The 144,179-nt window shown below is 39.7% G+C and overlaps 4 protein-coding genes across 9 annotated transcripts; 2 read left to right on the top strand and 2 right to left on the bottom strand.

The window, feature by feature from the left end:
* Positions 1–12,895: 12,895 nt before the first annotated feature.
* olfm2a (olfactomedin 2a) lies at positions 12,896–62,409 on the bottom strand. Of its 2 annotated transcripts, none has more exons than XM_005468726.4 (6): positions 61,987–62,409; positions 25,113–25,262; positions 18,423–18,578; positions 16,558–16,777; positions 15,597–15,703; positions 12,896–13,874 (listed from the first exon to the last, which is right to left on the bottom strand). In XM_005468726.4, exons 1-6 carry the CDS (start codon positions 62,041–62,043, stop codon positions 13,200–13,202), a joined length of 1,365 nt encoding a protein of 454 aa, XP_005468783.1. In that variant the 5' UTR covers positions 62,044–62,409; the 3' UTR covers positions 12,896–13,199. The 2 variants fall into 2 exon arrangements, with proteins under 2 accessions (XP_005468783.1, XP_003442137.1); XM_003442089.5 differs by lacking the exon at positions 61,987–62,409 and adding an exon at positions 42,897–43,345.
* LOC109201911 (uncharacterized) lies at positions 32,632–36,043 on the top strand. 4 transcript variants are annotated; one of them, XM_019357824.2, is made up of 12 exons: positions 32,632–32,774; positions 32,896–32,966; positions 33,074–33,193; positions 33,272–33,447; positions 33,749–33,820; positions 33,968–34,154; positions 34,297–34,465; positions 34,593–35,172; positions 35,429–35,544; positions 35,613–35,654; positions 35,740–35,811; positions 35,894–36,043. In XM_019357824.2, exons 7-12 carry the CDS (start codon positions 34,415–34,417, stop codon positions 35,975–35,977), a joined length of 945 nt encoding a protein of 314 aa, XP_019213369.1. In that variant the 5' UTR covers positions 32,632–32,774; positions 32,896–32,966; positions 33,074–33,193; positions 33,272–33,447; positions 33,749–33,820; positions 33,968–34,154; positions 34,297–34,414; the 3' UTR covers positions 35,978–36,043. The 4 variants fall into 4 exon arrangements, 3 of the variants coding, with proteins under 3 accessions (XP_019213369.1, XP_019213367.1, XP_019213368.1); XM_019357822.2 differs by having other exon boundaries at positions 32,896–32,985; XM_019357823.2 differs by having other exon boundaries at positions 32,634–32,781; positions 32,896–32,985.
* An 18,373-nt stretch (positions 62,410–80,782) lies between the features above and the next one.
* col5a3a (collagen, type V, alpha 3a) lies at positions 80,783–125,618 on the bottom strand. 2 transcript variants are annotated; one of them, XM_005468724.4, is made up of 67 exons: positions 125,315–125,618; positions 114,942–115,106; positions 114,423–114,636; positions 114,045–114,207; positions 109,721–109,843; positions 107,838–108,257; positions 107,264–107,383; positions 107,039–107,155; positions 106,877–106,930; positions 106,749–106,790; positions 106,433–106,495; positions 105,037–105,111; positions 104,785–104,868; positions 104,586–104,642; positions 104,127–104,180; positions 103,926–103,979; positions 103,748–103,801; positions 103,123–103,176; positions 102,824–102,877; positions 102,252–102,296; positions 100,957–101,010; positions 100,716–100,760; positions 100,438–100,491; positions 99,881–99,925; positions 99,466–99,519; positions 98,790–98,834; positions 98,454–98,507; positions 97,930–97,974; positions 97,748–97,801; positions 97,535–97,642; positions 97,040–97,093; positions 96,645–96,698; positions 96,469–96,513; positions 96,202–96,255; positions 95,858–95,902; positions 95,690–95,743; positions 95,528–95,581; positions 95,344–95,397; positions 95,120–95,227; positions 94,799–94,888; positions 94,525–94,578; positions 94,221–94,328; positions 93,802–93,909; positions 93,663–93,716; positions 93,451–93,504; positions 93,246–93,353; positions 93,087–93,140; positions 89,719–89,772; positions 88,041–88,094; positions 87,863–87,916; positions 87,646–87,753; positions 87,484–87,537; positions 87,332–87,385; positions 87,157–87,210; positions 86,987–87,040; positions 86,784–86,891; positions 86,617–86,670; positions 86,441–86,494; positions 86,245–86,352; positions 86,106–86,159; positions 85,617–85,652; positions 85,107–85,160; positions 84,706–85,009; positions 84,375–84,487; positions 84,180–84,248; positions 83,203–83,436; positions 80,783–82,970 (listed from the first exon to the last, which is right to left on the bottom strand). In XM_005468724.4, the coding sequence occupies exons 1-67, from the start codon at positions 125,397–125,399 to the stop codon at positions 82,824–82,826; spliced, it is 5,628 nt and encodes a 1,875-aa protein (XP_005468781.1). In that variant the 5' UTR covers positions 125,400–125,618; the 3' UTR covers positions 80,783–82,823. The 2 variants fall into 2 exon arrangements, with proteins under 2 accessions (XP_005468781.1, XP_005468782.1); XM_005468725.4 differs by lacking the exon at positions 107,838–108,257.
* A 10,016-nt stretch (positions 125,619–135,634) lies between these two features.
* On the top strand, positions 135,635–141,620 carry rdh8a (retinol dehydrogenase 8a). Its single transcript, XM_003442090.5, has 6 exons — positions 135,635–136,027; positions 138,284–138,445; positions 139,176–139,355; positions 140,107–140,200; positions 140,300–140,483; positions 140,599–141,620. Exons 1-6 carry the CDS (start codon positions 135,922–135,924, stop codon positions 140,824–140,826), a joined length of 954 nt encoding a protein of 317 aa, XP_003442138.1. The 5' UTR covers positions 135,635–135,921; the 3' UTR covers positions 140,827–141,620.
* Positions 141,621–144,179: the final 2,559 nt, after the last annotated feature.

Genomic DNA, 144,179 nt, shown 5'->3' with positions numbered 1-144,179 from the left:
CTTGACCATTTGAAAGATTTCAAGTGAAGTTTGTCTAAAATTGGGAGTTTAAACAAGGCTACATTTTGTTCATGTTTTCTTTAAGTAGGCAGATGATGCAAACTTTACATCTTTGATTTTGTTTCAGGTCTGTGGGTGTCCACAGGCATCCTAAAAGTCTCCAGTCAATTTTAGATTTCTCCTTTGTATACGTCGTCCTTCCCTCAGCTCTTCCTAGTCATCCTCCACTCTTTCTTTATCTGCATCTGAGGGTGGTTTGGTGTCTTTGTTGCAGAATCCTCTGTTGCAGTCAGCATGCTGTTTGATCCTCTGGGTGGCCTGTATGTATACTGCTCCTCCTCTCCTCTGAAAGTCAAGCACACACTGATATGAAAGATTAAAGCGCTGGGGAGAGGCTGATTCTTCTCTTTTACAGATCCCGACATCCCGACAGTGTTAGCCTGTTTGTCTGAGCACTCGGGCTTTACTGAATCTGTTTGTGAACGTGCTCTCTGATGTTCCTCCCTTCGTTTCCTCTTGAGATCAGCTAGAGCTTAATAACTGGTTACAATAACGCTGACAGGAAATTAAGATTTTCTGGGCCACTGCAGTAACCTCTAAACTTCCCACCCTTCCCGACAATTATCTTCTGACACTTTTCCCCTATTTTCTTTCTTTCCCTCTCTCATTATTCTTCCTTTCTCCAACTCCCCTCTGCTGAGATTGGGGGAAAGGGCAAGAGGAGCCTGGCTGTGATATGAAATGTTCTGATTGCAGCTTGGACTCCTGTGTCCTTAAGGAAATTGAATTGACCGGCGGTTATGTCTCAATACAGTGAGCTCAGTGACCTCCTCCCCCTCATTCTTATCAGCCAAACCCCAGACTCAGCCTGACCATGTCGCCAGGCCAGCTCGTTACCGCTCACATCTGGCAGTGTACGCAGCTACAATGGTGACACAGAAACAGTTGAAATTTATGCCTCAAAGGACCAAGATGCTGTATTAGAAATCCAAGCTATCACAGGCTCTAGAAACTCTAGAGTTACTGGCTATTTTGTCCCTCCACTTTTCTCTCTTACTGTTGTTACACTTACACTTCACTGAGTCCTCTTCACTACCATTCAAATACCTCTTCTTTCCTCCTCGCCATCCTCTCACACACCTGACTGCCGACTTCCTCCCATTTCTGCCACTCCACACTGCTTTTTTATTACCTCATTCTGCGCTCTTGCTTTCCTACTTGCCCACAGCTCAATTTTTTTCACTGCCTGCTCTTCTTCATTTTTTCTCCCATCGCTCTCCTATGCTGGATTGTAAACACAAAGCACATAATTGCTCCCCGTGGCCCAGTGATTTCCTAGTAATTGCCATAACAATACTTGCTGGTTTGCTAATGTCCCCATACTCTAGTCTTTGCCCAAGGTCACTTCAGATACAAATAAAAGAAGGCACGTAAGAGAAACAATCCAATTGTTCCCACACGGCTCCCAGGAGGAAGCCATCATTTCACCTGCTCTCCTCTTTGCTGATTTGATTGTTGTAAGTCAGTGTTTTTATTTTGAGGAAGACGAGTTTGAAGGAAGATCATTTTATCAGTGTGTGCGCATTTGCCATAAGAAACAACAGTAACCTGTCGTTTTCATTTTATCTGGCAAAGTGTCACTGCCTCACCAGTGAGACTACTTTTTGTGTCAGTGTCCATTCGCATGCTGTGTTCAACTCACACAGTGTATTTGTTTGTAATTCACACCGAATTGCAGTCTGCTACAATCACCAGCAAATTTAGTGGTTTGACACTGCAGTTCCTTGGAGACTGCAGCATTCTGGCTGCTGTGTAACATCACCTGTTGATGTCATTGAAAAATTCGATCATGTCATCTCGGTGTGTAGCTGTGCATGCGGTCCCAGAAGAACTGAGAGGGGAGAGAGGCGAGATGATATGATGATCCTGGTACCCTTGTGTCCAATGGCTGCTGTGCTGCGAATGACTGCGACTGCAGAGCGAGGTGGCCTGCCACAGGGGAGGTGGTGCCATCATGCGCCGCCTTCTCCATCTCCCCTCCCCCCGTGATGAATGTAAAATTGATAAAGGCTCATTACTATGCGCAGAAAGAAGGAAAACCCATTCACTACCTCAGCAGCTCCTGATGCCTGTTTGGGAGAAATTAATTTAATAACTGGATCAGTAAAGCACCCTGATCGCAGCCCTTTCTCCAATTTGCATATTAATGTGGCTCAATGCTTGCAGTTTGCAATGTTTATGGATGGGTGGGGCTGAGGCGACTGTTTTTTAATTACCTTTACTTTGTGCTGCTCTGGAGGTGTCAGGGATAGGGCTCTGTTGTGTCGCAGCGGAGGCAGGAAAAGGCAACAATTCCCTGGTGGAAACTTTGTAATGCTTCTGCATATTTATTTATAAAAAAAAAACAGGTATTTTGTTTGTGGGATTTTCTTTCAAACGCAAGCTGAAGAGAAATAATTACACCAGTACGAAACCACCCTCATGGATTTCTTTCTTCAGTGATTTCATTCTGAGTCCTTTGTGCTCCTCCACATAAATGAATACTTAAACTGTTATTAAATGTCAAACTTCAGGACAGAAGACTGTCCATGCACACATAGATTATGTTTTAATGCATGTGTGGGGAAATATTGGGGAAATCATTTTATGAATGTGTGTGCATTATGAAGATTTATTGGATGTTTGGAACTGAATACATATTCTGTAAATACATGAATTATACAACAGTTATATGGGAACAATATGAACTCACATGTGTCTCAACCTGGAGGAAAATTCAGCACACACGCACACACACACACTGCGGGCAGAGCGAGGGAGATAGGAAGAGAGGGAGAGAGAAAACGGCAGGAGAAAAAGATTCACCATGTAAAGAGGCATCCAATAACACCTCAGGCACCATTAGAGCAATATAAATGTAGTTTTTAAGGGTCATGAAAAGTTTTAATTTATCGTAAATCTCACTATTACTTGAGATTTACAATAAATGATCAGCTAATCCCGATCGTATAAGGAGTAAAAAAAAATCAAATTCCTGCCCACATATCTATTTTGAGCTTAGCAATGGTAGTAACAAGCAGATGTAACTTGCAGCTAACAATAGTGCTCAAAACATAAAGGATCGAAAAATCAGCAACGTACATAAAAAAATAACACCACAGCATAAAATCTCTACATCCAATAATATGTCATATATGTTGTGTATCTAATTGGATTTATAATGAAACATTCTGAAGAAAGCATTTTTTTGTAAATGATAATTTTATTTATTTTTTGTGTGTATATTACTGAGAATCAGATCATGCTTGTGTTATGGTCTCCCCATCCTCTCAGGTGTTGAATCACCTGATGTTCATCTACAGTTGTCAACAGTATACAACCCCAGTTTTCCTGTATTGTTGGATTACACAAATGTAGTAATGTAACTCAGCTCTCTTAATAATGAAGCTTTGCTTGCTTGGTGGTAACTGGACTTTAACCTGCAAAGAAATCAAACTCAAAACTTCCATTGTTTGTAGCTGTTTATATTCTTGAGTAACTGCAAATACTTACTTATTGTAAATTTGAAAGTGTTCATTAAAATCACGAACACTGAACTCCAGCATGTCCTGCTAATGAGTTCCTTGCATGAACCATAATAGTTTATTTCTGAATTATGTGAAGAGAAATAACCTTGTTTACATCGCATTGACAAAGTTCCTCATCTGAATTATATTTACCTTTACAATGTATTCAGTGGTTCTACATCTTTTTATGCTCCAATAGAGGAGACGTGTATTATAGTACAAAAATGTCACAAAGTCAAAATGTCAAATTGTGCTTTGTGTGTACAAGATGTTGTGCATGTTTGTAATAACTGTGTTGCTCTGAAGTGAAGTCATCTGTAATCATCTGTTGGGGCAGGTGTGAATTAAAACAGCAGGTTCTGTTGTGAGTTGGTAGTATTTCACACAAAGTCAAAATATATTAGTTCATGTATCTACTATGAAAAAAAAATACAGAGAAAATATATTGCATAGAGAGATAAACTTGTTCTGATTCACAATTAAAACAATTTAACTTTAAAAAAAAATAACCTGTGAAGTCCAGTCCACAGGCGCAAGATCCTGGAAACACTGGAGTGATGTCCTGTGAATTTGGGCGTTTTAATCTAGCTATAGTTCTGTGTATAGTAGCTTACAACTACAGGTCTTTATAAAAAAAAGAGGTCTTAGCCATGCTCTGGTGTTTTCTGATGGATCACATTTTTTTTCCTCTTTTTAAAAACTGTAATTTGTCACAGAACAGAGAGGAAGAGGAAGAGGAAAAGGTTCTGTCTCTTCAGAGAGCCCCGCACATCTCTTTTGATCTTCTGGGGGAGAGAACAGCATCTCGTCTCCGTGACATACAGTACAGGAGGCCTGCTCTCTGACAGTCTTCTCACCCAACCTGGATTTCACTTCGCTTGTCACTCTGTCTCCTTCACAACATTTTACTTTCCTTGCCTGAACTTTCTTATTTAGCCTGCCATATTTGAAGTTTCCTGTATTTTATTGCTGCTCATGAGCAGCCCTGCGTTTCTGAGCATGTTTTATATATCTGCACCCTGTCTGAAAACAGAAACTACTTTAATAAACACATCCATCCAGTTTAAATATTAGCTTCCAGCCAGTGAAAAATGCTATTAAACAAACCTGAGCGGTTTTTTCCCCCATTTATAAGATTACAAACCTACTACCTATACTGATTTTGGTAATGGGATACAACCCAATATGGTGTTAAGTGGGTCGGACCAATTAACCACAAACTAAAGCATAATAACTTACTGCCATAAAAACATGTCAAAATGTTTCCTTCTGGTTTAATGCAAAAAGTACATTTTGAAAATGCTCTCATTTGTGAACCATCCATTTACCAAACAGATGAAATAAAGCCTGTCTGATATCTGAAAATAACTGCAATTTCAACACTATTTCTTAGTTGTTCAGTTCGCAGTGAGTCTATTGGCGCTACAAAAAAATTGTCATAATCCAAAGAAAGAAAACAAAGGCAACAGTGTGAATTTTCCTGGTTAATTAGCAAGCTGTAAAAGTGACAGTGATTCAGATCTTTAGCTGATAACAGCTCCACTTCCATTCTTTACGTGTTTAATATAATTCTTCCTGGATCACAATATAAATGGTGCCATCTTCTCTGCAGTTTTTAAAATGGGCAATATTTCAAATGAGCTGAATTGGACACACACACACACACACACACACACACACACACACACACACACACACACACAACACACATAAAAAATTGTTTAAAAAACACTTATTATGACTATTATCCTGCTTTGAAGTTATGTTCAGAGTCTGGGAGGTTTCTTGATTTAAGTAGGTTAAGCAGTGCTTAACCTGCGTTACAGAGAAAATATCAAGTGATTCATGTTTTAGTAACACTTTATAAGCAATTTATGAAAGCTTTTGGTCTGTGCTGGTGCCTTAGAATGAGAATTTATTCAAAATAACTCCTTCTAATGTTCAAAAGGATATCAGTTATCCCTTCATGTTTTGAACACTGCAGGCCTGATAGAGCAATGCTTTGAGAGGAAAGTGCCCATACTGTTTGCACCAAGTCTGAAACCGATTTCTTTCTCCAAACTCACCCCCAGAAGCACTAATATGTAAGCTTAAGGGAATTTCTGTAATATCATAATTATTCCCCGACAGTTTCCCATATTTGGCTAGCAACAAAATAAAAGCTTAGATGCTAAATATGAATGCTGTAGATATTCTGCATTCACATCAGCAATCATCAGTTCCAGCAAGTTGCCTGAAACTGCAACTATTATGCAGTGATTTTCAGCCAAAACATTATCCAGTATCTGTCAAAGAGCAATGTAGGTTTGGCAGGCCAAATGATCAGATACTGACACCACCTGCAGTATCTACAAGCTACACATACTTTAAGTGAGCAGGAGGATTCAGGAAGTCTTCAAACCTTTCAGGTTTTCCACATTTTACGTATTGTTTTTAAATTGAGAATTTTTTTTGTCATCAGTCTACTCACAGTACTCTACAATGTCAGGGTTTTGAAGTGCTGGGCACAAATCCTGCAGGGAGAATTCTCAACTCTCAGAACATAAGGAGTAAAATCCTTTGGGGATATAGAATTAAAGTTGACCTATTTGGCTGTGATGTTCAGTGGTATGTGTTTAGGAAACTTGGTAGTGCAGATAGGAGTGGCACTATTGTGCTATTTCAGGCAACTGATGATGGTCGATGTGAATACAGAATATGTACAGAGGCTATTTTTAGCATTTAAAATATGCTTTTGTTGCTCCTCAAGAACAGGATACTGTTGAGGAGTGAAAACTGTGAGGCTTGCAGTGACCAAGCCGCTAAAGCCACGATGCTCTCTATCCAATTTGGCTAACCTTGAACAATTTTGAAGAATTAGAAAAACTTTCAAAGAACATGCATGACAAAAAATAGCAACTGAATAGAATGATTGAAATATTTTTCTAAAATTCTGCCCTCCACCATTACTGATGGCCCATTTAAGTTCCCTCTCTCTTAAAACATCAAAGCGCAGGGTCACCTGCAGTTATCAGCGGTAAAAGCAAATGCAGTTTAATACTACCAATCATAAATTCTGGGAGCTGCAAAACAAAGTGTTGTCACTTTAATGGATGAAGCAGACAAAGATTGGCCTTTTTTCCATCATTCTGGGATTTCATGCTGCATGTGGAATGAGTCTGAAAAACACAGTTTGGGGGAGAGTGACCTTTGCTCAAAAAGCTTGTTGCCTGCAGCTTTTCATAAAAGACTCTTAAACATTACATGGAGTAATGGAAGAAAAACTAATTTGCTGTAAGACATTACAGTTTTCTTGTTTGGCAGACACGTTACAGGAAAACACGCTAAATTCGCAGACAATGACCTTGCATTTTGTTGGTAAAATTCATAATAAAAGCCAATGCATATTTCACCAGTTAAATACTTCTAATGTGAAGCTGCAACAGTGAACCTATTAACTCTACGATCCTAACACTGCAAATAGCTTATATGAGACTTGCAATGTGCATCAGTGGGCCTGATTACAATAGATTTGCTATCTAATTTAGACAGTGATCGTGACTTATTAAGAGAAATATATGTACATTAAAATCTTTGCAATTTTAATCCACCTGGTGAAAAAGTAATATAATAATTCCCTTTGTATATGGCTGTGATTTGTGGTTCCTTTAGCATCTTTCATTTTTTAGGTGGTGAAAAGTGTTTTCCTTTTTCTAAAAGTTTCTTTTTTCAGTTATATTGACTTACCAGCCTGTTATTGCTCAGCTTGTGGCTATATTGTGATGTTTGTATTTATGTATCCTGACTTCTTTTCCCTTCTGGCACACCGGAGCTAAAATTTCATCTCTTTTCTCCAACAGCATCTTACTGTAATTACAGAAAGAGACATCCAAAAAAAAAAAAATCAGTTCAGTGGTAAACCTTTACTGCCTCAGCGAGGAGTGCAGTGTTCTGACATCAGGTTATAAAATGGAATCGCCCGTGGTTGCAGCCCAGAATGGATCTACTGTCCTTCCTTCATAAAACAGCACCTAATGAGATTAGGTATGCAAGTGCTGAATCAATGGAAGTTTAAAACACAATTAAAGAGGACATTAATGAGGAAGGTTCTCCAAAGAGGTGAGTAGAGTAAATTAGCGTCTTCTCCAGCTAAGACATTATTCCATCTCGACACCCCGGCACCTTTGCATGCCTTTAGAGTTCAAACATGAATATGGAGTGTGGAAAAAATTAGGAAACTGAGTGCAAGTTATGTTTAATCATGAGGAAACAAATGTTCAAAGGCCTGTTCATAGCGTTTCTGTGTCACCTCAAGGGGCAGGGAGTAGAGGAAATGTTTACTGTGAATCTGAACAAGAGTTGGGGTGTTGTTCCAAGTGTGGCTGAGGGCGCAATTAATGAGGAAGGTGATGTAAAAGGTTACAGTGAAAGGATGTATAAAACAAGGCTGGGGTGATTTGCGAGTTTTCCTCTCAGAGGGCAGAAGTAGCTGTATGACCTACTGTATGAGTAGAAGGGACAGAAAGCAAATGTACTCTACAGTTTAATCAAAGAGGAGTGTCTCAGGACCAGCTGCACTCACAAAGATGATTGTGTTTCCATCAAAACAAACCCTTCTTCTCGAGGATGGTTGTGTGATTAAACTGGAACTGGCTTTGCTTCTTAATTCTCGAGCTGTTCTGTATCTCTGCTCCTGCCGATGAATCTCACCCCATGCACTCTATCAAGCCAGTTCTGTCGCTGCCACCTGCACTCAATCAATTCGAGTGCATGTGCGAATGCATGTTCATAACCACTTTAAGTAAATCAAACCAGCAAAGCCACTCTGTCGCCTATTGTTCTTTTTAGATTTCAGCTCTCCATTAATGGAAGCTGCTCATGCTCAGAGATTTCTGTAGGTTAATACGTTCTGTCTTGGTTATTATTCATGCAAACTTTAATTTTAAAGTTGACTCACAGCTGACTCCTACAACAATGAAAAATTTAACTGCAGAAATAGCTAAAGGTCTTTCCACATAAACTAACTTTCTTTCATAGTTTACCGCAAATGACATGAATCAACAGCTTTGCTGTGAAATTATACTTTACTGTCCAGCCTGGAATGATGAAATAATAGCACAGCAAGTCATTTTGAACATTTTAACCATTAATTTAACCCTAATCCCAATTTAATATCTCAAACATTTTCACTATGAATTTTTTTATTAAATCCACAGTTTAAATTGGTGGTAAATGATTTTATTCAATCATTCAGTTTACAGTACTGTGCAGTACACCGCTCCTTTCTTTATGTTTCGCTTCCAATGAGGCAGAATTTCTTGTAATGCTTTAAAGTGGTCTTGAACACTGGTTCTCTTATTATCACTTATTTTCAGCCCAGCCCTTTTATTTGTGGACATTTCAGAGGATTGTGTTTTGTTTGTTAAACTGTTTTAATGCTGACCTATGTATTACTCAAGCATGAGGAAACTACAGCGGACAGTTTGGCAAAGAATCAATTTTAAATTGTCTTCACACATTTGCTTTTAGCAGGCAGTTGTTTTTTGTTTCCATTTCTTTAGTTCAATCTACAAAAAGTGTCAAAGACATCACAGTCTGACAATCATAAAATAGTATTTTTGTACCAACAATGTGATTCCCAAATAGCTTTTAGCCAAAAAAGCTTATTAGCAATGAATCCAAATGGGAAAATTTTGTTTCAGATCATCATCAACATGTAGACGGTAAAAGGTCAAACAATGACTGTCTAAAATTTATATATGTCTACATTTGTAAACATGGTGGAGGCTCTGTTGTGGTTTGGGGGTTCATTTGGTGTTGGGGATCTTGTCAAAATTTATGGAATTATGATGATGAAATTATGACTTCACAGAAGTAATGGTATGCATTATGGATCAGATTTTAATCCACAAACTCTTGTCTGATTGGCAGTGGCTTCTTTTTTCAGCATAACAACAATCCTGAACACACTGACAATGCAGCACAAGCATACCTGGATAGATGCACAATGGAACAGTATCAACTATGCAGTGGTCTCCCCAGAGCCCGGACCTCAACATTACTGAAGCCGTGTGAGGATCATCTTGACAGAGAATAGAACAAAAGGCAGCCAACATTCAAAGAAGAACTTTGAATATCCTTCAAGAAGCCTGAAGGACATTCCAACGAGATGACTACTTAAGGAAATTACAACAAAGCTGCCCAAGAGCTTTGTTCAGGCTGTGTTGAAGAATAAAGTGTCATACCAGATACTGGCTTTCAAGCTTGTTAAACGTGTACTAATTTACAAATTCAGTTTTTTTGCTTTACTTATGATTTTTCCTTGTACTGTTGCATATGTGTCAATGCTTATGCTTCTGTTATATCATAATCACTCCATGACAGTATCCCATGCTTGAGGCGCAATAAAGACATAGCTTATTTGCTAAATATAAACTGTGTGCATACTGTGCCTTCTCATCCACAATCAACGAAGGGTCAATCTCTGCTTCCATTGCACTTTTGAAATGGCTCGTAATTTGAATTAATACAAGATCCCCTGTAAAATGCGGTGTAATGCATATACATTCGTAGCTTTTATTAGCACTGCGTCACTAGTGTTAATTCATAATTAAACAGAACACAGAAGCAGTGGTGTGAATTCTGAAGTGTGTAGAGCTGCTTTTCACTTTAGCAAAATTCCAGTAAAGTTCTTCTCATTACATATAGAAAATCACCCAAAATGCTACTAAAGCAATGCAGGGAGTATCATAAAGCTAGAAAGTGGAATATTCTTCAGTAACTAAGTCAGTTCCCTAATCTCATCCCAACTGAACATGCATTTTACTGAAGAAAAAACTAAAGGCAGAAAGATTAACACACAAATAAGAACTGAAGATAACTGATATAAAGGCTAGGCATATAACCAGAAAGAAGGAAAATCACTCTTTGGTGATATTCATGAGTTCAAGACTTCATGCATCATTGCTTGCATTTTTTTTATGATTAATACATTGAAGGCCTTGCAAATAGAAAACTGTTTCACAGGGGTTGATGTAATATTTTTGTTCAGCGCTTCATATTAAATCTGAGAATCCACACTTTATTCATCATACTGTATTCATCATACTCTGATAGAACAACAAAAAAAATGTATGTAGCTAATAAGCACAAAATCACCATCTTTCACTAATTATTATTTTTTTTTATTTAATTTATCTATTCAACTATACCTCTTGCTCTAACTTATAAAAATTTTTCCCTCGTAGATATTTTTTAAAACGTTTGACATGTCGCTTCTGAATCTTTACTACAGTACATTTTTACACGCCCTGAATCACAACCACCTTTTTCAGTCTACTGTCTTTTATCCTCAAGATGATCCTGAGCAAAGATGGCACATAAGTACTGTTGCTCGGCAGCAAGGGGTTGTGCTCTGACAAACTGGCCTTAGCTGAAGATGATCTAGACTGACACAGATGTGATGATACAATACTCAAATGGGGTCACCACATAATGATTTGGTGCTATTCTTTATACCCCTGATCTCTGTCTTTGTTATTGCCACACCTACTGGCACTTGGTGTGAGAACTGGGTGGCACAACAGCACACATGTTGGTCCTTGCAAAGCTCTTATTTGATTCTTATCTGTTTTGAACTCTGTTTCTTTTGAAGAAACATTAATAAAAAAAAATACTGCTTAAAAAATGTTGTATTGTGTGGAATGGATAAATATTCCATTCACATTTCTCAGATGAGTGCCTCTTTCCAGTCTCATGGCTTTATTTGTCAGTTTAGTATGGATCACTATTTCCTTGCTTGCTTTCTGTTAAGAAGAAAGGTTTGCTGGCTTGAAAATGCTGTCCTATCTTTACCACTCATGGCCATAATCAGTCACGCCTAACTTCAAATACTATTTTGTGCTTATGAAACTGTAAACTAGAGTTTTTTAAAAGGTGAAATTCTATTTATACTATAGGTATGTCTTGGTCTGTTGCATATTTTCCTGCAAATTCAGGATATGCTGCACTGCTTTTTAAAACCAATTTTGTGTGTGTGTGTGTGTGTGTGTGTGTGTGTGTGTGTGTGTGTGTAGGCAGTGGGAGAGCAGTGTGTAGTGGACCTGTGTTAAGAGCACATTCAGTCTCTGTTAACTTTTATCTGTTTCTTTGTTAACCGGTTACTTTTACATGTGAAGTAATATTGTGGTAGCTCCAAAACATTTATTTTTCTCAGTCAATACTGTTTCTGTTTGATGTTGTTAGATGCTTTGTACCTTTTTGTTTATTGCATTGTGCTTTAAATGTCAGCTGCTACTGTGTATGAACTCATCGGGGTTCTCTTCAGCGTAGCACTTATTGATAGAAAGGTCATCCAGGATAAATCCACCATGGTTACTACGAAGAGGAGAAAAGTTGAATCTACTATATTATTTTATGTTACAACCCCTGCAAAGCATGCACAAACCTTATAGATGAAAGCACTGAAATGAAGCACAGCGGGCTGTTGTCTCCTCCATGCAGCACAAAATGCCAGTATGGCTTCTGAAATATTTCAGTGGTAAATAATGACAAAGATGCAATAAAAGGTCTGCAGGTTGAGAATTTCATGCGAGCCGTGTGCTACTGTGTGGTTTGCATTTTATCATTTTTCTGCAGAAAGCATCTGAGAGGAGCTGTGGGACTAACAAGATTAAAGCAGATTGGAGCCTGACAAGCAACAATAACAAAGAAGTGTCATCTCTAATGTAATACCTTTTACATTCTGTCTTTCATTTGTAGTGTATTCTTCTCGACCCTTTGCACCACCATCTGCTCTTTTTATCAGATGTTTTGCTTGCACTTTCAATTCACCTTGGTAAAATGAAATGTAAGTGGTTGCCGTTGCAGTTAAATTCAACGCTGTTTGAATTTTATTATCCTGCATTCACAGAGTGCTGTGCCCTGTTGTTTTTCAGATGGAAAATCTTTGGTGATTTTTCCAGACCTATGATTTAATGCAACCTTAGAAATGGTCTTGTCAGTATTCTCATGCTGTCCTTTCATCATCTTATGATTTGGCAGAATAGAATAGATCTAATTATTGCATTATTTTAATTGTTTTGAAATGGTATCATTTGGCATATTTTGTGCGTTTAAGGATTTCAGGCTAGGAAAATAGCTTCAATATTCTAAATGCATCTTTTGTGCTTTGTATCTGTCTGAGCTAGGTTTCAGGGAAATAACAGGAACATTAACAACACAGACAAAGGAAATGTTACTCTTATTTGAGCCTCTCAAGTTTGAAACCATGTTTTCAGACAGATTTTTCACCTCTTCCAAAAATTCATTTAAGGTTTTTGAAATCAAAGTGACAATGAAATACAAAAGCATAAATGGTAAAGAGGATATTTATTTATCATCACAAATAAAAAGAACCATGCTTACTCATCACAGAAAGAAAAAAAGAGAGAGAAGCGCTCAGTCTTTGTATCTTTGCCGACCTTACTGTCGGATGGTTTTTTGAGAATGTGAGTAATAGCACTCTATGAAGTTTGAAATTCTTTAAAAAAAAATCCAAGCCTATACCCATACATTAAAGCCCCCAACCCACACCTCCCATAGTGTGTGCCCCCCACCCCTGACGCCCCAGAACAATAATCACAGCATTATTTAAATGAGTCAGTCTGAGGGTCCTCAGTCCCCAGAAGTCTTAATAACCTGGAAGAGTGTGACATTGTACAGCACCTGGTGTCCGTTGTTCCAGGTATAAAGGACCCTCTCCCTGGGGTTATAGTCCATCATGGAAATATGGGAGTATTGATTGTGGAAGGGGATGTCTGTGTACTCATAACTTGATGTGTTGGTGTAATAAGCAAAATAGATCTTGGCACCAGCCAGGTGGGAGTTGGTGACATATAGTGTGCCGCAGATCATAAAAGACTCTCCAGCACTGCGCTTAGGAAAGCCTGTGTCCCAAGTCTGCAGCACCTCCAGACTCTGAGGCTCCAGGCGGCTGATGACAATGTTTCCAGCATTAGGGATGGTGGTGTAAACAGCCCATAGGCCATTCTCGTCCGCCATCAGGTCGATGTCAGAGGAGCCACCCCAGGAGTAGGGAAAAGTGTTGTTATAGCCGGCCCCACTCAAACTGCGCTGCACCAGCACACTTCGAGAACGGAAGTGGTACTTGATGATAATGTTGCTCTGGTACTTGTTGTAGTACAGTGAACCATTGTAGACCACATGACCGGTGCCAGCCCAAGGGTGTGGCAGCAAGTGCTGCACAAAGTTCTGGCCCTTCATGAAATCATTCATTGTGCGATATTCCAGGACCCGACGTCCCTTGAAGTAACCATCCATGGACCACACCTGTAGAAAAAAGAAAAGTTAATAACATAGGAAAAAAAGGTCAGAAAAATAAGTCAATGAGAAGGTCTCGAGATTACTGGAGAAAAATATTGTTGTGTTAAACTTGACCTTTCTGTAAGAAATTGTAAGTCACAGTTCATTATCACTTGCTGCAATGGCCTAAAATAAGAATGTTTAGCGTGTATGTTTAGTGTGCATGTTTGAGTGTGTGTATATCGATTCTCTGAGTTGTGCATGCATGGATGTGTGTGCAGAGCTACTGATCTGCCAGGCATGTGGGAGTGAAGATGTTGCCTGAGCTTTGCAGTCAACCACTGCTTGTGCTCCCTGCCCTTTCCAGTCCACATTTACAGAAAATCAATCCATTTAGCAACTCTATCTTTTTCCTCAAGCACTCTCAGCGGATCTCTCCACTGACATGGCCCCTCTCTGGCTGCATTTCCCATCTCATTCCCTCAGTGCTCTCACTGAGGCACAGTTCAGCTTTTAATTGATTCAATTAAACTGCAGTTGGCTTAGATGGTTATTTTTCTCTTGAACATTTGAAGGAAAGCTTTGCTAGGATCTGCTGCTTTTTCTGATTCTGTTACTGCAATTTTTCTTTCTTGTCCCACTTTTGCCTCCTTCTCCATTGTAGAGTAAGTATTTCCAAATGCACAGAGGAGAAAGGAAGGGTATGGGAGGAGCTGATGGTGAAGAGACACAGCGGCTGAATTATGTAGGAGGGGAGATTATAGAGCATTAAGCGTTGTTTCTCCTATGCCTGCTAATTTAGGTGTCTAGAATAGAGCAGGAGACAGGAATTGAGTAAGGCAAAGCTCTTGCGTATTCAGATTTTTTTCCTCCTTTGCCTTTGGCTTATGAGCAACAATGAAATTTCCCCAGAATGATTATGATTATTGCTGTGGATGTTAATGTGGCATTGCTGATGTATCTGCCTATTAATACTTGGAGAGATTGAGGTGATTGAGCCAGGTGATTAAAGACAAAGATCAGAACATTCAGTCACAAAAATTGACCTTTTCTGTCCACAACATCTATTTAGGCTGTTATGATTCATTGCAGGAAAGAAAAAGGCCAAGCTCATCTCTCCTCTTAAACTTCATCAGTTTCCCTTCTCTTCTTCACATTGCTAATAATGCAGTCTTCCACTTTTCCAGCACCATCATTTCATCTCAATCACCATAGCCCACCCTTAATCTTCTATATTATTCTTCCCTTGTCTCTTTCCTGCTGCTTCTTGCCATGTGCCTGACCATACAAAACTGCATGACATGTCTGATCAGCTGAACCCATTACTATATCATTTGGGTCCAGAGCACACTCCTGGTAATTACCCAAGTGATTTAGAAAACTTTTGCCCAAACAACTCATTCATTTCTCCACTGATGATGAAGTGATTAATCAGCTGGAGTTGTAGTGACAGAGGAAGACAGGGAGGAGGGAAAGATACGCTATCCATCAGTGGCACAGCTTTGGATTCCCATTTTTCTCACTGTCTCCCCCCCTTGAAAGCTCATGAGAAGTCATTCTCACGAAAAACAGTGCATCAGTCACTGAAGTGCCATATAGTGGCACTGCTGTGACACACATTTTCTTCTTTTTTTTCCCTCACTGAGAAGGTTGACTGTGGTTATCCTCTCTGCTTGGTTGTCCTAATAATAATAATAATAATGATCCTGTGTTCCTGTATTGGTCAAATGTAGCAGCTGAGAAACTCACTCTGTTGTCGGAACTGGGTATCATGGTATCTGTCATCCAGGAGCCGAACCTTGACCCTGATGCACGTACTGTGATGGGATTACTGACGCCAGTGAGCTTCCCGCAGCCTGGAGGTCAAAGAGGCAGAAGAATTAAGAAAGCATGTATGCCTACATACCTAAGAGGACACACAGACGCACATGCACTCAAGTGTTTTCTCTATCAGATCACACTATTTTTCTTTTATAATTCTTCTGAAATATGGCATTTCATTTGGATTGGTTCAGAGCCAGTTGTTTTCACTATAGAGGTTTAAATTTTTGTACACCAAGGAAATGTACTATTTGTGCCGTTATCTTAGATAAATGTGTCGATAAATATTTTGTGCAGTCGTCTTCTGTTGTCTTGTTTTCATTTGTCATTCTCCACAATGCAATCTTGTCTTTGCTTTTTGAAATCTGTAATACACACAAACTGGTTCACTTTGTGGCATCATTTTTATATTTCCATTGTTGTTTTACTGTCCTGGTTTTTACCCAGTACTTAAAAAGTGAGCATTATTTTTTTCATAATTCTCTCTCTTGGTTCATTTTCAAATGTAAAACAATAATAAAACGCAAATTAGCTAAGGGCTAAACTGTAACTGCAGTCTTTTTTGTTAACTCATCAGTTTATATGTGTGGGATTTTTGTAAAATCATCAGTTTAAGCTAACACATTACACACAAATGCAATCTATTATTCATTCAATTTTTCTAGGCCAGTTTTTCTCAATTTATGCAGATAATTTGAGTTCAGAGCAAAGTGGAAATGTTAACAACATGCTACAGAGTTTTGACCAGCGATGATCCTAGTGTAATCATTAATTCTGTTCTGCGCAACTGTTGTCAAATTGATTAAATGCTGCAATGATATATGGTAATGAATTTTTAATTGGGTAACAATGACCACATACAAACACCCACAATCATTTCCATATATACCAAGTTTCTGCATGCAGGAGTGGAGTCTGGTTTCAAGTAGCAGGACTCTCTGTCGCAGCTCCTCGTAATCGTAGGCCCCCATCTCCTCTTGGATAGCCATAAGCACCAAGGACAGATTCCTTACTTCCTCCCGAAGACGCAGGATCATCTTGGCATCAGTCTTGTATTGTTCCAGCACTGGCAACAGGGGGAGCAGCTGGGTCACCTTGTCTTTTAACTCCTGTGATAGTTATCACAGAAAAGGGGGAAGAGGATTACACCCTTAGAGAATAGTCAAGATAGGGGATGCAACTGCCCTGTGACAGTGAGTGCAATCTTCCCTTGGTGTTTGTGGTTCATAAAGATAAAGGTTCTGGTTTATCTGTTCAAAACTATAGACTTTTGATTTTTAATGAGATTTACAATGTCTATTCTTAATATTTTATGTCAATACCCTGAAATTAGATGTCCTTTTATCTTCTTTCAAGGACAAAAGGAATATTTTATCTGTTTAAAAAGCAAATATTTTGTTGTTCAATGTGCTTGTTTCAGTTGTAGCACTTTTACTGTCTGTAAATACATTTTTACTTCCTTTTGAAAATGTTTTGGATTGGAAAGCCACCTATATGAGAAACACTATTCAAATTGTCCAAATGCCTGTGATCTGTTTTGGGTGATGAAACTTCACCTACTTGCTGCAGAGCTAGTTGTAAACTTGGACTGTGACTCATCGTGTGTTTAGAAGTTAAAAGAACAACATGTCCTTAGGTAGGAGTACAGGAAGCTGCAGGAGAACCTGGCTGCCTACGTGGAAAGCAGTGGGCTCAAGAGAGAAATGGGCGTATCAATAAAGTGTGGCCGCCACAGGAGGGGCTGTTTCCTCCTTGTTAAGGTTTATCGTAAATCTGGTGATGGAGCAGCTCTCAGCCCCGTGGCGCCACATCATAAATCTCATTTTCACTTTTTCAAGAAGAGAAAATTCACTCTCGTTAATCTCCCGCACTCTGCCATCGGCAACTTTAAGCTGCACGCATTCATCAGCCAACCTGGTCTGGACAAATCCAGCTTTTTCCCCTCTTTGTTGAATTAAGATAGATCAGAAGATATAACTCATTTCATTGTGCATATTTTAGTCATCTCAGGCAGTGCTGATGAATTGGTTAATTTTATAAACATCTTCATTACCTTCTTTGGAATGGCTTTCATAAAACACACTGAAAGCAAAACACAGCCATTCGTGCTTGTCCTTGTGCTGCAGTATGGACCCAGCGGTAAAGCACACTTAGCATTTATCAAGCCATCTTTTAATCAAACTATTTTATGGTCCATCTAATATCTGTAAGAGTGTGAGAAATGTGAAAAAGCCCCAGTAAGACAGCCTGCTGACAGGAAGACAAAAAGGCTTACTAATAATGGCAGCTAAGCCCTAGCTTGTAGACAGATAAGGTAGAGATAAATGTGAATGTATGTGCCTGTTATCTAAAGGCAGACAGCAGAATGTTAAGTATATCAAGTAGTAAGCTCACTGAAGATAGAGAGCAAATGGATACAAAGAGACAAATGCAACCCCCCCCCCCAAAAAAACCCCATTCTTTTTCTAGGTCCAAGAATTTAATCACTCATGAGCGTGCGATTTACTTGGATTTCTCTGTGCATGACTAAAGAACTCATATAAGACTGGATATGAATTTGTGTACCTATGTTTATGCTGCAGTGCATCGCGAGTCATACAAAATTTTATTGTCTGTGAAGAGCAAAAGAGATTGCAATGCATAAGTTTGGCGAGCAGTGCCAAATCAACAGTGTCTGCATTCACTTGACAATAATATACACACATATAAACACCAATGCACACACTGTACATGAGGAGACACAGAGCCAATTACCTGAAAGCCCTTTGGATTGAGGCTGCGGGGATTTTCAGAGGCCACCTTCAGCTTTCCATCTACCACTTTCATTAGACTCTCTGTGTTTCTGACATACTGTAGATCCCTGTATGTCCTTAGGTCCAGCACCTCCATTGACTGGCTGATGTTCTGAACCTGCGCCACAAAAACAAACCCACAATGACACTAATGACCGCGGGTTATCTTAGAGGAGGGGTTAGGATTTTTTTTCTCATTTTACACCTCAGTCACAGATCATTTATTGTAAGTTTCATTTTTACAGTTGTTCATTATTTAGTTTAAATTGCAGTAAATGAGTCAGCCAAGAAAAAAACAAACAAACAAAACAGCTGTCTCTGTTTGTATTTTCTCTTGTTCGAACTGAGTCTTGGTCTTTTCTCCCAATTCCTGCCTCTGGGTTGTAATCCTGCCTTCATAGTTTGGGGTTTGCATGGGTTTTCCAGATACACAGGTGGGGTGAAATGAAAACTTTGTGGCCTCAGTCGTGAATGTGAAATGTCAATAAACTTGTCCTTTACTTGTCTGCAGGCATCTTTTTTGTAGTACTCATGTGCAGGTACTAAAAAAAAAAAACTTCTTGCTCCCATTTCATTCATATTCCAAGTTAAATGTTACAGCCAAAGAAGAATGTGGAGGTGGCCCTATTTTTGAACTTAAATATGAAGTTAGAGAAGTTGGTTGAAACCACATAATCTGTGCTGTTTCGTTCATAAGCTGTAACAATTACTGAACTAAAGAATGGGCTTTAAAATGTACACTATCACATTGAATTATAGAATTAGGCATACAACTCTCAGTTTAAATAATTATGATGACAGGAATATTCAACAGTGATGACAATAATTTTTCTATGGTTAAGAAATGCAACTTCACAATCTATCAAAGTTAAGAACATTCTTGAAGAGGTAGCTGCATCATTGTCACAGTCTACAATTAAGAAATGCCTTCATGATAGGAAATACAGAGGGTTTGAAAAACGTTACAAACCAATTTGGTACACACAAAAACGGGAAGGCTCAACTTGGCTTTATCAGAAAACACTTCAAAGAGCCTGCAAAGCTCTGCAAAGAAAAACAAAATCTACCTACCGTCTGTCAAACATGGTGGAGGCAATGTTGTGACATGGGTATATGTGCTGACCAGTGGAACCAGGCAGCTCGTGTTTATTGATGATGTGACTGCTGATAAAAGTAGTAGGATGTATTGCAAAATTTAAAGGGCTATGAGCTCAGCTCAGATTCAAAACCAAATGGTGCAAAATTGTCAGATAGCACTTCCTAATGCAAGACCCAAATATTATTCACCTGAAATCAACCCAACAGAGCTTGCTTTTCAGTTACTGAAGACAAGTCTGATTACAGAAAGACACATAAAGAAATGGCTAATGAAGGTGGCTGCAGTAAATGCCTAGTGGGGCATCTCAAGGGAAGGAATGTAGCTTTTCAGTTGAGCCTCTGAAAATGGGGGACTGTGTACAGTTAATCTAATAAAACTAATGAAAATTAAAGCTGAATGTCTGTACTTTAATCACATTTTCACTATCTGGTTTATAATCCATGGCAATGGTGTGCAGAGGCAAAATTACATTAAAAATGTGTCATTTTTCAAAAGAAGTGATACAGTGGGAGGATTTAGTCTATAACTGCTAACTACGTGATTTGTGGAGTTTAATACATTTAATGTGCAGCTAAAAATTTTTAAATGTGTGTTTTGGCAATTTGAGCACCACAAGGTCTTTTCCATTTCTTTTATTTATTTTCAAGGGAAGGCAGGCATTTCTACAGCTGAAGGTGTGCAAATCACACATAAAAAAACACTACAGGTCAGAAGAAAGATATATATATATATTTTTACTGTCAATTTAAAAAAATATATACATATTAATTAAAAAAAAGAAAATTGGCAGCACATATAAAGCATGAGGAGGTTAAAAAAGCAGCACAGTCCTTTAAAATCTGTTGAGGTAATAAAAAAAACAACGCAGCTATACATGACTTTCAACATGCAATGAAAGTCAACAAGTTTCACTCATATAAAAATGCTACAGCTATGAAAATAAGGATAGTAAGCTCATGATCATGACAGCGTACAAAAGGTAATGGATGCCTATGAAATGTTACCAAACGAATCTCGTGGAGGAGCGAACATGCTGTTAAGTAGGCGTTTATTGAACACTCAGTTTTGCACTATGTTTAATTTTTACTAAGTACTCAGCTTATTCACTTTTGACAGCCCACTCTGTTTCTGCATAACCAACCTACTGATTCATGCACCCCCTCATCTCCTGCACGATGCACTGAACTGGCCAGAAATCACTTGAACATTGATAAATATTACTGGGCTGTCGTGTTTACCGGAGGCGTATGGGTACATATGTACAACTACCCACAGCAACAGACGCCCACCCACAATGACATGCGCAATCAAAACTCCAAGCAAGCAAAATATATTTATTCATATCACTCCTAACATAAACAAAAAACAGACCAAGCTCTTAAAGGTCAGCGTTTGGCACAAAGTCTGCTTTGCACCAAATGCTTTGCTTGCCTACTCTCTGACAACCCACTCAATTACTTTGTGTCCCTTGTTTTCTACAACCAGTTCATTCCTCACATGCTTCATGAACCGTCCTGGTTATATTTGGTCAGAAAATATATCCCTTCACTAATTAAAAGTGGCTTTACAGCACTACATGTGCATTAGATGGAAGAATGTGGAAGGGTAAAATGTTCCAGCAGGATGGACTCTAAACAAATGCAGTGTCACCACCCTCCAGGGCAGATGACAGCTGGGACCACTCAGTCCTCCGAGTTGTGGCATTTCATGCTTACCTTTGGTCACATAAGATTCTCTCTACCCTCACCAGCTCAGATTATTCAGTCACAGGTGTATCTGCTTCTTGTCCAGCGCGATGACTCATTCTGTACCAAATCCTAAAAACTGTCTTTATGTGTATTCCTCACTTTTTTTTTTACCTCAACACAGTTACATAGAGAGGTTAAAAGAGTACATGAGGTGTTTAAAAGTCTGTTGTGAGCACTCTTGCACAGTGTTCTTCGGGTCAGCTCTGCATTAAATGGCATTTTGTCTGGCTTTACAGAAAGCTGAATAGAGATTTTGCACAAGGCTACTTTAAATTCTTTGAACAGAGGGGCTGTTTTGACATTGTTATTGTATCCTTGGCTTTCTTTGTCAGGGAGAGATTTTGTGGATCTGGTCCAATCAAACATTTCACCCGCATGCTCTGAGTTCAAATGAGGATGCTTGGTGGGCATGGAACTATAATGTGCTTATACACAGAGAATACACGTAGTCTTTTAACTAACGTCTTGTGTCCAGCTGAAACAGCATTGACCCCAGGTATCCTCATTAAGCTGTGCTGTGGGCAGTAGTAGATGGGAGTGTTTGGTTCTAATAACTAGTGTCTTACAAGTAGTGTGCATGCTGAGGGCACAGACGCAGTAGCATAAACATCCACACTGTATGCAATATAGCATAATAGTAATATTTCCAGAGCTTGCAAAGCTCAGTTGATACTGTGTGCGAGGTGTTGACTATTATTGTAGTTTCTAAATCCTTATTTTATATAATAAATTGCATTTAGTTTCAAAAGATCACATGTAATGCAATTAACCAATGGAAATAGTTCAGTTAAAATTTACAGGTGTATAACAACCTATCAACAAATAACATTAAAGGCGTCACAAAGACAGTTATTATGGCTTATCTTAGTTAAAAACTGTTATAAAATGTGATTGTAATGCAGCAGCAATAAGCTGCAGTAATCCCTTTCTGTATGGCTATCAGTCTCTCACATCATTATAGAAGAAATTTAGTCCACTCTTTTTTTTCTTTTTAGAATGTTGCATAATTCCATTTGAGCAGTTCACCCACCAGGTTGGTGTCTGGACTTTGACTTGACCACTGCAACACACCGATTCTTTCAGTTTTTAGTTGTTCTGTTGTAGATTTGCTGCTGGGTGTGTCTTGTTGCATGGACACATTTTGGCCAAGGTTTAGCTGTCAGACAGGTGGCCTTACATGAACGTTAATATTTAACATGCTAACTGATGCCTGTAGAGTCTGAAATGTAGCTCTCGGGTTTTTTTGCCATTTCACTGAACATCACATTGGGTGAATTTGTTGTGACATCCACTCGAGGGAAGATTGGCAACTATCTTTTCCACTCATGCATAATCTTTCTCATTGTAGAATAATGGACTTTAAATAGTTTAGAAAGAGCCTTACAGCCATTCCCAGCAATATTTGCTTCTTTGAGATCATTCCTTTGTCTTTTCTCCATGGCACTGGTTAACACACACCTGACCAGGAAACTACCTCTGCCGTTATAGAGGTGGCCACATTGTCTGCTACTTACCCTCTTCATTTCTATAGTTTTTCAGAGGACTGCATTTATATAGGATTGTATGACTCACTTGAATCACTAAGGAAAAAAAATGGCAAAGTACTGTAAGCCATTTATTTATTTATTTTAATTTAATTAATCACTTACTGTTAATCAATGCAGTCTGCTTTGTTACAACAGTGAAAAATAGAAATATAAAATTTCAGTGGAAATTAGATCTGGAGACGGGTAATAAACAAACTGACTTGATCAATCCATGCAACACTACTCCAGCCAGTCAGCAACAAGGGGGCGTTTGTACTTGTATGCAGGGCAGGAGGAAGGTAAGATGGGGAAAAGAGGCCAGTGGGGAAAAAAGCTGACACCTTGGTTATACTGAACTCCAGGACATATTTGGAAACAATCAGAAAATAAAAGGTCAAAAGGGAAACCACTGAAAGAAACCACACTGGGATCTATGTTGGAAATGCTAATTATAATTTGTACAATGGCATGCTATTGAAGAAAAAAAAATATAAGAAACTACAAGCTGATTTTAATAAAAATGTGTCATCCTCCAACCTGGATTAACAACACCGGTGCAACTGGCTGTGAGACGAGTGCTCAAGAACTGTATGCAAAGTACAACGCCAAAAATAATGTGTCGAAAATGACTTCACTTTCGTTAAATGGGTGTCACCAAAATCAAGCAGCCCTCTACATGCCGGAACATGCACTTGCTTTGGATTCAGAATTAATCTAAAGTTTTCCAAATACAAATAGTATTTTATAATATGCACTTTTCATATACATTTTACCAGGTTATTTTTCCCAAAGGTTCAGAATGAAAATAAACTGAATACCTGTCAGTTCCCAAAGAATTATTTACCAGAAATGAGAAAAAAAACATCAACATGCAAACAGACTAGTGCATTTTTATAGTGCATTATTATAAAACTGAACTTGCAGTCTTTTAATATATATATAAAAAACTATTCTTTACACACACATACATACACACACACTGTAAGAGCAAATATGGAGACTATAAAGGAATATATACTTTGCATCGCACAAATGTGTAGGTGAACTTCTCTCACCAGTTTTACAGAGTTTGTCTCTTTATGTTCCAGGCTCTTCCTTTTCTGTTGGAATATGCTTCGTTTAAAGTGTGGATGAGTGTGGATTTTGTTAGTGTGAACATGTGCTTTAAACAGGAGCAGACAGAGACTGTCAGGGGAAAAGGGAAACTTCAATGAGAATGAATGCAATATGTGAATTCAGGTGTCTCATTGATCCATCAAGGCCTCGGAGCTTATTCAGCATCTCAATTTACCACCACCTCTCCTCACAAGACCACATCAATGTCAACCCCTCCTGTCTTTCCTTTCCTCCATTCTGCTTCTTTGCTCCTAGGCTTTCAGTTACTCGGTGAAGCCAGCCTCTCTTTCACCTTCTCACTGGTTTTGATTGTCCAAGAAAAAAATCAACTGTATTATGAATGAACTGGAGAGCAGACCGAAGATGCCATAGCCCATCAAGTACTTGAAAGGTGTTTAACGTCATTTCTCTGGTTTCTACTGTTTAAACAGACATGAATACAAATTAAATGAATTAAATAAATAAAAAGAGACAGGTGTGCTGCCTGTAGATCTGGATATTTAACAAGCCTCTGCGGATCATTTATGAACCTACCTGCTGTCTGACCTTAGTTGCGTGTTTGTGTTTGTGCACTAGGTATTAGCACGCTCTACGTGTCAGTCAGTAATGCTTTACTGCATCTAAATAATACCTAGATTTATTCTCTGCCTGTTGAAAACATCATGCATAGTACACACTACGTCATTAAATGTTATCAATATCACAAGCAAGCACAAGAGCTCTAATGAAATGTCCTAATCAAGCCAGATTTGGTAGCACAGTATTTCATTTACATGTCTCCACCTAAAGTACTTGTAATCTTCACTGACTTGTTAACAGTTAATTTTATTAATTTTCATCTCATTAATTTATATTTATAAAAGAAACATTGTAAGGCTAAGGTTCAGTGAATTCAATTACATGGGTAGGTTTTTGGATATTTTTCATTAGCAATTCATGATTCATTAACTTTCAGGTACTCAGCTGCTCAACAACAGTCTTCTGACTGGTATCGTGTTCATATGCACAACTGATCAACTGCGGCGTAAAGGAAAACCGTTCACTTCAGCAGCCTTTATGTGACAGACGGCGTCAGACACGAGCCCAGTGTGGCAGTTTGTGCTTGCATGTCTGTGTGGGTAATACTCGTGTCCCAGTGTGGGTGTGTTATTGACAGCTGTCACCTTCTCCATGAGCTGGCGAAGCTGCCTGCTGCGTGGGTCGCGGTTACACATGTTCTGGGCTGGTGCAACGACGGTACAGATACACTTCCCATCTGCGTCCTGCGCTGAACTGTAGATCTCCCAGCCCTCCTCTGGTCTTGGGTATAGAGCCTGCAGAAATACAGAGACACATATATCTTAGAGGCATAAAATAAAAAATAAAATATGGTTGTTTCTGTCTGCAGCTGTTTATCTGTGCTACCACCAAATTGGCTTTTCAAAATGCATGAGGGCAGACAAGATATTTTATTCTGCCAGCACGCATCAATGGTAATCTGAAAAGTGTTCCACCCTTATAAAACGTGTCTAAGCCAATAAATTTATCTAATACTTAAAAGTGTTGCATAAAGTCTTTTGAAGAAAAAAAAAACTCTTTTATACATCCCATATCATGATTGGTTGAGCCTATTCTGTCACCATAAATTAGCTGCAAAGTCATAATTTCTCTATTGCATTACTTTTTTCTTTGTGACTCTTTCAGAAATGAATCCTCTCCCAAGAAAATTAATGACAATTGCTCACCCCAACTATTCAAAACCATTTGCAGTCTAATTTCAGTTTTAACTGGAGATGAAGAGCGTGAGCACAGAGACTGACAGAGCTGGTAGTCACAGTGGTAAAAGACACCAGCAGGGAGAGATAGAGGATAGAAGAGTCATCTAGAAGATAATGGAGAGGGTGAAAGCTGAAATGGGTGTAGATTAAGATAAGACAAGACACACTGGTGGAAAATACACAAAGGGATGGAGAACACAGTGACATGACAAAGACAGAGCAAGAATTTTGTGGAGGATGAAGAAAGACAAAGATAAATTGGAGGAAAATGGGGATTTCAAAGAAAGAGGAAGAAAAAGGTATCAGAACAGGCTGTATAAAAGCAGAGCATCTAATAAGTTTGGACACAGAAAGGAAATGGAGCTGTTCACGATCGATAATGCAGCCCCTTACCAGTGAAGGAGGGGAGAGGCTAAAAGGATGGATGTCTCTCTCTGTCTAATCCAATCAAAAGCAGCGCTGTGCTCTTGCAATCACACATGTATGCATTACACAGTTTACGCAAAGGTTTTTCTGTTCTGATTTGCTCATTCACATTGCATCTAGCACAGCCAGCATATGACGCAAGCTGTAATAAGAGAAGAAAGAGCCTTTTTGGAGATGCAATTAAAGACCCATTCATATAAGAGGTCGGAAAAGTCTAGAAATAAAAAGTTATGTCTCAGCTCTGTGCCTCTCTCCCGCTTTCCTCTGAGCAGTGTTATGCTGTGATCTCGTCTCCTTGGGTCGGGGGATCAGATTAAAATGTCTTGGGGGACAGGGGGACTGTGTGATTGGAGTGTAAAGTAGCAACCACCCTGCGAGCCAATGTGCTCACTGTCACATCTTGTCATTCCTGCCAATCCCTTGGCACTCCACCCCCTCTCCACTCTTTCCGCTCCCTCTTTCTCTGCCTTCTTCTTCCCTCGCAGTTGCAGAAAGAGCGCATCTTAAATCTGACTTACTTTAAATCGAGGGATGGCAAACAGACTATAGCTATGTGAGGGACTTAAATATCCTGTGCCAATAGCAACAATGAAGTTCTACGCGTAATTCTTATCACATTTTCTCTTTTCCATTATATTCAATGCATATTAAATAGACTCATGAATTTTTTATATGACTGCATCTAAATTTAATTAAGCTAAGTAAGGAGAAATATTCTGTTCATATAGTATTAAATAGATATATTAGCTATATTTCAGGATGACTGAATTTCTACTTTCCATGTGAAAGACTCACCGTGGAACGTATTGGCACACTGGTTAAAATATCTTTACAGTATTATCAGTATTGCTGCATATTTTCCAGTCCCCGCAGTGACTTGCACTTTTTTCTGTCACTCAGTGCCTTTCTTATCATTAGTCTTCCTTCTCCGAGGCAATCGACCATCAAAAGTCTATAATATGGTGATACAGGGGCACAATAGCCAAAGCCAGAGTTAAGACAAAAGAGCCAGTCGCCACAGCAGAACCTTTCAGCTTTGTCTGATGGTCTGTTTCATTCTGCCATTGCCTTGGCATGAGGGAGTTTGTGTGTATGTGTGTGGGTGTGGGTGTCTTTGTTGGGGGGGCTTCTTTTTCAGCATCTACTTCCCTGCTCACGTCTCACTCGCTGTCAGGTTTCTGTATGTGCTGAAGTCTGTGACTATGCTTGTGTGTGAGAGCGGTCATCTGTGCTAAAAGTCTTTCTGTCGTAATGTCTATGTATATCAGTATGAGTATGCTTCAACATACAGTACTTACATAAATTCTTGTGTAATAATACACGCATTGTGGGATGACACTGAAATGCAACTACGCATCTGATCCACACCCTCAAGATGCTATGTTTGGAAATTCCTGCAGCTGTAATGCATGCTTACTGCAGAACTATAGAGTCTATGTAATGGCTGATATAATACTGTGAACGTGTGTAAAATACTAGAATGTGAAGTCACAGCTGGTTACAAGCACTTTCATTAAAACTGGCACCCTGCAGTGTTAACAGGTGGAGGTTTTCTAGATAGAAACTGCAAAATCTACTTAAGCTGCTAATTCTTAAGGTGTCTGCAGTCTTCGGTAAAATAACTGCATATCCATACACGTAGGGCTTGTCCGCTTATGCACGAGATATTCACTTTGGGCTTAGCTAGATTTTTGCCAATGGATGCAGAAGTGTGCATTAATTTTTCATATTGCTATCAGCTTCAAAGGGAGCCACAGTTGGTGTCGCACCAACTTTTTTTTTTCTTTCCCAAATGAAATCTTACGTAGCGGGCAGTAGAAATTCAGCAAAATAAAATCAGAGGCACGTTGGGTTTTGTCAGAAAGGGCATCTGCTGTAAAAACTTTGCCAAATAAAACATGTGGAGCTACTTGCTGTGGCGACCCCTTGCGAATAAAGGAGCAGCTGAAAGTAGCTTCTTTTAATATCAGAGCCATGTCAGACCTATTATCATACTTTCTTCATTTTCCAACATGTTTAATATCACGCTGTGCTCTTCCTGTGCTTTTCCAAGCCAGAGAGTTTTCACAGCAACCAATCTTCTCTTCTGTTCATTAAAGTTTCATAAATGCTGAGCTGAAATTAAGAGCTTATTTGAATCACTTCCAGTTTCATTACCACCCACCTATCCGTTCAGCACTAACTTCACCGTTCTCATCACAGTGGCAGTTCAGGGAGCAGGAGAGAAAAGGTAATTCTTAAATGCAAATGTGCATTGTCCCTATATGCTTTGTGCCCAGACGGATCTATATATCAGAGCTAGTGATCTCTCACATTGAACATAGTGTCATAAACTTAAATATGTTTTGGAAGGTATTAATGTGATACGATTAAGGCATCTCTAGAGAATGGGTCATTGACATTGGTTCATTTAAGACAGTCAAAACTATGTAGTCTAGCAAACATCTCATTAGTAATGAAAAAGCTAATTTCTCAATATCTTCCTTTATCCATAATTATGTTCCAGATATGCAGAGTAAAATCGAGTGTGAGTAATGTTTGCATACTGTGTGCTGCTCGTGTATTAGTGTGCTGCACTTGAGTAGTGACGATAACATAACCTGAGCTGTCACCGTGCTATCAGTGCGGCTAGCTGGAGTACCTCAGGTTTAAAGGATAATCCTTTTCTCCCAGACACAGATGGTTTCAGCAGAGGGGAGGCGTTTAGCTCCCTGTCCCAGAAATTTATCCATTAGATGTATGGGATGAAATAAAAATATGTAATGGACAAGTTTGAAGCTGTCACATGGTTGCCATGTAAAAGCCCATTAATGGAGAAGACAGCAGCAATGAAAACAACAGCAAACCACAAAGGGCTGGAGAAATTAAAAATCAATTGGGTTTGCTCACTAAAATGAAAATTATTCGTTAATATTTCTGGATTTCCCACTTTGTGCCAACTCAGAGTCTCCTCCATTTCCATGACCTCATATCAGATAGCCTGGATGCATGACATCCCATCACCATCAGCTGTAAGCATATCTTCAAACCACAAACTCCCATCCTCCCAAGGGAAAACTGATTAAAGGAGGAACTGCTTACTTTCATAGGCAGAAAAGGAGAAGTGAGAAGTGGCTCTAATTTCCTCTAGCTTGGTTTAAACGGTACCCAGTTACAATGCTGATTGACAACTTTAGGGGAATCTCTGCTGAGAGAGGTGAAGAAGAGATGCTTCTAAACTGTTTCCTGTTGCAGAGAAATCAGATCTGATTCCCCAAAAAAACTTACTAAGTTGAACCATTATCTGAGTGATTCTCTGTAGCACAAAGAAACTAAGAGTGCTTGGTTTTGTTAATGATTAGCAAAGTTTAGAGGTATTATCCAATTAGACATTTGAGCTGGTGGTATCACTGCTGATTTGCAGGATGGACTTCCTCTGGCGTTTCATTAAACCAACCCTGGAGCTTGCTGCTGTAAAGCCAGAGTTAAATGAGATCATAAATCTACAGCTCCCTACTTTATGAGCATGACGGGAAGTCTATTATAACTTTCATAAGCAGCAGGCAGAAGGGGCAAACAGGCAGAGGCAGGCACAAGTTGTGAGATATGGAAGAGAGCTGACCACTACACTGTGAACTGCCAACACGGCTGAGAAATTGCAACACTACCGAGGATGGACAGGTTAAGAAGAGGAGGAGAGGTCGAGCTGTACACGGAGAAAGACAGAAGACATAGAAGAAGATAAAATCTAGATGTCATTGAGAAGAGGAATTCTTATTCAGGAAATAAAATATGAAGTTCTACCTATATAATCTTTTTCTTTCCTTCATTGTCATCCAGCAGTGGCAGCTTTCATAATCAAAGTTATTTTGCTTTACTTTCTTTTCCTCTCTGTCAGCAGAATGATGCTTTATGCCAGGCATTAACATCCATCAGTACTTGTCCCCACAAAAGTAGACATCTGTCTCTGCTGCACAGTGTTCGATTTTATCTATATTACACCCAAACAGTCGGTTCTCATTTTTCAGATTTGCCAGTTATTGCTATAATTGAGTGTATATAGATAAACATGCAAATGCACACATTCACTCTTCAAATGAACAATCAGTAAATCCCTAATGCACAAGCCAGCTGCTGGGCTTTAAAATAATAAAGACACCAAGTGAAGTCCCTGGTCTCCTCTGCTCCCAAGGAAAGTGATTAACACAATCAGCTCAGCATGGTTGCCAGTCAATAATATGAGTCATAAACTCATCATGGCCCTCTCCCTACTGCCTCATTTTGGCTCCCTACTGCCTTTCTCTCCGTCTTTCTCCATCACCCTCATGACTGCCACCCTTCTCAGTGGCGTCCTGCTCGTTTTCCATCTGCACCCAACTTGTTCCAATCCACCTCACACTTGAGTGGCAGTGGGGGTGGGCATATGCATCAAGTGTTTTTTGAAGGGGGGGGGAGTTCTTGGAGAGGTGAAAGAAAATGACACTCAATGGCACACGGCATGAGCGCGCAACTGCAACTCTACACTTTTTCGAGCCAGCGCCGTGCCAGGTGCCGTAGTGAAAAGCATTTGGATTCTGCTCTTCTGTTACAGCGATGTAAGATAGCTCTATCATGTCTGGTGCTAAACACAGGCAAGAGAGTGCCAGGGTGGCTTATGTGAGAAAACACTGTGTAAACTGTTATAACACAGTTAGTGTTTCATTGGTAGAAATATGGATTACAGAATTGCTTTTGAAAAATGAAGGAATTGCAACAGGCGTGAGTCCTGCAGGGTGGAATTATACTCTTATAATGACAAATGAACCATGTCAAAACCCTGATTCCCTTTTCTGGGATCAATGCCGCTTTATGCTAGACTATCACATAATTAATTAAAGTTAAAAACAATTGAAAATGATCTTTTATAGATTGGCTGAGCTTGTCGCTGCTCCCACTGCATCCCATTAACCTGACATTAGATTACACTTGTCAGAATCCCAACTGAGATAAATTTCATCGAAAGCAGCACAATGAATGTAAAAAATAGAGTGTGCAAATAAAAGCCTGCGGTCGTATTTAATTTTTAATCCATAGCTGAGAATCAATTTTTACAATACACTTTATTGGATTCCGCAGTGGAAGTGATAAAGTTTACGGTCTCACATCCTGACAGGGGCTGCGTGACCCCAATCAGTTTCTGTGTCCTGCCTCTTTGTACACTGCCGTTTGTTGTTCCACTCTCTCCTCTGATGGTGAGAATATTTTATTCAGACTTCTTCCTCACAGCTTTCTTATTTTAGATATCAAAGGGAGCGTCACCACATGCATACACATCCAGGCACCCTGCTGCAGTTTTATTGAGAGGTACAACAACAGTATGATTATAACCTCTATGCCAGTCTTGTGCACACATACCTGTATTTATTTATTTATTTTTATCTATAATGAGGCAGTTATCCTTGAGTTATGCTGTGTTCACTCAAAGTGTTGAGAGATTCAGTGATTATTATTATGTAGAAAAGCAGGCATTTTTCATCTCAACAGATTTTCAGCTTTAACTTAGAGCACAGCAGGGTTCAATTCATGGACAAGCCTTTTTTTATTATGTGTCTCGCACTGTGAATGTGTCCTTTTATGTCGATAACTAAGGACACACAGCTCAGTTTTTTTCAACGACAGTTGTTGCAGGTTGAACATACTAAGCTGAAGAACACCAAACTGCAATAAAGACTTGGTGTATCACAATTTATAGCAGCTAAATGTTTGAATTGCAGTAGTTGTTTATGGTAATTATTCTTTTTGGAAGGCAAATTTGGAAGTCTCCTTTTTTCTCCTAAACCTCTGCCCGAGATAATAAGTGCTCTCCTTGACACTGTTTTCCAGAGGTGTGGACTCGAGTCACATGACTTGGACTCGAGTCAGACTCGAGTCATTAATTTTATGACTTTAGACTTGACTTGAAAAAAGGTTGTAAGACTTGTGACTTGACTTGGACTTTTACACCAGTGACTTGGGACTTGAATTGGACTTGAACCTGTTTACTTGAAAAGACTTGATATTTTACCCAAATCTAAAATTTAACATACATATTATATAAAAAGTGCGGACCATTAATTCACTTTATTCATTCATTCATTCTTACCACACTCCGTATGTATGTGAGCGTGGGCTGTAGCACAGCCAATCAAATTAACCAGATTTGAAAAAAACAAGAACAAAAACGCTCGAGCCAAAAATGCTCCCAAGAGTAATTTCTTTCGGGTACATAAACTACGAAGTAGTCAACAAAAAACGAAATGCAATATGCAAAACATGCAAGAAGAGAATCACAAACGGAGATGGAACAACTTCCAACTTTGTCCGACATTTGAAGTTGCATAAAGAACGGTAGGTGGTGCTTTTTTTTCTTTTTTTTTTGCTACGATGAGACAGCTGACTTAGCTAACTTCATCTTATTAGCAAATGTTCTTCGGGCTACGTTGATGATACTGTTTGGCTTTAACAGGTATGATATGTTTGTCATGCTATTTTAAATCAGGTGTTCTGGGAATTTCTCCTACCCCGCAAACCGTCCTACCCGTTGTTCCTGAGCATGTGCGCGCATGCGCACAACGCATAAAGTGAAGCAAAGCGCATCCGGCTGTGATTTAATGCTACCCCGTTGTCATATTTGCAGGAAAATAGGTAAGCAGTAAGTATTAGTACTTTTTATTGACGTTGATACTTGAGTTTTTTAAGCCTTTGTGATTGTTTGTCAATATTAAAGTCGCTATCTGCTTTCTGCACAAAACTGTCGAATTTGCAGCTTCGGTGAAGTCTGCTGTCAAGTTACTGGACACGTTGTATTTGCACAACACTTCTGAATCCGCAGCTTCGGTGTTTTAAGGCTGTTTCGGTAATGTCGTTATTTAATAAGTTAAATTATTTGCATTGTTAACTGCACATATTGAAGCTCAGAAGAAAATGTTTACTTACATTCGTAGATATGGAGAAGAAGTGGGAAGAGATTTACGCGTTTATTTCTGCGGGCTCCAACCCTTCAGGATATGACAAGGCTCAGAGGCAAAACCTCAGAAGATATGCCTCAAAATTCCAACAAAAGGGTCAGTAATTTATTGTTAATACTAACAACTCATATATGTGGTTAAATTAATTTATAAATATATATTGTTCTACTGCAGATGGAGAACTCTTTGTTGGAACCAGAAGAGTAGTAAAAACCATGGATGATGCCAGGAAGCTATTTCATGAGTTTCATTCATCTCCAATTGGAGGACACACTGGCACACACAAAACGCTAAATGCAGTGTGTTCCAGATTTTACTGGTTTGGTATGATAGTTGACATTAAAACATGGGTATGTATTAACTGTTTGCATTGTTGTTAAATGCCGTTTAAAATAAGAATTTTTTTTTATATCAGTTAAAAGAGAAACTGTACGCTTGCAAAATATAAATAAATATGATTAATTAGTGATATTACAGTAATAACCTGTAGGCCTGGCAGAGATTTGAAGACACACACAAAGTTTTGCTGCTAAATTGTTTGTTCGTTAGAGAATATATCATTAATGATGGTTTGGTTTTTTTTGTGTTTTTTTTTTATAAATGAGAATGTTGAACATTTACGTGAACTCCATAAATATTTTTACCTTAAAGATTCTGGAATGTGACCAGTGTCAAAAAGTTGGGAAACCACTGACTGCTGTGCAACCGTTGCAGTGTATTCAGGTAAATATTATGCCCCTTTTACCCATCAAACTATGCTTCTAGCTCATATTCATGAAGGCAGGAGTGTTTGCCAACTAATTTTAACCATCGATGTTAATGTGTACATTATACAAATTGTTATTCAAATTATTAATTTGTCCTTGATAGGTGTCTGAAGTGTGGGAACTTATTGGTATAGATCTTACTGGACCTCTTCCTAAAACGTCAAGCGGCTTCCAGTATATACTTACTGCAACTGACTACTTTTCAAAATGGGTTGAAGCTTTCCCATTAAAAACGAAATCTGCATCTGAGGTAGCCAATGAGATGAAAAGACCAATGACAACATAAAAAGGTATGCATAATTTTTATCTATCAGTTTTTAATAACATTACTTATGTTATTCAAACTTAATTGTTACTTAATAATTTATTAATTTCTTTACTTCTAATTAAACTTTCATTACTGTCTTTACATATTTCGATGCCTGCATTTAGAGCCCTCCGAAAACTGGTGAATGACCAGCAGAATAACTGGGATCTGTATCTAGATCCCACCCTGTTTTCACTGCGGTCAAAAGTACACACCACAACAAAATACTCACCTTTTTTTCTGATGTATGGAAGAGAGGCAGTATTTCCATCAGAAGTGCCTGCTCAAGTGCCGGTGAGTGTTTGTCAAATTCTTTCTATGTTAGAACTAAGAATTGAAACCATTTAAGTAAAAAACCCAGTAATGTCTTTATGAATATGATATCATCTTGTTTTAATTGCTAATATCTACAAAATTTTAGATTTCCAACATCATTCTGCCAGACGACAAAAGGTACAGTGACTATGTACAGTCTGAAAGTGAAGCACAACATGCAGTTAAAGAAACTGCGCAAGAAAACATTGCGAAGTCACAAGACAAGCAAAAGGTTGCATACGCCAAGCAGGTCCTGAAAAAGTACAAAAATGTTGTGTACAATGTAGGGGATCAAATTCTGCTTCTAAATATGAGGAAACGTGGGCGAAAAGGAGGAAGACTTGAACCAGATTTTTCAGGTCCCTACACAATTGATGACATCAGTGGAAAATGTGTTGGACCGAAAAACGCTGAGGGAAATACTTTAAAAAGTCTATACAGTATTGACCACATTAAACCTTATAGAACAAGCCACCCTGTCCAAGTCTCAACTCCAACTGAACCTGTTGAGAGTAGCCCATCTTCTGAGATGCAGCCTTGCAGTCCTCAGCATCATCCTGAAGCGCTGCAAAATAACAGACCCTCTGTCATACAGTTTGCACCAAAAATAGCTCAGGTAAAATCAGTCCAAGCACCAGAAGAGCTTGTACCAGTGACCCCCCAGAAACCCAGCACGCAAGAAAAAGGTGGCATAGCTAAAAATCTCATTCTGACCGGTTGGTCAATTGTTGCCAGTTTGGCTAGTCGAATGGATAGAATTTTTTTTTCTCCCCTCTTGCTAATTTTGACCTGTTGGTCCAATTTTGGCTAATTTCTCCCCTCTGGCATGGTTATTTTGTTGGCCTGTTGGACCTTGTCTGTTTGTGGCCCGTTGGCCATTGACCGTGATTTTCAAATGGCAACTGTTATTACTAAAGAAACTTATCATATTTTGTTTTTTAGTGAAGTGGCTTTGGGCTGCAAAAGACACCGGGCGTGTGGAGGCAGTCGTTGGGCCATACAAATTGTATGACTCTTCTTTTCGCACACTGGAGGACAGTGGGTGGCTTTCTGATGAGGTAAGTGAAGTAATCATTTTTGGTCCTAGTGGTGGTCTGTAAAAATAATCTTCTTTTAATCCAAACAGGTCATTGATGGATACCTGCACTGCCTCATTAGGAAACAAAAGGCAAGTAAGAACGTATGCCAGTTATTTCACAAAAGCATTTTATACAATTATGTAATCTTTTAAAAAAACCTCTTGCATTTTTCAGGAACCCGTGTATCAGTTGTCTTGCGTTGTTGCAACCTCTCTGTTTTCTGGGAAGTTTAAATGTGTCACCAAGGTAATGTAGATGTTATATAGGTCATATAGTGCATGTTATGTAAATGAATCTAAACCTTTATAAACTTAAAAATATTCCACAGATGTTGTTTCCGGCTGAGGACATTTGGTTGTGCCCACTGAACTTCGGTGCACACTGGATCCTTGTGGTACATTGTTCTTTTTAGCAGCATATTCTTATTTTGAAAATGCTTACAACTGATTATGTTTACTTAAATTAGTGTACTACACATATTCTACTAAATACCATTTTTATTTTAGGTTGTAGGTTTGACAACCTAGTGTGGAAAATGGAGACTCTGCCACACAACAAGCAGATGGACTCCAGCAGTTGTGGAGTTTTAGTGTTGAAGGTATTTAATAAGCCATTGTATTTAATTGTATTTATTGTATTTAACTAGAATTAAGTTAATCAATTGCAATTACTGTAACATATTTTACAGTTTGCCGAACACTACCTTATGAGTGGAGAGGTTACTAGGGTGCTGTCCACTCCAGAAGCCATTGGGCTGCAACGCACAGAAATTGCTTGCGAACTGCTAGAACATCAAAGTAAGTTGAGTCATGTGCTTTTGTATTGGAATAGCACTTTCAGTTTTGTTTAAAAACTGTTATGTTGAACGCCGGTGTGTTTCTAGGTAATGCTGATGACTACTGTGTGGTTTGTTCCATGCTGGAAGCCGATCCTGAGTCCAGTATGATTGAAATGGTAAAACAAATAAACCACAAATGCAATATACAGTTGCTTGCAACATTATTCGGCCCCCTTGAACTTTTCCACATTTTGTCATATTACAGCCACAAACACGAATCAATTTAATTGTAATTCCACGTGAAAGACCAATACAAAGTGGTGTATACGTGAGGAGTGGAACGACAGTCGTACATGATTCCAAACAATTTTTACAAATGAATAACTGAAAAGTGGGGTGTGCGTAATTATTCAGCCCCCTGAGTCAATACTTTGTAGAACCACCTTTATCTGCAATTACAGCTGCCAGACCTTTAGGGTATGCCTCTACCAGGTAGAGACGTTGTTCTTTCACGTGGAATTCCAATAAAATTGATTCATGTTTGTGAATGCAATCTGACAAAATGTGGAAAAGTTCAAGGGGCCGAATACTTTTGCAAGCCACTGTAGTAATTATTTTCTCATGAAATTCGTAATGTTGGTTAACACACTTACACCCCCCCACCCCCCACCCCCCTTCTCCCTCTTCAGGTGCAGTGTGACTTTTGTCTCAGATGGGCACATTTTGGATGTGCTCAATATGAGAGCAGCCTGGTCAAGTACTTGTGCGACAAATGTGCATAATTGTTATGAATACTGTTTCTTTTCCACTTCTTTCTCCCTGTGTTCTGTTGGATCTGTAAATATCAAATATATATATCTGTATATATCTGTAAATATATGCTGTCAGTCACAGTAAAGTACAAAGAGCAGCCTGGTCAAGTACTTGTGTAAAAAAAAATGTGCATAATTTGTTATGAATACTGTTTCTTTTCCACTTCTTTCTCCCTGTGTTCTGTTGGATCTGTAAATATCAAATACATATATCTGTATATATCTGTAAATATATGCTGTCAGTCACAGTAAAGTACAAAGAGCAGCCTGGTCAAGTACTTGTGCGACAAATGTGCATAATTTGTTATGAATACTGTTTCTTTTCCACTTCTTTCTCCCTGTGTTCTGTTGGATCTGTAAATATCAAATATATATATATATATATATATCTGTAAATATATTCAGTAAATATATACTGTAACTATAATGGAGTGAGTTCATTGTCAAAGTTTATATAGTCAAGTGTTCCAATCACTTCAATGGTGACAGCTGTATAACTTAAGCACCTTGGCATGCAGACTGCTTCTACAAACAAGTGCCAAAACATGCTACCTTTGTTATTATAAAGTAGAAGCATACTCTGACGGGAAGAATTACGTGCCAAAACATGCTACCTTTGTTATTATAAAGTAGAAGCATACTCTGACGGGAAGAATTATGTGCCAAAACATGCTACCGTTGTTATTATAAACTAGAAGCATACTCTGACGGGAAGAATTACGTGCCAAAACATGCTACCGTTGTTATTATAAACTAGAAGCATACTCTGACGGGAAGAATTACGTGCCAAAACATGCTACCTTTGTTATTATAAAGTAGAAGCATACTCTGACGGGAAGAATTACGTGCCAAAACATGCTACCGTTGTTATTATAAAGTAGAAGCATACTCTGACGGGAAGAATTACGTGCCAAAACATGCTACCGTTGTTATTATAAAGTAGAAGCATACTCTGACGGGAAGAATTACGTGCCAAAACATGCTACCGTTGTTATTATAAAGTAGAAGCATACTCTGACGGGAAGAATTACGTGCCAAAACATGCTACCGTTGTTATTATAAAGTAGAAGCATACTCTGACGGGAAGAATTACGTGCCAAAACATGCTACCGTGTTATTATAAACTAGAAGCATACTCTGACGGGAAGAATTACGTGCCAAAACATGCTACCGTTGTTATTATAAACTAGAAGCATACTCTGACGGGAAGAATTACGTGCCAAAACATGCTACCTTTGTTAATAAGAGCAAGAAGCATAATTCTGACGGGAAGAATTACGTGCCAAACCATGCTACCTTTGTGAATGTGAGCTACAAGCACACTTTAATGGGTAAAAAGAAGTGTCAAACCGTACTGGCTTTATGAATATCAGCTACAAACATACTCTGATGGGCAAAGTTAAGTGGCAAACCGTCATACCTACTTAAATTTGTACTGGAATTATTGTGTGGCAGCAGAAATGTGCATAAATTACGTACAGTAGGACATTTTGCCAAAGTAGGGCAGTTTGTCATAAGGCAGCGTAAAATTATCCTACTGGTAGGACGGTTTGCCAAAGTAGGACGTTTTGTCAGAGGACACCGTAAAATTTTCCTACAGGTAGGACGTTTTGCCAAAGTAGGACGTTTTGTCAGAACACCGGTCCTGCAAGCGCATCCAAGAATAACATGCAACTTGTTAGCTCAGAATTGTCGGTGAATGGTGAGCAGGGTCCGTTTCAGAAAGTGGGTTCTGTAGCTGTACTCAGTCTCTCTCCGTCTCCTCCCCATCATTAACCCCGTAGATTTAACCCAGTTTAGACTGACAAATATTTATTTTACCATCACATCACAATTCAAAATCACTGTGTTTAATTTGCAATTAGTGTATGGTCGTGTTTAACTTTTGCATGTCTGAGCCAGGGAAAGTTTTTTTTTGGTTAGAAAATCTGGCCCACCTTAGTGTGTAATTGAGTAGTCCTACATGGCCTTTTTCTTCTGTCATTTATGTCAATACATCAAATAAAATACTTTGATCTTATATTATTAGCTGTTGTTTATTTGCAAAGGTTATTCTCAACAGGGATGCTAGACAAAAACGGCGTTTTCTACAGACAGCCTAGCATACGCTCTCCACTTGCGAGTGAAAAAAGAAAAAGAAAAAACACCCCTTCCCTATTGGTGTTAGAGTTTACCATGTCAGCCAATCAAAAAAAATGATAAGGCAACATGTGACATTTGGTTGTTTAGGGAGAAGGGGAAGTTTTTAGGAGTGACACCCGTGACGGAAAGCGGGCGAGCGAAAGAAAGAGAGAGAGAGAGTTTTCATATGTGAGACATTAGTGACGTTTAGCGTGTTTGGAGGCTATAGTTAGTTTGTTGTGTAGTTATTGTTTTGTATTGTGTGTCAGTTATACTGCTGAATTTCATATTTGATCTAAAAAAGCTGTCAAAGGCAGATTCCAGTGTAAACGCTGTTCCCACATAGAAAACTGGACTGTTGCACCTCCAGTTGTCAGACCTGCAGGGTTTAGGCCTGTGCTGTTCTCCTCTGTCTTATACTGAACACAAACTACATGTTTTGGACTGGCACAAATAATTTGTGTGCCTTCTTATTTGATGCAGCACACCTGATTGTTCTGTAAATAGATTTAAATGGTTATATAAAAAACGCCTGAGGCCTTGGCTGCATTTTTAGGTAAATAGTACCATATAACTTTGTTGTTTGCAAAACTTGTGCATAATTTTTAGAAATGTACAATTTCTATTTGCATTTCAAGTTATGAAAATGATTCGTTAAACATGTAAAAAAATATAACTTTTTTCTACTCAGATTCTGAATTTTTTGTCTGAATTTAGATCAACTGTGCTAATATAGTATACCAAAATGAAAAAAATAACTCAAATTTCAGATATTTGAGGTTGTGCTGTAAATAATGATACCAAACAAGGCAAGAAAAACATATTTTAAAAGTGAAATATAGAAGTAAAATCAAAAGTAGTCAAGAACGGCCAATTATACCCGGGACCCCAGAGGGTTAAAAAAAAGACTTGAAAGGACTTGAAATTCAAAGTTTCGGACTTGGGACTTGACTTGAAAGTTGTCTGTCTTGACTTGCGACTTGACTCTGACTTGCTTGACTTTACTTGAGACTTGACTTGTGACTTGAGGATAAAGACTTGGGACTTACTTGAGACTTGCAAAACAATGACTTGGTCCCACCTCTGCTGTTTTCAGCTTTGAACATCGTGCTGCTTCTTTTACTTGAGTAGCATCACTTGTTTGTCTTGCCATCAGAAGATATATATGTTATACTAAGAAATTAAAACTCATTTTTACTCCACGCCTTTATGTCTCATAGACCAGAACTGGATAAATAACTATAAAAAAGTGCAGAAATTTATCAAATATACCCCTGGTATCTGCTGTGTGTTCACACAGCACTTTAAAAACATTTCTTTTTAAACGTATAACACTCTTTATGGATTAATAAATCATTTTACTATCATAATAAAAAAGATGATTTAGTGTGTACACTCTGTCTGGCAGGTTTATAGCTTAACTTGTCTTAGCAATTCTTTATAGCCACGCTTCTTCTGTGTAAGTGTTTCCAGGGTCTCGTCTGCTCATTAAGGAACATGGTTTTGCACTACACAGATGTGTACAAGCACCCAGGCAGTGTTGTGCTCAGTGCCATTACAGAAAGGCCCACATAAATTCAGTCAGCTGTGTTCTTGGATCAGCTGGTTAGCAGACAGGCACAGAAAGCAAGTGAAGCAGACTTGGAAAATAGCTCTGAGCTTAGAGAATATGGAATGCAGCATGCATGGGTGCCAGGGTGGGAAGCAGGCATGCAACAGCCACTGGCATGTTAGCACCAGAGTGTCACAAGACCACAGCTAGATTGTCTTTGATTCAAGCTCTAAACAATTTGTGAGTCATGACTGCTTCTAAGATCATCACAGGCAAAAGTCTCATTAATAGTGATGGGACTTTGAGGCAAGGTTTTACATTAAAGTTTTATTTGCTGCCATTGTTTATGAGCGGAGATTACCCCTCTCTCAAAGAGAAGACATTTCCCATCACAACAGACTGTTACACAGTAATAATTTGTGGCACCATCAAACGGGCTCATCAGTTTTGATAAAACTTTGATGAAATGAACTTCAGTAGCAACATTTCTCCTCCTTTGGCTGTGAATTAGGGCTCCCTCAAAGAAAACATCCACTCATGACTATTTATTGTATTTTATTGTATCCAGTCTTTTGAAATGCAAATGATTAAGCTTCTGATCTCAAATCTTGTTTGGAAAGAGTTTATTGAAAATAAACATGGCGATGTTTATTTTTATCCCATCTGATCCTGAGCAGAATGAGTTGGTATAGAAAAGAAATCAGTGATTAACTAAGCCGTAACCTCTGAGGAAAACTGAAATAATAGAATAATATAAAAGACTTATAATCCAAACATTTCTTATTCTGTAAGATTGCTGATGATTTGACTTTGAGTTCTGCTCTAAATTACCCAACATGTGCGCAAGTTGTTTGAAAGATTAACAGTTTGAAGCAAAATTTGCCAGGTGCTTGACATTTTCAAAAAAGATAACACTGTCTGAAAGTGTTCTTTAAAGGGGAAACATTTCCACTGGCACACCACTGCTACATTAGGAAGACATAAAGTGGTAGACTTGTGCTTTAACAAGCCACTTTACATCCTAAAACTCTTCTTACCACAGATGGACCTTCACCCCTGAGACAAGAATGTCTAAACATTCCGTGTGTACATATCTGAACGCACAAACACCGTCATGCACAAACATCCATGCAAAACCACACATCCAGATGGTCACAGACCTCTTGGGACTTTCAATTTCATTCTGTCTTTTTGAACAGACCAGAACATTTACTTAATGGGTAAGCTGTCATAAAAAGACACTCAGGATAGAGGAAAAGCGATCATTTACTGCAGATGAGCTGGAAAATATTACATTCATTTCTTTCTTTCTGTTTTTGTTTTTTCCCTGTCTGTCTCATTGTCTGCCTTGACTCATGAGAAAGAGACCATTAAGTGTAACATTATGCAGGCATTAACCACTAAAAGAAAAAAAATATCCAAAATAAATAAATAAACTGCTGTTTTATTTATGAAACACCTTAATTGTCCTTATGACCTTTCAGGATGAGGTCAGTGTTTAATTTGAGGAGATAACAATCTAAAAAGCTTAAAGATAGACATAGCAAGGGAGGAATAAGACATACTCAAAGCTCTCGGTGTTCCTCATCACCTCCTTCCCACCCTGGAGGTGACTGACAGATAGGATCAGCCTGAGCATCAGTCAGGACAGCTCTCTACCTCCTGTCACCCTGGCAAAAACATATGGTCTCCTGCAAACAACCACACTTGGACTGTCCGCCACTCACCATCACTCACAATCACAAGCCAACAATTCTGCATCATTATACTTATGACTCTCCCACAAACATATGCATCATTCATGCTTCACTGAAACATTGTTCTCACATGCATATCTGTCTCCATCGTCTCTCTGTTAACACAACGCGGGCTCTTTTATTCTTACTCGCGTCTTCACACGTCTCTCTGAAACCTCTCTTCTGTTTCTTCACTTTCTCCCTCTGTCTGCTGCTGTGTCACTCTCTTTAATCTGTCACATTCTCGCTTTCTTTCTCACATTCACAACAGCATGCTCAAACAAAAACACTGCACACACACTTGCAAATAAGCAAAAAGAATTAATACGCACGCTGACAATCCTTTCTGATGTGCCCCCTCTGGAGATGGTGGTCCCGTTGAGTCCCACCAGAGAGGGCAGTGTCTGAGACATCCAGTTGGTCACCATGGCCATGGTGCTGAGAACTGCCCCGATCTTTAGCATAGGAACGCTCATGTTTGCTTCCTGTGGGGCCCTGGCACAAACGGCCCAACAGCCAGCCCTGCCCTGCCCTTCCCTAGACCTCAGCTCCAGTCAACCCCACTCTGCCTCAGACAGCCTAGCCAGGGAACCAGCCAGTCAGCTTGTGCCTGAGCCTGAGCAGCAGCAGCACCCCCCAGAGCTGGTAAAGCACAATTACTAGACTCACACACCACTGTCTCAGTCAAAGGGATGGGCAGAGGCTGGTTAGAGGAGAGCAGCTCACATCCAAAAGCACCACACTGGAGCCTTCCCTCTCAGAGTGACTGCCTTAGCTTCACCCTCTCCCTCCCTCCCCCTCATTCTCTCTCTCATCTCTCTCTCACTCTCTTTCCATCTCTCTCACTTCCTTACTCTCCTCTTAGCTCTCTCCCTCTCTCTCCCCTCCTCTCTTCCTCAAGATGCAGAGCTGCGCATTGGCTGCCTCTCCGTCTCATCCCCTCCCAATCAGCCCTTCCTCTGTTCTTTCCAGCCCTGTTTTGCATGCGTGTATCCATTCTTTTTCCTTCCCCTCTCTTTCTCTGACATTTGCCTGTTCTTTTATGACTCACGTCTTGATGTGTGCACGCGTGCACTTATTTCTTAAGCAGAGAGATCTGAGACTGATTTCATAGGACTGATCTGTGCTCTATGTTAAGTGACATGTGAATGCCCAGGGCAACTGATTGCAGTGCTAGGCACAGGAGACCATCCTGCAGTTTCATCATCGTGTTTGTACTAAAGACAGGACTGAGAATGTAGACCAGTGGGTGTTTAGATTAAAAGGTTGGCTAGGGGCGCATCAGTGAATATGGGCAGGTGGTTTGGCAAAGTGGGAGACAGGATGTGGGAGAGATGCAGGTGCTCCAACCCACGGCTGCTTCTGACAGCTCATCTTTCATTCTGCTTCATGACATATCCTAAATTAGCCTGTAGCTTGTACTTTTAAAGGATCAATGTCTGAGTGATAAGCAACGCATCAAATTACACTAACTTCTTGACACTCACTGTGTTACTTTACTCTGATGTTACGTAGTGTAATTGCAAACATTTGCAAGAGGACTGCTTTTTCTCAACTTGGAATTTTGGCTTAAAGTTATAATAAACCTGAACTTTTTTACTCATCGTGATGCTGTAAGATGACCTGCTGAAAGAAGGATGCTTAGATTACTTCTCAAGTAGCAGAGTTTTATTGTTATAATAAAACAGAAGGTAAATCAGTATCAGATAGCTTACCAACTGTTTCTGTCTCATTTTACTGTCATTTCCCCTCAGGGAAAGTCTGGTTTGAGCCTGTGTCAGGCCAGACATCCAGCATGTTCTGAAGTCTAGACTGATTTCGTGGAAATGTTTTGTCTTTGAGATCATAGCTGCTTGAATTTGTCGCTCACCTCTACTGCCTAATGCAATGGACCAGATGGAGCGGTATGAAAATTGAACCATGTCTCAAATTTTTCCTTGAAGCCTTCTCACAGCAATTATTGGAAAGTTATTTGACGACTGGCCGTGCCATTTTATGCCCTAAATGATGACAGAATGGCCTGCTCAGGCAAAACGGCCAGGTCATCCCCTTTTCTTGCCTTCTTCCTGGTCTGCTGAGTTATTCATTTTGTCAGCCATGGCTGGGCTCCCCTTCCCAAACAGTCACATTGGGTGAATGATATGGGCTCCTCTGTGTGGGGTGTACAGTGAAGTGATAATCAGAAGAGACAGCTTTCTGAGCCCCATCCAAAACACGTCAGCCATCCTCAGCTCACCTGCTATTGCCTAAGTCGTGTTTGTTTGTGCCCTATATTTATGTGGCAACACTGACCCCTTGTGGTAGCCAGTGGAATTGTAAACAAGAGCCGTCAACATACAGCAGGTGATGGCCACTGCCTGTCGTTGTTATTGAGAAACACGGAATTTGATGGCAGGTAGCTGTCACCTTATGAAAATTCTTCAAGGAGATATGAGGGTGAAAGTGGCAGCACTGTTTAGAGTCACACTTTTCCATGTCTAACAGAGGTTTTAGTGAGAAAGGTAAAATGTAATGTGCATGATAGCACACGCACGCATTCACACATGACCGCGCGCACATACACATACATGCTTTCACCTGTTTCTTAAAAACGTTATTCTAATGGAGCCCACGGGCATTTAAAAAATACTCATGTATTCATCTTTCATTATTAAATTAATAATATAACTGTTTGCTTCTTATATGTTTTCTAACAAACTAGTTATATCTGTATTTATCTATGGATTATAATGTGCATATACAGGTCTCTAATGTAATTATATTTTTAGAGCTGAATATTTTTGATCAGTTTAATTTTATTTCAGAAGGTTTTGCTCACACATGGAGGTTGAGGGAAGCAATATTTTACAAATTCCCTTACTGTTTGCTTCCTTGAACACATCATCTGTAAAGCATGCAGTATTGGTCATATTCACAGGGGGGCAGCAAAGATTTAAGCATAGATACAGACATCTTTGAGTCTTTGTTCCGTAATCGAATGAGCAAATCTTCTCAGGTTTCTCAAAGAAAATCTGGTACCAAAGAAAGATGCCTGAGTGAAAAGGAAATTTAGGATGATGCTTAATATATATATAGATATAGATATAGAGATCAAACATTCAATGTGCAGATGTGGCAACTAGCAGAATTAAAATATATTTCACTTTGATTCGAAGAAAAAATCAATTTATTTGTTTTGTTCTTATTTTGTTTTTTGCTTGTTATTTTGTTTGTTTTTTCTTTTTTTTTTTGTGGCTCCAATTTGTGCAGTTTGACTGCTGAATAAGAGTTCAATAATGCATTATGCAATAGCAAGATAGCACAGAAAATGCTGAGAAAGTAAAAACACACACATTACTCTACACTTCCAAGGATGTTTTGACAGATTGCTGTTCCTAGCCCCTACTCAACAATTTCCATCATCAGAAAGACTGGCATCATGCCAATCTAAAGTAAAAACAAACTCTTAACCCCTCCTGTGAATGAAAATAAGGCAATATAGCTTCAGTTTTTCCACCATGTCATACTCAAAATTCAAACGTGCTTTCACAAAACCTAAAAAGGACATACACAGATAAAAGTAGTTATAATTTGTAAGTCTTTCTTCTTTTTTTTATCACAGACACATTTTTGCATCGAGCTCAAGCTCTGAACTTTCTATTTTCAGATCTCAAAATAAACCAAATTGGTATCATTTAGGTGAGTCCAAAGAAAACTGTTATTTCCATCAGCTGTAATTTATAGTTGGCAGCATGGCTCTCTTCTGGAACCTCCCCTTGCTTCCATGTGCATACTTGAAAAGCTGGATGTGGAGAAAGCAGCAGAAAGAGAGATGTGGCATTAGGTACATCAGATATGCCAAAGTTGGAGCTGTGGTGGTGGGTGGGTTGCAGAGCGGCCTGCAAATGCATAGTAATGGTGAGAAGGCTAAAGCAACCTAAAGAGCATGTCCTTTCTGAGATTTGCCAATTAGATGAGTAGAGGGCATCAACTGAGCCTTCAGCTGGTGTAGGCTGACACAGGTCTATGGCTGAGCTGGATTTAATGGCCTGCCTGAGCTATTGCTATGCTCAATTAAATAAAGTACTCTGTACTAGTTATGTACTGCTCAAGCAATTAAACAGAGCCCCAGACATTGTCGTATAATGTTCTCAGAAGTAATAGTCCAAATAGGTCAAACTAGCCATAAAATAGTGTAGTCCTGTAAGGTTATTGTGATGGCTGTTGTGGTGTGCAGACAGGTACAATAGAAATAGATTTGATATACATAACCTCAAACAGAGAAATCATTCATCATTCATTCTAAAGAATATTTTTTTTTAGATGAAAGATTATGGCTGAATAAAAATAAGTTTCACATGGGAGGAGTTTTCTTGGCCCTCTATTTTCTACTTTCTGAGTTCTAGCAGTGTACACAATTATGTATTCTTCAGTCTGACTTTTTTTAGTGACAGTAACAAAACCACATTGACTCTGTGCCTGCTAATTGTGCTGGTTAACAATATTGAAGGAGGCTCATCCAAGATCCAGCCTCATATCTTTTCTCCGACTTTTTGACTTTTGCACATTTATCTTGCTTTTTGAAGCATCACTCAATCAAAGTCCGCTGCTGATAAGTGGTGCTTTAGCTGTTGCTGTATAGATCATGTTTCCACTGAGCTCTTTAAAATTCTTTTCACAGACTATGGGTCATATGCCATCTTTTGTGACTAGATGGACTAAATAAATGATGGCAATAATGGGTGATGAGGACAATCTGTTATACTTCAAAGAATTCCAGCCTCTGCCAATCAACTGTCTAATCACAAAGTCTGTTGGCGGAACAAGCTTTTATTGAATATTAGCCAGAGAGGAAGTCAGCCATTTAACCTGTATTCATTTAATCCTTTTTGATTAATTTTCACGGCCATTCTATTCCATATAATTTTGACTCGAATAATTGGCCAGCATAATTTTCTGCATAACTCTGCTGTGTCATTGTCTGCAGTTTTTTGTCCCTCCCTTTTGTTCTTCGTCACTGTAAATTTTATATAGCCTTTAAGTACCCTCACTGTCTCCCTTTTGTTTCTCTTTGCCTTTTGGGCAATGAGAAAAGATGCACATGATGTTTTACTCTTGTTCTGGCAATACATACAATACTGTGGAGGGATGCATGTTGCGAAGCTCTGCAGCACAGTCACACCAACATGGCCTTGTGTTGTTATTATAAACATCTAAAAAAAAGAAGCCATTCTGCTCTTGCCTGTGGGTGTGGATATAAAGGGCATTTTTAATCAGTTCAAATGGTGAAGCTGCCCACCAACTACAGAAATGGAAACACTTGTGCACACCCATGGGTGGCAGTAGAGCGCTACAAAGCCCAGAGGCTATAGGGACAAGCTTTGGGTGAGACTACAATACTAGGGAACAGAAAGCACCAAGCACAAGCAACATTGTCACCCAGCACATATACACAGCCAGCTACAGATTCACAGCTAAAACACAGAACCAAATTACACCTCAGCTAATTACACAGACCTCTATCATCATGATGCAGAACTGTTATGACTGAAGTAGCAAGGCTTCGCAGAAATAAAGCCCCCGCCTGAGCTCTGAACGATAGCAGAGTCATCTGGCTCTAAGAATACTGGCTATTTTTCTGAGTCATAATTCATTAATTAGCTGATGGACACGGAGGCCCACTGCCTTCTAAATGTATCAAGATCAAAATCAGCTTAAACAAAGTGTGACCTCATTACCATGGCAACTATTTAAATCCCGTAAATAGGTTGTACCCCAAGGTTCAGGCCAACAGACACACTGGTATTTGCAACATGGAATGATTAATCTATTAATGGCTCCTGCAGGCCTCTGATTAAGGAAATTCAACTGGCGTTTTACATTTTACAGTAGTGACAGAGACCACGCGAGGACTGTAGTGTACACACGATTCAAGACTTGCATGCATAAAGTACAGAGTACACGCCCTTTTCTGAAGAATATGGTCAATAATTCAAGTAGTGAGCAATCACCAGAAATAAAGTAGGGCATTTGTTGCACTCTGGCCGCAGAGATGATTGACGATGATGAGTATGAATAATGACAGGATATATGATGCTTGCATACAGACCTTGCATGGGAGTCTGTTAATCTTGAACTTGCATCAGGGTAACTTTTAAGCTTAATTAATCTGAAGACAATTAGCTAACCTTAGGTACATACTGCCCGTGAGAGCTACAGTACAGCCCATTTAAGTGCGGGTGTGTTCACATATGCATGCAGAGTTTTGTGTGTGTATGTCAAGGCTTTTTCACATTTGTGTCCACTTCCATGAGCAACACCACTTTTTCTCCACTGAGCTGTGAATTTTTCTGCATTACCCTTTTATGGTGCTTGCGTGACAGTCCTGGTTAAGCCGTGCCATGCGGGTTAAAGTACATAAAACAAAACCAAGGAACATGACAGCGTTATCGACCAAGTGTCAGGCTAAAAGCGCTTAGCTAAAGTAAAGGTCGTGAACAGGTGAGAATTTGTTCTTCTCACCTGTGCTGTAGGAACGTGTATTAAAGAAAATTCATTTGGTAAGTGTGTCTGCATGGCTATATTGACACCAACACGATACCTTACTGCTGAGCTTATTCACTGTCTTTACAATATAGCCCAGAAATTCCATCTAATCAAGTCACAATGAAAGCAAGAAGATCCATCCACAGACAAAGCAAGACTGATGACTGAACACACATATCAGGCTCCAGAACCTTTAATATTCTCGACTGAGCTCACAGAATGGTTAAACGTACAGTAAGGTTTCAAGAAATATTGTGCAGAGAGTGAGTAAAGCATTTAAATCCAAGCCAACCTCGCAGACAATATTTCTCTTTTACCCAGCACACATGACACGAAAAAAAAAATCTTGTATAATATACCGGGTAGCTTTCTGAATATACTGCTGGAACATGCATTCAAATTTATTCACAGAAGAACTGATTGCTCCTGATTGCTCCCTTGATTACAATCCTAACTGTCTATGGGGGTTTATACAGTATTATTTGTAGGATACGATAAACTGTATGTGGTTGAATCTTAGATAGCTCAATCAGGCACAAGCAGGGTGCCACATTTTGCTTCGGGCTTGGTAAAAGAAAAGCCTTGATCAAACCAGTACACAAGGACTACATGTGGCAATCAGCAGCAATGCATTCTGCAGCCCAGCATGGCTCTATGTTCTGCCCCTTTTCATGCCATCATCACCAGCTGAATGTGACTCAGTGCAGCCCTTCCTGAGGCTTGATACGCCAGTTAAATTGCCCCCCTCCCCCCCAGACACACACACACAGCTACTAACACATATGTAGATGCATGCAGACATGCATTTAAGCTTACAGATACTGTAATACTATAGTCATTTTCTGGATATGTGACCTGTTTACCAATGCCCCACACACAGAACCAACAACAGAGCCCATACCACATATTGACCTTTTCTCCCAGCTAATCATGGATTCTCTGTGTAACATAGGGAAAGCTATTACTGTAAATGGAGTAATTACTGACAGCAATTTGGAAGTCTTCTTCACAACAGAAAGGTAACAAAAGCTCAAAGAAATCCTCCTAATTGAGACAGGCCCCCCATAACTACCTGCCTCTTCAAAACAGCCTTTACTGAACTTCATACAATATAATTTTTTTCATCCAGATTTTAACTTGTCTTCCTCTGAGTGTTAGAAACCCTTAGATATTGAACCACTTTAAGACATCTCAGTTGATAAAATACATGTAATTGACATACATTTTTGCTGTTTAGTCTTAAGAGCATTTTCAAATCTGCTTTGGCATGCAGCATGAGCGCTATTCCACCGTCTTATCATTTTACTTTCAAACTGCTTTGTTTCATTAATGTTCTGTTCATTTTTGTTTGCAGTAGAGCTGGTAGCTATTCTTAGATAGCATGTATCTAGTACCTTGTTAGATGACCAAAGAGACAGCCAGTGGACAAAGTGGCTGTGTTTGGTCTTTGTCTGAGTCATTGTTTACAAATGTCACCAAGTCACAAAGTGAAGGTATCACAGTGATTAGCTAAGCACCGTGGTAGGTTACACAAGAGGAAACTAAGCCAAAGATAACCGTGGAATCAGACAAAAAGGTTATAAAGGAAACTGTGATGCTAATGAGAGGCAGAGAGAAAGACAGCAAGACAAATTAAAAAGGAGGGAGAAGGGTGTAAGATGTATTTTGAAGCTCCCTGAGGTGATGAATTTACATCTTTGTCGGTTTTCTGCCATGTCTGCAACAGTGAAACTAACAGGACCAGAGAGGAGTGGTGAGGTCTTGCCAATTATACTTTGGTTTGCTGAGAGATTGCAGCAGTCAGATACTAAAAAAAGAAAAGAAAAAAAAACATGCTTGACATAGACGAGGAGCAAACAATGACCAGAACCTAACAGCTATGTACCGTATATTAGTAATTAAGGGACAGAACCAGCCTGCAGTCTTGTGTCCAACCTCTTTGTCAGAGCTCACATTGAAGCCTCCATTTGTATCCTCTGTCTTCAGGTCATTAATGCTCACAGAAGCTGTAACATTTAATTAGGGAGACATTATTAGTACAACACAGGCCCAGTGTGCAGCAGAGAGAAATCCCCAAACAGCCCCTAACTGAATATTACATTTACAGCCACATGGAATTATGAGGGTAAAGGTTAGCAGAAACTTGTAGATAAACAAATTAGCTTGTCACTTTATACTTTTTTGAGTTGGGGAGAAGAAAGCCTGGGAAAAAAAGGCTCATTAGAATAAATAAACAGTCCTGTAATAGCCTGTGTTCTTCCTTTGCCTTCCTCCAACTCCCTGCCGATTTCAGCCATATACTATAATCTGCAGTGTCTGTGCTGCACATCAAAATGAGGAGCCACTGATCCATTCAGTGATTACACAAACAAGCAGACAGGAAAATATCAGCAAACTGCTGAAAATTGCAATACGGTGCAAAAATGAGAAGTTTGTACAAATATTATAAAGAGGTAATATTGTGTGGAGTTAGTCAAGTGTGAGATGAGAAGATTGGGTGAGTTAAGTGAGTGGGAAGGTGTTAGTGGGAGGAAGGTGGATAGGCCCTAATGGTAAAGAGTAGTTATAAAGTCTTCTGCTATACCACATGGGACATTAGTCTGGATCTCTCAGCAACAGATGTGATGTTTAGCAGTTACAAAGCCGTAAACTAATAACTGTAGTAGCATTTGCTATGTTACTGTCTCTAGTCAGTTCTTCTTCAAACATATGAATTACACTGCAGGATTTATGTGAGTTTATCTGCGTGCTAAACAAAGACAAGCAGCTTTGTGGATTTGTCTGCAGAAACTCTGTTGATGCAAGATGTTGTGCAGCCTGCGTTTCACAATGAAGACACTGCAAGATCTGCAGTGCTTAATAATGACACTCGTGAGTGAATGTCTGCGTGCAGATAGGATATGAGAAAGGTCATTCTTTGCACTAATTTTCCATGCAGCACCAAGCACCACCTTTCTTTGCTAATCGATAACATAATTACTTTCATTGGTGGTCTTTAGGACATGGCAGTCTCCTACTTCACTGCTCGATCCTCATTGGACAAACCATTGTTGACTTTTAGCTGACTGCCATGGGTAAAATGCATTCAAAATAAGATCTACCCTTTAAACAAAGGAGTTTCTAATAACAGGGAAAAAAATTCTGGAGATATTTTTTCTCCTCATAGATTAAATCATTCATTTAAATTTTAATGACACCCATGCAGGGACCCACCTCTGAACAACAACTGAGTGTTTGTGTCATTTTGAAAAGGAAAGACTTATGAATAAAGATGGCCCTTCCGAGATGCAGTCAATAATAATTACATTTTCTAATTTCCTTGATCATTTCCATTTCTAAGCAGTTACCAAAGTCCAAATCCTTTATGCATAGATTTTTTTTCCTCATTTTTAAATGACGTCTAAATTTACCAAATTATATATGGGCACAAATCGGTTAGTTTTACTTTGAAAGGAGTCCCACAGTTCACACGTAATACCCTCCTTCTGGGCTGTTTGGAAAAGATTAACCCTGATTTTAAGTATGGCAGCTGCAGATATTGATCCAGACACGCCAAATAGAAAAATGTGGATGACGTGTGAGATGTATTCTGCTGTGAAGATACTTGCACCAGCTCATTGCAAGCTGTTACTCTCACTGAGAAGAGTAAGAGATGAGAGCTGGGCCGAGAGGGCCAGTAGCCTGAGGCACTAAGGCGTAAAGAGAGAGACCTCTCCTGAATACCTATTCATCACATCACCATTAGTGTGGCTAAAGCACTCAGCTCTGCTGCTCATACCATATAACAAGAAATACTGCATTAGATCCCATTTCATAGTTTGACATGACTATCACTGCTGCCTGATACACAGCAGTACTTCAACCTGCTTGCTTTTCTCACCTTGTTATGCAACGAGATACAGACATAGTTATCATGCAGCTCATCTACACACACACACACACACAGGCATCCACACACACACATAAACTCAAAAGTAGACAAACAAGTACGGACTCTAATCATCATGAGAGCAGGTTTTTATCAGAGCATGGCGCCTTTTTTTCCCTCCTCCGACAAAAATGCCACTCTACATCATATTCTTGTCACATCTTGTCTGTCAACACTCATCCTTCCATCCTGCTGCTTCCTGTGCCTCTCCCTCCCAAGCGACAGGATGCACATGTCATTGTTTTGTCATGGTCATGGCCGTATTGATTAAGCGATGTGAAGCTAATTAAAGACAATCTGCAAAAGAGTGTCGTTGCCAGTGAGGGGAATAAAATCACAATGACAAAGTGGTAGGCCTCTAATTATTATTCTCCTTCTCGTTCAAGATGCGAGAGATAAAAACCCTGCAGACACAGTCGTAAGGCTCCCTCTGACTATTTCTCCTTCTGTCCCTGCTCACAGTCTGAGTTTTCATTTTCAGTAACTCTACTCTGTCTTTCACTGTCTTTTCAGTTTCTCTCTCTCTCTTTCTATCACACACTCACTTACCAGCCATGCTGCCCTGCTCAGCTACTCCACTGGGCACTAATTCAAACTCAGTTCACATCCTTTCACTTTGTACTGATACTGCCCACCAACCCTGATCAACACAGCAGCTTTAGTTCACAGCATCTGTCTACAGTGTGTGTGCCTGTGTGGCAAAAACGTATGCATGCACACTATATGGTCTCGGTTATAGTGGATTAGCTTTTGGAACTACACTTTTTCCTACACACACACACACTCACACACACAGAGTAGCTTTAATATAATTTAGATGCAATATGCATACGCATTTCCAAGAGTATTGCTAAGGGACAAGAGGGGGGAAAGGATGCTTTCTTTTCAGTACTTGAAGTACATTTTGTCCTTTGTGCAGGATGTCTTCGTGTGTCTGAGACTGCCATTATTTTTTTTTTTTAAAGAAAAAGATGAAAACATTTTTGTTCGAAGTTAACAATCACAAATATATCAGATGCCATGCATTCATGGATCCGACTCACTAACTGAAGAAAAGTTGCTTTGCTCTAACAGGCTTATCTAAACCTAAGCTTTCTAATCTATTATAAATGGCTGCAAAAATCCCAGTGTTACATCAGTTTCCTACAGCATTGTGTTATCCATGACCCTACTTATTTCAGGGCATTCAGCAGTGTCATGAAATAAAGCAATGTCCTGTGCATATCATAGTTCTTGGTTAATATATATTCATTTTTTGGTTTTTAGCTGCATCATGGTCTCTACTTCCAGATGTTGCATTCACATCCAGTACTGCGCACTAATGTGTCCATGTATGTTTTATAGAGTTGGAGAAATCCTGGGGGTTTAGGCTCAGCTATCATAATGTAATGCAAGCTGGAGTTCCTTCCACTGGATCATCTTGTTATCGCCCCCTCTCCTGCATGTAGTGTCTTTATCAAAGGACCTTTCTACCTTGCTCACCGTGGGGCTGCAAAGAGCAGCATTGCCAGCCTGCTTGATATGCAGCAGTGTCTGGTCGCTGCTGGGCTCCCACGCCTCCCTGACTGGAGCCTTTAAGCCCTGGCGCAGTCAGAGAGAGTGAGTCTCCCTCATCAATGGCCCTACTGAGTGGCTGTGACAGTGCCACGTGGAAAACACATCGATTAAATGGTTCCTCCTGCCTTCTACTTCCTCCTCTACTGTGCTGCATAGCTCTCATCCTTCATTACCCAAAATGATCACCCTGCAATTGAGTTAGCTTTCAACATGGGAAGCAATGCTGTCACAGTCACACATGGCGGCGAGCAGACGATTCGATGGAACAAAGGTAGCAGGGATCACGAGAAGTAGAAGCAGGAAGAGACAAAAAACAGAAGAGATGAAAGGGAAGTGAGAGAGAAGACGAAGGATAGCACAGTTTGAGCAGTTCAACCAACATTTACTCTGTCACTTGTTTATCACCCCTCATTTAGTGTCAGTTACTGCTACAGCTCTCTGCTTCATGCGATGAATGTCAGCAATTAACTAGGACGTTCAAAAGGAAAACAAAATCCACGCCTGAGAATCTGACGTGAAAACCAACCGCTTTTAAAAGAAACAAGTTTGTATGTTGCCTAGCCATATGAGCGAGCAGGTAGAGGCACAATCTGTGACTGGTGTTTTTGAATGCACAACACTCCTTGATGTGTTTCTTCCGATAAAAGTGAAGAGATGTAAAGAGCAACGTTCAAGTAGCAGCTTGCCCAATCTGCTCAGTCTTATGAAAGCTTTTGTATCAGAGCGGGAAGAGGAGCTCTAGGCGCAACAGCCATATTTATATTCCAATCTTCTACACAGAAACCCACATTGCCAGGCTCATAAAAGATTCATCGAGCAGGGGAAAGCAAGGTCGTACAGAAAGCTGGTCAGGAGGTGCCTACTGCAATGCAAAAAAATAAATAAATTTTTAAAAAAAGAGCCGACTGGCACACACAAACCCACACTCACGTACACCCCAAAACACTGGGTCACTCCCATAGTGACTGTTACTAGGGCTACATGTGTTGTTATCCTTATTACAGGCAGCTGTGTGTTCAGCACTGACCAAATGATCAAGCACGTCTGTGCTCTAATTGGCATCTGTCACTTAGACCATGCACTTCAGCAGCCTTAATAGCTTTAGCCACGTTTGTTTGAATCGATTCTGTGCATTGTCTGGCTCTTTGTCTACTGTGGATCCGATTGCTGACATGCTTGGAAACTAGAGCGCAAAGGCGAGAGAGAAAAGGAGACAAAGACAATGTGTATTTGTGAGAAGAAAGAGTGTGCGTAGAGGTGCATGTGTGTCTGTGCTGGGTGTTGTCAGAGAAATGTCACTCTTGCTTAGAGTCACAGACATAAACCTCTGGGAGTCCTGCACCCTCCAGCACACTCACACAGAAGGAAAGAGAGAAAGTGGGGTAGAGAATGCGATATAGGGATGATATTCATCCCACCAGTCAAGCCGATGCTTCTATACTCTGTCGACAGGAAGCATACAAATAACATCCTATGCATTATATTAGCAGCCAGAACGTTTTGAGAAATTATTTATGCATGAGTCAAACATTGTAAATTCTGTAAAAGAGAGATCAGGAGTCAAGGAGGGGGACGTAATTTCAAAATATAATACATGCAATGCTATTTTTTTAGGTCTCCTGTATGATTTTTTTTCTTTTAAATCACCCACTTAGTTGTTGGTTAAATGTCAGGTTAACCAACCATTTAGTAGAAATAAATGGTTGAAATGAGAAAGCTAAGCTTTCTAATAGTGATTGCAATCTGTCCTCCAGTCAGACAGCTTGGTCCATGTGAATCCTAATGGTCGTTATAGAACAGCAGGCGGCTGGATTTTCAACACGACAGAAAACAGCAATAGAGGTCATTTAGGGCCCGCACATGCCTTGAGCATATGTAGTGGACAGTTTGTGACTCGGAATGAGTAAGCGGTCATTTAAAGTGAAACTAAACTGTAATGTTCATCTGATGCTGGCAAGCCCCTTTTCAAGTAATATTTAAATGTCTGCCAAGTCTGCTGAAGGTTTTACAATGCATATTTTTTGGTTTGGCAATTGCAAAAGCAAACAAAACAAACACATAACCTATGAAAAAAGTTATTCCATATGAAGAGGTATGGCCAAGCTTATGCTAGCTCTACCTCTGGAGGCAATCATGACAGGGAGGCAGTATTAGTCTGAGAGTCAGGCCACTGACCTCACACGCTTCTCTACTCAGCAGTGCACCCGTTAACCAATTACCATGCAGACCACTGCCTGCCTGTGAGGCTCATCCAAGGCATCGCAGTAGTAAAATCAGCTACCCGTTTCACTTTGTCATTGAGACACACCTCAAATAAACTCCCCAGCATCATCACAACCTAAGTCACCCAGGAGTGAGTTGTGAACAAAATGATGAAGAGCAGGTAAATCATCATTAAGAACACAAAAAGCACGTTAACCTTCCTTTATCTGCCCCTGCACAGTACTTGATCTAAATATAACCGCCACCATTCACAGCTGTCCCAACTTTCAACTTTAATTTTACAACTCACTTGCTCATAGTGGGGTCATCTGATTGCTGTGGTTTTTATTGTAGGGTCTTTACCTTACAATATAAACTGAGTTGAGCTGAATTTAAGTTTTAAAAAAAAGTCTTACAGCAAAAAAGATTGGTAACCTCTTCAAGTCCTGATTTCCATTCTTAGTCGTGAATCCATACAGTGTCGGTGCTTGTGAAGATTATTTCTCCCTGCAAATGCGCTCACACACACATAAAAACGCCTCTGATGATGAAGTAGCAGGCTACATAAAAGCACATCAAACATTAAGATGAGGGAGTGAACAGTGGACAGCACAAAGGCTCGATAGCTCTCAGTGCATCAGCCCCTTTCTTAAGCAGTATCTCTTTTATAAAACAAATCTCTCACACAATGTGGTATCATTATCGTGCACTAATTCAAGCCCTACCCTAATCAGTCATGACACAAGCACATACTATTCAATCTCTCCAAGCAGCAGTGAATCAGATATAACGCAACCTCATTATCTGCGGCTGATTGTGAAGCAGCACCTTTGTATATTGATGGGGAGCGCATGAAAGTGGATGCACAGAGGCTAATATAACCCTGCCTGCTCACTTACTCACCCACATCATGCTAAACATGATTGCTTCTGACTCACAGGCAACACAGGTATTAGTTCACATAGGTAATTATGTGGTGTTTTATTCAAGAAACAGATGAAATTTACAGTAAACTTACATATTGTTGCCATGTAACGCAAAATATGTCTTTAAAACCACATTTTTTTTAGCAGTGAGTCAATTGACTCATCAGTTATGTGTGAGCTACACCCATACTATGTAATGCTCTTGGCGTATGAAGATATATCTTTGTTGCTGGTTGACCTTCTAATTACATGGGCTTGTGTGGTCATGCAGTGTTAATAATTCATTCAAGCTCTGGAGCTGTCTAGTCCAGCAAGGTGATTTTATCAGCTGTGTCTTTGCCTCTCGCTGGCAGATTTACACCCATGCTCCTGCAGCTTTTCATTTGTTTAATTCTCTAGGTGGAGGTTATGATGCGGCTTGGCAGAGCACACTCTGTCCAGCATGCTACTTAGTGTCCTTCTTCCTGGAAAACATAGATTCACATCTCTATTCTTAGAACATTATCCAGCTACACGTCTGTTTTCTCAACATTTATATAAACCTTTACCTAGTGAGTTCTCTGATATGATGGCAATGGGAGAATTTCTATAAAGAAATTTTTCTGACATGCATTTTTTTTTCTTAGATTTCTGTGTAATAGGCTTTTGGTGTGGAGACGAGGATGAAGATTTAACATGGCTCGATCACGTTCGTGTCTAGGGAAGGGTTTTTATTATGATCATGCAGCTTTGCTCTCATTCAGCTGGCACCAGGCAAAGCCATTTTTTTTCCAAAGGGTCAATGCCAGGGTGGTGGACTATTTAAAGCTGTCTCATGTGGACATTCGCCAACCGAGCTTTTTGTCCTGCCTGACTGAATGAACAAAGGTCTGTCCTTTTTGTCCTCACATGTAGAAGCACTGTAAACAGCTTTACATTAGGTCATCTTACAGCATTATCGTTACTGTTTTTTGCACTTGTGTTACTAAAAGCATCTAGTTTCTCTGACACTTATGCTGCATTGCTAAACTACTGTATAATTAGCTCAATGTAAATAAACCTAATGTTTGTGCCAAATGATGTTTTAAACAGCAGCCTGATTTACAAGTGCTTGCTCTGTTACACTGCTCGCATTTCAGCTATAAATTGGCCCTGGCTGGGCAAGTTCCTCCTACAATCATCACACCAAACTAGAATGAGGAAACACAATTTAACAAGGTCTTACAGGGTAGTATTTTCAAATTGGTTGTTTATCATGATCACTGGTGAGAGAAGGGATCAAGCAAACTACTGAAAAATCTAGCCAATTGCTTACACAGGCTCCTGTCTCCCTCTTTGAGAACGACAAGGATTTCTCCCCCAATGCACTTTGTGTCTCGACAGCAAAACACCAAAGCAAATGTTCATTTCCATCAGTCTCAACCGCACTATTATCGGCAGGCTTCAAGGTGAGGAATCTTAAACCAATAACGGCATTCCTCTGGCACTTACTCACTCCTCTGGGATAGAAGTGCTTGTATTTACTTATTTATTTATTTATCAATTTATTTATTTTCCTTGCCCCCAAACCCTAAGAGAGAAAGTACATGAACCAATCAGTACGCCTTAAACAGTAATTGTGCCGCTCTAGAAAATGAAACAAATAAATCATTTGTTTAATTGGAACAAAATACACATTACATCCCCATCAGGCTCCTTGCATGCTTTTTAAAAGAGCTTGATTGTCGAGCAGGAATCTACTATTCCCTTTAAGTCTTTGATTGTAACATTAAAGTTATATCTATTGATGAAGAAGTCACCTTATTATTCATCTTTACTTCAATTCAATAATTCATTATGATTAATTTATTCGAGTAATTTTTCAAGCTGCAATACATTACACTCCCTATCTTATTAATGATGAAACAAACTAAGTATACAATACATGCAGTATCACATATTGATGTATGGTCAATCCTAGCACTTGATTGAGTGTACCTGTATTCTGTCATGCGTCACTTAGTGTGCACATTATAGCAAGACATCTGTGCCAAGGTCAAACAGGTGCCCACTTATATCAGTAGCACTAAGGACCCCTGGGCTTTATGGGTACTTAACAAACACACGCAGTGAACGAACAAGTGCATCTGTCTCATTAAAGCTGTCTAAATATTTCATAAAAGCTTGTGTTGAAACTGTGACTGAAGCTGACTGTGGATATGAGCTCTGCTGGTAGGGAGTGTTATCCCCGTTGCAGTACATATGCAAGAATTCATCAATACTTTATGTTTGCAGTGCAATCTTAAGAAGATGGGCGGTGTCATATTTTCTTTCAAACCTTTCAATATTTAATGTAAACACTTACAACAAATTGTCCCCCAAAGGCAGCTACTATATAAACCCACTGAAGAAGAGGTTGAAATATGAAACTGTATCATCAGTTACGTTGTCAGGATCACATTTGCAAGTGTTTACCATTTATTGAAGTGCATCTGTGATGCCGTGTGAGTATTTGTTAAACAGAGAAAGTTGTGTAATTTACAAATTTTCTCCAATTTTGGCCAATTTTTTTGGTTTGGATTAGAATATATCAGTTTTTACTCCATAATTAAGCATCAGGGAAGTTTAATCATTCTGGGGTTGTGCTTGAAAATAAATGAGAGTTTTTCACCTTGTTGGCACTCTAGGAGATACACAGTTCTCCTCTAATAACATCTTTGCTGTACATGCTTTATTTTAAATCTACCAAACAAGTGAATGGCACATCTACTCATCTCCTATAGATTGAAAACGCACAGTAGCTTTAGCTCCTTTTACAGGTCAATTGTAATTGTTTACTCGGCTGGTAAACATAAATGAGTGATGTATGTGACCACACATGGCTAATGCAAATGCAATACGAAATATTAGTCAATCTGAACAGTTCCAACAATATACTGCATTTTACAATGATAATTGACAGCTAAATGGAGTAACAGGCTGTGCTCATATGTGAGATGAAAAGTCCATTAGTTTAACAGTTTACATTTACTGCAAATACCTAAAGAGCCATTCTGAAAAAGAAATGCAATCGAAGACAATGTAATAGAGAGCTGATGCAATTCTATTATCCATGAGTGACGGCCATATTATTCACTGTTATTTTTCATACCATTTTAACGTCGAGTATTTCACTGACCTTGTTAATGCACATATATTCCGTTTCATTTGATCTTTGGTGTTCTATCTGCAAGACCCTGAGGCCTCTCGATGGCCTTTGCCAAATGGTGATACTCACCTCCAACGTATAAGGAGGCGCTGTCTTGGGTGCTAAATTGACTCAGACTGCCAGTTTTAACTGAAGGCGCGACGCAGCGCTGTCCACGGTCCTGAATATAGCTTGGCTTGTGTCTAAAGGTATAAACGGCGCTGACCTACAAGGACCGTTGGCTAGTTTGTGCGATCCTAGAAAATGTGGAGAATTGTAGCTGGCTTCTCTGTAGACGTTACACTTTCTAATCCATCTGAGTTATGCTCATCACTGCACGTATGTTGACCAGCTGAACCCCTGCAAGTTCAAATGCTCTTGCCTTGGCCGAAAGCTTTTCTGGGTCAAATGATTTACCGTCCTTCACTTTAATTTACAAGTGTCACATCAAAGCTCGTCATTTTTCCAAACGGGCACGGCTTTTCTCGAGTGTCATACACGAGAGCACGCCACACAAGCAGGCACACGTCCCCAGGAACTACAACCATTTGTTGGCGCTGGTTTGGTACAGTATAGTAATTACTCATGTCTTGCATTCACGGCCACAAATCACACTTCGTTGCCTGACGCTTAAACAGCGCAATATCTGATTCTCGGTGAGCCCCGGGACTCCTCTGTCACTGATGTAGAGGTAGATAGGAAGATCTGTAAACAACGACCTCCAGGGCATCAAAAGCATCAGAGCGCCGACAAATCAATTAATATACTGTCAAGGGGAGAGGGTACTTTATGTATTCTTATCATTCCCTTAAGGCAGTGACTATAAATCGCATGACGATATTCTTTTTTATGTGTAAGGGCTCTACGTGGATATGCCATCGACTGTTACAGCCCTTCTTATTGTTATACTTGAACTTTCTCCCTATGTTTCAGTAGCATAAAAGAATGCATACTGAACTGCGATATTTTCGGATTAATAGGTCTTCGCAGTCATTTAACATATTTTACCTTCTTTGAAATTGCGATCTTGTTCCAATCAAAGCGTTGGTTCACAGGTATAATGTCAATTTTGAGATTCGTAAATAGGTGCTTCAGGAACTTTTGAGCAATGCTTATTCATCGCATGCATGCGTCCTTACCTCACCGGGCATGACAGCTAACATCACAAGTAGGAACATGGCACTGAAGAGATGCATTCTTGTCGAAATGTTCGCGTCCCAGCCGACACCGGTTCCGGCAGCTGTCCCTCCGTGTTTTTTTAATCGTTACTGGGGCGGTTTCTTCACATACAGAGGGATTCCTTCAATGCTGTGTCGGCTGTGCGCCACCAGCCTCATCACCGGGACGCAAGGCAGCCCTCTGTGGTTCGGTAAAGCGACCAGTCGCGTGTTTTTGTGGAGCATAGACAGTTTTGCGGGAAGCGTATGCTGCACCTCCTATCTCTGAGAAGGAGAGAAAGGAGGGGAGAGTGAGAAAGAGAGAGAGCGAAATAGAGCGCAAACTCCTGAGATGCTGTAATGAGTCAAAGTGAACAGACAGCGGTCCCCTCCGTCCTGCAAAATAACTGCGACTGAGCGCCAGGAGCTTGGGGGGTGGGGGGCCAGAGGTTGGAAGGTGACTGCTGTGCTTGCAAGGTGCCGACACTAGGAGCAGCACGTCTACGTGCCAGGAGTCCAGAGAACGAAGTACCAATCTTTGATGCAGCCGAGGTTGGCTGTGCACCTGTGTGTGTGTGCGTGTGTGATAGATAGATAGATAGATAGATAGATAGATAGATAGATAGATAGATAGATAGATAGATAGATAGATAGATAGATAGGACCTTAAGAATCCGACATTTAGCATTAGTAATGTCTTCCTGCTCATTATGAATAATAGGTAGAAAGGCTGTTAGATCAACATTAATACCATCAATTCAGCCCTGACATATATCCAATTACAACATGCCAAAACAAAGGGATTCTCTTGGGTTTAGGAAAATGATAAAGATTATTATTGTTCCGATTACAATGAAGATAATGAATGCTCCAAGCTTTATCCAGTCAATTATCCAAGAGATAATTGACTGATTCTGCTGACATTCATTTAATACCTATTGTCCGAGCCAGGTGAAGATTAGAATGGGTGTGCACACAGCTTCTTTGGCATGTGTTCATGTAAGCTGTGACAGGCTGTGTTTGCGATGGTGGTGATGGTGAAGCTTTCATGGGTATAAAAAAAGGTATATTTTTCAACCTCTGCTTCCATCTTGTCCTCACCTCTTAAAGATGTTCTGGCTTAAAACCATCTTTGAGGTAAATGCAAAATGTGTCATCTGTGGCTCTGGAATCTCTTGACTGACTAAAGCTAAGACAGCTAAAGCTGCAAAGGCAGGACATAAAAAGAAAGGTGTATTGCTACTGAATAAAACATGCCTGTTTATAATTTTCATTGTTGAATCCACATATTACAGCACTGTTCTTGTGTTTCTTATTTATTTTTCTTCTAAGGTCACAGTAGTTAATTCCATAAAATATTACTCTTGAAAACCAAACCCCGTGGCTGCAGTTCAAAGCTTTCCAAAGCTAGAATAGCATAGAATAGTTAGAAATAAATTCAGAAAGGATATCAACTAAAACAGTGTGATGAGTTGTTTCTACTATCCCTTTTGCCCCTGTATGGTTTGCGAGAAGGTTGACTTTCTCCACCCCTGCTGCTGCCCTCAGTGGCATAGTGCACACCCCTCTATTTTCCCAGCAGGAAAAACTACAAGGAGGTGAAATGAGTAGCTAGAGGAGGGCAAGGGAATGGTGATATCTGAGAAAGACAAAAATAAGAATGCATGAATGATTCCTCCTTCCAGTGATGCTGTTTTCACCAGTGTTATTGTATTTTAGTGCTTCATTCTGGATGCTGTCTTTGCTCATACATACAGTAAAGCATGAGAAGCCCAAGATTGCCAGAGTGTGTAAAATTGGTGATAAGTCATTGGCCAGGGTGCCACTGTTATTACTGAGGAAATACTGTACACTCTACTAACAGACTCATCCCTTCTCCTGGTTGCTCTACTCCATCTCCATCCCCTGTCACACTTTGCAATCCTGGGGCATTCGGAAAATTGTGGGACTGCTTCTGGGGTAAATGCAAACAAAGCATGACCCATTTGTCAAAAAATTGCACTATTTTTCTCTTGTTATCCTCAAGTCAGGCCAAGAAAGCCAAGGGAAAGAAGAATGAGACCTCCAGAGCCACTGTATGTCTTCTCAGGCAAGCAGGCATAATCTCTCTGTGTTTCTGTATAAGGCAGATGTAGCACTAAAACCATGATGATCCCAGGGTTACTCTCAGTGGTTATCTTATTTGTTGACTGATTCAAGATTCGGGGATCAATTTGACTGTGATCATGGAATATAGAATTGTGTAAGTTAAGTACAAACTTCTTTTATACTACTGACAAAAAACAAATAGATATATTTACATGGATGAATAAATAATTATTAAAAAATGTCATGATATTGTTGTGGTGAAGGAATAATGTATTCTCACAGCCTGAGGAGAATACAGGCTGTGATAAAAGTTTGGTGGTATGACAGATAGTTCTATATTGCTTGCCAGATATTGCCTTATAGCATCCTTTAGGCTTTGCTCAGACACCTCACATAACCAGAATCGCTGATTTAGCCATTTTTAGTTTTCTTAAAAAGAACTGTGTAATCAACATAACAGATTTCTGTGATATTGATTGCCAAGAACCTAAAGCTGTTGACCTACTCTCCCTCAGCTTCATGGAGGGATATGTGTCTTTACCTTCTTTGTTCTATAAAACCAGCAGTCAGCTCCTTAGTTTTGTTTACTGAACAGTCGATTGATCTGGTGTTGTATCTGTAAGAGTAGAGTTCTCTCCCTATTTGGACAGTGCAGTTGTAGGTATATAGTATGAATTTGGGGTGGTGAATACACAACTGAAGGGAGCTTCAATGTTGAGAAGATTTGATTGGCGATCTCAACTGTCTGGTATTTTTTGTTGGGAAGTCCAGTATCCACACTCAGGGAGTTTAATTTGTCAGTCAGTTTCATGGGGAATTTCTATTTAGATGTTGTTATTTTCCAGACAGTGTGAAGACAGGGAGGAGGGCATTCAACATGGCATCCTCTCTGGATGCAATGCAAACTGGTAGGAAGCTGTCTTTGATGTACTGGAGAACCAGCTTATCAAAACATTTCATCAGAATAGAGTTGATTGGTTGTGTGAATGCATTTCATGCTTTGTGGTTCACGTTAGGATTACCTGCGGTGCTTTTCTCCGAGTTAGTGTGTGCATTGCTAAAATATTTGCAATAATGCAACACACTCGAAGTGGCCTAAGGACTATATTTAACAACCACGGCATCTTGGTGCTTAGGTGTATGTGTGTGCAAGTACGAGTTTGCACGAGTGTGTCTGACTGCCTGCAGGCACCTTGCTTGTCAAAGCATTCTTAAGCATTAAAACACAGCTGTGCAGATGGGGCCATTTGTATTGAGCCACCGTTGCCAAGCCTATTATTATATAGATTTTCAATTTCCAAGACTTGACTCTCTTAAAACAATTGGAAAGCAAGAAGAATATTAAACATACTCTGAGAATGAACTGTGGTATAGAAGCGCTAGAGAAAGAGTAACTACGCTTTGTTTGTGGTTCTAGTGAATCTAAGACAGGTGCATGGACCCAGGGAGTGACTAAATTGTAGAGCGCGGCACAGGCATACACAGACAGTCTAATTGGATTGTGTGACGTTGGAGTACATGAGTGGCTCCATCCATCTAGCAAACATTGGAGTCTGTCCCATAACAGAGCTTGTGGTTGTCATTGATCTTTGTAATGTTTCTGCTGCTGCTGCTGCAGCTGAGTTATTATGCAGTAGGACTGAAAGACCATATGCTCCTTCAAAGTATCCAGATCTTTAGTTTATATATAGTATGTTCATCTGGCATGTGAGAAAGTGTAAAGTTTGTGGAGTTCTTAGTATTTGGCTTAGAACGTATAAGCAGACACTAATAATAATGTAAGATGCTTCACTACAACATCAGCTTGTTGATGCAAAATGACATTCCAGAAAACATAACACAGATATCTAACAACAAAAAAAGCAATGTGCACAGCTTCCTAGAGCATGCATCTCACATTCATACTACCTAATGAATCTCTAATGCCTAAACAGCATGAAACATCTTATTCAGCAGTCCCAAAAGTACAGTGTCTTTGTGCAACCAAAGACTGCCACTGCTAACACTCAGCTGCCTGCAGAGTTTTCCTTTTCACTTCACTAGGGGAAAATCATTGTTAATCTGAATTTGAAATTTCAAATACCTAGTTCCAGAAGTCTAGGCGTGGTGAAAAGGGAAACGTGGAAATCTAGTCATAAAATCTATTATCCTGACTCTTAAAGATTAACGTTACAACAATGACATCTTACTAAATCTCATCTTTCCAATGATAAGAGAGAGCCTAGGTTTTTCAGGATATGTCAAATAATATAAGGAGAAACGCGTAAATGATGGCAAAGTTAAAGCAGTCAGTGGGACAGAAGGTTAAGAGTGCAATGTGCCCGACGCAATTCTCGGCTGAGTGCCCAAAGGGAGAGGTGTGAAACCTTCAGCGTCTGCCTGAAGATAGAATTTAACATGGCTTTTCACACTCATCTTAAGCTGCTTCACTTCACTACCTGATCATAACCAAGGCAACGAAGACAAGGACAGCTCAGGTTCAGTTGGATTTTTTGCAAAGAGGCCCTGCCATGCCTCCTGTCTGCGCCTCGCCATAAATCAGCAAACATCATCAATCACCATCTAGAAGAACTGTATGGCAGTGTGCTCATGTTGCAGAATCAAAACGGCGAGTTGCTGCCCAGCACAGACTCACAGCAACATAAAAAATGAGAGGAGACGCTGGCTGACCTATCAAACATAGAACGGGATTGTTTGCCAAGAGTTCCATCCTTAAGTAAAGCTATGTACACGCACAGTTTTCCTATTGTTTTATCTTGTACTATCCTTTTTGTTTTTCATTGTTTCATTGACAAGTCTTCCTCTGTTTTGCTCTGCTTTTTATTTCTCCCAGAGTGAATAGTAGTGAGATGCTCCCTGAGTTGTTCTGTTGCCTGTATTTGTGTTTAATTGGATGAAAAGATGATGCATAATGCGGGAGGAAAGAAACATGAGAGAACCAAAGTCCACGTCGCCTGTGGCAATAGAAACCAGCAGCTATTTGTTGTTGACATTTTTCTCTGCTGTTTTTTTTTCTGCTCCATTGAAACTGTGGCAGCTTCCTGTTTTTTCATGCATTTAGGGTTTTTTCTCCCTTTGCAGCCTGTCTTGGCTGTAAAGTTCCCGAGCATCACAAGATTTCACTCTCCACTGCCACACTTTCAAGGGTGAGCATGTGTTTGTGTGCGTGGAGCTTGTACACTGCGATATCTGATGTACTATCGAAGAGGAGCTTTGATGTGGGTCTATCTAAAAAAGAGTACAGTCAGGTTATCTCCATTAGGGACAGAAAGAATGATGTTTACTTCATTGCAAATAACCTGCAGCAGCCGGCGCACATCTTCACTTCCATAAGTGTGAAGCAGGAAATGTGTACAAGTGAACTTGAAAGAAAGAAGATATGAAAATTGCATGCGCATTTCTTTTGAGCTGTACTGTTCTTCTGATCAGTACTTAGGAGGGGTAACAATAAGCTCCTCCACCAATAAGTGGTCAGAGCTTTGTGCTCATTTTTAAAGTAGCTCCAGCTAGCATAAATCCTTCAGTGCCCATTTTTATTACTCATTTGCCACTGTACTCTATCTTCCAACATCCACTGTACTCTATTTTCCAGCATCCATTAAGACCCAAAAATGTGCCTCAGGTTGATAACTCCAAGGATGTGTGTCCTTTTCTACTGCATTTTTACGATTTTATTGTACATTATATTCAAAATATGAGGCAGAGATAGAGATTGAGAGGGAGAGAGGAAGAGATAAAGACCTAGACATTAGTAGGATAGAAAAATGGTTTTACATAATTAAGCAGATAGAAGTGATTACAGCAGCTTATCCACAGAGCACGAACTGCGCACATTCAGCCTCATTATGATGTCAAAGACTCCAAACTGTCGCTGATGACTTAATTACAGTTTCACAGTGGAGCAAATGTTGTAGAGCCATTGTGGCGATTCACAAACCTTTCTCCTGAATGCAATCATCAGAGAAATCAGAGAAGGCGCTCTCATTTCACTCTATTTTTTTGGAATCTTTTTTCCTTCTTCTTGCTTTTCTCCTCCCACTGATGTGTTTTATCATCTGATTCTGCTACTTCTATGACCACTAATAATGAAATGAAGGGGATGGAAAGGTTCACTTTTTCCCTTCTGCTTGTATCACTAGGGCACCTTGCAGTCCTCTGAGTGGTAGTTGTGGGCTGAAGTTGTCCCTCCAGCTTTTGCACTGCTTTGCCAAGCTCCATAGAGGAAGGCCGACAGGCAGCTGAGTGTGGATTCAGCACTTCTCCGGAGTTAGTTTCTTAAACCAGTCACAGAGGTTCTTATTCTCCAGTCTGCTTCTGCACTATTGAATAAGTGAAGTGCCTGAAGCGTGGAACTGGACACAGCCGAGAGGCAAGATGCAGATTTGATTAATCATTATATTGCAGGGGAACACTGTGCAGAAAAGACATGTAGAATATATATACTGGTAGAATGGATGGTATAGAGTCAGAGCAAAGGATATCTTATTTCTTCCACATTTGCTTATATTTTCATTCTTCAGTTTTAAATGTCCACATATGTTCTAATAGTTCTAAAGCGCATACATTGCATATCTCACCTGTGTGTAGATACAATCACACACATACCCTCAAGCACACACATACAGATATAAAACACACAGTCCCGTGCTCCTTCCCCTGAAGGCCTTCATTAGATAAAAGGAAAACAGCTCTTTCCAGAGCTGCAGTGCAATTATTCAGTGTAGTCAAGCATGTCTCTGTGTGACAAAGCAAATTGCTTTTTCGGTTTGCTGTTCCTGATACAGATAGGGCTTTCAAAATCTGAGGGGAAGACTCGCGCCACTGCTCTCGATGCTGCAAGAGATACCGACAGTTATTTACCCCACTGTGTGTGCTCGTGTTTACAGATGACTTTATACATGCCTGTGTGCCATCTATTTGCGTGCAGATAGCAGTGTTTTGCGCTACATAGCGATGTGTGACAAATATCCTTACTGCATTTCACTGAAATCCACCTTGATTGATAGAGGTCTTGAGCGATATGGTGCGTTATAATCTGTGCAAAATAACTTCAGGCCCTGCACACTCCTTCGATAACGCAAGATAAAACAAAGAGGCACCTGCTTTTTTCTGCTTTGTAGTTTAACATGCTCAGTACACTAAGGCTTATGCCCATAATCTTTGTAGCTGCAGTCTGTTTAATTTCAGTTTTAAATAATAGACTTGCAATGAGTTTCACTGAAGAACTATAGTTCATCCATAAAATATAACACGACTGGGTCGACAAGTTCTACTCTGAGTCCATAAGCCATTAAATTGTTGCTGAATCTAGTAGGTTTGGGAGCATGTTACAGTTGGCACTGGGGATCCTTGTGGTGAAGGCAATAGTCGAGGCACTTTGCATGAAAGTAGCCTGAAAAAAATACATGACCACTTCCTCAGGCCTGGCAGATGATTATCCTTCCCTTCATGTTAGGGTGAGCGAGAGAGCTGTTCATGGCCACTGAGTCTTTATTTATCTTATTCCTGCACCTTCCAGTAGGGTCCCAATCAATAACCTGGGACTTGAAGCGAGAGAGAGGGAGACAGAGGACAAGTCATCTGAAGAGAGGTAGAGAGATAGAGGGAACAAGGACAGAGCAAAGCGTGGAGATTTATTTCTGCTGCCCGGTGGTTTGTGACCACACACAGGGAGACAAATGTGTATGGGAAGCTTCAGGAATCTCCCGTGCAATTATGGAGACTGTCAATTGATTTTGTAGTGATTTTCATCTCTGTACAATATTGACTAGCTGTATTTTATTCAGAGGTAATTTTAGTATATAATGAGACTTGCAAATAGGAAAATAGAACAATGACAGTTTGGCATTTATTTGGAGGATTAATTATTATTTTTGTCCAATAATCTTATACAAAGCCGTGTAAGATGGGAAGTCTTCATAGTGTGTTACTGTGGTGCTCAGTGTGTCTGTGAGAGGAGGAAAGGGCAGGTTAACCCCTTATGGCTCAGAAGGAGGTATTGATTATCATCTGCTCGCCTTCCACCACGTGACCAGGAAAACGCTTGAAACAACACGACATGTTCAAGCAATAGTGATTATTGTTGCTGGCCAGCCTGTTGCCATAGAGACGAGTTGTTGTAATGCTGCCAAGTTAGGTAGCATATAAGGGACGGGGTGAGGGAGGAGACCATCTTTCAGGCTGTGAGTGCACACAGCTCAGACAAGGAGGGCTTGGAGGTTACATCAGTATTAACATAGGATGAGAGACACATAGAAAAAGAGTCTCGAAGTCTGCTGAGGAAGATGTTACACACTTTGTAAAGCAAAGTAAAAGAAAGAGATTTGGCATGAAAATGGAGCTAGAAGAGGAGGATTTCATCCACTGGTTCCATGGAGCTTTGGCTGCTCACTATAAGCAGTCTGAAGAGCCCTGCATGGGCACTTCAAAATACTCATGATTTATGCCCATCAGTGCTGTCCATATGTGCCTGGAATATCTGATCAATTCTACTGATGTAGTTCCACGCCTGCTGGGTGGGGGAGGGATAGACGGATAGAGGGAGGCAGGAAGAGAGAGGGAGAGAAGGTTGAAAATGGTGGAAAGGGAAGTACACATAGAAAAGAACAGGACAGGATGAAAGAAATAAGAAAGGAAGTGCAACAGAGAGAGAGAGAGAAATAGAGAAAAGAAGCTTAGGCTCACATGAACATACTGACATTTGACTTAGATATGCTAAAAAGAGGCTAAGAAATGGGGAGGGAGTGAGTGAATGCAGGCGAGATAGAGAAAGAGTGAATGTGAATGGTCTTAGACCCAGTGGAACCCCCTGACCAGTCTAATTACACCCTATTTTCTTCAGAAATAGTTGGATTTATTGTGAGTCAGTCTCCTGGGACCGGAACCAGTTCCTCATTTTCTCTGAGATTCAATTCCACTCCATCCTCCTCTGTCTTTTACATATAAAACACTTTCTTCAATTATCCCTCTGACGTTCATATCTGTATTATTTGACGCCTTTGCCTATTCAGAGTGACTGCTCATTTCGCCCCACTCTAGTGTGACTAGAATCAATCCCAGGCTCATTCCAAGATGGGCAGAGAGACTGAGTGAGTGTGTGTGTATGTGTGTGTGTGTTGGTGTGTTCATACACCCTCTATCTAGCTGTGTGTTGAGTTTGATTGAAGACAAGACACAGAGCAAGATTGGAGAAAAAGACAGACCAGGGGAGGGAGTGTGGGGTGGAGGTGAGGGCGGATATAATTTAAAAGGAGAGCGCGAATGAGTGTTTTTGTGTGTGTGTATGTGCACGCGCATGGAAGAGTTAGGCCAAGGAAGTAAGTGTGCTGGAGTGTGTGTTTGGTGTAATGAAGGTGTTTCCAGCTTATCCTTGCTCTGCTCTCTCCCTTGTGTAGGACAGCATGGTTTATTTGAGATCAAATGAGGCTACAATTACACGGTGGATGCCTTTCTCTCTCAATCGATTACAAACAAAAGGAGCATTCCATCAGAGTCTTTTAACTAGACATACAGCTGCATGCATGGTCATCTATAGCTTACTCCCTTATTGTTCCTTAGCTTTGAATCTTTGGGCTGTAAGAATAGCGAGAAAGTGATTTTAAAATGGATGTTTTCCACCCAAATAGATGTTTAGTATAAAACTGAAATTGGACTAAGCAGTCTTTTGCAGTTTCTCTCTCACGGAAAGCAGGTACTAATTACTCAAAAGATCTAAAGAAGTGTTCAGGAGATACATTATTTTGATCAGAAAATGAATATTTAAGGTATATGCAACTTAGTTTCTCTACTGTTTTGTGTATACTAAGCATAAACATGAGACATTTGGACAAAGAAAAGAATTAGACATGAAAGTAGAGTAACTTAGTATGTGTCACGAATAACCTTTCAAAGTAAATTAATTTATTCTATCATTAATGCATAATTATTAGAACTGAGTAAAAGCATCATGATGGCCAGGTAACAGTGATTCTCAACACAAAATGCACAAGTTTATAAAAAACTTGATTGTGTTCTAAAAATGTAAATGAATAAAATTCTCATTTCCCCCGGTCAATGGTATTCAACCTATGTCAAAGTAAAAACATAATTTTAGACATTTTTGCTAATTAATAATCAAGAGCACCCAAGTGAGTCTAACTGAGACAAAATGAATGGTTTGGCCACAATTAATCCTGAATAAGGCAGTTATATTTGCCCTCAAATTTTCTACTACAAGAAAACTATTAAAGAAAACGTTTTTAAAGTTTACCATTTGGTTCCTTCTGAATGGGAAAAAGTGGCTTTTCATTATTTTATAACTAGGTTAAAACACCGCAACTGGTCAGTAGCAAAGTTGGTCCTGGCCCAACACAGTAACTCAGAGATATCAGATTGTGCTCCTAGAATCAAAGAGGACTCAATAATTATGAGAGGGGAGCAGTTTTAAAACCAGCATGGCTAGAGGTGGCCTTTCAGCCAAATTGAGAAACATGGAGGTGGCCAGAGAGATGACCAAGAATCCATCGATCTCTCTTGAAGGACTTCATAAATACCATCCACTTCATTTAACCAGGCCTTTATGACAAAGCAGAAAGAAGCCACCCTGAGTTGAAAGCATATGACAATCCACTGGAAGTTCCTAAAACAAACTCAGAGAGCATGGGGAGAAATATTCTTTGGTCTAGCCAGTTAAAAACTGATCTATTAGAGCACTGCTAATAACATTACATTAACTTAATAAAGGAGAATAAATGTAGCCAAATACAAAAATGTCCTTGAAGAAAACTTGCTCCAGAGTGTACATAACCTGAAAACACAGCCACAACATACAGATAAAGTAATACTTTACTGACTTTAGGGACAAATCTCTAACTTTTGGTAATTAACCAAGCCACAGTTCACATTAAAACCCCATTGAACATCTGTGGACAGTTTATAGATGGTTCTATTCTTGTCTGAAAAGCTCGGCATGATCCGTTAAAGATGAATGTGATTAATACACATTCAGAGTCTCTGGGAAGCTTTAAGTGCTGCAAAATGAATTTCCACTAAATTAAAGGTCTGAATACTTAAAGCTGAGATTTTAGCTTTTGAAATTTAATTTTAGGGTAGAACAGTTGCGCAGCGGTTAGCACTGTAGCTTCACCACAATCTACTGGTCAACTGGGGTCATGTTTTGTGGAGTTTGCATGTTCTCCATGCATGGGGTCTCCCCACGTTTGCCACAATCTAACCATATGCATGCTAGGTTAATGGGTAATTGTAAATTGGCTATATGTGTGAACACTTATCTGTCTCTCTTTGTTAGTGTTGTGATAGACTGGAGACCTTTCCAGAGTGTAGCCCACCTTACACCCCATGACAGTTAGGCTGCAGCCCACCCTGTTACCCTCAAGTGTATCAGTAAAAAAAATGTCATTATTTTGTGGTTCTAGGTTATTGAGTGTAAACTAATTGTAATATTTAAAACTTTTCAAATATTATATTATTATAGTATATTATAGTTATATTGCAATACAGTGTATGAAATGTGAATGGATCTAAACAATTATGAAACATAATGCCAGATGTTTTCATTGCCAGACAATCTCTGTTATTTCTGTGCAGTTCTGCCAAAATGTCTATAGCCTACATTAGTTTACCTGTTACATTATGATTGTCTTAGCTCTTGTGATTTTGTCCTTTATCCGGCTGCCTGCTCTTTGAAAAAACCTGTTTTTGTACATGGTTCTAAGTAGACTCTAACTGCCAAGTCCTTTGAAAGCATTTGAGTCCAGCATGTGTCCTGTTGCCAGTTACTGTGAGCATAGCTATCCAAATGAAAGAGAGAGCAACATGTACACCATTGAAGTTCTCTCTCTAGGCACATCTGAGATTTAATGCTAGTGGCATTTGATGCCTGAAAAATATATATCGACTTCTTTTATTTTCTTTTATAATCATTCGCTTAATGAGTACTGTGTTTGAAGCTTTCACTAAACTGTTTTTTGTGATGTGTTTGTCTGAGGTTTCAGCAGGAATTAGCACCCCTCACATATTACTGATATCTTTTGATTTGATCATACAATCTAGTGAATAATGCTTTAACTGAAATTCACAACTGTTATGCATAGTCTGTTTTGTTTTTGTTCTTTTTAGAGCTGTAATACTGATTAAATAATACATTTCCAGTACTCCATATTTTTTAAATGACAGATTAACTGTAGTTGTAATTTCTTTTCACCTTTCTACCAGGACAGGTAGCATTTCATGCTTGTTGAGTTTAATTGTCTTAGCTGACAGTGCCAATAAAATAAGTTCAAAACAGGGACCAGTGCACTGAAATCAACACATTTCACACCATATTTGTTTTTCACACATCAAGCATCAGCTCAGTCAAGCTTCAAACATAAGCCATGTATTACACAAAGTTATGCAATGGCTGAGTAAACAACTGACTTCCACACAAACAATAATTCCATGATTTCCACTATAAACCCCTCAGAGCCCACAGAGGGTGAAAGCAAGCCATGCATATCTAAGATCAAAGACTACACTATTATACATGCACAAATTAGTTTATAAGAATGGTTGAGATACAAAGGCTTGAATTAGGGCCAGGAATGAAATGGTGACAGGGGCTTAAGTGACTGGGTGAATAGAGACGGGTGAATAATGGGCTTGGAAGTACTCTGGAAGTGAGACTGCGTGGGTGGGGCGGTGCTCACTGAGTAATGATGTCATCATTCATCTATAGCTCCTGTACAATAAGAGGAGGAACTAGTGTTTTGGGTGAATGGAGGGTTTCTGGGAACTAATATAATCACAAAAGCTGCAGCACACGGACACCTCCACACATATATAGATAGGGGGAGAAATTAGGGCAGTGGATGTTAATATTTCTATTATATTTCTAATAATTTTATCATGCTTAACAAATAACTTGAGCATTCACTTCTCAGACCTCAGGGCCTTTTGCTATCTTTGATTGTATTAATGCATGTTAAGCAAAAATCCAGAGACAAGAACTTTGATTCAAGACAGTGTCTTATTTAGCTGGTTTGCTATTTACTTTTTGATAGACAGAAAGTTAGTAGTAAGGCTTTTGACACCTTTTTGCCTTCTGGCTTTGTCCAAACAGAGAAACAATATCAGCAGCTGCCCTCTGCATTTCTTTTTCCCACCAAGTAAGCTAAAGAAATTGTGAGGAAAGCAGAAAGAGAGTGTTTCTTTTAAAAGTGTTAATTTTTTATGTCTTAAAGAAAATAAAAACGCTTACTTAACTTTTGACATGCCATGTCATATATCACATAATGCTTTCAGTGTCCTCCTGGGTTTGCCTTCTGATTTCAAGGAGCTCCAGTTTCAGATTATTACATGTTTAAGACTGAATTATTTGGAAGAACAGCATGTCACCATTAGAAATGTAATGAAACATGAATGTATGTCCAATATCTAGGTCACCTTTCTTTAGAATTTTTACTTCCTTTCAAAGTTGTTAAAATGAAAGAGACAGGCTCTGAAGGTAGCACACAATTCCTCATAACAACAGCATAAAAAGTACTGGATGTCACTTGTTCTGCCTTAGCTGTAATCTTTTGTGCCTTTTGCACTCTGGACCTCATTCAGAATTTACATCTAGAAGATTTTTCCATATTCAGCAAGGGTCTTGCCCCAGTGGGAGTGGTATGTGCGTACAGGTAATAGCACACGGTGCTCATGCTGTCAGGGGGAAAGGCATGATTGGCCTCCACTCGACAGCAGGCACAAGGGATCCAGATGAAGGGGATATGAACTGTGTGGATGTCTGTGTGTGTGCTCATGTTGTTCGCCAAATCTCCATAGGATTGCACATATGTGTGTGTATTTTCATATTGGTATGTGTTTATGTGCAAATATGTGTGTAAACATAGGGGAAGGGCTGCTTTTCCAGTCTGCTGGCTGACAGACAGTCTCTTGGTTAATGAGCAGCTGTCGGCCATCACTATTCATGAGCCCTGTCACTCACCTCCTCTCTCAGCGCACCAGCACCTGAAACCCTGAAACCCCTAGTCTCTCATTAGTACTGCAGCAGCAAAGAAACACATCAAAAGTCTCTATATCACAAGGATACATTCAGTCTACATCATGACTGTAATACTTGTACTCACACATAAAAAAGAAGATATAGCGTACGCAGAGCATAAATGAAGCCTGGATCTTCAGTAGAATTCAAATTGAAGCATTGTGCTTTAGAAGAGTAGGTTCTAGTTTATTCAGGAGGCAATGAATTCAATCAGAACATCATTGCATTTTCATCAGATGCTGAAACAAGCAGACATTTGAGACTTACTGTAACTAGAAACGTCTGTTTGGTGTGCCCTGGAGGAAATGAATAGAGAGCCGGGGGTTTAACTAAAGACCTCTGTTTGTGCTCCATTCATACGAGAAAAAGTGAATGAAAGCGAAACCCCAGCATGTGTTTTTATTTGAACATTGGCCTGTTTGCTATGTCTTTGTATTTGTCAGCTATATCCCAGAGAAACAGGTCAGGACTTATCAGCAACAAAGACAGGAACCTTTATCTATGCGTAATAAAATAAAAATAACCTAATGTTTGAGGGGTTGAATTTACAGAAGACTTTGTCGAAAAGCTGGAATTCTTCATGGATTTCTTTAGATTGCAAAGTGTAAATTATAACAGACACTGATTCTGTCACCAAAAAAAGAAATGCTATTCATTCTCAACTTTTCCTGGATGCTTTTGCACCAGAAAATTCCCACTGTAGCAACCAAAGCCAACAACACACTCTACCTTGACCTTACTCTGAGTGTGTGCTCTATGCGTATGCACAGTAAAGAGAGCACGGGGCTTTTAAGCCTTAGTGTTCGATTATGTAGCGAAAAGAGGGAATCAGAGTAAGTGAGTAAGACAGACAGGTAAAAAAACAGTGCCTGGAAGAAGACTAATTCCCAATTGTAGTCTGAGAATATTGCTTCATGTCTCCGGTTAGTTCTAAATTATTAAAGAGCGACAGAGTCAGGCCCAATTGTACTCATTACTGTTAAACACATGAAAGCATAATTCAAATGCTGTCAGTTGCGCTGTCAAGCCAGGAGCAAATGATACAGTTTATCTTCCCAGAAAGAGTATCGATTACTTGGACTTATCCATTTAGGTAGTATAAATATAAGCTGGTATAAATATATAGATTACATTCCACTGGCAGTTTTATACAACCAACAGGGAAAATGTTATTTCCTACCATTGAATGATGTTTAGCACCCGCACACTTCAAGCAGAGCATTTTGTCTTTGCAGTTCACTTCTGCTTTGCAAGATTTATGAAAAGTGTCCAGGTGCCCATGAAATGCTGCCACTTCTGATTCTCTCTGATAGAATAACAACCGTGTTAGTGCCACTACTGATACAGGACAGGATGCATTGATCACTCAGTGAGGAAGACAGAGGGAAAGGAGGGGGAAAGATGGAAGGGGTGTGACTGAGTAAGAGGTGGAGGATTTCTTTGCATTCAGGTCCACAGACAGGAGACAGGACTCACTGAGGTGAATGGAAACAATTTGTTTCCCTAGCTTTTCAACTGAAGTCTGAGCCAATGTGTTCTCAGAGCTGAATCATTCGGTCTCTGTCTTTCCTTTTCGCTCTTTTGCTCACTGCCTTGTCTGATTTATGGCAAAAAATCATTTTGTATTGAGTGATGGGGTCATGCAGCTACCACTCTCTCACTTACTCTCGCTCACTAACAAGTCAGAAGCACACATACACGTGCACACCGAGCTGAATACAAGCCCCCTCTGATTATTCCTCATGTCTTTCTGATCAGGGCTAACTTTGTTCATTAACACTGTCTGCCTTGAATTTATGAACATCTGTTCATGTTTAAATTGCTCTGAGTAATTCATCCAACTCTTGCCTGTCTAGTGAATGACTTCCACTCTCTTTTTCTCCCATCTTTCTGATTTTCTGCATTGCTCTACTTCTCATTCTGTCTTTCACCCAATCTGGTAAATAAGACACACTGATTACTTTGGCTGTCAGGAAAGACCAGCAGAAAACTTTGTCTTCCTTTTACTTAGGACTAAGTTAACTTAAGTGAGGCTGGCATGGCGGTAGCAGTGCTTGTGGTTTTAGCCGTGGTGGTGCTGAGAGTTGCGGCAGACGGAAAATTACGAATAGGATGTGTGTGCTGGAGGTGGCGGGGGTGTTCTCAAGCTGTGTGTTTAAATCTGGGCTCTCTGTCTGCCAGATAATCATCTGACACTCTCAGACACACAGGGCCTTGGGCTTCCGAATCATCACTGAGCTGTTTGTCCACTCGCCCAGAGATTTCTGTTTCCCTCCCTCGCCTTCAAGTCATTTTTTCAAACTGCTTTACTAATGTTAGCTTTGTTGATAAGCGCTTGACGGAAAAGGCATCGGTGGAAATGATTCCCCCAACCCTTCATGAGATAAAGGAGCTGTGGATGGGACCTGGCAGGCGAGGTGCCTGCATGCACACTAATAAGAGAACCCCTGCTCAGCGGCAAATGCTCATGATTTTTACATGCCCACACAGACACACACATCCAAGCCTACGCATGAAGGACCATGCTCATGCTCGAAATGATCCAAGTTATTCCCCACCACATGTACAGTACATGATGCTAAACTGAGAGCAGCATGCACACGTGCACACACATCAGCGGGCTGGAAAATAATGTTTGCTGTTATCTACTGTGACACAACATCCTCATTTGGCTGGACGCATTGAGACCAAGGATATGTCCCTGTTCTCCCGGAAATGTAGATGTTTCCACTGACTCTCTCTAATTAATCTGAACATCTGTTTAATTTGTTCATTTCTCACTGTGACTTTGTGACACGTTCAGCTTAGTTAGAATCAATGTCACAGGAGACGAGCTGAGGGAAGGGAAAACTAGAGGGAGGAAGCGGGACGACCAGACAGTCCGACAACAAACAATAGAGAAAAATCTAACATTTTCAGCTCCAGAATAATGAGACACCGCGCAAGAGAGTAGCAGCCACAGGGAGAGAGATAAGAGAGAACAGAGACAAAAAAGATAGGTCAGGAGATGCCATCATCTTTTTTTTCCCCCAATATGTGGTATGTAAGAATTTTGCAGCTGCGTTACAAATGTAAACCTGGGTCAACTCATTTGTACCAGCTCCAACCATTCATAGGTCTGGTCAAATCGTTCATGGAGTAGATGCAATGCAAAGCTAGCCAAGACCAAAGCTTACAAGGTGATATTTTGTGCATCACATAGATTTTTGATTAGAGCGCAGACTTAATTAAAAAACAAAACACCACTCTACCATCTTGTGGAAATTGTGCCTTTAGCAGTATAAAATTTAGATGATGTAATGGTCACCAATATGAAATAAAAACTTCAAAGATAAAAGATAAATTAGTTTTTGTTTTAGTTTTTTTTGTTTGCCAATGTTATGCAGAATTATAATTATAGAAAACAATTGCTTACAGAACAGTTTTACTTTTCTTTTCTTTTCTTCTTTTTTATTTTAACATTGGTAATATGAAACACGTCTGAAAAGAAATAGTAAATCCGTATTTCATGGTACGTTGTTTTCCCATCCACAGTTTTAAGCACCGCTCTTTGTATTGGGTATGTTCATATCTGTATGCTTAAAATGCCATTTTCCTGACATGAAAGAGCAATTCCATGGTATTCTCACAGGCTTTCACAGAGCTGAGCTCCCAGATCAGTCGGATGAAGAGCTCCTCTCAATGCTCTGTGCATCTGTGTGCGATGGTAAAAAACACACAGTGGTTTCCAAATGACTGTCATATTTGACATCGCAATCATGAGGATTTATTTGGCTATATTAGCATGTCAGAAACATTATCATCTGTCAGCAGAGACGGTATTTGTGCACAACACTAACAAAGGCTCAGCACACAGCAGAAACAAAATTTTGGAAACAATATCACAGGAGTGGTGGGCCCTAAGATGGAATGCGGACGAAAGAAAAGGGCACAGTACTGTGGAAATACCATATTGACAGTCACATTGCTCTTCTGCTTGATCATTATTCTGAGGTAGTGGCAACAGATGACCTTTCCTGGTCAAGAGCTTAGTGTGGTTAAAATTCAATTGAGTGGAAGAGAGCAGAAAGGAGAAAAACATGGTAACCTTTATTCTGCCATTGATGCTAACCTTGAACAATGGTCCCAAAGGGGATGAGAAACTTGTACTCTAATGTGAGCAACAGAATGGGCTTTAGAGTGTGTGTATATGTGTGTGCTGTGTATAGGAATGATTCTGTGAGAATTTACTCATTATTTGAGTCTATTTCACATAAATAGTCATTTTCACAGCTCTCGCTTTCCTCACAGAAATGATTACATTTCCACAGCTTATCGTCTATTTCTTTACTGACCTCGTCTCTTATTCCCGCTATCCACTGTTTCATCATTCCCTTTCTGTCTGATCTCCACCTTCCCTCTTGAGAACCAAAAGAGCGCTAATTGAAATAAATGAACTGGAGAACACATCAGAGTAGATTGCATCTTCTCTGTGAGGATTCTGACTGAATGCTTGTTAGGCGAATGTTGCACTAGTTTGTATTGAAGTGCATGTCTTATCTATTAAACTTTGACCAGACATTGCAGACAGTGACATGTAATCATGGCTGTTGTTCTAACCTGCTTGTCAGGCTGGGAGAGGAAAACAAAACAAAACAAAATAAACAAACAAATAAAAAAAAATCTGAATTATTTTTTGTTTGTTTTTATTTGGACACCAACTTTTGACAAATGCATTCGTTTGTCATTCACACAACAGGTTATTGCTCATAAAGTCCTGTACAGTATATAAAATTAGTACAACAAACGCTATACATAGGAGGGGCAGTGCATGATGGGACCGGAGGAGAGGCGTTAATGATGGCACTGTATAAATGCTAGGAAAAAAAACAGAGCGAATTGCAAAGTTAAACATGCTAGATACAATTAGTCAACTAATTATGTTACAGGAGGTATTTGGAGGATTAAAAAAATGCAACTTGCTAAAGGAAAAACTAATAAAACTTGCACAGAAATCTAATTTCTGTAATATTTCACAGCTCCATTTGTTAATTCAAAGAAGACTGTTTAAGCCAACGCACAGAGACAGACGGTAGTAATAACATTATCTAAAGAGAAATCCCAGAGCTGCTCCACAGACAGTGAATAATGGAATTACACTTGTGACACTACAAGTGCACCCATGGTAATTTTACTGAGACGTGACAATCTCTGATGCATAGCTCTACAATAAAAAGGATTTTGAAAAAAAAAAAATCTCCACGGAAAATGTATGATGGATCTACTTCTGCAACATTATTAACTCCAGTTTTGATGTTATAATTTCTACTTTAGGGGCTATTAAGCTGCTATCTAACTGTAATAGCAAAAATATAAATTTGGTTTAAAGCTGGTTTTTCCCTTTAAAGCAATCGACCACAGTGTTCTGAATTGTTCCTAACCTCCTCTTACAGGCCCTGTGAAATTGACCAGAAGATGTGCAAAAAACAGGAGACTAGTCCCCATCCTCTGAGGATGGTTCATGCTGCTGAAAGAGCAGTAACCCTCTCGCTCTCTAGTCCTATAATCCTGCCCAAAGATACAAACAAACAACATAGTGACACAAAAATAACAAAATCGTCTTTAGCACCACTGAAGAGCAAATTGTTCCAAGTGAACAGCATTGTACTTTGTTCAGATAGCAAGATATGAACAATACAGAGAAACAAAAACCTCTGAGCAGGGCAGAAAAATGAAAACAGGTTGTGTCAGCAATTCTAAAATGCCTTTAAGAGAAGCTTGAAATGTCTTGTGGTTTGAAGGACTGCAGTTCAGACTAGAGAGCGTTTAAACAGCATATTCTCAATTCTTGCCTTAAAATAACCTCAATCCTGGTATTGAGGTATGCCACAGCAAGTAACAGTATACCCACAGTAGGAACAATATTACGATGACTTACACACTACTCTGGTCTGTAGAAACATGGGCTCAAAAAATGTATTATCAAGCCCACGGGAGAAGCAGTCCAATAAAGGAAACAACCTTATTTGTTCAAGTAAGTGTCGGGTTCAATAACTAGCTACACCAAATGAATACAAATCAAGGTAATTCACTGAGCAAACTGCAGTTGAAGGGTAAAAAGGATAATTTATCATTCCTGCACACAAGAAATTAATTATAGTGCTTCTGTGTAATTAATATGCAAGGCTAGTTCACAACTGCTATGCAATTGTCATTAGAGTAAAATCCAAGCATGCAAGAATGGCAACATCTCTGACTTTTTTCAGTCTCAGTCTTTGTTAAACATGAGATACGAAGCACCACTCAAGTGACCATTACCAGTAAAATACAGACTATTTCTTTGTGTGATTTGAGAGATCCATCTTGTTTATGAAAGTGGTCATGGTCAAGTGGCATAGTCCTTGAAATTCTAGAGGATCATTTACAGCATAGTGAAACAATGAGAAAAAAAACAAAGAAACAAGAACAAATTAAATATATTTAACTGAAATAATTCCCTTTGGTAAACGTGCTTTGTTCTCATTGTTGCATATCTTCTTTCTTACTATTATTCCCGCTGCTGGAAAGCCATAGAAACCATGTCATTGGCTGTTGAAGAGTCTTAAATAAAACCCACCACATACAGGATCATAACATAATAAATATTGTTTGGGGCAGCAGTTAAAGCCTAGTTTCTCTTGCTGAAAACGTGCTGCGCAGGCCTTTGTATGGGTTTGTCATTGCCAAGGCGTTAACCATTGAAGCATACTTTTCCAACTTGGAATCCAAACTTCTGGTTGCTGCCGCCAAAGTCTGCCGGAGCGACATCTATAATAGGAAGTAATTCTGCTGAGGGTGAGTCAATCTCTAAGACAGTCTTTTCCTGACCTTTGCGAAGCTGAAAGAGAAGAATGAAAGCAATTAATGGAATTTGCTTGGCTTAAATCGACTACTACCTCTCTCCACTTCCCTCTTAATCCTAATTCAAGTCACTGATTTGTTAGTCACCCATGTACTGAATCAAACACTAGCCGACAACAGCAACACAATTGACAAACACATTAGCTTCATTAAGGTTAATTCCCATTTGTGCAGCTAGTCCCTTTCCCTGGCACTGTCACTGCACTGACCTGGCATCCATCATGCACTGCATTGATGAAAGGGCTTTTGGCTTGTGTCAGCTCCTCATCGTTGCTCCCCCGGAAGCGGAGGGCATGCTGGTAGGAGAGGGAAGTGCTGTCAAACCAGCCTGCTGAGTTCTGGCAGTTATAAGTGAAGGACTGCTTGGCCGTGGCACTTAGTAGTTTCAGGAAGGTCAGCTGAACTACATGAACAGGATTCCCGTCTCTGTCATTGTAGGAGAACTGAATGCCACAAATACACAGGTATTAGTGTCCAAACTAAGCCAAAAAAAATTTCAAAACATCACTCAAATATCACAGGGTACACAGAACCCTCCACTTTCACCCCAACAATAAGGCTACACCTCACTGAGAATAGGAAAAAATAACCCATTATTAAATAATTTCAAATTATAATGAAGGCATTTACAAGTGCAAGGGCGAAAATGACAGTAAAGGAAAATTAGAAAGCAATGGAATTAAGGCAAGGAAAAGAATAATCTATTCCAATGACCTGGTGTGAATGAGTCAGTGAATTACAACTGGCAGCTCTGTGATTATCTGAGAGGGTTATGAGACCTCTAAATAGGTGCACATGAGAGACCACGAATACTAGTCAATGAGACACAGCTGCCAGTGACTGTGTGAGTCATTCTGACTGCTGAAATCAAAGGCTGGCAATGTCATATTAGCTATGTCATTGCATGTGATCTACTAAATTATTACAAAAATACACAGTAAAGAGATTTACAGAGAAGCACAAAAATATGTTTGCAACCAGGTGCACTTGGATGGACACACAAACTTACATCTACAGAATCACATGAACATAATCTTAAACATTAGTATCACTCAGGTAAATTACCTAACAGCAGTTCTGATAAGTAGTTTACCTGAAAAGAACTGCCTGCCATTTGGAACTACTTGAGATTAATGCTAGGAGGTGGGGTTGATTAGGTTTAATTATATATTTATTTTTGTTGTACCTGCTTTCCTTTCCTGAATTGGCTGTACCAGCTTCCTGGTTTCTCTTTGTTCCATGCTGCTAATTTCACCTAGATATACAGAGGAACAGAAGTACTGTTTGTAGAGCAAAATTATAAGGATCAAGGGATATCGTGAGCAATTTGTTGTCTGATTTGTGCATTTCAAAGACTTCTATCAAGAGACTGGAGACTCACCATCTCCGCCTTTTTGTCAGGAAAGAGACAGGTTTGGCCATCAGCTGTGAAATTACAGAACACCTTGATGGAGTCTCTGTTACACCCTTGGTTAGGATCTATCCAGTAGTCACCTACAAAACCCACAGAATAATGGCATCAATCAATTACACCAAATGCTGATATAATGAAAACAACTAAGGTAACAAAATGGTGAGCAGCATCTTGACTTAAAAGGGTGAGGGTTAAAGAAGATGCACATCACTTTTCTTTAAAGTAGATTTCTGATTAAATATTTGTTGGCAGCAAGTGGTGAAAGAAGCATTAATTACTAAGCATCTTTCTTGCTAACCATCTTTGTAGTTCGGCTGAACCATCATGAGCTCTTTGCATGTCCGAGCAGGACTCTCAAAGGTTCCAAGAGGCCGTCTCATGAGCTCCACTTCGTTTTTCATAGAAGATAGGGTGGCAAACACTTCTTCCATTCCTTCAACTTCCTCCAGAGGCTGGTCTCCCTGGAGGGGCTCCTCCATGTCCAACTCTATTCTGTCATCCCTAGGTGGGGGGGGTGCTCTTCTTGTCCGTTCCGAGTGCCTTCGTCTCTTCCGCCTGCCTTCCATGATAGGGAGGGGCTCAATGATTGTTGCAGGCAGTCCCTAAGGGAAGCACAGAGATGTCAAAAAGGGGTCAAATAAAAAGAAAGAGGATAAAACCAGAACTGAGGTCACAAAGTGGATTATTGCAGGTACTCACTGGAGGTCCTGGGGGGCCAGCAGGACCTGGATCTCCTCTGGGACCAACGACACCCTGGGAAATAGAAGGGGACAAAACTTTATGTCAATCACGTCTCACCTGTAGCCTCTCTAGTGCCTCTAGGCTAAATTCTGACATTATCCGGCCAGAAATGGATGCCGCTGTAAAGGATTATCCAGCTGTGTGCATCAGCACGCTGTGGTCAAAGCCTTCACTCTCAAGACACACTATAGTAGTTTTCATAACATCACACAAACCAGAGCCAAATCCTATTAAATAGGCCCAATGGAAAAATCAGACACAAGGCAAGCATGACTGTACAGCAGGCTTTTAGTTCCAAAGACATGCCGTAAACACAGCAGAGTATTATGATTATGAAGCATGGTACATTTAAGCCAACAAAGGTACTTTCTCTCTCTTCCCCAGCATATGTTCCCAGCAGCTGCTTACGAAGCAGAGCTGTGAATACAGGAAGAGCAATGTATAAATAAGAGAAATTACTTAACTCACCGTGTCTCCCTTCGATCCTTTCTGGCCAGCTGCACCCTAAGAGAGGAGATGATGAGTATGTTAGTACTAAAAACATACATAAATTTTTAGCAGCTATTAAAGATTAGAAAATGATCTAATTACTCAAGAAAGCACTGCAAAATACTAATCAGACGTCCACCGAAAATTCAGGCACCTTCTCAATAGCAACAATAATCTGCAAGCCAGCTGCTATGTTGGGTCATAATAAGTTATTATTTATTATGTGTGCATTTCAAGCTTGTTGAAGTGTGTTTTACAATAATTTATTGGAAATTATTTTATGAAAAAGTATAACCAAGACAAAATTTACTGACATAGCTGCATACAAATGCACATGCAAATACTAATGTATTGGCCTTAGCAAAATCTAAGGATCCACCATGTATGGGCGCTCAAAACAATTATTTATACATGCATGCAGTAGATGAAAAGAGCACACTGTCTTAAGGGATGCTGTGTAACACTTACTGCGAGTCCAGGTGGTCCTGGTGGGCCAGTGGGTCCAGGAGGACCGTTCATACCCTGGATATAAGCAAACATTTATCATATCTTGTTTGTAGACTGACGTTCTGCATGTATTGGTGTTCCATGCTGCAACCATATATACCAGATCTCCTTTGGATCCTTGTGTACCCTGGTTTCCTGGCAGGCCTCTGTCTCCTTTCTCACCTGGTTCTCCCGGGGGGCCAATTAGACCAATCAGCCCACCATGACCCTGCAAACAGAGACATGGTTCATCATCACTGTGTCATTATATTTAGACTGGTGCACAATGGCCTCTCTGTAGACAGCTAAACACTTACTTTATCGCCCTTGCTTCCAGGATCTCCTTTTAATCCTGGGAGTCCTGGTGGCCCCTGTTTACAGAGTCAAATGTACTATTTACATCAGTAATGTAGGGTGTACGAAATATATTTTATTCTGTTTTCATTATTTTATGAAAACAGATTCAAATATTAGCCACATATAAGAATCCTACTATTGGTCCTGGTGGTCCAGTCTGCCCTAGTGGTCCATTTAATCCTGGTTCACCCTGCAAAAAAATCACAAAAAATATCAATGTGTATGGTATTCAAAGTCAGTTTTAGTTTCCCAATATTATGCCACCTTAAAAATAAAAATACAATTTTGCATCCATATACATACCGCTGGACCCGGAATGCCTCGAAACCCTTCTGGACCAGACCTTCCTGGCCGTCCTTGGGGTCCCACTGGGCCTGTCTTCCCCACTGATCCCTGGGCTCCACTTGTCCCCTACAGAGCCAGGAGACAGATGCAAGAGCAAGGCATCAATAACAAAATAGATCAAATAAGGATTCTTCAGCGAGATCACTGTTTTTTGAGCTTACCTTAGCTCCCTTCATGCCTTGCTTTCCTTCTTTTCCTGCAGCACCGACATGGCCCTGAAAAGAACAGGAGAGAATGGCATGAGCATGAGTATTATCTGCAAATAAACACTTCATATACCTATACATGCAAAAAATATATATACAACATATATACTGTAAACTACGATTACCCTCCTTCCAGGTGGTCCTGGAGGACCAGGCTCTCCTGAAGCCCCTGGTGGTCCCTGCAGAAATAAAAGTCTTTCCATCAGTTGGAAAGAAACTGGCAACCTTTACTTAATGACACTGTGTCAACAAATGAACAAGATTTTAATTTAATTAATTAAAAGAAACATTGCTGCTTACTGCCTTGCCGGGCTCTCCACTATCTCCTTTAGACCCTGGTGCACCATCTACTCCCTGAACAAATCAATGTAATGTAAGAATAGAGACTGAAAAAAACCAACAACAACAAAAAACCCCAAAATACGACAGTAAATAGAAACATTAGCTCTGACCTTGACGCCAGGCTCACCAGGGGGCCCTGCATCTCCAGGGAATCCAATAGGACCCTACAGGCAAAAGCAGTGAGTTAAAAAAAACATCATATGTGGCACTAAAGGACTAGCTGGCCTAATAGCAAGAAAGCAATAAAATGTCACTGATCCGCAGAGACTAACAAGGTTGCCTTTGGGTCCGTCTTCTCCTGGTGTTCCTCTGGGTCCAGTGGGGCCAGCTGCGCCAGGAGGACCAGAATCCCCCTTTTCTCCTACATCGCCTTTGGGACCCTGAGACACCAGCAAATGTAATGACAATCCTTGAAAGGTTAAGGAGCCTAAGGAAAGATAAAATGAACTTAGAAAGACCAGAAGATGGCATAAAAGTAATGTGACTCACAGCAATGCCAGGCTCTCCAGCTGGTCCAGGATCTCCAGCTTCTCCATCATCACCCTGATAGTGAGGGAAAATTGATAACACTCTATACACACAAGTTCAAATTTCCACACACAAACCACTACTATTCTACTGCATGTGCATATCCACACACATGTCTTTACTAATGGGAAATGCTGACCTTCTCTCCAACAAGTCCAGGCTGTCCGACTCCACCAGGCATTCCAGGTGGGCCCTGTGGCAGAAGGAGAGAGAACAGCTTGAACTGCAGCATCATAAAATAAGGGTGAGTTTGAAATATTCATCTGATTTTTGAAAATCAATTTTTGCAGCATTCTGCAGTATTTTGTGTTTGTTTGTCAGCAGTTTTCCCACAGAAGGCAGAAACTGGAACAGAGTTTTCGCAACACAAGAAAATACTGTCAGATTTGCTGTGTGGATATTGTCTAAATCACAGAGGGTGGATATTCTATTTCCTCTCTTTCTATCACTTGGTTTGTTTGTTTGTGCAAGTATGTTATTATGCACACACATATGTCAGTGTACTTTGCCCTGTGTCTAGAGACAAACCCAGAAAAAACCATGTTTTTGGTAGAGTGCACAAGCCTGGGAGTTGAATACAGCCACGCACTACTACTGAACTCCTGCTGTCAACTGCTTTCCTCACATGCTGTCTCACCCCATTTCACTCTTTCCCACTATTCCATGTACCAGTCCATTTATGGATCCAACCACCTCTGCACCGCTGTATTTCCAAGCTTCCTGTGATGAAGCAAAAGTGTGGCTCACATGCTTTCTGCAACTTACTGCTAAATAATTGACTGGCATGAGAGGCTGTAGAGGGACGGCCATTACTAGAGGTAAATATAACTGCCTCTCAAGGATAATAGTCTAATACTTCTTAATGATTCATAGAGCAGTAAATATAACTCTCTCCCAGGGATTATATCCTAATTCTATTTAATAATTCAACTTTCAAAGGCAGTGTGGAAGGAAGTGCTGAAAAGAGACTCTATAGATGAAGGGCTGGAAAATACGAAGCATTGTGCTTTGTATTTCACCGCACGAGCTATTACATTGGTATTTTTGATAGTACCGTGTCTCTGTTATTTTAATGCTTGCACAAGGTGTGTGTTACTTCAGTATTTCCAGACTTTCTGCTTTCAAAATGTATTAAATGACAAAAATGCTAATGAAATCTTAATGACTCATTTTCCTAAAGACCAGATCAAGAACAAAGAATAAATATTTTCAAAGCTCTGAAAATGATCTGAAAAGTTAAACGATCATGGTACAATATGACAGAGTAATTATGAAAAGTTATGCACATGTATTCATCACGAGAGGCAAATTAGAATATCTGGTAATACTGATTATGCTGATTAGCATTACTAAATCAAGCAAACTGTGCTGGTGCATTTATTGTTTTAACTAATTTAACACTTGTTTCTTCAGTTTGTGCACGTTCCAGTTCATGTTTTGCATGCATATGAACAGCTTTATAAACATTAAGACTAAGAGTCCTGAACTAAAATCTATCAGAGAATTCTGGATCCAAAAAAGCTTTAAACTTTCAGGAGAAAACGCCCCTGACATTAAAATCAGTTTAGATGAAATAAAAATGAAGTTAGATCATGCTCCACAATGAGTGCTTTGAGATTTTTCAAGACTGTGGCCAAGTGATGGAACTTGGAGAAATTATTACTTAATTTTTACTTATTTTACTTTTTGTACATGTATAGTTGTCTCTTTCTTTATGTTTAGTGACACTACCTTTGTAATAAATGTAGTATAATAATGCAGTATTTATATCTAGGTATGTAATTTAAAAAGATATTTTAAAAAATGAAAAAAACTACCTCTCCCCCAATGGGCCCTTGAGGACCGCGTGGACCCGGCTGTCCTGGAGGCCCCTGTGAAGACAGAAATGATATGTTTAACTAAAAATAATAATGATAATAATAACAACAGAAGTACAGCTGAATGTAACTGAATGTAAGTGGTGCATTAGCTAGTGCTTTTAAATTAAAGTCCATGTTGAATTGTTTATGAAATGGAACTAAGTATCTATGATTGCTATCGTAGTGACACGATGAAGACATCCACACAGGTCAGACAGTTATCCTCAGTATGACGCAGGCTCCGATTCGTTCTCATATTCCCCAAACATCCTCTCTCATATTCTCTCTTATTAATAAGAAACATCTATCCTGTGATGTGCAAGACCATATTCTTCAAGCCAGGGACAGCATGTGATTTGACTCTTCTGTGTTGCTCAAGAGAGCGCCAAGCAATTAATCCTAAATGTGCTCGGCTTCAGTTTCAGTTGAGTAGATGCTGAGCCGCGCTCTGAATCACTCTGAAGTCTTGGAGGGAACCTTGTGTTGTAAAGACACTGAAACAGAAAGACAGACAATCTGCCCAGAGAGAGACTATGTGGGACTAGAGGAAACACATATCCTTCTGGTGGAGAAATACTTCGGCATTAGAGGCAAGAATTCTGTGATCCGCGGCACTCACACATGAATGAAACTTCCCCACTGAGTCCTCAGCATCTCTCTTCTCTCCCTCTCTCTTGTTTTGGTTCCATTTTAATGCATTCCCTCCCTAATCTGGCTGTGGAGAAGAGGGGCTATAGAGAATCTTGTTGAGCGTGTGTTCATGGCTGACAGCGTTGTGAGATGACTGTCACAAAGGAGGATGCTCATTAGACAGCCAAGGCTGAGGCTAATCTGATTAGCAGCTGTCACACCGTCTTCCTGCTCACAATAAGAGCCCCGCCTCTTCCTTCCACTCCATTGCTCCACTGCCTCCTTTCTGTCACTGCTTCTTTTTCTGTTTTTATTTATCTTATTTCTTTCTTTCACATACAGAATGACCTATTCATTTCCTGGGATCATCTTTCTTACACATGAAGCCAAGGTCTATTGAGTACTACTACTTTTCAATCTTGGCCTTAAATCACAGATTAAAAATGATGTAGCGATATTACAGGTTAATGTGTTTAAACGGCTTTCCTTCTACTAATTATAATTATTTATAAAATATAACCAAATGCCCAAATTTACATGCCAGATTTTAATGACTGACCTGTCAGCATAACATTGACTGCTATGGAGCTAATGAGGGACTATAAGAAGTGTTAAGGATTGTTCATTTATTAAGCATGTCATTATGTCACTGCTGTGATATGTCTCTACTAAAATCTTTTGCTCGCTATGATATTGTGCATGCTGGCTCTCTGACACGGCTCACTGGGATCATTACCTGGAGCAGAACCGTAGTTAACATTATTAGTTTCACTTGTGCTTTTGCTGTTATGACAAGTCACACTGCCTGCGTATCAAAATGCCTGTTATTGGGAAAACACAAATATAGCTAGGTTTTCATAAATTCCTCCAAGGTGAGTCTGTCAGTTATTACTGTTTTCAAGCATGTTTTAAGGGGAACACTACTGGAGGCATTTTTTTAAGCACTTATCCACATGAGGTCCCAGAGCAGCTGGAGCTCAGCTATCACTGGCCAGGAGGTGTTGTACATCCTAGGAAGGTTGCCAATCCACTACAGGGACACATACAGTGATTCCCACTCACATCCATAAATAAAGCCAATTTAGAATCACCACTTAATCTAATGTGCATTTCTTTCGACAGTGAAAGGAGACCAGTGTATCCACAGAAAACCTGCACGAGCTTTGACAGAACAACCTTATTTCAGGATGTAGTTGACTCCTCTTTAATTTGTTTGCATTTGGCTCACAATAAACTGGAAAAGCCAAGACTGGATTTTCTTTGGATATCAGTCTTACACCTCTTTGTAAAAATATCAGGACTAATCACTGACCTCAGAAACACCAGCCCCACTCAACAACACATCCCATAGTTTCAGGGTAGTAAATGTTAATGATTATCGGCAGAGGAAAGGGTGACTCACAAGTTTAAACTGCAGCAGCAGATTCAGCACAGCTGGTGCTAATGAACTAAATAGGTAGTACTAATTAAAGCTCAGGTTGTGTGTCTGTGTACCAACTATTGACTGCAGATACCTTAAAACTGTGCAATACAAACACCAGAATCTTAAAAATAAAACAATTTTGCCTCCTTTGTTGTGTCATTAGAAGTCTTTTTTTTCCATAATAAGCAATTTAAAGAAAAAATATATATCCTAAAATAACATTTAGCTATTACATCTTTTCATTGGAGCTATCTCTCTAAAATAAAGGCTTATTCTATTATACGCTAACTGAATTTCATCACTTATTCTTTCTTTAATTCTTTTTATGTTTATTGTCCTGGAGAAAACTATCATACTCATAGCTATTCTATTATTTTTGTGCAGCTGTGTATATCTATCCAGAAACAGAAATTGTAACAAAACATAATGAACTAAATAGTGGTGCATTTTTTAATGGATTATTCTAATCTTGCCAGCTTTGTCTTCCCATCTCCTTCTAGTCCCACAGAAAGGGGATAGTATTTGTTGTTTTGCGAGAAAATGCAGAAGTAATAAGTCAAAAGGAATGCTGGGACCAAGAAAAAGCAGTTTCATTTGTATGAGCTGGGCAATAACTTCTATAATCTCACACATAATAATGCTAATAAAACCATTTTCCTTTGCTTATCCATCTCGGTGCTAGAGTGGGGCTGAAGCCTATCCCAGCTGTCATAGGATGAGATGAGGGTTACACGCTGGACATGCTAGACAGCCTGAAATTTGCACTCACACCTACAGCCAATTTAAAATCACCAAATAATATAACTCAGCTAACAGCATGTCTTTGCACTGGAATTCAAACCTTCTTGCTGTGAGGCAACAGTGATAACCACTGCACCACTGTAATGCCCAATTTCCTCGTCATGAACAAAAATGTATATCATGTAAATGTGTAAAGTATACATTTACACACTATTTGCAAAGTCTAAGGATCCTGTGGTCTAATATCTTTCTTGTAAATAATTGTTTCCCATTACTGAATACATACATGTTTGAATTTCAAAGAGATTAAACTGTTCCTGATAAAGTGGAAAAAATTAAAGAAACATATTTAAAGGTTTTTAGATGAAGTGAGAAATAGTGTTTAATATTGAAAAAGATTACGGGTAGTCAAAAAGATAATGATGTAAGATCTCAGAGAAGTGATGAGTCAGAAGCAACTTGAAAGCAGCAGTGGACCATAATGGACATGAGATGAATGATGTATGTGCTGAGATTGCTGTGCAGTACTCACCATTGAGCCAACATGCCCACTCTCTCCTTTCTCTCCTGGTGGTCCTGGCATTCCCTACAAAGAAAGGGAAGTATAGTGCTAGGCATGAGAAGGGAAAGAAAATACTCTATTATAAATATGGAGACATAGTCACTCTTGAAATTCAGTGGGTTTTTTTACCTGTAGTCCAGAAGGACCAGATCCCCCCTTAAAGCCTCTAGGTCCTTCATCTCCTTTTGCCCCATTCATGCCCTGCTGCCCACGAGGACCTGATTCACCGTCTGCACCCTAAAACAAACACAGACAAGTCCGCATTGCACAATTGCACAGTTCAAGCCAACCTTTCTGGGGTTTTTTTTTATTGTTTTTAAATTGTGGCACATACCAGCAGTCCTGGCTGACCCACAGGTCCTTGAATTCCAACAGGTCCTGGGGGTCCCTATAAAGGAGAGGACTGATAGTTCAATACATATTTACTGATGGAAGAACACGATTAAAGGCTAAGGCTTTCTAAAATATGACAAATCATTCATAACCCTTTATCCCCTACCTCCTGGTGATTCACAGTCATGCTTATACTTAAAAACTCATACTCACAGCTTCTCCTTTGTCTCCTTTGCTACCCTTCTGGCCTGGTACTCCTGTTTCTCCCTATCAAGGTAAGTGCAAACACATGAAAAACTAAGTCCAAAAATCAGCAAGAACAAAGGTTACAAATGTTAGCTGTTCACTACACCTTGTCTCCATCCTCCCCTGGAGGTCCAGGAGGTCCTGCAGTCCCTGGCAGCCCTCTTGGTCCCAGTTCTCCATCACGCCCAGCTGGCCCTGGGGGTCCTTTCTCTCCCTAGCAAACAGATAGCAAAACAGCATATCCAAATTATATATTATAACTGTTATTCTCATTCAGCAGCACGACACATTGATTAATGTGTCACACCAGGAAAAAAAAAAACACTTTCAGGAAAGCAGACATGATCACACTTATATATCCTCTCACTGTCTTCTTTACCTTTCTCCTGCTCTCTGGCTCATAATATCACATTCCAAAGTGAGAGCACACGTTGCTTATTACCCAGTGGTGGGAGGTGATTGTATCATACGTGTTAGTGGACATTGTTGCGTAAGAAACAAAATTAGCAATGTTCCAAATCTTACTGGCTCGCCTTTCTCTCCCATCGGCCCAGCAGGACCAACACCGCCAGGGCGTCCTGGCTGGCCAATAGCGCCAGCCGGCCCAGCGGGACCCCTCTCTCCAGTGGAACCCTGGAAATAAGAAGAGATGGCGAGGTGAGAGAACTATATCACATGATTCACTATTTTATTTAACGCAACGGTCACGATCACTGGTCACCATGGAAACAGCCTCCTGCTTCATATGTCCTAGCATTCTATAAAACATAGCGGCAGAAAATGGAGCAGGGAATAGGATGGGAAAGCAATTTCAACAAATTAGACGTACAATAGGTCCAGCGACACCAGGTAGGCCCTCTCCTCCCTTCAGACCTGCAGGACCCTGGAGACACAGAAACAAACAACCTTCACAATCCTGGGACAACAAATCTTTTTACACCTTTAATTTGCAAAATTCTTAACTTGGGATCTAATGGCAATCACATGAATTAGAGTACCTATAGTAAATGTAAGTACTCTAATTCAGCGCAAAAACCTGACTTATCAATTGCTGTTAGTAGTCAGCACAGTATAGATATTAGGTATATGAAAATTTTTGTTACTGTTTGGCCAGGTGTCCCTCTGCTCCCTCTGAAGCCTTTAAGCCCAACAGGGCCACTCTTCCCAGGGGCACCTGATGGACCTGGGTCTCCCTAGAAACAGCAAATAATTGGCCAAGAAAGAACATTTATCACTTATAGGCCATCATACACTCAAAACTATCTGGTTTCATGTGTTGTTTATTAGAAAATTAGAGGACAGGATGAGATCCAAGAGATAGCCTGGCAGTGCTGAGAGAGTCTTTGGGCTTTATCTAATATAGCAGTGATAAGGCAATACTGGTAGGTGATTATGAGCCGAACATCATGATCAAAAGTACTCACCTTGGCACCCTCTTTTCCGGCAGTTCCTGGTAAACCATGCTCACCTGGTGGCCCTGGTGCACCTGGATGGCCTCTATCTCCTGTTGGTCCTGTCTCACCAGATTTGCCCTAAAAGCAACCATAGCATACAGGACATAGCAGATGGTAGTTAGTTATTGCAGATGTCATTTGTGATAAACAACCAGTTCATTAAAAATTAAATTAAAAGTTGTTGATCTTCTTACCTGTGGTCCAACCACACCCGGGGGGCCTGGGGGCCCATTCTTTCCTTGGAAGCCCTACAGAAAAAGACGAGTGATAGTTGTGACCCTCTATCACAACTGAGGGGAGCTGATCCTTTTATATGATGACTTATCAAAAGGCATTGTGTTTTTATCAATTGTTTACAGTAGATCAAAAGTGACTCACTGGTTCTCCCCTCTGACCTGGATGGCCTGGTATTCCATCCTTTCCAGGTGGACCCTGCAAAAGAAGAATTTTCTGATATGACTATAATAAACAAATCATCAAAGGTCAATATAAATATTGGGTAAAGTAAACCAAAGGACAAACACATTTTAGCCCACTCACATTAGGCCCTTTAGGTCCTGGTTCACCGTGTCTTCCCTGTGGTCCTCGAGGACCCTAACAGATAAGGCAGGTTATCAAAACGTATCTATGATGCCAAGATTTCACACACAAAATATTATTTAGGTGCTAAATGTATCATATTTATTATGAAGTAGTTAAAAACATTACCTGTTCTCCAGGGGACCCTGGAGGACCATCTTGTCCAGCAGCACCCTAACAAATTAAAAAGGCAAAAGGCAAATGATTGTATAGCTAAAAATCAGACGCTCAAACATTTTTAGTTTTCGCACTGCCAACAAATCTTTAGCTTTCCCAAGTTGCTCTTTCAGGGTGAGAGTATAAATTGAAGTATCCCCTTCCAGACAGTAGCGTGCCAGATGGCCTGCCATCAAGAATTGCAAAGCAACAGCCAGTCTGCACTTAGTCAAAGCATTAATCCATACTTTATGAGTTAGCCAGGTGTGTGTAAATGTGTGCATTGACATAATCTTTGTTTATAACACTACATGTACCTTTTCTCCAGGCTTTCCAGTTGGTCCCTTTCCTCCTCTTCCCCCGCGGGCTCCCTATTGGAAAACAAACAGCAGGCTTATTAGCACATTGATAAATTATCAGGAGGTGGAAGACAAATATGTTGTTATATGAAAACATTGTGGTGATGTAACCGTGTGAGTCACAAGTTATCACATTGCTATACCATGTATAATTAGAGTGAGTATACTTGGGTTTCTACATTAAATAACATGGTGTGTAGGCAGGGCACATATAGCTGTACTCACAGTAGGACCTCTTTGCCCACCGGTGCCTTGCTGACCAGCTGGGCCCTGCATTGTAAAGGGTAACAAATATTCATCAGTCAGTTACTTCAATACATATCCCCTACATAATAAATGTAAATGCATATCGTGTGAAAGTCAGAATGTAACTTGTATTAAAATGTTCGTATAGCTCTCACCCTTCGTCCTTTCTCTCCTGGGACCCCGGCCACACCAGGGAAGCCAAGTGATCCCTGGAGACACAAGTAGAGGTTAATCAGCCTCAGCCCTCCATTTATCAGACATCACCCCTAATGTCTCATTAACTTATAATTAACTACTGTATCAAATTAAAGCAAATCTAATCCATGAGCTCAACACAGCTTTAAACACACCATTCATCAACATGTAATGAATTGATGTCACTAATGAACTATAAATAAAATAGCCTTTTTTAATATGCTATTCATCATCCTTTATTTTTAATCAGACAGGAAACAGTCCAGCCAGTGACACACATCTTTCTTCTTAAAGCTCTGATAAAGGACCAGGGGATACATTAACTGATCATAATAGCCCATCAACACTAAATCACCTTAGGACCTTGTCTTCCTGGGTATCCTGGCAAACCGGGGACACCAAGGTTACCCTGGAGAGAGAAAAGACAAAAAATAGAGAAGGAAGAAATAAGGCAAGTATTAAATAGAAAAAACCATAACCAGTCAAGATATTTATAATGTACTGTACACTATTATTGTGCCAATCCAGCAAGAAATTTCTATATTACTGCATAAAGTGACGAAATAAAGATTAATAGCTAGTACATGCACACCGATGCAGTGGCAATTTCGCCTCAGGACTGGGGTATAATCCGTTGTAATAAATGTAAGGCCATTAAAATCCATATGTTCAGTATTTTTGTGAAATTTTAAACTGTGATTTTATAGGAAAGCTTTGTCATTAAATAACTGAAAACTAAGCAAAACTAATACATAACTTCGCTGCTCAGTTAGATACAAGTTTTCTTCTTTGGCAGTCTATTTTGAAGAGAAATGTTTTATTTTTTTTATTTATTTTTTAATATCTCCACCTTCTCGCCAGCTATCCCCAAAGCACCAGTATCTCCCATGGGTCCAGCTTGACCCTTTGACCCCTCTGGTCCATCTTCTCCACGAGGACCAGGAGCTCCATTATCACCCTGAAGTCATGAATGAGAGCAGAAAGCAAGAAAAATGTATCTTAGTCAAAAGACAATAACTGAGAGAAAACAACATAGAGGCTTGTTGTTAGAGGTCACTCTCACCATGTCTCCCTTGACACCCATGTCACCCTTGAACCCAGGGAAGCCATCTTCTCCCTGTCATTCATTGTGAAGTGATAATAACTGGACTTAAACACCATAAAATTTTTCAAGTGTCCTCATAGTCATAATCCATTGTTTGGCCACTAGCAGAAAAACAGAAGTTCACAATCTATTTCACTCACTTTCTCTCCTTTGCTCCCCTTTAGACCTCGAACTCCATCTGCTCCCTTTGAAAAACAGAAACATCCAGTTTAAGAAAACTCAGAAACCAGCATTCAAGAAAAACCCCTGGACTTATATTATGCATTTCATCTGTATTATCAGAAATAAATCAACTTAAAATAAAACAACTGTAAATCTGTATTGACGTTCTCTTTACATAAAATGGATCCATTTTCCAGCAGTTATTGGCATTACACTCATTTCGTGGTAAAAAAATCCAACAAGGGCTTCCCCTAGAGGATTTAACAAACCCAAACCCAAGCAGAAAGCCTTTCTATGACTTCATACTTCATATTTTATTCCACTCTTTCAAAAGCATAGTCAGTCAAAATGGACTACTTTACTGCTGTATGTAACATTTGTTCTATCCGTCAAATGCTTCTCATTTGGCTATTGGCAGTCCCCTTAAGAACTGAGGTGCTCTCCCTCCATGTGTCACCTGTCAGTCATAGACTCACATAGCTTGTCCATCATTATGTCTCACCTTTACTCCCCGAATCCCTGGGTAACCAACTGGTCCCTGAGCCCCTGGTAAACCCTACATGGAAAAAATTACATATAGTACTCTATTTAAATTAAGAAGTAGCCTGCAAAGAGGCAATTCTCTTATTAGAAATGAATAAACATTGCACTCAGTGCTTACAGTAATGGACTTAGGCTTTTTTATAATAAAGATGGCATTGTTGGGACACAATGATCATAATGATAAGCCTTAATGTTAATACACAGATGTAGATTTGAAAAAGAAAATATGACATTGGCATTTTAATATCTTGATCCATTATTTCAATAGACAAGCTTCAGACATGCAGATACCCACTTGGATGCCTTTTTCTCCTGGGTGGCCCTCTCTTCCTGGGTGACCCTAAGCAGGAAAAAAATACCTGTTTTCTCTTATCAGTGCAATACATGATTATTACATCACCTCAACATAGGAATTTCTGATTGAAAAGTGAAAAACAGGAAGCTGCATCAGGGCTGAGAGTGAATCACCATAATATCTCACCAGGTTTTGCAAAAAAGTAATACAAGAACCACTATGTATAAAAATGTCAGTCTAAAATTAATCCTTGTAAATGAGAAAAGCTTCACTGTAAAATGACTTTTATTCAAAATGCCTTGCCTTGGATCCATTTCAGAAAATGCCTCCTATGTCCCCCTACCGGCAAACCACAGAAAGTGTAGGTTAGCCAACTTAATCCTTGCCTACTTTTCTGCATTGTGTGTGTGTCTACATATAAACAGCTGTATGCATACACAGTTTGCATAATGATATAGATGCACTGGGGGAACAACTTTCTCTGCTTCATAAGCTAGTATCTTTGTCTAGATATCTATTGAAAATTGATAAATAGGCTGATTTATTAAAATCTGTACAGAAATACTATGTTTAAACTGGTTGCAGTACATCAGCTGAAGGTGAGTTGTGCGTTATCAGTAGAAAATTCTCATACTGAATAAAAAGATGTGCACAGACACAGGTCTGTGTTACTTACGGGAGGACCATCAATGCCTGGTAGTCCCTGCATGCCTTGTTTCCCCTGGGGACCCTGTATGGGACATAAAGAGGTATCAATGCTAGAGTCAAGCTTCAGATGCATAACACCTCAACTCATCACTGAGTGAACAAAATTTCCACTTTGCTGCTACATATTGTATTTGTGACCAAGTCTTCATTATTTCTTTTATCAGTCTGGCTTTATGATGTGCAGCACCCAAGGCTGTCCCAGGTGCCTGTGTGTGTTTCTTGCGTATTGATTTCTTGTCTAGCTCCACCTTGCCTGAATGGGAGCCAGAAGTGGCTTGGTCATACTCCCCTGTTCAGCCTGCTGTCTCCTTTGAGTGTGTGATGACAGGGTTCATAAGGGCACAGCTTTAATTTTGAAATTAAGTCAGAGACATGCTACCTACCTTCTCTCCTGGCAATCCAATGAGACCCTGAGGACCAGGCAAGCCCTAGACCAAAACAAAGCATCAATCAAGTTAAGTGTTGAGTTTAGGAGACGGCTGGGAGCCTAGATTTTGTATGACTCTGTGTGTGTGTGAATATGGTACATATATGTAAGAGCCATGGATAATATGTGTAGGTGTGGATCTATCTGAAAATATGACAAACACTTCTTTATATGACTGTAATGCCACTGACAGCATTTTAAAATGACACTTTGTTGCTGCCGGGTACAAAACGTTGTATCTTCTGAAACAGTCCTTTCGTTAACTAATAAAACAGCCTCTTATTTTGAATCCTTTATTGAGTCATGCAAATGTATAATTAAACTTTTATATGCCCAAAAGGCCAAAGATATTTTTTTAACCTAGAGAAGAGCAAATAAAAATTGAGATGGAGTAAAAATGCAAAGAAGCAAGTCTTCATGCACAGAAAAAGAGTTTCTAAATGCATTCTAGAAGCCAACTGTGTAATACTGAGGTGATTAACTCTCAAAGTAACTCTGCTGATGATGAAATACCTGCACTCCAGGATTTCCCTGTTGACCTGGGGGCCCCATCTCTCCAATTGGACCCTAAGAACAAGAAACCCTGGTGATCATACAGTCTGTCTTCACATGATCTTGGTCCAATGGTTGTATGCTGACATCACATGACTGGTTAATATTTCCATTAGCAGTTAAATCTAAGTTGTGATTTTTCTAGTGTAAAAAAAAGCCACACGTGTATTTTAACCAGTAATCATTGGTACATAATAGAAGGTTAGAGAAGATGTGATGGTAAAGGTAGCAGGACTGACCGGGTTGCCCTTTGACCCTGGTACTCCATCAGTTCCTTGAATTCCCTGACAAAAAATGCATGTCAATAAATGTTAGAAAATAGCAAATGTAATGTCAAAGTTTGATCAAAATATGGAGATAGTTCAACAGTTTTCCTGTCCATCTTAGAAGCATATCGATGATTCATGCACCAGAGAGGCTTTTATAGAGTTGAAGCAGCTGAATAGCTTTGATCCTGTAATTCAGTCGATGTTGACTTACCGGTTGCCCAGGTGGGCCAGGTGGCCCCCTTGGCCCAACAAGACCTCGAGGACCCTGGAGACAAAACACAGCAAATAGTCAGCAGCTAGCCTGCATTCATGATGAGACTGAATGAGAGTGGAATACTAAATCATGAATAAAAACTAAGGAGAGAGAGAAAAACAAGGAGAGACATAATATACTTTGGTGTGTGTGTGTGCATGCATCTGCTTTGTATGTGCTAGCCACGGAGACTGTGCTAGCCTGTTAGCATGAGTGTGTTTGTGTGCTCTGTTTTTGTCAGCCTCCCTCTTTGTAGGCTGGCCAAGCCACCTGTTCCAAAGCCACATCTGTGATCTCCTGGGAAGTGATTGATATGGAAATATAATCATTCAGGCCAGGATTTTATCTCTTCTCTCTCCTACTCTCTCTTTCCACTTTCCTCACTCCATCTATCTTATCTCATTCACCACCAAACAAATTTCTGTCTTGTGTTTGTCTCTTACTGTGTCACTTTTCCTATCTTCCTCGCTCTCATCAAAACAGCTAAATCCTCTCCTCTCCTACAACTTTGTAGTTGAGCACAGTTTTCCCAACATGTCTTACTGCGCTCTGTTTCTTCCTGCACTCAGTGATCCATTTGGAGGGACAGAACCCTGCTGAGCCCTAACCTCATCTATGGGGAGAAAGAGAGAGTGTGACTCATAACCAATTAACCAGTGTTCACTGCAGATGCACAAAAACGACAGCCTCTTCAGTGGTGCTGTTAAAATCTTTCAGGGATCCTATAGTAATCTCTTGCTATAATCTCTATGACAGATCTAGAATGCTATACCTTTGTATTCGAGATGCCTTTTTCCAGTGACCTTTTCGCTTATAATGCAAAGGTGAACCCTGTGACAGTGTTACTTTAATAAGGTGTGACTGTCCTAGTGTTTTTAACTAGGCGCTGTGTATTGCAAAATATTGTTCAGTGTTTCTGTACATGAGAAATACAAGCAGCACAGTTTGTACTTGTGTAAGTTCTGCTGTATGCTTTGGGCAGAAATTTCAGTCAGCTTCTAAATAAAGTAATCACCGGCAATCCCCTCTGGGTTTGCTGGAGAAATCGGTTTCTGTTTTACTAGTTTTTTTTTTTTTTATTTCTGTATTAAAGAGCGTTTAAAGCACAGACTAGATTAATGCATCCTTTGAATCAAGAATTTACCCCGTCGAGGAACTCTACAAAATAAATATTTTCATTAGAGACATGCTGTGATGTGTAACTACATATATAAACAATATCACATTTTATTTTTCTGTATGTGGATACTCACAGGTTCGCCTGGTTGCCCTCGTGGCCCAACAGGTCCATTAGATCCCTAAAATAAAAGGAAAGACACACATTCAACACAGATTTTGTGTGCCTTTCTTACTCAACCTTAGGCAGGGATACATTTATATCCCCAGAGACATAATCTGTGGAAATAGCTCATTAAAGAAATTCACTGCCTGACAGATAAGGCTCAACTATCTTTGAGCAAAGACTAATAGACCGCCCTCTCAAACCTTACCCGCCAGCTTGCATAAATTGATACTATCCTGACAGAGCTTCTATCTTTCATATTTTCAATTCTATGGCAGGGTTGTATTAGCTAGCTTTTTAATGTATTTTGCAAACGTAGTTACCAAATGAACTCAGGCTAGCCAAGCGAAAATAAAAAAAGCAGGAAGTTATAATATAGATTTTACATCTACTGTGAAGTCTGCTTCAATATGTCGTGGTTAACTGAATAAATGGTTTTATTTAATGCTCTGTGAAGACCTTCCCTTTAACTTTCCATAGCAGAAAAATTAGAAAAACTATTTTCAGCGTGAAATTACATTTTGGGAGGCATTGCACACTTACTCTCTCTCCTGGTTCCCCGCCAGGCCCCTGAGGACCAGGCTTTCCTCTGTCCCCCTACAAGAAAAAAGCATTAGAGACAAGCCTCAAGATGTTTAGGTATGTTCTGTTTATAGCAGATGCTTTTTTTAGTGCACCCTGTCATCACAGAAGTCACAACAACCATTACGGTCACATAATGGAAATAAACATCTGCTATACGATGTGTAAGGTATTCATGCATGCTATGGTATCATGATGGTGTCTGAATGACTAAGTGCTTTAAGTACAGTGACAGTATCAAGTAGCCAAATGTAACTCACTCTGTGCCCCTTGTTTCCCGGGAGACCTGGGAGGCCGTCAAAACCCCTGTCGCCCTGCAAAGTAATAGAGAACCAAGTGCATTAAACCCTGAAACACACACATATGGTAATGTGTAAACATTAGCAGAATTGTAGTGAAAGTCTCCCCTGGCAGAGTCTCCCATCTGCTCAGAGTGTGCATCGGGCAGAGAAAGCGTTAAGATTAGCTGTAGGTCTGCTAAAATGCTGCTTTGACTGATAAAGACTGCTGTTCTGTCAGACACATCAGGGAAGACTGAGTTATTTACTAAGCGCTTCCTGCAGCTGTTATATATTGAGTTGCCTTGTTGTCAGTAACGTATAATAAGCTGGGGGACACTCGACACCTAAAGGCTTACTCTTGCAAGTGGAGATAGTTTGTTATTGTGTAAGACCTCGCCACCTAAACATGTGTGTTACTGTGTTCATGGAAACAGGACAATGAATTCAAGTAAAGTTAATGGAACAACAATAAAATCGTCCTGCAACTTACAATGCAGCATTCACACAAACACACAATCTAAACGTGATTGTAGAAGAGCCAAATGTGTGTGTACTGGGTGTAGCTCATTTGAAGGGCAGTTCAGTATGATCACAAAAAGCTCACCTTTGTGCCAGTTTCACCTGGAGCGCCACGACCACCGTCCGCTCCAGCACGGCCCTATGAGATACAACATCCAGATCTTATTCACCGTAGGCCACTCTACGCTACAATATACTTTTTACACAAGCTGCAGACATAAATGTTTTCAGCACTTAAACGTCCAATACTTAAGATATCTCACCCTCTTGCCTGGCCTCCCATTAATTCCAGGGGGGCCTAGCAACCCACGTGGTCCCTTCATGACAAATGAAGAGAGCAAGACAAATAGGAAAAGGTGTTAAAGGGAAGGCAAGAGGACAAAAGGAAATCAATACCATGACAAAAAAGACAAAGAGGCTATGATCGAAGGTAGGCGTGAGGTAAAAATTATGTCTAGTCTTACAGCAGAGCCACTTTCTCCACGTTCTCCTTTGAGCCCAGAGGGACCTGGATCACCCTGCGAAACAAAAGGTCATGCATGACATAACAAAGAGGGGAAACTCAACTTTTTCAAATGTATATACACATATACAAACATACTCCTCAAATATAGACCCAAACCAACAAATTAAGAATGAACTGAAAATGAATCATCTAAAAATTGTTTCATTTTTCCATCTCTTGTTTTTTTTTTTGGTTGTTTTTGGGGGGGTTGTTTGGGGGTGTTTTTTGGAAATACAGACAAATTTCTCAATTTAAATATACTGAGCAAGCATAATGATGAGGTTAGGATGGGAAAGAGAGACATGAGATTGAGCTTGGTCAGATAGAGTTTAAAGCTGAGGGTAGAGGACGTAGGAGCCCTTGAGATATGATGCAAATTTGTTAAAGGTCAGAGAGAGAGAGAGAGAGAGATTCATACCAATGGGCCCGGTCGCCCTGTAAGACCAAGCGGGCCTGGAGGCCCCCTGAGTGACATCTGAAAGAAAAACAACATTATGCTTTATGTAAGCTAAACAAGGTACCTACTGACTTGCTACATGCTACAAAATATTCTGATGGAGAACTAAATGTCAGTATGCAGTAACTTTGTATTGTGAATTTGCTTCTTTGAAGTATACCTTGGCCTGTTGCAATATAGCTTGCGCTTGGGCCTGCTGGGGGGACACCACTGGCCCCTTCTGGGAATCACCTCCAAACTGAAACTGGAGGCAATGACAAGCAGAAGTCACTACTCACTGCAGGATTTCCCAAGCATAAAGCTAGTTCAGTCACACAGCCCCCCCTTGTGGTCTTACCACTACACCACACATGGAAAAAGTGTACTCTTTGTGCGTTTGCGTGGGCATGTTTCAGTGTGTTTAAGGTCTTACTGGTAGCATTAACAGTGTTCCTGGAGGGCCTGGAATCCCATCAGCCCCGGAAAGGCCAGGCCGTCCTGGGGGACCCTGAAAAGTGAAGACAGGAAAGGGATGAAAAATAGCTTGGCGTCAAGCAAGAGAGTGAGTGAGTGAGTGAGACAGAGACTGAGTAGAGATTGAGAGAATTTAAGAGGATGGGTTGTTTTTAAGACTGGGGGTTAAAATGTCACAAGATCCAGTTGTGACGTAGCTCGTGAAATGAATGCAAGTCAACAAGATGTCCTCTGAAATCATGAAACATTTGAAAGCTAGATGAAGAGGAAAACCATCCACTCTTTGAAAAAAAATGTTGCTCTGTTTCTACAGCTTGTCTCACAAACACACACATGCACATCCACACACAAGACTTTATATTCTCTATACACATTGTGTGAGTTGTTTTATATTTTCTGACTACTGAATGAATATTTTAATAAATCAATGATATTTTTCCAAATGTTGCCTTTAGTCTTGAATTTTTAAACCATTTCTAACAGTGATGCATAATTGGAAATATTTACAATTGTGTTATCTCAAGGGTAAATAATTTCGCTTATAACAACACACTCAGAAGTGTGTTGTTATAGTATATGTCAACAAAGTGCACTTGTGAGTGTTATATAGTCCCTTAAAGATAATGTATATAATATAAGTCTATGTCAAAGCATGGCAAAAAGGTTGAGCATGGGTATCACCATAATGCTTTTCACATCTTCATGTGTAATACTTACAATAAGTGCTAAGTTTTCCAAAAGCGTTACATGTGATACGTAAAGATCAGAAGGGTAAAGAAGGGTTGTTGCATTTACATTAGGCTATTAAAATAATCCAGTAAATATTCTATCTGTACAAAAGTGTAAAATTATCCTGCAATAGGACTAAACATAATACCAAATAACTGTTCAGATGCAGTTCCTCAAAGGATTATTCTGCCAAGGTGAAAACTAAGGTGGAGGAATGATGTTAGTGCTGCTTGTCAGTTTGCCTTTGTGTCATTAAAATTCAGGTGCGACTATATCTTTAAAACTGCAAGATAATTGTCCTTTGTGGTTGCAGTAGCATTTATTCATCCACTCAGTTCTTTTTTCTACTACTAGGAAATGACAGAGCATCTGCTGGTGTCTCTGTGTGTAATTTGGCATATTTTCTATGATGAATCATAGACAACAACATTTGTGAGCCAAGATGAATCCCTGAACTCCTGCAGGTTCGTTTCAGCAAGCCGGGACATCTCGATCCTGCTGATGTGTTTCACATTAAGGTCACAGTCAAATTCAGAATTGAGTCTCGCAGGTGAATGGAAAAAACTGAGGTCAAACTAATTCACTCTGCATTTAACGAGTGAGCCCAAGTCCTAAAGCTCACTCACCAAGTCACCTGGATCTCCCCTGGGTCCTGGAGGTCCTACTGGACCAGCTGGTCCAGGAAACCCCTGTGGAAGATACATTTAGTCCATATTTGATTACATAAACGCAATAATCGTTTACCAATAGTCGGGTACATATATCAATTCTACATACTAACTACTGTTCAAAAACTTAAGGTGCAAGGGTGCAAATTACGTATTCTTCCCTTGAAAGCCCTACTACTATTGCCACAAACACTGCAGTTGCATAACAATGTCTAACACTGAAAATCTCAGCATTTTGCACCTCATCTGAAAAGTTCAGGTAGAATTTGTTTACCTCTGGCCCTGGTAGCCCTGGGGGTCCTTTCACTATTGTACCCTAGAAAAACATGGAGAGTATCAAGTTATTTTCCATACTCATAGCCAAACGACTAGCCTATTCATTAAAAGTCTGTAACAGTTCACCGGTTCAATAATAGCTGGCTCTCCCTTCTGGCCTTTCTCTGCTCTGAGGTTAGCCTGAGGAGGGGTAAAAGATGAACAGATGCGGACTGTCAGAAATCACTTAACACAGGCAATTGAAAACATGACCACTCACTTGATGTATGAGGTCACTGTGAGATTTACCTCTCCATCCCATGTCTGAGGCCTTTCCCACTGTGCATTGTCAAAGCCATCCTCGTCTATTTCATACTCCTCATACTCTAACTCTGTATCATTCTTGAAATCGTCATATTCAAGAATCTGTTAAGGAATAACAAACTATTAGTGACTGGTGTAGTAAAAACCAAATAACCTCACAGTGTTTCTATGCTGTGCTGAAGACATTTCTTGCGTTTGCGTTTAACCCACCTCATATTCAGTAACATTTGGGCCCACTGTTACTGTGGAAACTGAGAGATTATGATAAAGGTCTTCTAAAAGGACATCTTCATACTCTTCCACCACTGGTTCCCTTACAGGTGTGTCCTCCTGCAGGCGAGCACACAGACTTAAGTGAGTCAGAGCAGAGATTAACCAGGCGGCACTGGGCATGTCTCTGTGCCACGCACTGCCTAATAAAAACACTGTATTGTACCACATGGATGTTAGCAAAACAGGTGGATTATATGGGAGTGCACTGGTTAACCAAGATAAAAGCTTACAGGTGTGCAGTTAATTACAGTGCTTACAGTGTTATTAATTGACAGACTACATCAGATTCATGTGACAGCATGACAGAGGCTGCTGCAGCAACAGAAACAGTGTGAGTGTGACAAATTAGTTTATGTGCAAATTATAAACAGACAAATACATAGTGGTGGTAAGTGATTGCAGAGGTGAGAGGAGGAAGAGGTGCTCTCTAAATATTAGGGGAGTGATTGGTTAGAGCTGTAAATAGTGGGAGGGATCGGAACGGACAGCATCTACAGGCAAATTTGTCTACCTCCTCGGTAACCTTTGACACAGGCAATGTCCTAGGTATGAAAGTAGAGGATTCAGTTGTGAAGTCAGGTTCATGTGTTGGTATCTCCGTGAAGGTCTTGTAGAAAACATCAGTTGGAATGGTAGTTTCTAGGGTACTCTTAATTTCTGGCAACTTAGTTGTCTGAAAGGTTGCCTGGGTTCGATATGGAGGCAGTATTGTGGAAACTTTAAGGAAGCCTTCCTCCAGAGCTTCCTCTTCGTGTTTTTTCTTTCTGGATCTCCTCTTGCCCTTGCCCTTGCCCTTGCCTTTGCGTTTGTCTTTAGAGCCTTTATCCCTCTTCTTTTTGTTCTTTTTTCCTTTCTTCTCCTTTTTGGGGGCCTCCTTTGGTTCAGCTGGCTGGTCACTTTGCATCAAGGCATCAGACCCATATTGGAAGGTCTTTTATGAAAAAGTAGAATGCAAGATGAGGACATAGATGGAGGATGGAGAAAAAACAAACACTGCTGTAAATTGACACCATAGAAATAGCCTGCTTCAGGAAAGCCAAGAAATGTAATCAGGTCCCATGACACCCTTACAGATGCCCACTGTAAGTTCCAATGAGCTGATAAAAGCCTGACGCAAAAATGAAACGAGAAGGAATACACAAATATAGATTCTAAAAAAACATATTTACTTGTGTGCTTAGAGGTCACAGTGCCTTTGATGCTACAAATTTGTTAATTATATGCAAAAAGTGTTCTCTACTAAGTGAACAAATGTGAAGGACCGCACCCTCCACAGCAGCCCTAGTCTCTCATGTTGCCCCTTGGGAAAATTAAGTGCCCACCCCTGCTCCAGACTGACGTCCGTTACATGTCAGTGTTAGGAATGGCCCCTGCCTGAAAATGATGTTGTAGGCAAAGTCTGTAAAAGACATCAGTGACATGAATTAGATCCACTTTTAAACAAGGTCAGTGTGTAAGGCAGAATGATGGGAAGTAGGTCAGTGGAGTGACAGATGTTGACATATTCTGGACTCAAGAGTTCATTGCTCAGCTGTAGCTCTTTAAAAGCCAGCTGGATGACTATCGAAATGGACACACGGTACCATTAATGAACCATTCTTGCATGATCATCAGTGGCCTGGCTCAACAAGTTGTGCATTCATAATTTTTTCACCATTTTTTCAATGTGGCATACGCACAAAAAATAGACAAACACAGAAAACATTGTGTGTGGTTCATGAAACCCCCCCACACAGCTGCTTCCTTCCTTTTATCTTATCTCTATCTTTCATACAGCACCAAAGACATATACAGTAATTTATGTCCATGATAGATCCGCTTTTATACATCCCTTAAGGAAAGGAAGAGCTATTATATCATATTTGAGTTATGGGCTTCTGGCACTGTCTGTGTGTGCGTTTCTGTGTGTGTGTCTATTTTGCCAAAAGAGCACCTGACCATAGAACTGCTCCACTGCTGGCTGTATTTAAAAGAAGATACACTTACTTTCCCTATTCTGTGGTATTCGTCCAAGTCTCTTTTTAAAAGCCCTCAGTACCTTTGAAACATGTAGCTGTGTGCTTTTGCTCCTTTAACTGATTGGCTGTGAAATAAGAGTTTGGCAGCCAGAGAGATCTGCCATTAGGGCAAGAAGCAGAATTTCATGATACTGCTTAAACGTTAATACAAAATGTTGGGCTACTATGAAAAAAAAAAGACAGTGAAACAATATGTACAACATTTTAAAATTTCCAGGCCTTCGTGTTCAGATGAAAACGTAAGCCAGGACTCTACAGTTATTTAAGGTCACCAAAAGCTTGGCTTCACTGTAAAGTTTGAAGTGTCAAAGAAATATACAAAAATTTGCACACATTTTTCCAGTAGGCATCACCTCCGCTCAATGGTAGTACTGACCTCCTGCAGGTTCAGCGCTTGGCTGTGATAGGGCAAAGCTGAGTCACAGTCTGGTATGTAGTTTACACAGTAGTTGGCAGCAGCCTCGCTGTCCTCCACAATCAGCAGTTGTTGAACATCTCCCTGAAAAAAAAAAGAAAAAAAAACAAGATAAAGAAATCATGCAGCTGCTACTGCATGCTGAAATGACATTTGGGATGGAACAGAAAATAGAAATTAAACACTCCCACTTGACAGATGCTATGAGAAGATTTGGCTACATTGCTAAATGTAAAGCAGAGTGTTGTAAAGGAGTGCCACAAACTGTCAGCAATAAAATTGTTACTGACTATTGGACCTCTTCTTGGCCATAACCCCACGAGGGGCCCGAGTGTGTACACGAAACAGTCAAGCAGCTCTCTACCGCCGCCCCCCGTCAGGACCTTTCACTTCCCGTCCTGCCCTGTGGGCACTGCCAGAGTGTATATATAGACACACAGAGAGACAGCATGGCTGTACCCTGCAGCACTGAACCCAGAGCCTGTTTTGGCTTTAGCGGCCTTAAATGCAAGACGACTGTAAACTTCTATCAACATCATATTTCACATCAGTCCTTCTTGTACTGAAATGACAAGGTTAATTAGTTTATAATGCCAACGAATACTACAGCTATTATCAAGAAAAATACCAAAAATAATGTTTAAATAAAATTATATTAAAGTATATTTAAGAAAATTTTATAATTTAACTATTTTTTGGCTCAGATGAGGATGAATAAATATGAAAATAACAAACACAAGCTTCATAGTAAAAAAATAGGAGCTGTGGGGCTAATTTCTGTGAGACATGGATCAGAGAGTAATTGACAAAAAAACACAGTGCTGCCAGCCCCACAGGACAGTGGCTGATAAGGTTTTGATTGAATTAGTGATACAAATCTATGTAACTGACACGCTATAGCAAACATACAGCCTGGTGAAATGTGTCCAGGGACAGTTGGGCAACCATTTATAATAAATTAAGTTAGATTAAGCATTTGATTTTGTGGTAATTGTAGCCCCATTGTAATCTCTTTAATTAAGATTTAGCTGCCAGAGGTGAAATAAATCTAAACACATCACTTCTCCTTTACCCACCGCCTCATATTTCTTCCAGCACAACTCAAATCAGCAGTGCATGTCCATGCAAAGCCTTGATCATCGTGAACAAAACTGTAATCCTAGGAATGACTGTTCAAACAGTCATTTATGCTTTAATGTATTAAACATGAAAGGATTTGTTATCCATTTATCCCCTTTTTCTTCCTGTTTTGGCCAAAAGCCCATGTCAAGCAAAGGAAATTATTGCACTCTAAGGTGTGACAGAGAGAGAGAGAGGGAGAGAGGGAGAGAAAGAGAGAGCTGTAGGGAGATGGAGAGAGAGCGAGAGAGGGCAAAAAGGAGCTAATCCAATCTAATCCAATCTCAATTCAAGATCAAAGGAAATGCTTCCACAGACAAGTTTTCCTGTTTTTCTTGCCTAGCAGGAGCCCTCTCTTCTTGAAAAACACAGCAAGTGAGTGTTGCACCAAATCGTGTGTATGCTGCCATTATTCATTTAGGTTGGGGCAAGGACATCTAAAGAGGCTATGTGAGGGCGTGTTGAAAAAGGAGTACACCTCAGCTGAACCTGCAAATTTCCAGTGACGCCCAATCTTCTTTCATGTTGTTACACATGTCACTGTTGGCACAGGCTCATTAACGTTTAAAAGTCCACGCCACTTCCCCCTGCTGTCTCCTATAGGGGGTGTTTGGCCAGATAGCCAATAATCTTTACCAAATCATAAGTAACTAGACCTTCTCTGTGGAGTTGTCCAGCCTTCGCCTAATCAGATTTCTTGTGTGAGTCATAATCTTGTGTGCGTGAAGGAGCTAGTTTATAATAAGCGATCTCACAGCAATAAAACTGCATTTTGACACTAACAGATGCTCACGTCTAACCAAAAACATCTGACTATCATCAGCTATGAGTCATTAGCAAGACAAAATTAACTTTGACTTAAAGAGACTTTGATTTATACTTCTCTATTTTTTAATGGTAAATCTATGTATGCCTTTGGTAAGCATCTCAATAAAGCTAAACTTTAAAAGATATAGTTGAAAAAACTTTGTTTCAACATGCCTTACAAGCAGAGCCAAAAATATTTCTTATTTCCTGTACTAAGTGAGACAGAAAGAATCTGAATTTCCTAACAAATAAATACTGGGCTGGATTTTATCTGAGCAGTCAGCATGTTGGAGACATACAAACATGGCACATAGCAGCCAAAAAGGAGTCCAGTCAGACCTAAAATTTGCTTTCCTATAAAAAGCAGGGTATGAATGCAAAACTTCTGCACTCATTTGTAAGCAATCTGGAAGCAATAGAGACATTAGTGGCTGACCAAAGTCCCCATGCTCCCACGCTGAGCTCCCACGGTGGGAGAACTGGGCTGGAACACTGACCTCCTCCCCAGAACCAGGGTCTGGGAACAGAGGGCCAAAGGTCATCCTACTTAATTTTTTTTTCCCTGTGGCACCAGCCTCACCCAAGGTGTACAACTTTGATAATCAGATAACATATGTGAGAAACGTGTCTTTTATCGACACTTTTATCAAAAAAATATAAAGTTGAACAAATTATTTTGGGTTACTTAACACTCTACAGAAAACAAGATTTAAAGACTCTGATAGACTAGGCTGATTGCACACTTCCTTACACGTGACCACAAAAAGTGCATGTATTAAAGTAAAGGATGGATCTGATTAAGGATGGTCTGAACAGTATTAGTCATCACCACAAATTTGGTATCATCATCATAACTTTTCACAAACGAAGACGAATAAGAGCATGGGAGTGTTTTTGGAGCAAAGCCAAAGATTAAATAGTCTCCCTTGCTTCTGAACAGGGAAATTTATAGAGCCCACAAGGAGACACATTTCTTAACTGAAGTGGGGATATAAAATAATTTAACAACTGGAATGCCTGAGAGGAAAGGGTAGGAAGGAAAAAAAGAGTGACTTACAACATGAGATGGTCAACTTACGTTAGATTATTGCAGAGGAAACATGAAAAAATGTGTGGACAGGGTTAAGGAATTAGTTATTGATTATATATGAAAAGGAAAAGGCTATAGGTGTTCATTTGTCAGGACTGAGGAAATCTGTTTCTATTGGTAAAAAAAAGACAGAGTGAGGTTATAATAACCCTTCCTCTGGATGTTCATAATTTCAGATGCAGTCTTCCTTTTTGCAGACTGTGTAGTATTCTTAGGTCACTGATGGAGAAGGAAAACCGTCTCTATTTCATGCTGTGGATGAGAGACTTAGAGTGGAGCTTCATTGGGAATGACAATGGGGCATGGGTTGAGTATTGTTATGGAAAGCACACAAAATTATTTATGACAAAAAAGAGGAATAAAAAAACACAAGTTTTTTTGTTATGGGTTTCTTTTTTGGCTTCTCCTTTTTTCCATGCATATTGATACATTTAAACAAATCTTTGTAACTGAACAAGGATTAAATCACCAGCTGTTTCAGGTAGATATATGCTGGCAACCCCCCCTCAAGAAATGCATAATTACTGGATTTGAGGAGGGCTTGATTATACTGGTCATATCTCCTTTCTACTTCCTCTGAAACACATTTCTTTTTATCTTTCTCTTTTTGTTCAATAGCACTTGATTAACATTAATGCCCTGTCATCCCATTCTCTTTGCATTTTCCCCTTTTTTTCTGTAAAATGTTCTTTTTTATAGTTTGTACAGTAAAGTTTGTATTTTGTTGTCCTGTTTCACAGGCTGGAATGAATGCTATATTATGACAGACAGACAGGTAGATAGATAGACTCATCTTAGGCATAAAAGAGCTAAATTGGTATTAGTATGAAACATTAAGAAGCTGAAGAGGCTCACAAACACGAGCAACTCATGCAAATGAAAACAAGGTCATCTTGTCAGATACAATGTGCACTGCGTTGCATTGCATATCAGTGAAACTAGATACTTGTATACCTCAATAAATTAATGCACAAAGAACGCACACTTGATAGGAATTGACTACACTGGCTTGCCTCAAGTAACTCTAGGGTGAAATGTTTTGCCCAAGAACATTTTAGCATGTGGAGACTAGAGGAATAATTCATAGCCAACACAAAAATAATCTATTCAAACTTTTATTTTCTGTCTGCTTAATTAGATGTGCAGAAATGTTGAGTGAATACTAAAAAAAACCCCAAACAAACATATTTTAAAAACCCAGAAAATTTTACTGCCTGAAAAACTATAGAAACCTTTAGATTTGAGCTTTATTTTTTCATAATGCCCTACCTCAAATACTTCTTCATCCAGCAGCCGTGTCCCAAACACAGTGACACCCTCTGTGCTGACTACAGCATTGTCCCCTCGCAGCAGTTCCACGGTCTCTACTTTCTTGCAATCCAAGTAAAGTGTCACAGTTTTATCCTGCACACTATAGGCTATCCGGTGCCATCTGAAAGAAACAAAGATAAAAGGAAACTTAACACACTTCGGGCTTGAGGCATTGACTTTGTCTGTTTAAAGGTTAAGAAAGTTGTTGCAAATGCAGTTAATATCATTTATGTATTTATGCTGGTGTGCTGGTTTGATCTACCAAACACACAAATCAACTTCACTCTAAAATGTAATAGAGCTTATGTAGAAGATATCAGCCCTCAAACTACCCACTTTCCATCAGCAAAGTTGACCTTCTTGAAAATGGGGTACATTTCTGGTGCTGGCTGCCCGTCCTGATCCTCATATAGGAAGACAGGTGACCGGCCTACTTCGAGCCCCAGCTGTTGTACTCCCTGGTCATCATACAGCGAAAGCAGGAAGAACTGGGAGCCCTCTTGAGCTCGCATGGTAGTCATCAGGGAGAAATTCTCAGGAAACGTGGTATCTGAAGGGAGAGAGGAGAGAACAGGAGAGAGTTGATAAGAGAGCACAGCAGGGACCCCTCACCCTCACTATAGTGACAACTGAGTAGAAATAATAATGGTTAAAAATATTGCCAATGAAAGCCGTCAGCCCAAGAGGAGCAGTACAGGGAGTTTGTTCATATTTCTTAAGGTTTTGCTGAAATGAGCTGTGACACATTTAAGTGATTTCTGCTTGTTTCTTTGGAAAATTTGAGAATTTCTTTCTCTATATTACACTAAAAACGACTCTGTATAAAGTCTTGTAGGGAAAAAAATAGCCTACTACCAGGGAAGAGCTGTTTGGTGGGAGCACTGAGCTGGATCCTTTTGATCCTGTAGGCCAGGTCTGCCTCCTCTGTGCCTCTCCTGCTGGTGCAGAGACCAGCCTCCAAGGACACCCCCTCCATCTTCTCTGACAGCTTCAGCACTTGCAGAACATCAATGGAATCAGCTGGAAGTGAAAGGAAAGAAAAGAAATTAGCCATCTGTCTATAGTTCTACATCACATAAAACAATTTAGTGGGTTTTTTTCTTTCTCATAAACTTAAGCTAATTTTCTCTCTTTCAACAACATGATGTTAACTTGTCTGACTTCCATATTTTATCTGTATTTCTGTATTCTTGTATGAAGAACTATAATAAAATGCTGAGTGGAGGTTGTGTTTTTGCTTGTCACTTTAAAACTTAAATTCTGCCAGTGTGACAGCACTTTTGTGTCTGGCTCAGTTAAGTGCTGGTTGCTACCAAGCTGAAAGGCAGGGTTTAATGAGGCTGGAAGCTTGTTTGAAAGTGTGGAGACTTCCTGCTTCCTAGGAGTCGGAAGAGAAAAGCTCCTCTGAGATGTGGCGGCAGGTGGCCAGACTACTGTGGGTGTTATTATAGGACTGGGGTAGTACAAAGCCTAATCATAATCCTGCTCTAGCACACCTGGCAGCTGACACCTGCACACCACTCACTCTGCAGCAGCTAACAGCAATATGCCCCCCATCTTGTTCATCACACTGAACAATTCACTGGTTTAAATTAGTTCATCAGTGATTCATTACTTAAACATATTTAAGTAAGATATCTAATTATAATATTCATTTTTTTCTGAAAAAATGTAACATCTATGGTAACGGGATGACACTTTTCATATTCCCATGAAATTCCCTTTGCACGTATCTGAAATACAGACAAAGAAAAGGCAAATTAATACTATGAAGGTACCTGATCACAGTAAAATGGCTCATTCCAAAAAAAGCTGTTGAAACCTAAATGGACTAAACTTCATTACTACTTCAAGCAAGAAAAATCTTGAAAAATAAGAATTTTTTTTCATGTAAATGCATATTATTAAATTGTACTTATTTGCAATAAGTGGAGCAACTTTTGGCCTGACGGATATGAAATGTACTCCAGTATAAAGTCTCTCTCATTATAATGAGCCTGTGCTGTATTTGCAGTATGCTGTTCGTGTAATTTTAGATGTTCCGCTGATAAAATGCTGCTATGAGCATTAGCCAGGATCAGAGCTTTGTGTGCAGCCAGTCCCCCACCAGCTGCTAGAGAGAGCCACTCAGCACTTAGCATTCCAGGCATCTGAAATGAGGATCCTAAACCCAAATTGCCTCCTGAAGCTCTTGTCTCTCATACAGAACTCTCCTTTTATCTCCTTGTTAATTAAACATATGGAATGAGTTTACTGTTGTCCAGATAGCGCTTACAGAAAAAAACACTGTGTTGCATTTTATGGCATTATTTATTTGCATAGCATACATCCTTTATTCAAATCAGCTCTGAGAGCTCACCCTCTCAGAAAGCCAGCATGGCAACATGGTTGTAAAGCTAGTAGCCAGGCTCGAACAATGTAAAACAAAAAGCACAGATCTAAAAGCGTTTAAGATCTCAAAGATTTAATTTTGCATTTATGCACAGTGATAAACAAGCTTTGTAAATTAAGTAGTTACAGAAGGTCCTATCTTCTTTCAACAGAAACTTTAACTGTTATACTCCCACACACTGCCCAGACTTATAACCTGATTGAGGACTGGCATTCCCTCCTGTTGCAAATTTCTGGTTGTGGTTTTCAGTTTTTTGTATTCTCATATCTTTAGGAAGGCTGTGTTACTTCTCGGTATTTTCACTGTGCAACATTTTAAGAGTTTTCCTCAACACTCAGCAAAATTATCAACAATAGTACCAAAGACCTTGTATGTCTTTTGCTGCGTACAACCATCAGGTTGAAAAATAATGACCAATGACTAATGGCAGTGTATTTATGCATGTGACTGTATGTAAACCTTACATGTAGCATTACACATGTAATAATGCATCAATCAATTAATTTATTTATTTATTCCCTGCAAAAATACATTTATACTGATACTTGTTAAATGACTTCATTACAACACACAGCTTCTCTTCTACCAAGCCCTGCACACTAACATCTATAGCCATAGTTACTATTGAAAATACACAAAAAAAATGCATTTGGTTGTACTATTAATTTATAAATTTGATATTTACTAAGCTCAGCTTTCCTTCTAAAGATTTTGCTTACTTTGAAAGAAATATTAGAAAAATGTGTTTTTTAATTTGAACTCGTGAGTGTAATTAGGCAGAGAAGAGTGACATAATAAATTAAGCACATGATCTGAACAGTGAATTTAACATATATTGTTCATTTTCCTTTGGTGATGCCTAGCGACAGACTCCACCATTTTCTTGCCAAGTGAGAAGGAGAAAACTCCGTTAATGAAATCACCACTAATCCAAATTACCGCAAATTTTACGTTTCACTTACCTGAGTCCTCTGCAGTAAACCGGCCAAATCTGTTAATCACAGATTTGGCAGTATATCACAGGATCAGGTGCTGAGAGAGGCAATAAACAGATGGATAGGGAAAACATACCAAGACTCTTTGAATTATTATTGAGATGTGATCAACAAAAAATTATATGGGCTGTCCTGCTGGTTAAATTTGCTACCAAAATGAACTTGTTATAACCAGTTCACCTTTGTGACACTTAATATAAGCAATTCACCAAAAAAAACCTAGGAATTTTCTTAGCTGCATGTGCAGTTCAATGTTGCAGGAGCCAATCACAGTGGTCATAGGAGAAGAGATAGGGCACGCTGAACCTTAACCAGGCAACCAGTCTACCATATGATGTCAGAAAACATGTCTTTGGACTGTGATAGAAAGCCAAAGTGAACCCATGTAGAGAACAGCCGACTAGTGAAGTCAAAACCGAGACATCTTGCCGCGCGACAACAATGACAACCAATAACCACCACACAATGGTGCAGATTGATGGTTGGATGACCAAAAACTCTCTGTTGACTGCCTATGGAGAAGCAAAAGACATAGCACTCTAGAGTCCCCCTTTTTCATCTAGCTAAATTCTCACTAAATAGTTAAGTGTTTACATTTCTATCTTTATTTCTAGCAAAAGTTTACTTTGGACTTGTCCTCATGTCTGGGTTCCAATCCTTAATGTTTGTATTTCATTGACTTGGTAGATTCTCTGTCTAATCCCAAGAGAGTTCTTCATTGCTCTGGTGTGGCCTTGTTTGATTCCTGACTGCAAATCAATTTCCTTTGCAAAAGTAAGTCCAAATCCAGTATACACACAATGTTCCTCTATCTGAGGATGCGAGGTCATGAGGCAATGATGTTTGGAACTGAATAATGTTTTAAACTAAAGTCTTGTGGTTTTAATTATAGAGGATTTTTAACATTCAACTGAATTTAGACAGCACCTGACAAAATGACCAATGTAAGCTAACATAATTTGCTTTTGAGCACAATTTTTTAATTACCATCCACAGATTAATTTAATAATGCAACTACTGAGTCAGGGAAGATTTATTTTTCCTCTAATCACTATGAGCTTTAAAGCTGTTACCCAATTCCAAACATTTTTTTTAAGTATGGGCTGACAGGAGACTCTTGACCTCTGACTTTCACAAGATAACAAAGAAAAGTGGAAAAACACAACAATGCCACAGGGAAAACTGAGAGACAAGCAGCAGGAACTCCTTCAAAAAAGGATCCATCAGTTTAATGGGCTACACTGAAAGAAAGAAAGAAAAATAGCCACGGATCTGTTTGGTAAGCTGACTCAGAGGGCATAGGAAGTCACTGTCCTGACTTCCTCTGTCCTTAAATCTATCAAACTCTCACTGATGTTACAGCTTGATAGATTTAAGGATGACTATCCCTATTTCACCTCACACCTTATCTGGCGTAAAAGGAAGAACTAAGAGTGGTGGAAGATTGCCAAATGAAGTCTGGATCAGTGAAAGAATGTTATCTATTCCCTGCTTTGGAGTCTCTTATGTCACCTTGAGTTGTGTCAGTTCTTGCATCCTCCTTACCTATCCTGCAGCACTGACTGTCTGAACAGGTTCTGCTCGCATCTCATTATGCTTTGCAGTATTCGTGCCCTTACCTCACCCTTCAAATTATGTTAATTCTACAGAAACTTGGGAAGAGTAGATGAGCATAAAAGAGAACATCTGGTACGGGCTACTGATAAACAAAACGGTCCCCACCATTTGGCTGAATGTGCTGTGAAACAGCATCAGAAATTCTCAAAGGACTGATGACTCAGAATGTTTTCCAATCACGCCAAAAGGTCAGACTGTTTGGAAAGGGGCTGAAATGTCCAGCAATTGCACAGACACCGGGCATTTTTTCAGAATAGTCACAGCTAACATGCACTGAACACCATATGATGATACATAATCATGCATATAAATGCATACAGTTCAATGCCTAAGACACTTGTCAGTCTGTTTTTTTGTTTGTTTGTGCTTTTATCTTTGAGAACACCATGTCTGTCCCACAACAGTGACAGGCACAGTTTTCCTCATAGTAAAAAGCTCTGCAGTCCAACTCAGAGTTCCCATGTAAATACAGCCAAACAATCTACATCTCTCTCTGTGTCTTCTCTGGCTGTGTGACACTTGACATAGTCTCTCCATCGCCTGCGGTCATACAACTTAGCACCACTTCAGTCGTAGAAAGACATAATGTGTTCTCTGTGTTTGAAAAGCAAATGTCTCCAAAGACATTCTCCATGACTCATACCACCTACGCTCACAACCATCCCTGAAAATACCCCTCTCACACACACTATTCTGTCCAAAAAAACTGAATCCTGAAACTGGGGACTTTTAAAAAGAAATGCAGCCAGAAAGAAATCTCAGCTATAAGAACTTCCCATAGTATCTTGGGCCACACCCTGAGATGAGTGGAGGAAGAGAATCTTAATGACCAAAATACTTTTCAGATGTAGCCTATAACAAATAAGACAGAAAACATGTGCACATGAAGCTGAAATAAACAGCCAGTGAATTATTCTTTTTAGATGGGTATATGAAATCCATCTAAAATCTGTTTATTAAAATCCAACTCAGCACAAAATCTGCTGTTGTGAGAGTATTTCTTCAGAAAATGGGAAAAGATGTAAAATATTGAATGGTACTGAAAATGATGACAGACACAGTGGTCGAATAAATCCAGACACATTTTCCCCCATGGCTGCAAGAAAAATAGCCTTTAATCTAATTAAGACTGGGTGTGACCTTTTGTCTGGGTCACGACTGTGTGGACAGGAACACTCTGAGCTGCGGAGAGCTAATGCATGCGGAAGAGACACGCATGCACAAAAAAAGAATAATAAACTGTCTGCACACCTAGTCACAGCAGAATAGACAAAAACTGTTTATAGCTCAGTTCTAGCTTTAACATTCCCAGAGGAAGAGAAAAGCACGTTGGAACACTGCCTTTGTAACAATTTCTCTCTCACCATATTAATTACCGTGTCAAACACTTTCCTCATTTGCTTATAAATAAAAGTAACTGAAACACAAGAATACATTTGTGCAACTACTGCAAAAGCATTTTTTTCGTTCTTTGGACATTGCTTATATACTGAGGCCACAACAACCTAGTATTGACTAAATATCTCTCGTGCCATTAAAGCATCGGTCATAGTCAAAGGACCTTTAGAGATCTGTGTGCATGTGTGGATCAGGCTTGTTCTGGCACATACAGCTGAATCTCTCTGAGCTTAGGATCTGGGGAATCTGGAGGCTGGATCAGTGCCTTGGGCTTTTTGTTGTGTTCCTCAAGCTGTCCCTGTGCCATTTTTGAGTTGTGGAGGGTGCGCTGTATAATGCTGGGGAGGCTGCTGTTTTGAGGGAATGCCTTTGCCTGGGGTTGTGTTTGGTCTGGAGCAATGTGTAGGTGGGTCATGCAAGTGAGAATATCCCACACGAATACCAGGACCAAGGACCCAAGGTTTTGCAGAAGAATACTGCATTTGAACAAGATGATCTGTGTCATTTATACAACATGGCAATGGTTTAAATGTTGTGGGTGATAGGGTTATGTCTGTCTGTCTGGTTGCTTGTCTGTGGGCAAGATATAGTCATCACACTGGTGATCAAAAGAAAGGTTGACTATGAAGAGAAATGTGTAACAGCCCACAAAGAGACTTTTTAGTAAAGGGCACCAGAAACAAACACCCAAAGTCCTCCTTATCAGATGTATGAATAAATATTGTTACCCTGCAGTGCCAACTTAAGTGCTTTTTCCCCCCAGCATGTGACTGTCTAAGAAAGTGTGTTTCACAGTGTCGTCATGGCAAAAATTTGCTGTAAGATACACCTACAGTTGCTGGTACAACTACTTTGTTCGTTTGTTTGTTTGTTTGTTTGTTTGTTTGTTTTGAGGGTGGGGAACGTCATTGTCATTTTGGTTTTTTGGCAGAAGCTTCAATGCCTGCCTGTATGTCTTTGGCCGGATTTTGTCAATATGATGGGTGTGGTCGGAGTCAAGTCAAAGTTTTACTTTGAAAGCCTGCAGTGCATAAAAATGCAGAGATATTTATTACACTGAATTTGTTGTGTTTATAGATCTGCTTTTGGTTATCACTGACAGTTTAGGAGCGTGTCAAGTCAGCAGTTGCACAGATGGTCGCTGGGAATTTTTGTTAATCATTTTCTCAGGGGTAACAAGTTAGGAAGTCCGATTAATGGGGTCAATCAACGCCAGGATGTGAGTAAACAGGAGAACCTAATTGAATATTAAGTGTTCTGTCTTAAGCATGTATTATGTAAACCAGGTATCTATCATATGCCCCTTCACAATAAGAACTTGATCTATCTCAAGTCTACACTCAAATTAATTCAAACAGGTGAACGGAAACAAATATTACAACAACATTGCTGATTGTCAATGTAGGTCACTGGGCATATGTGGTTGTTTGGGCTAATGCCCACATCAGTAATACTTTTTGTGTTGACACTAAATGGTGGAATCCAGTTACACATTTTGCTCCAGTTCACATCAGTACCACATTCTTCAGTCTCCACAGTTTGTTTTGCTCATGTTTGCTCACAGCACGACAGGCTAACAGGCCAAAAGCTGTTTGGCCCATAGGGAAAACACCTGCCCGTCAAGGCCCATAACTGGACAGGCAATACACACAAACATACACAGAAACACACACACATTTATACTACTAGGCTTGTCAGGACTTTCTTTCGCTAATGTAAATCCATTCTCTACTGCAAGGCTCACAATGGTCCTTGTTGATTCAAATCATCAAGCCCTGGGCAATAGTGAGGAAAAAATCATGCACATCTATGCATGACCAAGCCCATTTTAGTTTCAAATGCAAGCTGTCATCTAGAGTTTGATACATAACACTAAGGCAGCTTTATGGAGAGCAACAGGGTTTCCAAAATCAAAGCAGAAGACTGTATTATAAAATAAAATATTCACAAACTATGTGTAATACAGGTACAGACATGACTGTTTAATTTTTGCTCCACAGAAACAGTATAAAGTGTAAAGTAAAGTGTAAAGTGTGTTGTGTTAGTCCCCGAAGGGAAATTACTCCTCTGCATTTAACCCATTCACCCAGTGAAGCAGTGGGCAGCCACCAGTGCAGCGCCCGGGGAGCAGTGTGTAGGGGCGGTACCTTGCTCAGGGGTACCTCAGGGTAGCCGTTCAGTGGGGTCGAACCCCCGACCTTCCGATCATGGGGCAGACACTCTACCTACTGAGCTATCCCTGCCCTATAACTGGAACTCAGAGACCAAGATTACTGCAATGTTAGTGGTCATATATGGTTTTAAATGACTTTGATAGGAACTCTTAACAATTATTCAGAGACCTCTTCAGAAATGGTGCATGTGATGGATGACTTTGAAATAACTTTTCTAAAGTTCAGAAATGTGGATATTAAAGCAAATGACATGTGAGGATACATGGACAGAAAGGAAACTCATCTGATGTTTGTTCATTGCAAGTCCACAGGAAGCCTTTCCAGCTAGTCTCCCAAAAAGCTGCTTGGAGCATCCAGTGATCAGGAACTCAGAGTCATAGAAGCCTGAGGGGAAGGGAGTTTCTGGAAGCCAGATGTCCATTGAATACTATAGATTGAGGTTTGGCGCCACAAAGTGTATAGGCATCATATCTAAAGATTAAACACTTGGGGGAATTCCAAACAGTCTGCTTCATCACAATGTCAGAGAAGCAGTTTTGATGTGATACTTGCAGCATCAGCAAGTAAGGACAGACATCAGCATATCTAACACTTCTCATGTTCAATGATTCAGTTAGAATAGCTTAAACTCATTTCACAGGAAGTAGCACTAGAGCTGTAATGCCTCTTTTCTCATTCTCTATGCTGATAATTGCAGCAGCCTTTTTTCATGTGTTTTCATTTGCCAGTAATTTGTTGCTGGATCAAAGGCGAACAAGGTTTGCTGCCATCCTTTGGGAGTCTGGTGAAGGATCGGCAAGAAGACTGAATCAAACGGGACACAGTGAGGGGGCTGTATGCACAATTTGCCCCCTATCACAGGCAAAAGCAAGAGGAGCAAGATGATGTAAATGATGTGATAAGGCATATAAAATAAAAACAAACATCCCATACACCCAGACTTTGAGTGGACTAAAAAAGGAAAAGAAAGAAAACAAAACTGAGCAGAAACACATCGAGGCAGCAGAACAGAGGATTCTAAAAGAAATGAACCGTGCACATGTCTAAGAACATCGCACTTCCTGTTAGCAAACATGACTACAAAGTACTCTCTCATCTCCCGAACACACACAGAAAGCATATGGGAAAACATTCTTGAACTGCAGTACACACAACACACACACACACACACACACACACATGCTTAAATTCACAGGCACAAGACACAAACACATTATCACCCACATGTGCATGCCTAAGACTGTCATATCTGTACCACCATATGTCCTATTCACTCTTTTAATCATGTGAGGCTCTCACTTCACAGACCCTCAATAGAAAGCAATGGACACCATGAACAACCGCTGTGCCACCTGAATGCCACTTGTGTCTATTGGCTCGCTTCCTCCTCTGTTGATTTTGTTTGAGCCAATGAATTCCAAAAATCTTGCCAGTCATAAAAGTATTTGCAGCCGAAAAACCAAGAGTGACAACAAAATATGTGTAACTACTTCAGAAAGACCACAAAATTCAGGCCTGCTGCTAAGGCATCTCACTCCATCACCTAATTTGTAAACTGCAACTCTTGCAAAGAAGTAGTCTGCATCAGTTAACGATACTTGTGCCAGAGACCTGCGTGGGTGACAATTAGAAGTGAGCTACTTGCCATGTCGGCAACAAGCAAGTCTTAAAATGGCTGCATCAATGGCTGGTTTTTATTTATTTATTTTTGAAATTGCAACAAATGTGAAGGCCTGGACACTGTGACAGACAGATACAGCTGTTTGATAGTCACCAGATGTCTTCTTTTTTGCTGGTGGATAACTGGAAAATGTGTCCAATGATTACATTCCACCATAGTGGAAGTGGGTCATATCAGTTACTGTGCAAATGTGATCTGAGATTCAAGTCTGCAATAAAATACATCACTATAAAAGTGTGCCAGAATCAAGAAGGCAGTAGTAAAATGTGCATTAATTTAAGATCTGTGTGCATTAAACAGATCCATGGCAGGAATTTTAACCTGCCCACTTCTTTCAGCGTTTCAGCCATTAGCAAGCCAACGCCAAACCCTCTTTCACAGTAAACCGACGCCGGTCACAAGCAAACTCAAGCATGACATCACACATCTCCTTAAATCGCTGATTTACACCTGACGCATGAAGGACATAGTCCAATTCAAATCTTGGAAATATCTTTGATTAAAATACAACAAGAACAGGAAAAGCTGAGGAAGCTGCTGAATACCCTCCCAGTGCAATGAGGCGCATAATTAATCTGTCATATGTAAGAAGGGGTTATATTACAATCATCTGCACACCTCTCAAGCATTCCGACAACTTCTAAAAGTCATTTGAGTCAGCTTGCAATTTTAATCCCAGCCCGAAGCGACTCTGTAGAACAAGTAGCAGCATCAACAAACCATTTGCAAAGATTTAAATCAGGAACCAAACTGAATCTAAGATGAAGGTGTGAAGATCTGCGCTAATAACTTTGTGTTGGCTAAAGGCCAAGTGATCAATAAAAGAGTCTTTAAAAAAAGTCAGGGAAACTTAGATGAAGGGGACAAATCGTCAATCAGACAACAGAAGGGTATAAGGGGGCATAAAAAAAACATTTTTGCATTTTCAAGGATCTGTATTGTACATTTGAGTGTCCAGCTAAATACTTTACCCGCATGTATCGTTGTTACATGAAGCAGAACAAACAGAAACAGTGTTATTCTCCAGCGCGACCAGGTCCTTTTTAAATGGTCCATCTTTCAATGCGGGGACCTGTTTCCAGACCCAAAACTTTAGACTGCAGGCGTTGTTGCTGCTGGAACTAGGCAGCCATGTGCGAAGAAAAGGAGACAAGCCAGTGTGCAGCTCCACTTTCTTGACTGTTGAGGAGAAGTTTTGTTGTGGTGTCTCCTCTGAGGTTCGCTCTGCTCCTCTAATTCAATTTCTCCCTCTCGCCATCACTCCCTCCCTCCCTGTGTTCTCCTCCTCCGCCTTGTCCCTCCCACAGGACGGTGTACTGCGTCGCATGGCTGCGCGGTGCGCCTCCAGGGACTCCATCATAAATCACGTTTATTACTCGCGTAATTTGTCAGTTCCCACTTCTGAGAGGTTGTCATTACCCACAGACGGGGTGTAAAGTACAACAAATTTACCTGGTAACTTGTCATATAGATTTTTTGCAGATCTAGTTAGCGTGAACTAAACTAGAACAGGATTACACGTGAGTCAAGTAGATACAAGATTTTAAAAAATGGATTACTGGAAATGCTTCGCTAGTAAAAATGTGATATTTTTAACTTAACAATGACCCTAAATATGCTCATATTGAAGGTAATACGTTTTTATATATATATCTCAATGTCAGTATTTCATTATTGTTATTTTGCTTGAACACTGTTTGTTTATTGGCTGAATGACCTCTTAAGGACCTGCTGACAAGGCAAGACTCCATGTAATCAGTTCAGGGGAGAACACCTGGGTAAAAATAATGTTTTAAAACGAAATTAAGTGTTAGACACACGTTTTTTTTTATCATTTGTTTTTTATGTTGATTGAGGCCATGACAAGAACCCACCACAGCTCAGAGTGATCATTTTAGAAATTAATAAAAGGGGCTGGGCGGGCCCCAACTTTAATTTTAGTGGCTATCCCACAGTAAATGTCTCTAATTCAGTCAAACCCACGAAAAAATAACAGGGCTCTATCTCCACAAAACACACAACAACATCCACATTGTACTTACTTTTTGCAATTTTTAAATGCTAGTTAATCTGACTTCAAATATCAACAAGTAAATTCTGTTTATTATGAACGCTGCTAACAGGAATGAGAAGAAATGTCATAGGTATAGGTGACATCTTTCCCAGTCATCTGAGCTCAAACGTGTAGCGATCATCACTTCTGGGAGCTGAATACATTCTGCCAAAAATCTAATTAATTCTAAGACAACTGTATTCAGTTGAGACATGCTTTAAGATAAGACTTGTGAAGGCCTTGTCTAATTGGAATATTACCAAAGATAATGATTCTAGAATCCAAGCTACAGAAGGCTTTTGTAAAATAACTGGGAGATGAAATCCCAGAGAATATTAAAGACAAAATGAGCCAAGCCATAATATCTCAAGGGAAAAGAGCCTCTAACCACAGAATGAAGAAGGCCTCAACTCAGTCATTTTCCAACAGAGCTTTTCCATATCATTTCAGTCCATGCCAAATGCTAAGCCCCAAATTATTCAACATCATTGACTTAGCTATGATCCGAATCCAGAATATGTTTTTTTTTTCTTAATGGTTAAATAAATAAATTCAAACTGTTAAGTTCAGCATCATTAAAGTCCGTTATCATTTAATAATCTTCCTTCAAGTTCTTTAAAATGAGAAAACCTTTAGGAATATGAAATATAAATGTATTTCCTGATTTTCCTCAAAGTGTAGTCCAAATTGTGGGAATATGTGTGGGCCTAATTAGAAAGAGTACAGAAAGCTAGTGGTAGCAAGAGATTAGAGGAGGGTTGACAGAAACAGATGACTGGACATATTGATGTTGATTTGTTAGGTAAACAACAGTCTCCCTGACCTCCCACAGTACAAGTTTAGCTATAGCCTGATTTAGGGCCACATTCCTGGTAGCTTTTAGCAGATAGTTACTAAGAGTCCAATAGGTAGTCTGAACTTTGAGTGAGAAATACTTTTGGAGCGTGTGCTATGTACCTTTGTCCTGTGTAACTTAAAATCACATAACAGTGTATAGATGGACAAAAGAAGTTACAGTTTCTCCTTTATTCAAAACAAACACATAAAAAAACATGACATTAACTATCCCGAATTTACTACATGAATTGCAATTGGGACTCAAGCATAACTTATAATTATTCATATAATGTGATAATTAAAATTAGGTTGATCTTTTTGACTCATTTCAGCATTTTGTCATCTTCAATGAAGCAGAATTTATAAAACAGCCTGATGATTTAAATAGATTTACCTTTTCAAGAAATTTACAATAAACACACAGATGTTTATAAAAACTCCCAAATCAGTTATTCTCTTTATCCTGAACTAATGGAGCCACTTTTTCTACAAATTACAGCTCATGAGGAAACACAGAGACTTTTGTTTGGTGTGCATTTATTAGTTTAAAAGTAGGAAATCGGAGATGAAGTTTGGCAAGAAATGAAGAAGAAAAAAAACAACAATCTGTTTCAGTCTTAGTTTTTGTCACAGACATTCCTGCTTTTAAATTTTTAATTCCTGGCAATGATCAAATTATAAACACAGTACTGGAGTGTAAAGTTAAAGGCATGTGACAGACTGAAAGCAACTCTTTCTCCCTCTGCAGGTCATTCTTTGCTGATAAATGACTGTGTAGTTTTTTTTATTACATTATCACAGAGAAAGTGGAAGTTAAGTAATCTGTTATTATCATGTATTAGACTCTACTGCAAGACCCAAGTAATCCACAAGAGGAGCACGTGAACACTTAGTATTACATACTAGAGATACAAAGACGAGACTTCAGTAAGATCTGTCTGCTCCCAGTGTTGGAGAACATGCTATAACAAGACAAGAGGCCAATATTCAGGAACAGAAATATGAATGTTTTCAGAAGGAGCGACAACTGACTCTGTCAAAATGCCAAAATATGATTTATGATCAAAGATACTTTTAAAGTATTTTTTTCTAGTATGCAGTGATTATGAAAAAGCTGAATTACAGATCATCTTGGATCTCACAACATTATTTCCTTATGGGCTTTCAGTGTCATTCATTTACAAATGATGTAAAAACACACTTCTGCCACTGTGATAAAGAGAGAACCCTGGTAACTAATCCACTGTGACTTAATTATCATTACTTATGGAAGAATTATGACTAAGCCTTGGACAAAAAGTGTTTCATATTTCTCTGCAGACTGCTAACATCTGTCTGCAATACAAATTACACAGAGAAGCAATGCGGATTCGGTGCTCTTAGTTAAAACAGTGAAAGATGTGGTTGGGTGTTGATGAGTTCAAAAGAAAAACAAAACAAACACAAACATCTGACATCCCTATCTGATCAACTGATATTTCCTCTACTTGTGGAGAGAAATGTAGGTTAATCTGTGAAAGGCTGTAAAACCCCTGATCTGTCAAAGCATCCCAAGAGATACGTGAGCGTGCCACCCACTGTCTGCTGATGATAGGACGACAGCATGTGCTCTTACATAAGAGTGTTCACATAACCGCAACTACTCATACCAAATCATCACACAGTGGGTTCTTTTGCCTTTCTGTCCTACAAGATGACAGAACTAGCACTTTTGACAGGTGTAAGACTGCCAGGTTGGTTAATCAGCTATCATTTTTGGAATTTGAAAAAGAGCTCTTTGCCCCAGTCTTATGGAAACAACGAATGGATGCAGGATTGCTTCATTAAACATATATAACTCTACTCTTCACGGCTCTTTACCAAATCCTGCTATAATGACAGTTTCCACATTGGTCCTCTGACTATAAGGAAGTATGTGGAAATTTTCACTTTTGCATTTGGCTAGCAACTAAAGGAAAACTGCCAGTCTGGTGATAATTATAAACATTAGAGATGGGAGGGGGGGGACTAAACTAATTAACATTTAAGGACCATGTCTGTTAAATGAGCTGCTCAAACAAATAGGCTAAATGAGCTGAACCAATGACCACACTCATGCTTACCCTCCTGTGTATCCTTGTCTATGCCTTGCCACCATGACTGTGCTTTCTTGTCTAGACAGAAAAGTAATTAAGAGGAAAATTGGTAGGGAAAAAGAAAATTTCAACACTAAATGAAATTCTTCCACACATATCTGGAAAGCTGCAGTCATCCACAGTCCATGAGGACATTTAAAATCAGCAAATTATTTGGTCTAAAGAGTTACAGCATGGTTCCACGGTGGAAGAGTGAACAACCCTCGCAGGGATCCATCTGTGTACTTTCTTGGCAAGAATCAGATGCAGCTGGCACCATGCTGTTGTTTGTCTTTGCTTTCTTTTTTGACTGTCCTTTTATTAACCTGTAGGCGTATGACAATGTTTTCCTTTCATTTATGCAAAGAAATAAAGGGCCATAGTAAATGTTATTTTTTTATGTCGCTACACAAAAAAGGGTTTTGAACCATTTTTTGATCTTTGAATATTGAGTGCTGCTGATGTCCAAATGATGCAGAATCATGAGCTGTTATAAAAAGGGCATTTTTTGTGCTTAGAGTTGTGACTTTGTGTTTAGAATTGCTGTCAAGGTGCTGTCTGTATGTTCACTGAGTGATCTGTTACAGCAGCAACTTGAACTCTTCTTCTGGTGCAGCCTGTGAGCTTTTCTTTTAGCACTTTCTTCCAATTAACACTGGGGGATTTTTTGCCCCAGAAGCCCACAAACACTTTCACTGCTTTCTTTGCACCCATTCTTCCCCTCTTCGAGTCTCCCTCCCGTGCATCAACCCCTAGCTTCTCTTTCCCTTCTTCTCTTTATTTGCCTCTGTTCTCATGAAGTTTGCATTCCACACCTCCTCTGCAGACTGGACACAAAAGAGCAGAAAGCGCCACTCCTGACCTGTAGCAAACATTCCAGTCCTCTAGACCTTTTGAAACAGCTAGAGTCCATTATCCATTCAGGAGCATCAGCCAGAGCTGTCTTGTTTTTAATGTTACTGCACTGAGATACAACTAACAGAGGGTTAAAACGAGCAAAGTACGTCTGGTACTGTTTGATGTGAAGTCGTAAAATATTGCTGAGAGAAAGAAATGTACATTTTAAGCATAAAATTTTTAAAAATTAGAGGAAAATGTTTAAATGCTGTGCTATTAATTTGTTATAGGAAGTTTAATTTTCACTGTACATTTAGAACAGTGTCTCTAATCACTAAATCCATCTTCAATTATGAAGGAGGAAAACTTTATACAGCTGGAATAACAGTGGAAGCTCAAGGAGCATCTGTTCATGTATCCTTGAAGTCTGTATACAGGAAATTGACTATTAAGCTATAAAAGTTAGGGTTAGAGGGAATAGGAGTGCCATTTTCATGACTTGGACTTTGGCAATGAGGTTAGAGATGATTTGGGTCTTTAGGGCAGAGCTGTGCTCAGAGGTGTCTGAGTGAGGTGAAAAGTTCTCAGCAAGTATAATGAAAACCATTCTGCTTGAAATGAGGATTTGATGCTGCAGGCATACAAGTATAGATGTGCAGAAGACAAGGTGGAGAGGAGAACATTTGAGGTTAAATGAGGAGGAGGGTTTACAACAAGGCATTTAAAGCAGTGAAAGCCTATGGCATGGAAATGCACGCATGGGCTTGCATTATACCTTCCCCTTTGTCTCTCCTAATTCCTTCTTTGTCTTAGCACCTCAATCCTCTGACATTCCACACAAATAGCTCAGAGGCTGACGGACATCACTGACTGTCCAGTACACCTCCTTTTCTGCATCTACACCTGCCCATTTTGTCCAGAGGCACAAGAAAAAGCACGCAAGGAATGTCCAGGCATTACTCCAGCAATTTACATTTACATTCATTTTTCTTGTACAGTTTTTTTTGTATCCAGTGGCAGATGATCATCTGGGCTCTCTCAGAGGAGCACAACTGACTCCATAATAACAATAACAAATAAAAAATATAGACACATGATTTTAACAGATGTGGGACACTTTTTCCCCCTAACAACCACCTTTAACAACAGTTTAATTGGCGGGGAACCACATTTGTTAACTTAAATGGATAGCAAAATTGGCCAAATGGCCAAATGGATTGGCAAAATTTTTTTGACAAATGGTGATATTCTTGCATCCAACCATCAATAATGGGCAAGAATTTGGGTTTTACTCCCAATACCCCTACCTATTATCAGACTGCGGTAACTTGATGAAACCCATGCATCATATAGTTAATGTTGAGATAGGTGTTGTTTGTGTTGGATTTATATAAAGGAAAGCAATTTATCTAAATTAAGGAAATTTGTGGCAGAAAAATTCAATCATAGGCCCCGTTTACCTAAAACTAGAACAACTGATGGTAGAGTTTTTAGATGTACAGCAGATGCATCTAGTAGGCGATGTTTTTTAAAAAAAACAAAAGAACAAAAAACATATTATAAACATAGAACAGTAGTAGTCAATAGTGTATTAAATGTTGCCACAACTTCGTGTATCACTATGCAGGGATCCAATGCAGAATTTAACCTATTTATAGACATTTTCAAGCAAGAAATAGTGGAGTATGTTATTTTGTATGTTTTATGACCTTATCATCTGTTTAATTAAAAAGAAATCCTAATTACGTTGCTTATATTGGTGTTTATTTTTCTTTAGGTCTTATCACTGCTTTATAAGACCTATTTGTTTTATAATTCACCATTTGTAACTAATTTCACCTTGATTGAATTATGTATAAAAAGACAATAAGGGGTGCCACCAGTTATAATACATTTTTTTAGTTCTTGTTATGTATTTACAATTTCAATCTTAATATATTTTGGTTGTAATAAGATCTACACTTCACTGTTTTCTTTTAAATTTGGCTGGACTGACCCAAAAGTCCACTTAATTTCCTTTTGCAGCTGTCTAGCTGGCTCTTTTATGGAAGCCATCCCATCAAGTGCTATGTCATAGAATAGCACAACCTGTATTAGGCTATATGTGTGTGCTCAGTTCAGTGAACTAACTTAAAGTTTTAAAGAAAAGTATTAATGTTTTTGCACTTTGCATTTTGATCTGCGTGTTACATTTATGAGATGAATCAAGGAAAATGTTCATAAATAAATGCTCCTTTAAACTTGCATGTATTTATTTTCCTGTAGTTTCTGCAGGTAGTTTTTATATACACATTTATATATATCATAAACAGACAAGGAACCATATATATGCTTCATTGAATTTGATTTGTAACATAAAAATAATACATTTTGGAAAGTCCATGTATTTTAATGAGTAGCCTATGTGGTGACTTACTTTTGTGAAGATGGCTCTTGCTTTAAGATTAGTTTCTCTTAAGGTCTGAGTGATGTTTTATTCAATTTTATATATTATATATATGCTCAGGCCTCAATGGGCCATAAATAATATAAAAGGTTATTAATTTGTTGCAAATAATTGCACAGTTTTTTTTTTTCTTATTTTGCAGAACCATGAATAATATATAGGCATTTTTTCATATATTACTACTTTTGGTTGCTTATGGTTTTACTGATCTGTTCTGGCACTTAAATATCAATAAGCCAAATGATCGAGTATAACCAAGTATATAAGCTTAATTGACACTGAAACACGTGCTGTTGTAAAAGTCTGGTTTATCTGACAATGCAAATTCTGTTACTTTAATGATCTAATTTTAATTTCTGTTTTCACTGTGACAATCAGGTTTTAAATAAGCTGTCATTAGCTTTGTGAGACAGCAAGAAAAAATTTGGATCTGAATCAGTGTAGGCTGACAGTCTGCTCTGTGTTGTCAGCAAAATATGCTCTTTATCACAAGCAGTGATGACTAGAAGTCTATGACAAACATTTTTGTACTGTGTTCTAATTTTGAATAAAACAGTCACAGAAAGCATTCAGACCCCTTGCACTATCATTTTAAATGAATGAAACTGGCATTTTCCACAGTGTACTCTCATGAACTCATGATAACAGTGCAATTTTGTTTATAGAAAGAATTAGAAATTTATTAAAGAGAAAAAAAGAAAATCTCTCATATGTAGATGTTTTCATACTCTTTGCTGTGGCACTCTGGTCTGTAGTCAGGTGCATCCTGTTTGCTTGAAATATCCTCATGGTGTATATACAGCTTTACTGGCCCCCAACTGTTTCAAACTAAATAATTTGGAAAGAAATGAATAGATCAGGGTAAAGCAAATAAAACCAGGAACTCAGAAGCATTTCTTAAGTATTGCGGTAGCCTCAGCAATGGATGAGGTTTGAAGCTACTAGCTGTCCTGCTGTATTGAGTAAAAGAGCAAACTGGGAGGTGACCAAGACCCAGACCAAGAACACAACAATCACTCTCAAAGAGCTTCAGGAGCTGGAAGAACATGCCAGCAGCTCAACGAGCTTAGCTGAATTTAACCAATCTGGCCTTTACGGTTGAGCAGTCCCTAAGCAGAAGGCTCAAGGTATATTTCCAAAACAGCATTTAAAAGCATTTGACAGATGACACAGGTGACAATTCTTTTGTCCAGCGAGTGAAAAGTTGATCTGAGCAGTACTCAAAGCATTATATCTGCTTAACACCAGGCACTGCACATCATTATCTAATATCATCTGTTGAAGTGTGGTGGTGAAAACATCAAGCTGTGGTGTGCTTTGCAGCAGTGGGAACAGGGTGATTAGAGAGCTAAAAGAAAACATGGCACTTCACAGATGCTTTTGAATCAGTCTGATTAACTTTGACAGAATTTGCCAAAAAAAGAGTAAAATTGTGTAAAACTGGGTAAATTGTTCTATTTCAGCAGTGCAAATCTTGTAGGGACTAAACCAAAAAATGCTACTGAGTGCCAATAGGTGCCAAAAGGTTGTTGAATTAAGGTTCTTATTTGATTTGATTTATTTAAATACATTAGCAATCCCTAATGTCATGTTTTCATGTATTTAATAATTGTTGTTAATGGAAAAATGCTAATTCTATTTCTTAGCTGAACCAGCAATACAGGGGAAACAAGCAGCACACGTTTACACCATCCAGGTCCACATAGTAGTTAAATAAATGCAAAGACTTTTGTAAAAGGGAAATGTAACCATAAGAATTGTAAGTGGAAGTATGTGAAACACTGATTACTTTCAATAGCTTATTCACTTACTAGTCACCTTAAAATAGGCTCCAGCCCCCTGCGATCCTGATATGGATAAGCAGAAGAGAATGGATGGATGGATAATTACCTTAGATTACTCTTTAGAGCAAGGGCTAGAAGCATCCACCATATATGTCAGACCATATAAAGCAGCACAGAATGACACCAAAGGACCATTTCTCAGCATCTCTTCTTCTGACTATCACAGCTGACAAATCCCTCTTGACATTAACAAGTGCAGCTGACATCAAATAATGGCACGTAACTAATCAACCAAACAAAACGACATTAACCTCTGAACAGACGTATTACAAACGCTAATTAAATATGTTTTCATGTGTGCACTCTTCCCTGATCATACACCATCTTCCTAAGCTAACAACCAGTCAAAACTTTGATCAAAAAGCATAAATGTTTACTCTTCTACCATTGTGTGAGAATCATTCCTTTTTCAGTGTAACAGTTTGCAAGTGCTTGCATCACATTTAGCAACAGGCCCAAACATGACAGACGCTGAGTACTGCACTACAGTATTTCATCAGAAAACAGAAGCAAGTTTCATTTGAGGTCTTATCAGAGCACCTTTGACCCCTCATAACATGAGCCAAGAACAGAGTCCACTGGTCAACATAACAGCCATTTGGTAACAGCACTGCTGAAAAACAAACTCTGAATATTCTTCCTATGTTTTTAATAGCCTTATTACCTGAATGGACTACAATAAAACAGTTAACATTGTTTATGTTATTTTGTGGGGGCACGATGAGTTCAGAAAGCTTCAGTGCTATTTCAGTGCGCTGCGCCTACCTTACCACTAGGTGTCAGTGGAATGCAGAGCATTAAGTAAATACCTTTCAAACTAAATTTCAGAAAAGGTTGGAATGTTTTATAAATAACCTAAAGCTGGAGATTATATGTGTGTGTATTTCTCTGTGTGTCTGTGTGTGCAGCTATATGTGGACCTGTTATTTTAAAAGCCCGTTTAAATAGTTCGCTTTATCTTATTTGTAGTTTAGGTTAAGTAGATTCTAATTAAATTAACGCATTACAATGTTGAATCATGGGATAGGCAACTTATTGAAAAAGCCCTGATCAAGGTTTTATCTGGAGCATTGTGACGATTAACTCCATGATTACTGTTACAGTTGCTGGGGTCACCAACTCAGAAATCAAATAAGCACTGCCCCCTCTACAGTGCGCACGTACGCGCGTGCACGTCCACACATTTTTAAGGAAATTAACTAGGCTACTTTTTCTAGGGCAGTCGGCACCTATCAAGTAACTGCAAGGGGTGTTTGCGGTATCACGTCTTTTTTTGAGGGGGGGTTTACTGATTTTATGAAACATGTGACTGAATTAGGCGCTCACATGGCTGCTGTGGCTGCATGATCGGCTTTAGTTTTTTAAAGTTCGGTTATCGGTAGCTCCCTCGGCTGGGATCATCTAGAGCAGAAGACCCCTGAAAACACTGCGCGTATACGGACAAATCATGGCGAACAGTGGGCAGAAAGTTGTGCTGATCACCGGCTGCTCCTCCGGCATCGGGTTACGAATTGCCGTCATCCTGGCCAAAGATGAAAAGAGTCGTTACCATGGTAAACGCGCTTTCTTCTACATTGTTTGTTTGATCGGACCTGTTTGTAACAAGCCTGTAATATTGTGGTTCGCTTGAAATGCAATTCCGTGCTTATTTTTCCCTGCAACACGCTGCAGTGTACCAAGCTTCCTTTACGCATAAAGTTTAATCAAGTTTCATGCGCAACGCTCCGTCTAAACGCTCATATGTGATCTACCGTGGGTTAAATTAAAATGCTAACCCCTGTAATATCGGATCCATATCCCTTTGTAAGGACTGGGATTCGGACTCGACTATTATCATCTGAAAGCGCAGTTTCCAGGGTAGGGCTCTGCAAGGATGCCGCTTGCCAGGCAGGATTCATAAAAGAGGTCTTGTCAGTTCTCTTTCAAGTGACTTCTCCAGCACAAAGCCCCCTTTTATTGCAGTGAATTGTAGACCGCCTGCTCCGGTTTAGTGCCGTGTCTAATGTGCCTATAGTCCCCTCACTGGAGCGAGTGTTGAAAGGGGGACAAAGTTTGAGACCTGTACAAGCGAGGGTTCACTCTAAAGCAAGGGCCTTGTTTGAAGTCTTCATTGGTAGGCAGTGGAGTTAAGGTTTCACACTTTGACACTGTTGGTCCTCTCCTGCTTCCCAGCTATTATTGATGTCACTGGAGGAATTAGAACTGAATCAAAAAATCCTCCTGTGTCAGTCTGTGGAGCTTCAGACAGAATTATGTTAGAGGGGTTTGTACCAAGAGCCCTGCGACCAGATTTTGTTTTTAGCTATGACTCTAAACTGTATAATTTGCCATAAAGCTACAGTCAGCCCTTGCTTACTTTGACAGGTTATGGACAGTTAGAATTGTCATTATTGACATGGTATGAACAACTGTACAGGGCTTAGTAAACCTTGTTTTGTTTTTTTCTCTGTCTCTTGTTAGGGGCCACTGGGATATGATGGGATTTATTACTGCAAAATAGATGAGGAAAACAAAACCGAATTACTGCTCCCTCCCTCCCAACACTGGTTTGGTTTGAACAGTGTGACCTGCTTTCAATAAGGCCACATCTTAGCAATCGCATTGATCTGCTCTGTTCCTTAGGAAATCCAAACGAGATTAAATATTGCGTTGTGTATAAAGTAGGAATTAGTTGCAGTGACATGGATGAAATTCAGAGAAGGCCTTAAAATACCCCTGTGTTTGCAGCGTGGTTCATTCAAGAATAGTTAAGCTGCCCAGTTGTAATTCCTTCAGGAGCAGTTAGAACAATAGACCTCTTGTTCATGTCTCAATCAAAACGCAAAGCTTTCTGTTGCTTCCTTGAAACCCTTCCTGGACACCCTGGTCTCAAGCAGACCCAATTACTCTTCACAAGATGTTGTTTATGCATAGAGCATATATGGCTGCAGATAGATAGATAGATAGATAGACAGATAGATAGATAGATAGATAGATAGATAGATCTTGTTATACATCATGTTGCATCAGTAGCACTGCACAGCAGTCCAAACCTCCACAGCAAAGCGGTCCAAATCTGATTACTTATCCAACCTCATCTCTGTTCACATGAGAATAAGGTGAGGATTTGCTTTTGTCTGCCAATGACAACAGGTAGACTTAGGTGAATGTGGGAATAAGAGGTTGTTTATTCCTGCCTATTGCCATTGTGCAACACCAGTGCCTCTATTTTCTCAGTTACATAACGCCAGTCTGCCAAGTGTAAGCAGAGCACACAAAAAGGAAGAAGCTGTGGAAGCCAAGTCAGCGGCGCTTATATTCATTGTTGTTGGTCATGGTAGATTCCTCCGCTTTATGTAGGTTAATGTTCCCCAGCGGGTAAAGTTCAGAGGAAATCAATTCTGTCCCCTGTAAACTAACAGGCGTGGTCTTTTCCAGGAACTCTGACCCACACGTCTGAGTGTCACTATCTGAGCATGTGTGGGTGCTTGTTTGTTTTTCCACTGGTGTGTTTGTCCAAGAAAAAAGTTAATTTATTAATGTTTTCTGAGTCCTCTGTCACTTCCTCAGCATTAAAAATATAACGATTGCGTTAACACTTTGGTATTAAATGCAACAGTGATAGTCAGAAAAATGTGTTAATTATTTATTATTAATATCTTCAAATAATAAACCGTTTTAGTACTGATAATTTTAAGTGCTCCTCACATTCCTAAACAGTTCTTTGCCGCTGCAAGTTGTGTAAGATGACACCTTTCCGCTATCATATTTATTTTTGCAAAACCTGAAGCCACATAATCTCCATACGGTTCTCTGTGTCTCCCTATCAGTCATTGCCACAATGCGGGACCTGAAGAAGAAGGACAAGTTGGTGGAGGCAGCTGGAGACGCATATGGAAAGACCTTGACGTTGCTTCCATTAGATGTGTGTAGCGATGAGTCCGTCAGGCAGTGCGTCAACAATGTTAAGGACCGCCATATTGATATTCTGAGTGAGTGGGACACAGTGTATATCTCTTTAAAAAAGCAGGTCCTGATGATTGATTCTCTGTCCTTGGATAAGCGTATGTTTGTTTTTTTATTTTATATTTTTTATATAATATTTTTAAACAGTAGTTGCACTGTGCAGTTGACACTTAGAGTATGTGGAGGGAGGAGTCTGAGTCTTAAAATTCCAGTGGTCAGAAAGATTATGGACCAAAACTGAATGGGCTACCATATTAATATCCTGAGAGAAAGATAGCTGAAGCTAGGCTTACTGCACTGTGCAGCTACAATACTTTATTTTCCTGAATAGTAATCCTCACAACTAAAATCTCACAATGTGTGATCCAGAATTTATCAAGTAATTTTATAGTGCAGTAAAGTCCATTTTACCAGATCTTCTGAATACGTAAAGCTTTTCACTTATGGTCCTTAAACCTTTAGCCTGGATAAAGTATCTATTTATAAACCTGTCTCCATCTTAGTCTAAATCCAGCATTAAATCCCCTTTCGCCTAATTACTCAAGACCCAAAGGCTCTTCAGCCTGGTGTTACGTCAGACCCTCATGTTGTTGTCACACACTGACATCTGGTGGCAGCATCAAGTAAAACCAGCTTTAACTAACAGAGGGTCTAATGAAGTAATAAAGTCAAATATCGCTTTATTTCTGTTTATTTTTGTTTTTTGATCATTGCATTTATGGACAATGCGTTATCTGTGTGTCTGTTTCCTGCCAGTCAACAATGCAGGTGTGGGCTTGCTTGGACCTGTGGAAAGCATCAGCATTGAGGAGATGAAAAAAGTATTTGAGACCAACTTCTTTGGAGTGGTTCGTATGATCAAAGAAGTGATGCCAGACATGAAGAAGAGGCGTTCAGGGCACATTATCGTCATGAGCAGCGTCATGGGTCTTCAGGGTATGAGCTTTGTATAATTAGTTATGCATCTGAAAATTTGTAGTGCTATTCTAACTGAATGTCAAAAGAAACATTTTGAGAATGAAAAATTACAATAAACGGTTTAATAGACCGTTTATTGTAATCTATTAAGCTACATGTAAGTTCTAAATCTGGCACCTTTGGTTGGTATAAGGCTTACTGGATTCCTCCATATCAAAAGAGAACATATTGAATATACATTTTGAAGATTAAACAGTCAACACTCTTCATAATCACCCAAAATGACTTGCAAAACACTCTGCATGTGTTCCAAAATTTTAGCTTGGTATAAGCTGACATTTCTTTATCCAAAAGAAAAGTTAACAGCATTTTTATCGTTATTGTTTGAGGCTATATCTGTAGATTTAGAAGATGAAACTGTTAGATAATTAAAATTGGTCTCTTTTTCACATTTCCAGTAAAGCTCTGACGACTTACAGTAATTTGAGTCAAACTGCAAGTTCTTGCAAATAATTTTTAGTGTTTGTTTTAACTTGTTTGAAGTAGCACAAAGGTGGCCTCCAGCAGAGCAGGTTGGACGCTTTCTGATAAACTGCTGAATTAGCTTGCATAATATCTGCCACTTGTGTTGTCCTGCCTGCTACTTTTTTTAACCCTAGTCCTTTATCTGTAAATCAAGTGAGTGATTTCTATTCTTGATTGAGTAATTTGAAATCTGATTCTACGGCGCATTGAGCTTCTTTATCTCCTCTTGTTGTTCTTTAATCAGGTGTGGTATTCAACGATGTTTACACTGCTTCTAAGTTTGCAATGGAGGGTTTCTGTGAGAGTCTGGCTGTGCAACTGATGAAGTTCAATATCAGGTAGATTACCCTCTTTCCTCTATTCTTTCTTCACATGTGTCTCTATTTTCTACTGAAAATACCATCCCCACTGATCACACTGTATCTAACTTAACCCAGGTTGTCCATGATTGAGCCTGGCCCTGTGCATACTGAATTTGAAACGAAAATGATGGAGGATGTGGCTAAGATGGAGTATCCGGGTGCGGATGCTGACACAGTTCGTTATTTTAAAGACGTTTACCTGCCATCATCAATAGATATATTTGAGGCCATGGGCCAAACACCAGATGACATAGCTAAGGTAAAAGAATTGGTTTCTAACTCTTACCCTGAACCCAGTTCAGGAATTTTTGTTGAAGTGCTGCGTGCAGCCATGAAATCGGTTAAAATGTTCTGTTGCTTCTTGTCTTTTCCAGTGCACTAAAAAGGTTATTGAGTCAAACAACCCTCGCTTCAGGAATCTGACCAACAACCTCTACACACCCATTGTGGCCCTGAAATATGCCGATGAGACTGGAGGCCTGTCTGTAAACACATTCTACAATCTACTCTTCAATTTCGGCCCTCTCATGCACATCACCATGAGCATCCTCAAGTGCTTGACGTGCAGCTGCCTGCGTAGACGCACCATCTCACCTAACTGAAGATGGAGTGTGTAATTCTGTCACTTAACTTTAACCTCCCAGTTTGTTGAACGGAGGTTTCCTGAGCAGCAGGTAGACTAGAACAAGTAACCTGGAGAGAGGAGGCACCTTTTAGTTTAAAGACAGAGCCACAATAAGCTTCTCAAGACAACATGCACAGCTGCACAAGTTTGTCACAGAGATGTTATATATAGGGTGACCTCATGTACTGACACAGAAACATGCATACACCACAACACAGACATACAAACAACACACACATTGGATTATCGTATATATAATATGACGAGGAACTCGTGCCATAGTCTGGTTAGTATGGCAAGAACTGAACAGCTGCTTTGTAAGTTGTTGGATATATATGTTGTTAAATGAAAGCGTAAAGATGGAACTTAAGATCGAAACACATGGATAGATGTCAAAGCACAAGAAATAAATTAAGATAATGAGAGAAACCATAAAATTATAATAAATATAACAATCACAATACCTAGGTATTGTTTCATTACTCTGATGAGTAATGACATGTAAGACAGAATCAGAATATATGATATATATATATCTATATATATATATATATAGATATATATATATAAATATTTCAGCTTTTGTTGTTCAGTGCCCTTAATTTTATGTTCACCTTAATGTAATGTTCTCATGGTCATAACTGCTGTTGAATCATATTTCTAATCTTTGATAAACCGAATGTTTGTTTTGTTTTTTTCAAGTTTTACGAAGGGCTGGATCAGATACTTTCACCAAGCCAAGATGGAAAAAATAAAGTGAATTCTGATTTACTCTGAATGGATTTTTTAAAGAACACAAATAACAAAAAGGTGACCACTTTGACTTTGAAAGCTCTCTGTCTATCAGTCTCAGTCGACACCACAGGGGGGCGGCATTTCACTGTTTTATCCTGATTCCCAACCTGTGGATTATGCGGGACATACACTGATTTTTACAGTGTTATTTACACAACAGTTTTCAACAAAATACTCCATTTACCTGAAGTAGTTCTTGGGTCCTGACATTGTGCTTTCTGGCTCACCGGTATGGTTTACTGGGACATCAGGTGCAGTGAAATTTACTTAACCTGTGTTTTCCTACTGCTGAGAAGCAGCTGAAGTTGTCCAGGAACTGGTATCTACTTGAGACAGACAAGTTGGACAATATTTAATTAAATTAGTTTGAGAAACTGGCAATTACACTTATTTTTCAGTAGCTACATTTGTAACAATTTATCTATTAGTAATAAATGTATCACGGTCAAGCCCTTGAAAATACTGATTTAGAAAAAAATAATAATAACAGAATTTGTTCAAAAATCATTTTTGAGATCATACACAGGTCAAAACAAAAACTCCTACATAAGGCCAATTTTAGAGCACACACTTAAATTTTTGTCAGTGCCACTGTCTGTGCTCATGCACAAAAATTAGCATTTGTTTGCATGCATGTGAATGTGTTTGTGAATGTGTTATAAGACCATGTCTATGGGCCAAGATAGTGATCTGTTGATGGATATAAAGAGGTCATGGCCTGCTCCCCATCAAAACCCCTCCCTTGAACCCCCAACCCTCTCACACACACACCCGGCTTTGTGCCGTGTGAGAGAATGTGACCTGGTTCCCATCCCTGAGGAGGGGTGAAAACTATTGACAACCTCAGACACATTGCGCAGCCCTGAGCCTCCCTCTCCAGCTGGCCCTCTTAGCCTATCAGGCCTGGACCCCCTGGTCCTGGTCCACAGTGGGTGAGGCCTGCAGTATGGCCGAAGCAGTCTAGCCATTCTTCCTACGCACTCTGCCCTGTCCCATTTTGCTATGACCTTCCATGCACAAAGCTGTTTACACACACCTAGTCTGAATGCACGGACAGTGCAACTGGTTGCAGACCTGTAGTTTCTGCACAGTGTACAATGAGTGCAGTGCCTCGGCTCTGTGTATGTGTCTTCATCAGAGGCGACAGCTCCGCACAATGGAACAAAGACACTGTCAATCACAATCAAATGGGTGTGTGTACAGGGGTTGGAGGGGAAGGGGAATAGGGAATCTGAGGAGGTTGGGGGAGGAGTCTGTATGTTCTGAATGTTCAGGGGGATGCCAAGACCCAATGTGGGACACCGAAGGCTAATGGCAGGGGGTGGGGTGTGTCGCACTTGGGAAAATGAGAATTAGGGTGCCTAGACCTGAATGGAAGACCTATTTACTAACTGAATGAACACAGGAGTTAGAGCAAAGTCTCATTAAACAAGAGGTCTTATCAAACCATTGTTTTGTACCTTTGTTTCGTAATTGAGAATGTCATTGCAATATAATGAGGGTAATGCGATGTGGTTAGGTCTTCCCTTAATTGTAACCCTGTCACAATTTCTGAGCCTGTAAACATACTCTGGCTCTGCCCTTATGCAACCTTGATGTGTACTTAGTAATCAACCACTTGCATTTTCGGACAGAAAATATATGAGTACAAACAGCTAAATGAAAGAAGGAGAACCTCAGTAGTTATCTTTGGCATGTTAGTGGGATACATTCTTTTCAATCTGTCTGCATGGGCATTTTACCACATCCAGCTTTCACTGTCATCTTCACCACCAAATAACCACACCTAAGCCTGAAACCGACAGTAATACGAAAACAGAGAGTCAGAGATCAAAAAGAAAAGATAGATGCAGAGGGCAGAAATTTGTGAGAACCAAGCTGTGAAAATAGGAAGCAGACAGGAAGAGAAGGGAAGTGCAAAAAGGAAAAGAGAAGGTGATGCGTGGGATGCTACTCAAAGTGATGCTGACGTCTAGACAGGGTGCTTCAGTTTGATCCCAGGTCAGCTAGGATTATCCAACTTCTATTTTTACTCCAATTTCTATTTAAAAAAACATTTTGACTATCTGTGAGTAATATTACACAAAAATAATCAAAACGGCTGCATTAATTTCTATAGGAACAGAAAGGTATAATTGAGAGATTAACTGTGTATGGCACAACTATACTTTGTACTCTTCTGCATCTTTCTGTGCTCTGTTGTCTTCTCCTTGCTGTGCTAGTACACACCCTTACTGGTCTTCCTTTTCCACAGGAGACTGCTGTCCTCATAAAAGTTTATCTGAGCAAGCGCCTCCTCCTCACAAATTGTTGCAATTTATTTCATTTTGAACAATATGGCCTGTGTGTACAGGAAACAATTGAACATCATCATATCAACCAAGAATTTGCAACTTGTTCAAAGGAGTCAGAAGTTGCTTTACTGGTGCGCAGTAGACATTAGACAAAATTTAAGTTAAAGCAACAGTTCTTAAAGGTTTAATGCTTATGGGAGAAATGGGTTTAAGTGGCTGAGAAAAACTGGAACGAGGTTGC

This window comes from Oreochromis niloticus, linkage group LG4, assembly GCF_001858045.2.
Source record: "Oreochromis niloticus isolate F11D_XX linkage group LG4, O_niloticus_UMD_NMBU, whole genome shotgun sequence".
Classification (NCBI taxonomy): Eukaryota; Metazoa; Chordata; class Actinopteri; order Cichliformes; family Cichlidae; genus Oreochromis; species Oreochromis niloticus.
The sequence above is the reverse complement of the archived record's forward strand: the minus strand, read 5'-3'. Positions and strand labels throughout refer to the sequence as shown.

What these genes read in the sequence shown, in the direction of transcription:
- olfm2a (XM_003442089.5), bottom strand. Translation starts at nt 43,040, where the DNA reads ATGAGCGTTCCTATGCTAAAGATCGGGGCAGTTCTCAGCACCATGGCC. An exon ending in TCAATCCAAAGGGCTTTCAG is followed by an intron (nt 16,778 to 18,422) that starts GTAATTGGCTCT and finishes TAACTATCACAG; the next exon opens with GAGTTAAAAGACAAGGTGAC. An exon ending in CTCCTGCATGCAGAAACTTG is followed by an intron (nt 15,704 to 16,557) that starts GTATATATGGAA and finishes TTTGACCTCCAG; the next exon opens with GCTGCGGGAAGCTCACTGGC.
- LOC109201911 (XM_019357824.2), top strand. Translation starts at nt 34,415, where the DNA reads ATGTATGGAAGAGAGGCAGTATTTCCATCAGAAGTGCCTGCTCAAGTG. An exon ending in AAGTGCCTGCTCAAGTGCCG is followed by an intron (nt 34,466 to 34,592) that starts GTGAGTGTTTGT and finishes ACAAAATTTTAG; the next exon opens with ATTTCCAACATCATTCTGCC. An exon ending in ACCCAGCACGCAAGAAAAAG is followed by an intron (nt 35,173 to 35,428) that starts GTGGCATAGCTA and finishes TTTGTTTTTTAG; the next exon opens with TGAAGTGGCTTTGGGCTGCA.
- rdh8a (XM_003442090.5), top strand. Translation starts at nt 135,922, where the DNA reads ATGGCGAACAGTGGGCAGAAAGTTGTGCTGATCACCGGCTGCTCCTCC. An exon ending in CAGCGTCATGGGTCTTCAGG is followed by an intron (nt 139,356 to 140,106) that starts GTATGAGCTTTG and finishes TTCTTTAATCAG; the next exon opens with GTGTGGTATTCAACGATGTT. An exon ending in CTGATGAAGTTCAATATCAG is followed by an intron (nt 140,201 to 140,299) that starts GTAGATTACCCT and finishes AACTTAACCCAG; the next exon opens with GTTGTCCATGATTGAGCCTG.
- col5a3a (XM_005468724.4), bottom strand. Translation starts at nt 125,399, where the DNA reads ATGGACCATTTAAAAAGGACCTGGTCGCGCTGGAGAATAACACTGTTT. An exon ending in GTGGAGAAAGTGGCTCTGCT is followed by an intron (nt 103,980 to 104,126) that starts GTAAGACTAGAC and finishes TTTGTCATGAAG; the next exon opens with GGACCACGTGGGTTGCTAGG. An exon ending in TCAGCCGAACTACAAAGATG is followed by an intron (nt 84,488 to 84,705) that starts GTTAGCAAGAAA and finishes TGGGTTTTGTAG; the next exon opens with GTGACTACTGGATAGATCCT.